The 121896-nt window shown below is 43.4% G+C and overlaps 1 protein-coding gene across 5 annotated transcripts; it reads left to right on the top strand.

The window, feature by feature from the left end:
• Positions 1–56209: 56209 nt before the first annotated feature.
• On the top strand, positions 56210–119486 carry GUCY1A1 (guanylate cyclase 1 soluble subunit alpha 1). Of its 5 annotated transcripts, XM_060011914.1 has the most exons (10): positions 56210–56448; positions 82485–82620; positions 86799–87188; positions 93822–93883; positions 97324–97382; positions 98684–99393; positions 100876–101361; positions 104870–105013; positions 109660–109814; positions 113672–119486. In XM_060011914.1, the coding sequence occupies exons 3-10, from the start codon at positions 86931–86933 to the stop codon at positions 113871–113873; spliced, it is 2076 nt and encodes a 691-aa protein (XP_059867897.1). In that variant the 5' UTR covers positions 56210–56448; positions 82485–82620; positions 86799–86930; the 3' UTR covers positions 113874–119486. The 5 variants fall into 5 exon arrangements, with proteins under 5 accessions (XP_059867897.1, XP_059867899.1, XP_059867898.1 ...); XM_060011916.1 differs by lacking the exon at positions 82485–82620; XM_060011915.2 differs by lacking the exons at positions 56210–56448; positions 82485–82620 and adding an exon at positions 56566–56873.
• Positions 119487–121896: the final 2410 nt, after the last annotated feature.

Genomic DNA, 121896 nt, shown 5'->3' on the forward strand with positions numbered 1-121896 from the left:
GTGAGATCTTCCCGGACCAGGGCTCAAACCTGTGTCCCCTGTATTGGCAGGAGGATTCTTAACCACTGCACCACCAGGGAAGTCCTAAGGTTTTTTTTTTTTTTCATTTTATTATGTGATATAGCTTAGTGGACTATATATTTAATGATCATCGTATGAGTTCTATGAAATTGCATACCCACCGGATACTCACTTCTTAACTGAATTGCCTGGGGTGGGTTTGGGACATCTCATCTAACCAAGTCTCCTGATGCTTCAAAGGAAATATTCATTCTTATTTTGAATTGGTTTCCCTCCTAACAAGGTTAAATTGTCAGAATTTTCTCGGCTTTTTCATGCCAAGGCTGTGTATGCTATTCTGATTGCATTCTCAGAATATGTGTTTGTTAATGTTTGCTGGTCTTTTTCAATTCCTTAGATCTCTGCTATGAATCTCTTCTCCACTGCTGGCTGTACTTCTGTATCTTCCAGGGAAAAGATGTCTAGGATTTCTGTTTCCATGTAACTGTAGTTCCTTTCTGAGGAACTACAGACTGCTCTTACTTGAATAAAGTGAATAAAGATTCTTTTCCATTGTAGTCTTCTAGCAAACTGAGAAAAGGAAAATTGATTGAACATTTGCTGCTGTGATGAAATATCTCTTTCCAGTAAGTCCTAAGCAGAGATTTTTTCTTTCCCCCAGAATTAAGTCAGTTTGCGGGTGGGAGCATCTTTCCACTGGGCATCATCCTCTCTGTTATTCTCCCAGAGGGGAGGGGAGGCCACTTTTAGACACAAGGAGATGGGTCTGCGTCTCTGCAGTGAGGAGTGGATGGCGGGGCGGGGCGGGGCGGGGGGGCTTCTGCTGGAACCTCCTGTGCACCATTAAGGTAGAACCAACGCAAGACAGAATGAGTTTCTCCACTGAAGAACTTTTTAATTTGCAAAAAAAAGCCGATATTTCTTTCTAAAACTTCAAGCTTGGACTGCTATTAAGGATCTGTTGTTTGGCCTTGCAACCCAGGTAACAGGCAGCCGGGCCTTGTGAAAGAGTTAGTCACGTGTATTGAGTGGAAGAATTCCATGGGGGAAGATATGGAACTTTTAAAACTAGCCTTACATTTAGGTTGCTTCCCTGTCTTGACTATTGTAAACAGGGCTGCAGTGAACGCTGGGGTGCACACCTGAAACTAACACAACATTGGAAATCAATGATACTCCAGTAAAAGAAACAAACAAACCAACAAAACAGAAAATAAAACTAGCCTTATATCGAATGGTTGAAATGAAGGGAGCGGTTTCCTGACAGCTGCCCCATAGAGATTCTTGTACCTTATTTATGGATTTTTTCCGCCTCACATTATAGAAGCAAATAATTGTTTGCAAACCAGGGAACTTAATCAGTTTTCCCTCATAACAAAGGTCCATGTAAAAGAAGAGTATCATTTTCCCCTTACAGCAGTATTTCCAATAGTAGTCTCGAGTATAAAAACGAAGTTCAGGTTTAAGGTTCGTACTTTCCTGAGTCCCATTGTCAAGATTTGTTTTATCTAAATGAATTGTTTGTGAATTTATGTAGTTCAGAAAATGCAAACCCAGAATACCTAGTCCAAGTGTCATCTGCAGTAGAAAATATGGCAAACGATTATCAGGAAATGCACACACGCAGAGTCACAGGCAACCACTGAAGGACAGACGTCTGATGCCTTTCCAACGATGCATAAAAGGAATCACAGAGATACTTACGCTTTATGTTCCACTGTGATCTCCTGAGAGTCAAATAGCTAAAAGCTAATTTGTTATTTAACAAAGAAGCATTTAGTTTGTACTGTGTGGCGAGCATTTTGTCAATAGTAAGTGAAAACTGAGGCAGGGAGGAGATTGGAGATGTAGGTGAGCTGCAGAAATACGATACCCAGGCAAAACAATAATAAGTGATTAATGAATTCTTGAAGATACTCTCAAAGGGAAAAATGCAGGACTTCCCACTTATATGTGGAAGGGAGGCTCCAACCCCCTTCCTTTTTTTTTTTGCAGACGCTATCTAAAAGACACCAGGAATTTGGAAGCATCCGGGTTGCAGTATCATTTTTGCTGCTCTTTTATTTATTTGTAACATCTTTATTGGAGTATAATCTCTTTACAATGGTGTGTCAGTTTCTGCTTTATAACAAAGTGAATCAGCTATACATATACATATATCCCCATATCTCCTCCCTCTTGCGTCTCCCTCCCACCCTCCCTACCCCACCCCTCTAGGTGGTCACAAAGCACCGATGTTGCTGCTGTTTAAATCTTAGAAGAAATATTTAGGTTTATGTGGACTCTAATGATGATCTGGCGGCTGGATTTGCCCAAGCAGGGGTGGAATATGTTATCACACATTTAGACCAATGCCTGACAATTCCTATGGTGCCAGAGTCCCAGAGAAAGTAAAGCAGGGAAAGTCTTAATTTTCTGAAATTCAGTTTCTTTTGTCACAGTAGAATGAAAAACTCAAAGGAGAAATTCAATTAACTTATAGAAATATCAGTAAAATTGAATCTCTTGAACACCTGCATCCAGGACTAAGATTTATTTCTTCTTCACAATGTTTTCGGGTCATTAATTTCACCTGATTACAGGTTAGGTAGCTTTTACCAGTGGACACGGGTTATATCACTGACACCAGGAATAGATGCATTATTTGTACATGAGCCTTAAAGAGTCACTGATTTCTGAACCTTAATATTTTACAGTTTTTGAACACCAACCTGCTCCAATATTTTAGTCTGGATGAATGTGCAGGGTTAAAAAAGTATGAAAAAGAACTGTGGACCACAGATATACAGGTTTTCATTTCCTTTTAAAAAAGCATGGTCTATTATTCATGTCTTTTACATAAGATTCCACCTGGTAAATCTGGCAAATCTGTTTTTACAGCTTGAAAAGGAGGTAAGCAACAATCATTAAGTAATACTTTGTGTTTCCATTTCCCCTGGATTTAGGACGGTGTTAAATGATTCGTTATGTCCAGGGTGGTCTTGATTACCATTTTGAGAACCTTCACCTCATCTGAAGGGAGAGAGATAATAATCCCTTCTGCAGAGGTTTGCCGCTGCAAGAACTTGGCGTCTGTAAGATTCATCCCAAAGAGGCTCCTGGTGCAGAATCACGTTTAGACCAACTTTTCTCTTTGTTCTGGATTCACCTCTTTCTTCTTATTATTGGTTCCTGCTCTTTTTGGCATCTTGAAGGAACGATATTTCAAGATCATCCTCTTCTACTTTGTTCCTCATTGTACAACTTTTCTTTCAGTCCTTGACATGGGATTCATTTCAAAACTGTGCCCCTCGTAGCAGGGCTCCTCTGAGACCTGCCTCAGAGAGTTGGCCTGATGGGCCCACCATCTTGGGGTCTGCCTCCCAGCCCCTGACTCTGGGCTGTGCACAAAAGGCCTCAGAGGATGGTGGCGCAGTGGTTGAGAATCTACCTGCCCGCGCAGGGGACACGGGTTTGAGCCCTGGTCTGGGAAGATCTCACATGCCGCAGAGCAACTAAGCCCATGCGCCACAACTACCGAGCCCACGAGTCACAACTACTGAAGCCTGCACGCTCTAGGGCCCGTGCTCCAAAGCAAGAGAAGCCACTGCAATGAGAAGCCCGTGCACCACAAGGAAAAGCAGCCCCTTCTCACCACAACTAGAGAAAACAGGAACCAAGACCCAACTCAGGCAAAAGAAAAGAAACAGATTTTTTAAAAAACATAAATAAGGAGCTGGAAAATACACAATAGTTGACTGAAAATAAAAATTTAACATTGATTTTCAAAAAAAAAAAAAAAAGAAGTGACCTGACAATCCTCACAGGCAGAAGGGTAAGCAAAATACGCCAGATACAATAAAGTACATGGTTATGACTCCACTCGTATGGCATTCAAGTTTAAGCAAAACTAATCTATGATGACAGAAATCAGAACAATGGTTGCCTCTGGGGTGGGGATTGACTGGGGGTGGGACATCAAGATCTGAGTGGTGATTATAGGGGTGTATACATTTGTCAAACTCATGGAGCTATACACTTAAGACTAATAATGCATCTTAGTGTATGTAAGTTAACTCTCAATAAAAAAAGAGAACATTAAAAAAAAAAAAAGGCCCCAGAGGAATGCCTGTCGCTGTTTTAGAAGAGATTTCAACATCATATTTTTCTGAGTTGTCATTATCTCTGTTATCGTAGTCTCACTATGTATATATCCCACATCCCTTATTAAAAAAAAAAAAAAAACATGGGTTTTATTAATTACAATAATGATTACGATAGGCGTTTATTTCATAAAATTTAATTCTATAATTTCTCTAAGGATTCCAAATTGGTTATTTTAAGAGCTATAAACATAACTATGGAAATACCTCTTATCTGCTAAGACCGGAAAACTATGCAGGTAAAGATATGCACGTGTTGGGGCTTCCCTGGTGCCGCAGTGGTTAAGAATCCGCCTGCCAATGTAGAGGACACGGGTTCAAGCCCTGGTCCAGGAAGATCCCACATGCCGCAGAGCAACTAACCCCGTAAGCCACAACAACTGAGCCCGCGCGTCTGGAGCCTGTGCTCTGCAACGGGAGAGGCCGCGATAGTGAGAGGCCCGCGCTTGCCGCAACTAGAGAAAGCCCTCGCAACAGAAACGAAGACCCAACACAGCCAAAAACAAATAATTATTTCTAAAAGATATGTATGTGTTGGTGTGTACGTGTGCATTTTTTAAGACTAATTTTTATAGCCCTTTTAGATTCCCAGCAAAACTGAGTACAGAGATTTCCCATCTAGCCCTCCCCCACCCATGCCCAGCTTCCCCCCACCAACAACATCCCCACCAGATGGTACATTTTTTATAACGGATGCATCTACATGGACACATCAGCATCACCCAAACTCCCTAGTTGACATCAGGGTCACTTTTGCTGTTGTACAATCTATGCATCTGGACAAATGTCAAACGACGTGTATCCCTCATTAATTTTTTTTCAACAACTGTTTTTCAAGCTTGTTTCAGTTACTTTAGGTCCTTGCATATCTGTCTGCAACTCTATCTCTCAGTCTACACACGTATATTGAAAATGATTCTCAAAGTTTACAACTTGTTCGAGCTTACCAAAATTGAAAAAGTAGTCACGCTAATGACCTCTAATAGTCATTAAGAAACTCACATAATAAAGGGACTTAGTCTCTCTGGTTGCCTGGCAGAAACTCTAACGGGAGCAAAGGAAATGCGGACACAGTTAGGAGACAGCATAGTGAATAGGACAATGCGGATTCAGCCTTGTTGGTGTTGGCTTCAAACCTCAGATTTGCTTTATAATAGCTTTATTATTTAAAGCAAGTCATTTTTCAAAATTTATTTTCAGTCCTTCACTTATAAAATGTAAGTATTTCACCTAGCCCTTGTAAGTATGAAGCAGTTTATATATTGATACTTGGCTTTTTGGTTATGTAGATCACAAAATATGTAATGGTAGCTCATATCTTTGTATGGGAATATTGCACAGTAGTATTGCATTCTGTGGCTAAGCTACAATTTGTTCTTCTGTTCACTACTTGATGGATGTTTGAGTGGTTCTATTTGGGAGCTATTCCAAACAAAGGCATAAAAGTCTTTGTGAGAACATGGGCTTCATTTCTAGGAGTTCAGTGATACTTTACTTTTTACGAAATGTCTAAATTATGTGCGAAAGTAATCATACCATTCTGTGTTACCACCAGCAATTTATGACAGTTCTAATTATTCCACACCCTCACCAATACTTGGTATGGTAAGTCTTCCTAATTCTAGACATTGTATTCTACATTCAGTGGTCTAATCAATGTGATTTTAAGTTGCATTTACTAACAACTTTGAGAATCTTATTTTTATCTTGTATATTTTGTGCCTTTTGTGTGTTTTTAAAGAGATTATTGTTAAACCCAAGGTCCATATATTTTTCCTCATGTAGTATTCTAGAAATGTTATAGTTCTAAACTCTTACATTTAGGTCTATTTCTCTTTTTAAAATTTTTATTGAAATATAGTTGATTTACAATGCTGTGTTAGTTTCAGGTGTACAGCAAAGTGATTCAGTTATATATAAATATATATATATATATTCTTGTTAACATTCTATTCCATTATAGGTTATTATAAGATGTTGAGTCTATTTCCCTGTGATATACAGTAAGTCCTTGTTGGTTATCTATTTTATATATAGTAGTGTGTATATTTTAATCCCAAACTCCTAATTTATCCCTCCTCCTCTTCCCCTTTGGTAACCATAAGTTCATAGTTTGAAAATATACATAAACCCCTATGTTCATTGCAACTCTATTTACAATAGCCAAGACATGGAAGCAACCTAAGTGTCCACTGACAGATGAGTGGATGAAGAAGATGTGGTACTTATGCACAGTGGAATATTACTCAGCCATGAAAAAGAATGAAATAATGCCATTTATAGCAACATGGATGGGCCTAGAGATTATCATACTAAGTGAAGTAAGTCAGACAGAGGAAGACAAATACCATGTGATATCGCTTATATGTGGACTCTTAAAAAAATGATACAAACAAACTTATTTAGATCTATTTCTTGACCTCTCTTCTGTTCCACTGACCTGCTTATCTATTCTTGCACCAACATGACACTATTTTGATCCCTGTATGCTTATAAGCCTTGAAATCACACAGTTTATATCCAATAATTTGCTCTTCATTTAAAAGTTGTTTCATACATTCTAGGTACATTACATATTTGTATAAATTTTAGAATCAGATTATAAATTGCTATTAAAAACCCTGCTATAATTTCACTTGGGATTCATGATGAACCTACAGATAAATTGGGGGGAAATGGACATCTTAACAATATTGATTCTTCTGGCTCATGTACACAGTATATATCTCCATTAGTTTAGACCTTTAATTTTCTTCAGCAATATTTTTTTAGTTTTCGTGTTTCATTCTTCTACACTTTTTCTTAAAGTTACCCCTAAATAATTTATATTTTGGAGGCTACTGTAAATAGTATTGCTGTTTTTTAAATTTAATTTTAATGAATGATTATCATTGCTACTATGTAGTAATGCAATTGACTATTACATATTGACTTGTAACCAACAAACTTCTTAACTCATTTTTTTTAAGTAGATACTTTAATGCCTGTATCAGGGGTCAGCAAACTATAGCACATAGGCCTAATTCTCTGTCTTGTGAGTAAAGTTTTGGTGGAGCACAGTCACAACTTACTCAGTATCATCTTTGCTGCAATGGCAGAGATGAGCAGTTGCAGCAGATGCTGGTCAGAAAGCCTGAGAGATTGGCTGTGTAGTCCTTTACAGAAAAAGTCTGTCAAACTCTAGTCTATATTATACATCCTTATCACGGTCCACCATTAAGTAATGACCTAACACTTCATTTAAAGTACAGTCTTGTAACAAAATACTTCCGTTTCTCCTCCCAACTTGGGTTAATATTGTCATACATTTTATTTCTACATGTGTTATAAAGCTCCCAATGATGTGTAACTATTATTTTTGCTTTAAACAGTCAATTATATTTTAAAGAGATTTAGAAATAGAAAAAATATTTTATTTTCATCCACATATTTACCATTTCCTCTGCTCTTTATTCCATTGTGTAGATCAAGATTCCATCTGATATCATTTTCCTTTTGCCTGAAGGACTTTTTTAACATTTTAATTTATTATAGTTCACGTCTACTGGTGACAAATTTGTTCAACTTTTATATATCCGGAAAAGTCAGTTTGGGGGCATTCATTTCCTAAAGATATTTTTGCTGGATATAGAATTCTAGTTTGACAGTTTGGGTTTTGTTTTTGGGTTTCTTTATTTTTCCCCTTTAAGAACTTTAATGACTCTGTGCTACTTTTTCTGACTTACATGGTTTCCAATGGAAAGTTCTGTCATTCTTTGCTCCTCTGTCCCTAATTTTCTTTTTTCACTGAAGGCTTTTCAGTTCTTCTTTTAATCACTGTTTTAAGCCATTTAATTATGATGTTCCTTGAGATAGTTTTTTTCATGTTTCTTGTACTTAGTACTTTGAACTTCTTAGATCTGCATTTTTATAGTTTTCATTAAATTTGGAAAATGATCTGTCCTTATTTCTGCTCCCCACCTATCTCTTCTCCTCTGGGGACTCCAATTAAGTATATTTTAGACAAAGTGTATTTTCATCTCTCATATTGTTTTTTCCTCTCTAGAAGTTTTATATGGGTGTTTTTTGGTGAGTTTTAAATATGTTTTTGGTTTCTCTTCAACATGTTTCCTCTACCTTCCTGAATATATGAAACAGAATTATAAGTTTACATCTACTAATTCCATCATCTGGGCATTTGTCAGTTTTGTTGTCGTTGTTGTTTTTGCGGTACGCGGGCCTCTCACTGCTGTGGCCTATCCCGTTGCGGAGCACAGGCTCCAGATGCGCAGGCGCAGCGGCCATGGCCCACGGGCGCAGCCGCTCCGCGGCATGTGGGATCTTCCCGGATCGGGGCACGAACCCGTGTCCCCTGCATCTGCAGGCGGATTCTCAACCACTGCGCCACCAGGGAAGCCCCAGTTTATTTTTATTGATAGATTTTTGTCTTAGCTATGGATCTATATTTTTCTGTTGCTTTGTATGTCTCTCACTTTTTTGATACTATTTTCTGTGCTAGATATTTTTGTATTTCTATCAATATTCTGGAGATGTGTTCTGCAGTGCAGATAAGGTCCTCCAAAACAATTTTAAACTTTCAGTTTTCTTAGGTGGGCCCAGTGTAGCCTATAGTCTAAGGCTAATTTATCTTAGTATTGAGGCAATCCTCTCCTAAGTAACATACCTTGTGGATGAAAAAGCCTCCCTTCTCTGGCAGCTGAGAACACAAGCTCTTCTCAGCAATTTGGGAGCTCTGAGGGTCAGGAGTGGTTATTTCCCCGTATCCAGTAAAGCTCTCACGTGCATGACCTGATGAGTATTCAGCCAAAAATGAGGAGACGCCTCCAGCCTCTGTAATTCTCATTCCTTCCAAGGCATCCCCAGATGCCCGCCTGTCTGCCCAGCCTGGGGAGACCACAGGACCCTCTCCTTCTTCCAGAAATCACTCCCTGTGCTGTCTGATCTTAGACTCTGATTGCCAGTATTTCATATACTCTCTTCTGTGTATTGGTCATTTCTGGTGGGAGAGTAAATCTGGACCATCTTATTTCAATTTGGCTGGACCATGTATGGTTTTCAGAGTGTGTTTTTAACACTTCGAAGTAATCTCTCCCTATTTCACTTTATCCGACCTCTATAAGGTGTTTAAAGGGAGCATAATTATATTCACATTGAACCTTTGAGGAAATCCATACTATCTATGATCACCCCACTCCTTTGGTGGAAATTCCTGCTCTAGAACCCAGCTCCCTGCATCCAACCACATGTTTTCTCTAGACAACCATGTCAAAAAATAGCACTTGTACTTTGAAAGTAAATAGCTTTGTATTTTTTTAAAAAATCATTTATATATGAGGTGATTATATGCATAACCTTTTCCTTAATGCTTTTGTTAAATTATTTCTTCTAAACACTGTTCCCATTTTCTTTTCACATCAAAGATTGAATCATACTCATCTGGAGCTAAAAATTTCCAAATGAGTTGGAAGATATATGAATATAGAATTGACAGTATGTTATTAATGTCATCTTATCAAACACACTGTTCACTCTGAACTTTCTGCAGCTATTTTTTGGATTTTTGGTGTATAAATCTACTGCTATGGTTGATGTACAAAACTCAGACAAAATTTCCAAGGTCAATTTTAAAGGAGGAATTGAAAAGTAAGTTTGCCAAAATATTATCCTCAGTAATGTTTCAGGAAAAGCAAGTGATTTTTTTCAACAAAATAAAAAAATATTATTATAAATACAATGCATCTTGTTAAAAAGATTAGAAAATACAAAATAAAAAGGAGAAAAGACTAAAATTACCCATAATTTCAGAATCAGAAAACTATCACTAACATTTTGGTATATTTCCTTCCAGTCTATTTTTCTCTATCGTATAGGTCTTTGTATGTGTACTTTTATTATAAAATAATGTAATTAAATTGTACATATTTTGTAAACTTGCTTTTTCTTTTTCTGTTTTAACTCAGTTAACAGGCTTCTAATAGCTTCAATTCTCCCTTTTTATAATTTAATAGCGAAGTTATGCTTGCATAAACATCTTTCCTGTTTAAAAGCTAGATGTTTATCACTGGCTAATATTACTAAGCCTAACAACTGAAAGGAGCGAGTCAAAAGTTTATAAATAGAAAAGTCATTTTTATTTACAAAGAAAGAAACAGACACAGTATCCAAAATTTTCGTCTGCATTCCAAATAAAACATTCAGGATGAATATTTACCTTTGGGTAGTTATTTCTGGAACCTCTTTGTGGTGGACAATTTTTCTAAAGCTTTGTTTCAGGAACTTGCCCTTTTGGGTTTTTCACAAGGGGCTGGTAAATGTGTTAGGCCTGCCAGGGCCCTAGGAGATGTCACTCATAATGACAGCTCTCGCTGTGAGTGCCAAGTGTCACAAGGACTGAGGCAGGATCCAGGTGGCAGCAAAGCCTGTCAGAGCCCATAAGTGTCCCGACTTTACAGGAGTGAAGAAAACTCCTGTTACTCGGTAATGCGTGAAAGAAGACAGTATTCACGACATGCTTTCCAGCACAGATGGAGAATGAGGTATTCTCATAAAGAGAAATACACATTCTTTGCTTCTGTGTTTCCCAATCAGCCTGACCTAAGTAGTCAGCTGGGGCCCTTGTTACAAATCCAGATCCCTCTCTGTTCCAGAACCACTGAATCCAGGTCTCCAGGGAAGATTCTACCTTTAACAGATTCTTCCCCAGGCAACTCTAAAGATGTGGCCAGTTTTGGGGGGGAAAGCAGCACTCTATATGAATTTGCTTTTCTCAAAGTATTAAACTTCAGCAAATAATGTCGTCCTAGAGCTGTACTGAATGCATTCATCTCTGCTGAGCCAGAAAAGGCATTTCACAATCCTGCTGGATTCCTAAGAGCAGCATTAAGAATACACGTTACAAAACTCTTGCAAGAATGTGTTTTATGTTACGTGTCTTTTGGCCACAATAAAAAAAAGTACATACATTATGATGGAATTTTGTAGGTTATAAGAAATAGAGTGTCCTGTTCACCAGATATTTTTAATAGAAATTCCACGTAAAAATGCTGTTCAGGTGACTTCGGGGTGTCCTGTAGCTGTCCCACTTGACTTGATGGTGAGCAAAGCACGGTTGTTATCAAGCTCTAAGTTAGCTTGTGTACATTTATTTGCAGCAGTGATGTGAATCATGCATTTTGTTTTACTATCAATTATTCCTGCCATTTCTTATGAAATAACTCATTACTTTCTTGCTGACTGGAGTCAAAACTCCTTCAGGGAAAAGCCAGTTTCTCTATCAAATAAGGAACCCCTGAAGAGAACACCGTAATCAGATTTACCAAGGGATGGAGACAGTGGGAGGGAAAGTAAAAAGGATTTGCCGGGGCTTCCTTGGTGGCGCAGTGGTTGAGAGTCTGCCTGCCGATGCAGGGTACGCGGGTTCGTGTCCCGGTCCGGGAAGATCCCACATGCCGCGGAGCGGCTGGGCCCGTGAGCCATGGCCGCTGAGCCTGCGCGTCCGGAGGCTGTGCTCCGCAACGGGTGAGGCCACGGCAGTGAGAGGCCCGCGTACCGCAAAAAAAAAAGGATTTGCCCATCAGGGTAAGGGAAAGGTACAGAAATACCTGTTGTGAGATAAACACCTCACAATAGTGAATATGTACAATAAGAATACAGGAAAAATGTTCTCTCCCGGGAGAAATTTGTCTTCTTCTAAGGCTCCCAGATGGTGGCCTTGGAATATCGCGCACCGGCATCCCAGAAATATGGACCAGCTTGTTGCTAGGTTGCCTGGTTACTAACAATTCAGGCAAGCCCAGTAATTCCCGACTGCAATTCACTACTTTTCCTGTTTGAGGATTTTTGGGTTTTTTTTGACCCTTCGATAACCTTACCTATTCCTACATTTTCGTCCTTACATAAGATTGTTTTCCATTCCAGCCCTTTTAATAATTATATGTCGATATACAATATAGTAATTAATAAGTAATTAGTAACAAGTGATTGGTAATGTTTTTGTTAAAATTTGCTCCCGTTTATTTTTTAAAGTGCATTTTACTTCATAATACAAAGAGAGAAGAGCGTAGCCGATTTTTCTTCCAGCAAGGAAGTAGCTGTGTGGATAACAGCATTAGTGCAGAGCAGGGCAGGATCTAATCTGTGTAATGTGAAATGAGTTGCCAAATTTGGGGACACACGCTTTGAGCTTTCCTTCCTTTAATCAGTAAATTGACCAAAAAGCAAGCGCATGTATGGTCCTTGAGATAAGGCTTCGAAACACTGCAAAAGAACAAGGAAGACAAATTCATTAAATGTCATTTCTTTCAGTCTGGCAGACAGACGATAAGATTTCTGTTTTCATGAATTATAGAGCATGTGTCCTGCTCTTGGTTTTGGGAGCCTGAAACAGTCAAAGCTTCCTCTCCATGAAACTTTATCCTCATCCTTAAATATCCATGATTATTTTCATTACCTGTTTACTTTCTTTCATCAATTCTTTCAGTGTAATAGCATCAATGACCTCAGCAGCTGTTTTACATATAATGTACATCAGTACTTGTTACATTGTTATATTGATACTTAGTATATACACTGGTACATGGTCCATTCTCTCCCATTGTTTCGGGGTATATATTTGTGATATGGTGACTTATAAGAGGAAATATATATTTAGTATTTTGTCACAAAACCTTCGGGATTTCCTAAGTGATAAGAGCAACAAAGTTGTCTTTTATTTGTTGATGAGGTGGGTTTTGGACTGGCCTTAGGTAACCTAAGTGTGAGGACTGGTGGCCAAGAAAGCCACCTTGGGCTTCAAGGACTGGAACTTTCAGCCCCACACCCTGGCCTCCAGGGAGGACAGAGGGCCCGGAGTTGGAGGGCACCAACAGCCAATGATCTAATCAATCATATCTATCTGACAAAGCCTCCTAAACACTCAGAAGGACGGAGTTCAGAGAGCTTCCAGGCCAGTGAACACGTGGAGATTCCAGGAGAGCGCGTGCCTGGAGGGGTGTGGAAGCCCCATGCCCTTTCCCCGAGCGTCCTGTGCGTGTCTCGCATTGGTTGCCCTAGGCTGTATCCGTTTATAACAAACCGGTAATCTAGTAAATGAAATGTTTCTCTGAGCTCTGTGAGCTGCTTTAGCAAATTAATTAAGCCCCTGGGGAGCTCTAGGTTACAGGCAGTCGGTCAGAAGTACAGGTAACAACCTGGGCTTGCAGCTGGCAACCTGAGTTGGATGGCGTTGTGGGAACCTCCAGTCCGTAGCCAGTTGGTCAGAAAACAGGTGATGATCTGGGCTTGCAGTTGGTGGCTGAACTGTGTGTGTTTTGGGGGTGGGAGGCCTTGTAGGACTGAACCCTTAACCTGTGGAATTCGATGTTCTCTCTGGGTAGATAGTACCTGAATTGAGCTGAATTGCAGCTGATGTCCAGACCACTGCTTGTTGGAAGTTCCCCCTCGCCCACCTGTTGGAATTGGGGTGCAGAGCCATTTTAGTATCAGATTGTGCTAAAGTTTTCAAGGAATTCTTATTTTGTCAGGTATAAGACAAACCCTCGTATATCATTGTGACGGCACCTTTTCTGTCAGGAAAGGACTACACAGGCATTGAATCCGTTATTTCTACAAAGCTATTTTGCAGTATTATGCATCGTAAATTTTGACAAAAAGTAACTCGCCAAACTCAAATGAAACTAACCACATTATTGACCCATACTGGTCCCCAAAGCCTTCCATAAACGTGACTGGTGGCCAGGGTGGGGGTGAGAGAAGTGACAGCAGGGAGGGCTGGGTTCCTACAGGGTGAACTGTGGAAGGACCACTAGTTACGAATTCACCAGCAGACCCTTCCAAACACCGCCTCACCTGCGAAAGAAAACTCATTCTGAGAGGTGGAGATCATTCCCACTTTACTGATAAAGTTACCAAGGGTAAGCGAAATCAGATGTGGCGGTGCGGGGAACTCTTCTGTGAGAGGGATTGGATCACAAAACTCTCTGCCTTGCACTTACCCATTTTACCAGATCACACTTAGGACGTTAAGAAACACTGTTTTCTTATCAAGCCACGGTTATTAATATCCAATACTGCCCCTCGGTCTACATTATGAAATACGGCCAGTACCATTTAACTCTCAAAATGTAGGCTCATTAATTTTCTTAATTAGGAAAGTGACTCATCCTGTCATATCATGAATTACAAAACCACAAATGGGAGTTGGAGTTGACATCTCCAGCAGCAAAAGTTGATACGGCCTGCCATGTTTTAAATAAAAAATAAATTAATAATAATATGATATTCACTTCTCTATGTAAAACCAGTACGGTTACCTAGCGGACATTCGTATTCAGTGGCATGGTAGAATTACATTATATTACGAATTGAAGTTTGTAATTTATTTCTATTAGGAATTTTTAGGCAATAGCCTTTTACCAAAAGCATCCAGGTTAAAAAAAAAGACTGCCTTGAATATAACTCTGATTTTCTTCACATGAGTCATCCTTAGATAAAAGGCACTAGGGTGAATTTTGGATGTAAGTCTTCTGAAAAGTCAACCTAGCAGCGTATCACAGTATTGGAATTCTAGGACTGTTCTTGAAGATATTCCTGGTGAACTTTCCTCCAGATTTAAAGAATCGATTTCTACCCTGGCTCAACTCACAGCTCCTGGAGGGGCCATCTCAAATACATCTGCCCTAGCCCACCATGACCGCGGACCCTCTCTACCCCCTCTCCTACTGCTGTCTCCACGTTACCAGGCTTCAGCCGGGGTTGCCCTTTTCCCTCTCCCACCTCCTTCTTCCTCAGAGACTTTTCACAGGCTGTTTTCTCTGCCTCTAAGGATCTTGGTAAGGCAGGCTCCGTCTTGCCATTTGCACCTTGACATCACCTACTCAACAAAGCCATCCCTGACCGCAACCCAGAGAATCCCACCATTATTTGTATTACCTTGCCCAGTTTTTTTCCCTCACCACACCTGACTTCTTAACAATTCTTTACAGCAAATTTTCACAATATTTCCCAGGAGTAGCAAAAGGTCATAACAGTGTCACAAAATGTAAGAGCTGGAAGACATTATCTACATCAAAGACCTCAGTGTCAGGTCACGAATCTTAAAGTCCTAGATGCAGAAGTAAGTAGGTAATCGAACCTCACTCTGTTGGTCAGTGTCAGTGTCAGACCAGCAACCAGCCTGCTGCCTCGCCTTCGTATAGAAAGCGCTGAAGAAACTGAAGCTGCTCTAAAGGGAGAAAAGGAGAAACAGCCTCTAAAGGGAGAAAAGGAGAAACAGCCTCTGATGTAAACTCTGCTTCTTCTTCAGTGGTTTGGCACTTAGATCACCCACCCAAAACCCATCAGACCCTACTTATCCTATTAGGAATCCTCTAACCTGTACAACTAGGGGAAAGGGAGGGATTAAAACCCTCAGGACTGTTAAAAACTGCAGATCATGCAAATGATATTAAAGAAAGTATGAAGACTGGAAAACAGCCAGCTGCCCCAGATCTGAGTGCTCACAGACCTCAGGAGTTACACAGATCTGTCAGCGTCAGACTGGAAGAAGGAGAGGGTCGGGACCAAGAGAGAGGCGAGAAGTTTCCTTCCTTGCCAGTAACCAACCAAAAACTATTTTTAATCAGTAGAGTTATCAGGTCATGGAAGAAAGTATATTTTCAAATGTATATTGTGTTTGCAAGGTATATCGAGTATCACAATCACATCTACAGCTTCAACCTTTCATGAAAATAAAAATAAAACTCAAAAGTGGTGCACACGCTGATTCCTGTCATTCAAGACTTTTCTGCCTAATTAGGCTAAGTTGGAATCGCTGGACCAGAGTCCACTCTCATGATTTTCTCAGTGACGGGTGAACAGACAGGTGATTCGAGGGGCAGTGGGTGACGAAAAAGGAGCGGCTCAGGCCGAGGTAAAACGGGAGGTCCAGGTCCCAGGTCCAGGAGGCGCAGAAGGGCCAGACTGGAGGGCGTGAGCACGGAAGCTGTGTTTGAACTCCCTCGTGGGCGGAGGTGCAGAGGGGTGGGAAAGTGCTGAGCTCACCGTTCTCCAGCGCTTGCTACCTGCCGTGGTTATTCTAGGTGCTATACAGTTCTCTCTCACTTATCCTCACAGCAACGCAGAGAAATGGAAAACTCAAGCTCAGAGGGCTTCAGTCACCTGTTTGAAATCCCCCAGGCTGAAAGTGATGGAGCTGGTGTTCCAATCCAGTGGGTGTTCCAATCTGGTCTTGTGCTTCTCTATTCAACACTGTCTCTCAGGAACGGAACCAAGAAAGGAGGTTGGATTTTCATGTCCTCAGTGCCGACGCCAACATGGTCTCAGTCAGCAGCCACTAGAAGAGGAAGGAAGAAAGGAAGGCAGGAGGGATGGACGAGGACTCGCGGCGAGGAGAGTTAGGGAGAGCCTGGCAGAAGCATTCGGGCAGCACAACCCAAGGCAGGGCCACACGCAGGCCCGTCAGGTCAGAGCTGCTTTCCCACGATCAGGACTTCTCCTCTGGGCCTTAGCTTGCAGGTATGTGTTGTTTCTTGCAACATTTATTTCATGACAAGTCCCAAATTCGTGATTTTCTAAGTATCTCGTTCCTTTCACAATTATTAGTTGGAATACTTTAAAAAGAAAAAAAAAAGCAAACCAGCAACTGGTACTATTTGGTAACTGGAACCTTTCGAAGGGGAAAAGCAGAAGAAGCTTAGAATTTCGTGCTTTCCAGGTGCCTGGCCCGGGGCAGTGGGTGCTTCCCGGGTCCTTTGACTAAGCAGACCCGTATGGCCACCACTCCAGGGAAGCCACTGCGGCCCACCCAGCAGCCCCAGGGAGTCACATCTCTGACTCACGCCACAGAAGCTGGGCGTACCCCTAAATACGCCTGAGGTCTTGAGGCATGGCGGGAGGCGCCGTAACTTTGTGTAAAGCAGGCAGAATAGAGGATTATGGAAGAGCTGAGTAAACAGAGAGGGCTTAAACATGCTCACCTCCCCGTAAGCCACCCTCATTCTGTGACGCATTCATCAGAGGAGCCCCGCACTCTGGTGGCCCTTTGGGAGGGCACCTCAGTCTAACCCTGAAGCCCAAATGGGACCCAGTGATGGGTACGATTTCCCCTTCTCCAAAATCTCCACGTCGACGGAGATGAGAAATGCAGGCCTCCCCTCATCTGTGGAAATACACTTCCATCATGCCTTAGCCCCAGCTGTCGGGAAAAGTGAGACTCCTTTTGTCCTAACAGGACCCAGCGTCTCTTTCTGATGCAGTCCCTGTCATTCATAACTGCCGATTCACATGGACCCGGAACACCGTTTACGAGATGACAGCATTCTTTTCTGAGTAGTGCTTCTCACAGGAGAGAACATAAATCCAACGTCTCACCACTGACGTTAGAATCCTTAAGTCATGCCCTGCTCCCCCACCCGACTCTTACCGTCTACTTCTGTGTCCATCACTGGTTATTTTGAAATAATGAACTTAATCCAATGGATCTGTTCTCAGAGGTGACACTTCTGGCCAGAGACGATTTTGAACATAGCTTCTGTGTCCTTGGTATTAATAAAAAAATAAGCAATTCACAATATTTAAATAGCATCCTAAGCTTTTGATTTGAATACAAATTTCAGATGTGGAATCATTAATAATCAAAAGAATGTACAGGGATGTATTTTTGGTGAGCCATCCATCTGAATTTTTAGTAACTCCATGCACAATTTGAGGACCTAATCCAAAATCATGGAGCAATTGTGGTTCGTAGACGTTTATGTTATTTAACATCTTTAGTTCTCAGTTTCCTCACTTTTAAGATAAAGAAAGAGAATCCACATTTCCCATGTAACCATGACTCTGTGATCCGCCTGATCTTATGAAAAGCTTATCAGAAGCTGCATTTTGTATCTGGGCTTAGATGACTATCGTGAAGGAAACGTGAGGTATCCGTTTATGTGGTCTGTTCTCAGAATTAATGGGAAAGACTGAAGGTGCTCACGTTACTCGCTGGAAAGCAAAGGACACTTGGCCTCACTTTTCTGTGCCTGTAGGTCCATGCAGGAAAGAGGGCTGTTGTTCGCAGTACAGCGTATGCAGAGAGGACAAGAAGGCAGATCAGCACCTGTCAGTAAAAGGCTTTGAAGGGAAATGATTTGGGGAAGATTTGTAAGTCCTGGTAAACACCGTATAGTTTAGGAGACACACACAAAATTCATCCTAATATGAGTCGTCCATGAAATCCAGACGGCTATGCTTGCGTGGGTGGTCGCAATGTCTCGCAGAAGTTTGAACACGGGCACAGACTGAATTCAACACTGCCATGCATATGAGCTGTTACCTTTCTCCTTTTTTTAAATGTTATTTAATTTTATTTTTTTATTGACGTATAGTTGATTTGCAATGTTGCGTTAGTTTTAGGTGTACAGCAAAGTGATTCAGTTTTATATATATATATATATATATATATATATATATACATATATATTTTTTTAGTTCAGATTCTTTAAAAATGTACATGTTTACTTTTCCACATATTATTTGCTTAAGATTTATTAATTTAAAAAAGGTCCCACGTAATGACTATAATTTAATGTCATTAAAAAAATTTTTTCCTCGCAAGAACTAATTACTGTGAGAAACTTTTGTTAATGCTTATCAGTAAATCAGACTAGAAGAGAATGTCATTTTTTTGCTCGCCAGTGCCAAAATTCCGGATCGTAGATACATGACAACTGTTATGTTCTTATGCCAGAGTTTGAAAATCTTCTGTTTATTTTGTTTTCTCAGACTGATCAAGGCCAAGTTCTTCATACAAGAATAAAGGCAACTTGCCGATGATGAGTTTTGGATCTAATGTGTTTTCCTGAATTTGGAAAGACCTTTTATGGACACTGCAATGCCTACAGCACAGAAGTATAGATTATGGATATCCGTAAGTGTGTTTTTAGTTCTTTACTGTTAAATCCTTTTAAGATGATTATGAATATTACACAAACCACAGTAAAAATGAGATACCTTTGCCGCTCGTTTGCAATTGCCTTCTCCTCTGCTTTTCTCCGGAAAGGGACACCTGACACGTGAGGGCAGACAGGAGGGCTCAGGTCTCAGCTCGCGCTCTCCTTGGCCGTACGAGAGGTTTCCTTCTCAATCCAGCAAGGTTCCTGGCGACGGAGCACAATCTTTCAGCAGTGCTGCAGCATACCTGTTCAGCTTGAAACATGCCTGTGAGGTAGGCGCCCAGACCTCGGGGCCCAGGACAGAAGGCCCCTGGGGAGGCAGCGCAGGCAGAGACACCCAGAGGGCCTGGGAGCAGCCATGTCATCACAGGAAGGGACCAGCTCCCAGGGGAGAGAGCACAACTTCAGCCCACAGACAGCTAGCCACTGGCGTCTAACCGCGCGCGGCCTCTTTATGCTCCTTTCTTTCCTTTCCTTTTCTCCTTTCCTTTCTTCTTCTATGCATTTTCTTCTTCCGGTTCCCTTCCCTTTCTCCTGAGCACTCGTCCCTTTCCTCTGGCACACCTCCTGAGCGCTTCTTCTCTCTTTCTACTCCTGCTCCAGCTTAGTTTTCTCCCTCACAGCCAATTTTCCCTTTCCTTTCCTTCTCTTCTCACTTCACCCACTGTGGAGAAGCTTATGTCTTTCCAGAGACCTGTGGCTCCTCCCAGCAGGCACAACATGCCCAAAAGACATGCTTAGGGTGTCCTGATGTTTCAGTGTGGTTACTGAAAATTAACGGTAGGAGTCAAAGGACTTAAAGGGTAGGGTTCTAACTGCTATGTTCTGCTAGGAATTTGCTTAGTCCTTTTTTAGTTTTAACATCTTTATTGGAGTATAATTGCTTTACAATGGTGTGTTAGTTTCTGCTTTATAACAAAGTGAATCAGTTATACATATACATATATCCCCATATCCCCTCCCTCTTGCGTCTCCCTCCCACCCTCCCTATCCCACCCCTCTAGGTGGTCACAGAGCACCGAGCTGATCTCCCTGTGCTTTGTCCTTCTTACTCCATTAGGTTACTAAAGTTTTCTCCACCCGATGCTATCGGACCTTCACCTTAGAAGCAAATCTGAAGGACATGGGCCATGACTGTTTCTGAGGGTCTCGAGGTTTTCCACCAATAGGCAAGTCATAGAGACCCATCCGTCAGAAGAAGAATTGACGCGATCTGTTAACTTTAAATTGCACATTGTCATTGATACCTTTGCTTAACAAGTCAAGGTATTTCCAACAACAGTGCACTGAAGAATTAAACTACAGTTCACCCTTGAGCAACATGGGCTTAACTGCAGGAGCCCACTTATATGTGGACTTTTTAAAGTAAAACAGATCTTTAGATTAACAAAGTGGCGGGGGGTAGTCTGCGTCTGATGAGAGATCGCAGTATGTGGAATCAAAAGAACTAGCGTTTGAGTCCTGATTCTAACCAAACTGTTTCAGCTTCTTGCCCTGGGGCGAGTCCTTTATCAATTCCTTTGCTTTTGAGGCAGACACGGAAGTTTGCACATTTGCACCTGTGAGGGGTCAGAGCCCCTAACCCCCGGTGTGTTCAAGGGGCAGCTGTATGGTAGTTCCATCTGGCACTGACATTGGAAGAGGATCGGTGTGTATGGTCAGAAATGAGATTCAGAGACTGCAAGTTCAAAGCTTCTAAGTGAATAGTTTCCTTTACCTGCTTCTGTGTATTCAAGAACAAGATAACAACTTCATGTTTGTCTCAAATTTTCCATTTAAGGAATATCCTGTTTTAGCACTGTCACCTGCCTCAATATAACACCTACTCTGTGTTGTTATAAAGTTTTTTGGTTAAAGTTAATGTTTTGTTTGTTTGTTTGTTTGTTTTTGCGGTACGCGGGCCTCTCACTGTTGTGGCCTCTCCCGTTGCGGAGCACAGGCTCCGGACGCGCAGGCTCAGCGGCCATGGCTCACGGGCCTAGTCGCTCTGTGGCATGTGGGATCTTCCCGGACCGGGGCACGAACCTGTGTCCCCTGCATCGGCAGGCGGACTCTCAACAACTGCGCCACCAGGGAAGCCCAAAGTTAATGTTTTTTAACTCTGTCTTGGCAGAGATTTTAATGAGGAATAGATATTACTCAGGTGGCAAAGAGTTGTTTATACTTCCTTCTAAAGAAATTATATTTTTCACAAGAACGAAGTAAGAATGCAAACCATATAGACTGATTTAATTTTCTTTGACTATCATTCAAAGTACATTTTGCCTTTTGAGGCTTAAATTCCTATACTGACTGAGGATTATTATTTCTTTCTATCTTTACAAAAATGACAAAATTAGAAGTCAATTATCTTTTAAACCCTATGTATGAAGTGTATATAAATGAATTGTACAAAATCAACACACAAAAAGGAAATTGTCAGTCAGATTCTCTTATGAGTTTCACACCTGCTAGAAGAAGCAGCATTCTCCTTTTAGAATGAAAACAGTCCCACCTTCTGTACTTTTCTACTTGATAAGAGAAAAACAGATTCCAGACAGTTAACTATAGAATTCACCACATTACTTTTCTTCTCTCCACCTAACTAAAATTTTGTTTCTTCCATTTCTCTTAACTGAAGTTATTAATTACATCTAAAAACATCTTTATACCAGAGTCAATGAGTCCAACCTGAAATTGTGCTATATGTATTTGAGGCTAATTGTAAAAAGTCAGATCTTTTTGCACCTTTTCCAGAGCAGTGACACGTGAAGCCAAAATTAAACATACTGAAGGAAGATTTTTAGTACGAAAGTGCCTGGCATGTTCCTTCGCATTAAATTGTTGACCTAGGGTCTAGTCGCAGCTCCACACTCACTGGTATTTCTGTTTCCTAACTCATGGAGAACAAATGACAGGCACCCGCGCTTAGCAAAGAAAGAAAACATATCCAATCCTTTCCAGAAACATCCTGAACTTCCTAAAGTAGGCTGAATGGTCCATGGGGAAAATTTATTTGCTGTTGGTCAAAGGAACAATTAATCCAAAACAGATTTAAATCAGGGCAGCTGTAAGGCATTGGGCTGGAAAGAGGAAAAGGAAAAGAAAAAATTGTTGTTTTTATGTTTCAAGAGAGTTTAGGAGATTTCTCTCAAGTCTAAAAATCACAACCCAAAGAATACAAAGCTTAACCAAAAATAACAGCATTACAACTCTTGGCAAAGAATCAAGACTTTTTTCATAAAATAATCAGTACATCTGAGCGATCTACTATACCAACAATCCAATAATATCTATATTGATGTTGCAATATGGAACAGTGTATATACTGGACCAAAGTTGTGCTAAAATAAGGGAACACAGCACATGTCTGACCACAGAGGAGTTATTTTACAGTGTAAGCTTCCATTAATAACAACATACATGCATATCCTCAAACTGACACTCGACGTAAATGGAGCAATCGTTCCCACAGTCTGGTTTCAATAATTTCATATTAAGTGGTTCCATTTTAAGTCAATTTCCTACTACACAAGACTATCAAATTAATGTAATTTCAAGTAGAGAACATATTACATATTTTATTTTATTTTTGAATCGTCTCTAAAGATTCAATGAAACCATGATATTGTGCATGTATAAAAATGCATTAGGGGACTTCCCTGGTGGTCCAGTGGTTAGGACTTCACCTTTCAATGCAGGGGGTGAGGGTTCGACCCCCCGGTCAGGGAGCTAAGATCCTACATGCCTCCACGCCAAACAAACCAAAACATAAAACAGAAGCAATATTGTAACAAATTCAGTAAAGACTTTAAAAATGGCCCACGTCAAAAAAAAGAATCTTAAAAAAAATGCATTAGGGGCTCTTCGTGTAATGGAGATCTTACGTTTTATCTGAAAAATATGATGTCTATAAAAACCATACAAATGTTTGCAAAAATATCTTCTAACATTAACTTTTTTTACTTTGTAAATATCTAAACCATTTGTAAGAAAGAAAAAACTTCTTTGTGTTTTATAATTATCTATATCAGAATTTCCAAATTAATAGAACAAAATAGGAAAAAAAGAACTTGAAGCCATAAGTTATATTTAGTTGTTCGTCAAGAAGCCAGATTCCATTGGTTTTGAATATCTGACCCTTTGGCATCTTCCCACATAATCAACCCTTTAACCCAGACTTGGAGTAAAGGGAATAACAGTATTTTTTTCCCTTCTCTGTTTAACTTGGCTTAACTTTCTGTAGAAACTCCTCTTTCCCACAGCCTAATTCCAAACAAATTGTAATGTTAACAATACCCTTACCGTGGTTATTTCTGTCATTTTGCCAGTTAACCTGATGAAAGGCCAACATTACATCATTTCCTTTTTAGGTGAGAAAGTAATTGGGAATTTCAACCTACGATTGACTTGTATTCTTATTACTGAATTTCCTTTTTTTTCTTTCATTGCTTTTGAGCAAAAATTTCCAGTCATGGAGAGATCTTAACAAAAAAATCATGAGGGAGATAATATCAAATGATCTAGAAAAATATACCTTTCCCTTCCCGAGTAACTAATAAGTAATAGAATGCTAGAAAATGGGCCACAGACAAACCTTTGAAATGGTCATTTTTCCAGGGAAAATTTGAGAGGGTCAGATGTCGTGTTGCCGCTTTTGTAGGCTTTAGAGAGAAAATATACAGATTTGAGAAATAATTGTTTTCTAAATCAGGAAAGAACAAAGTAAAAAATAAAATCTGCGATGCTTTTGATAGAAATTAAATAGCTGGGGGCTGAAGAATAAGCCAGTTTCACCCTATGTGAGGGGGTGGACGTGACCATAGGGACAGGTTATTTCAGCTTTGTTCATCTGACAGAAAAGCAGGAACCAGGACATATGAAGAAAGTCTCCCTTCCCGGGGCCAAGGGCATTCCAGGGGCTGCAGAGCTGCTGCACACGACACTGGGCCAGCAGCTGGCTACTCTGCGTCCACGTTTTCTAGGCCAGGGGTCACTGGGGCACTACAGCCCCGCCAAGCATTTACAGGATGGCCACAGTGGTAGGAACGGAAGGTCGGGGTAGCAGCGTTAGTGATTACATATGATTTAGAAATGCAACTGATGCATTCATGGCTTGAACATTCAGTGTTAAATAAATGCTTTAACGTCATCTAATCCAGTGCTGCCCACCTTGATTTCAGTAAAGAACTTTCCCTTCTGTCCCTCGCAACAGACACACACACACACATGCACACACACGCACACACACATCATCTTTCACAAACCAGAGGACATAGGTGTCCTAAAAAAATGCGTTTTAGTCAACGATGGTCTTCACTGTTACCAGTTGTCTGAACAGAGGGTTGGGCATATTGGTGAAGATGTTTGAAAATACCAAGGACTTTGGAACTCCCGGGACATATATTCAGCCCTCCTTACCCATGGATTCCTTGTCCTCAGATTCAACCAACCGTGGATCAGAAATATTTGGGGAAAAAAAATTCCAGAAAGTTCCAAAAAGCAATAGTTGAATTTACCTTACACCTGGCAACTATTTACGTAGCATTTACATTGTATTTGGTATTACAGGTAATTAGAGATGATTTAAAGTGTACGGAGGTCGGGTGTAGGTCACATGCAAATACTACACTGTTTTATAGGAGGGACGTGAGCATCCATGAATTTGGGTATTTGATGGGGTTCCTGCAGTCAATTCCCTGTGTACACCGAGGGGAGACTGTATTCAGTGGTCTAACACTTGATGAAGGCTAAGCTCAAAGGACTGAAAAATGAATCACGTAGGAGCTTCACATTCAATCATTTAGAGTAGTCTGTGCCGACCAGCAGGAAAATGGAATCTTTTTCTTCGTTCTGTGTATCTAAAACAGGCATCTAACAGTCTTACTCAAGGTTGAGTAGACATGGGGACCAGTCTTTAAAGACTTTTCTTCCTTCCTTTGTTTTTACAGCTAGTTGACTTTAAGATCTCCTCAGGCATTAGATACTTTCTAGAACTGTAGTTCCTCTCCTTTCCCATAGAAAATTAATTTTTCTCATGTAGATAGGATCATAAGAGCAAAACCTAACCCTTATTTCAGTCATGAATGTTCTTGAATGCAATTGACGTAAGTGGCATTTTTTGTTTAATAGAGGACATAAAAATGAAAACCCGGCCCTAGAAAGATTTATTGGATAAACCTTGCCTCTTCCTACACACTGTAGGAGGAATAAATGTCTGAAGAAGGAAGAATTGGAAAGATATTGAAGATATTATGATGTAAGGAAAAGTGTAACCCATGAAATCTTTTGAAGGACTCCTCTGACTTGGAAGTAAAATATTTTATTGCTCAATCCTGTAGCTTCCAACAGTTATGAAATAGCACACCCATAAGCTATTGTTTGGGGTCATTTTATTTTTTATGTGATCCCTATACTCTGAAGATCTGCAATGTGTCTAGGAAATAGACGACCCTTTTACTAGTAACAAAAGTATCCACTCTCTATTGGTGTTGGGGGAAACCAGGGGAAACATACTTAATGTCTTTCTCCACTTAATATGATGACCTGAATACAGCAGTCCCTTAATGATACTGTTACGATTGTATTCCATTGCTGGAAGGTGCTAGGAGGCTACACAGCATAAAAGAAGAAAAGAAGGTGCATATAACGAACATTTATTTAGTAGGACTCTGAGTATTAGCCCCTGATTTGTTTCTCTATTAATTCTGCAACTGATATCAGGTCAATTAATCCTTCTGACATTCTGACATTTTCTTTCTGGACTAGAGATAATATCTCCCATCTTAGGACATGTGGTCTGTGGAAATTTCATCATGATGAAACATATTTTGAAAAGTGCAAGTTTCTGTATCTCTTAAGATAGTATTAAATCATGGCTCTTCCACAAGTTTAGAACCACACAAAACGGCACTTTTTCCTGTCTCTCCATTTTTCTCCACATATCTCTTGACTTAGTTTGGTCAAATGATAGCACAATTTTTAAAATATTCAGTTCTCAGAGAATAAAAGCTTTTAAAGGATGTAAAGAAATGTGTTCAGTCTCAATATCTTCAAAGTCACACATTTCTTTAGGTATAAGGTCCTGGGTCATTAAATGGTAATTGTCACGTACAAAAACAAGTTGCTATTATAAAAATTAGGCTTATTCTAAGATAAGCCTTTCTTGTTTTTTTAAAAAAAAAGGATGGCTAATTTTATTAAGAGCCTACAAGAACCTTAAGCAAGTTTTTTTAGCTTCAAATATATTTACAATTATGTGTATGTGATACTATATATATATATATATATATATATATATATATATATACTAATGCCCAAAGCATCCTGCTAAAAGATTAGCAATGCATGCTAGATGCAGAGATTCTTAATGTTAGTCTGTTTGGTAAACAAATTTCACAGTTTTGTAGAGATAAAGAGATCATACTCATTCTATCCCTGGAATTTTTGTATAATGAGTTGAAATTATAGAAAAGGGGGCTTCCTGGTGGTGCAGTGGTTAAGAATCTGCCTGCCAATGCAGAGGACACGGGTTCAAGCCCTTGTCCAAGAACATCCCACATGCCTCGGAGCAGCTAAGCCTGTGCACAACTACTGAGCCTGCCCTCTAGAGCCCGCGAGCTACAACTACTGAGCCCATGTGCCAAAACTACTGAAGCCTGCGTGCCTAGAGCCTGTGTTCTGAAACAAGAGAAGCCACTGCAATGAGAAGCCCACACACCGCAACTAGGGAAAGCCTGCACGCAGCAACGAAGACCCAACACAGCCCAAAATAAATAAATTTAAAAAAATAAAAAAATACATTAAAAAAAGAAATTATAGAAACTAATTACATATAAGTCATTTAATGAAGCTATTTTCTAAAGCTACCATCTACCCATTCATTTATTCACTTACTCACCAATATTTATTGAGAATTTCACGTGTGCTGAGGACAGAATGGTGAGCCTTTCAGAAAGACTAGGGCTCCACGAAGCCATGGAATCCACTCTGTGTCTATGTCCACATATGTTAACCTTTCTTGTCCAGAAATTAGCTGAAAGAATTAATGTCTCCTTTTAGGATTTGCTTTCTTGTAGACTCTACGTTTGATAACTTAATTTTTTATATTCCTTGGACTTTAGAGTGTCCTTACTTCAAATTAATTCAAACTATATTTGAAACATAAAAGCGAGCAAGGCTCTTCATGGAATTAACAGCAACGTTTCACAGATTTGTTGAAAGCTGAAGTTTGCTCGAGATCCCACACACAATATGGCTGATTTAGCTGTGGTAACAGCAAAGGAAGAAGACGAAAGCTATTCTATATGTAATCATATTGCCTCGAATGCTATATGTGACTAAAATATGATTTCTGATGGAAAAATAAATGAGGTCTGCTAAAATGTCAAGAAACCTAATCATTGCATTAAATAATGATTTTCATACACTAGTTGGGCATATTTCCCTAATCCCACACAGGGGGTTTCCAGATGTCAAAAGTGTTTCACAATTTAGGTATCTGGAAGAACTGGTAAAAATTACCCTCTTAAACAATAATTATCCTGCTTTCATTGATGTTTGGGTTATATCAAAAATAGGTTAATGGGAGCAATTAGTTGACTTTTTTCCTGGTGTAATGTAATTTATCTCAGTTGTGGTATTAGTACAAATGAGGAAGATGATAGTAAAACCCATCACATTAAAATTTAATGTGTGTAACTTATTCTATTTGTTTCAGTGGCTATAATGCTTCTCTCTCCACTTTCGGTCACCCCACTCCCACCAACACACTTTGTTATGTGTTTGGTTGATTTACCCCAACTCCGCCGTGCTTGATTTTCTCACAGTGATGTTTGAACCCCACCACTCATACATGCACACCCTCTCCATAACCAAACTTGAAGGCAATAATAATTTCAGACTTTTCAAACTCGTCTGTATTATGGCCTCCTTTAAATCACCAGCTACTCATTGCCTGACCCCTACAGTGTAACATCTAACCTTCCACAGACCATTGAGTCTGACCCCCTTAAGATCTTCAAAGACCTCTTCATCTTTAAATATATCCCCTCCTCCATCCTTGCCACCCCCAGTGCTACTGGCAGAAACCGTACCTCTCTAGGCTCCCGGAAATAACAGGAAGCCACCCTGCATGTCAGACAAGGTGCTTTGTTGCAACAGAAACTGGTGCTGGCCATCTTCAATAGAACAGAGAGGTTGTGCACCGTGATCAAGTGGGATTCATCCCAGAGATGCTGGGGTGGGTTGACATCTGCAAAGTAGTCCATGTGATGCCCCACATTAACGAAACAGAGTGTAAAGATCATACGATCATCACAAGAGATGCAGAAAAAACATTTAACAAAATTGAGCATACACTGATGATAAAAACTCTTAATAAAGCAGGTGTAGAGGGCAGGTACCTCCACATCATAGACGCCATGGCATGGCCAGGCCACGCACGAGGGCTGCTCTTGTTCTCTGTGCATCCCCTGCCCAACCAGTCCCTGTCTGATCCACACCCACTCACATGCCCGACCCTCTCTCTTAATCTCAGAGCCCAATCAGTAGCTGCCTGTGTGCTCGCTCCACCCTTCCTCCCAGCTAGTTATTGATCCACTGTGATAGTCTATCAAAGGGAAAATATCTGCCTATGTTGGTCCTTACTGTGAGGGCTACGAGGGACATTTCCCTCTGCTGGTTTCCCTGGAAACCCATGAGCCAACCTGATGTCAACTTCCCTTATAACTGGTAACCTCCCTCTCCCCCCAGTAGCAAAGACTGCTGCCATGTCCTGTCCTGCCAGCCCGTCCACAGCACACTGGGGGGTGTCGCTCCAGGACCTTGCTTCATATGTGTAAGATCCCCTGTCCAATAAACCATTGATGTTTCTGTCGCTGACTCTGGACTCTTTCATTGGTCTCAAAGCTGTGCTTCCAGGCCTGCGGGGTGCAACCCAGCTGTCATAAGTGAAAAGTCCACCATTAACATCATTGAAAACGAAGTATCACAGAAAAAGAGATAACAATCCTCTTTACATCTACATCCAAAAAACAAAGCAAAATACCTACAAATAATTTTAACCAAGGAGGTGAAAGACATTTATATTGAAAACTAAAAGACGTTAATAAAAGAAATTGAAGAAGACACAAATAAATGGAAAGATATTTCATGCTCATGGGTTGGAAGAATTAACATTGTTAAAATGTCCATACTACCCAAAGCAATCTACAGATTCAATACAATCCTTATCAAAATTCCAACGTTGCATTTTTAATGGAAAAATAAGAAATAATTATAAAATTTGTATGAAACCAAAAAAAAAAAACCCCAAATATCTAGGAACTAACATAGTATGTTACTGGCATAAAAAAAGACACATAGATCAATGGAACAGAAAGAAATCCCAGAAATAAACCCACTCATATGCAGTCAATTAATTTACGACAAAGGAACCAAGAATATACAATGGAGAAAGGACAGTCTCTTCAATAAATGTTATTGGGAAAAACTGGACAGCCACGTGCAAAAGTATGAAACTCGACCACTATCTTATGCTATATACAAAAATTAACTCAAAATAGATTAAAGACTTGAATATAAGCCCTGAAACCATAAATCTCCTAGAAGAAAACATAGGTGATAAGCTGCTTGACATAGGTCTCGAAATAATTCTTTTAATCTGATAGCAAAAGCAATAAGAGCAAAAATAAACAAGTGGGACTACATCAAACTAAAAAGCTTCTGCACAGCAAAGGAAACCATCAACAAAATGAAAAGGCAGCCTACTGAATAGAGAAGATATATGAAGAACCCATCCAACTCAATAGCAAAAAAAATAAACAATTTGATTTAAAATGGGCAGGAGATATGAACAGACCTTTTTCCAAAGACCAACATGCAGATGGCCAACAGGTGCATGAAAAGATGCTCAACGTCATCCATCATCAGAGAAATGCAAATCCAAACCACAATGAGATATAACCTCATACCCGTTAGAATGGCTCTTGTCAAAAAGACAAAAAAAAACAACTGTTGGTCAGGATGTGGAGAAAAGCGGACCCTCATGCACTGCTGGTGGGAATGTAAATTGGTGCAGCAACTGTGGAAAACAGTACGGAGGCTCCTCAAACAATTACAAACAGAACTGCTGTGTGATTCAGCAAATCCACTTCTGGGTATTTATCTGAAAAAAATGAAAATACTAATTTGAAAAGATCTATGCACCCAATGTTCACTATAACACTATTTATAATAGCCAAGATATGGAAACAACCTAAGTGCCATTCGATGGATAAGTGGATAAAGAAGATGAGGTGTATATAGATATAATCGAACATTATTCAGACATAAAAAAGAATGAAAGCTTGCCATTTGTGACAACGTGGATGAACATGGAGAGCATTATGCTAAGTAAAATAAACCAGACAGAGAGAGACAAACACCAATATCGTTAAGATATCTCTTACATGTGGAATTTAAACCAAACAACAACAACAACAAACCCAGGGTCCTAGATACAGAGGACAGACTGGGGGCTGCCAGAGGCTGGGATGGGGATGGGAGAAATAGGTGAAGGGGTTCAAAAGGTTTAAAAAAAGTAATAATGATAAGATCAGATAAAATAAACAGATAAATCATTCATATACATTACTTGTAATCTGCCTTACAAGTTACGGAGACACACCAGAATATTAAGTCCCACAGAAGTAGAGAACTATTCAATACAAAACTCAGATTATTATCAGTCTTATCCTAAGGAAAAACAGTCAATTTTTAGCAGACAGGGGCCCCATAGGCAATGGGAAGCTGACGAGCACAAGTCCTTGTGGCTAGAGCTGCTCTCATACTGCAGACACTGTGCACAGTTCCACCTCCAATCTTCTGCAGGAAGACAGCAAAGTCTTCCTTCTTCAAATAAGAGCGAACCTCTCCCAGTCTACCTCTTTTATCAACCTGGACATTTCTTCTTCTTCTCATCTCTTTTTTTTTAATCTCCACTGCTTGACAGATATTTCCACTTGGATGAATTACTGTCATCCCAAATTCAATATCTTTAAACCGAAATGCATACTCTTCCCTCTCCTCTTTCCTAAAAATCCTTAATGCCACCTTATCCCAGGCACATCTGTACCGTCAGCCTTTTTCCAGGCTGAAAACCTTGAGTTATTTTTAATTCTCAGTAAACTCCTACTCTGGTTCCTATGTTCCCATCCAACTTGTCCATCTGAGGTATCAGTTTATTTAATTTATTCTCCACTAGCGACCCCGTGTACAGAAAGCCCGGGCTTTGCAACAGGTCCCGTGCTAGGCTTCACTTAAAATGTCAACAGCAGTAAGTCCAATGAGGCTCAGAAACTATTTGAGAAATAGTCACTGTTAATAGAAAGAAAGGAAGGAGGAGGGCAGGAAGGAAGGAAGGAAGGAAAGGAAGAAAAGAAAAGATGAGATGGCGTAAATATAGAGCACTCAATAAAAACTTAGGAGACCTGGGTTCTACTTGTACACTTTCCACTAATTAGCTCCAGTAAACCAGTAAACCATTAAACATGCCTTGGTTTTCAGAGTCTTCACCTATGAGATGAGGTATTTGTCTGTGTGGCATGAGATCTTTCCTACTCCTGACACTTTATGACTTTTCTTCAGAAATGCCTGTTTTCCAGGTTGTCACATTCAAGCTAAACTATCAGAGAGCCCTGGAGTCAAGTAGAGATCCCAGCAGGACTCCAGAGGTGTTCAAGGCTCCTGGAGGGGAGCCATGAGCATGTAATTCTCCAATTTCCCCTCCTAAGAAATCAGGACCTGAAATGTTGAGCCAGGTCCAGGTGCAGTATCTGGGAGCCTGGGTCAACTACAGTACAGGACATCTCTCACTTGTGGACTACAAGGTGTGGTGCAGAAGGGTAACCCAAGACATCATCTTAGGAAGACTGAATCAAAGCTGACTGGACCACCCAACAAATCACCAATCTAAAGGGCTTAGGCACCAAGACATGGAAACAGCCTAAGTGTCTGTGAGCGGACAGAGAAGATGTGGCACATATATACAATGGAATACTACTCAGCCATAAAGAAGAATGACATAATGTCATTTGCAGCAACATGGATGGACCTAGAGATTGTCATACTAAGTGAAGTTAGTCCGACAGAGAAAGCCAAATATTGCATGATATCACTTATATGTGGAATCTAAAAAAATGATACAAATGAACTTATTTACAAAACAGACTCTCAGACATAGAAAACAAACTTATGGTTACCAAAGCGGGTGGGGAAGGGTTGGACTGGAAGTTTGGTGTTAGCAGATGCAAACTATTATATATTGGACAGATAAACAACAAGGCCTTACTGTATGGCACGGGGAACCATATTCAATATCCTGTGATAAACCATGATAGAAAAAATATTAAAAAGAATATATATATATATATATATATATGGCTGAATCACTTTGCTGCACAGCAGAAGTTAACACTACATTGTAAATCAACTATACTTCAATTTAAAAAAATAAAGGGCTTATGCAGACAAGAGAAAAATATCAATGAGGCAGAGAGAGATGCTAGGAAATTTCTCTTAATAGAATTTTGTCATGGGATGATCATGACCTCACGTTAAAACTGTGACCTGGGGCTTCCCTGGTGGCGCAGTGGTTAAGAGTCCGCCTGCCGATGCGGTGGACACGGGTTCGTGCCCCGGTCCGGGAGGATCCCACATGCCGCGGAGCGGCTGGGCCCGCGAGCCACAACTACTGAAGCCCGTGCCCCACAGCTACTGAAGCCCGCGCCCCTAGAGCCCGCGCCCCTGGAGCCCGCGCCCCTAGAGCCCGTGCTCCGCAACAAGAGAAGCCACAGCAATGAGAAGCCTGCGCACCGCAGCGAAGAGTGGCCCCCATTCGCCGCAGCTAGGGAAGGCCCGCACGCAGCAACGAAGACCCAACTCAGCCAAAAATAAATAAATAAATACATTAAAAAAAAAAAAAACTGTGACCTGGCTGTGTGTGTGTATGTGTGTGTGTGTGTGTATCTGTCTCTGTGTGTCTGTGTGTGAATGTCAGTTTGAATGGAGTCTGAAAGGTAAAAGATAAAAAAAGCGATGGGCTAAAATGTGAATGAGATATTAGAGAATGAATGTGAACAATGTAAATTATTCTGCTAATGCTTTCAAGATGTTTGATAGTGAAGGAAAAGTCTAAACAATAGTCAGAGGAGAGTATAGACTGAAAATAAATATGTGTTGCGAACCTACTGCCTGTATGTCACTAAAGAGTCAGCAACATATAACGCAAATATGCACCGCAAGCTATGCAGTGGTTTGAATGTAAAACTAAAATTGTCACAGTTCTAGACTAAAATTATACTGTCTACCATCTTGGATAAAAACACACATGATGAAGAAGGAGGTGTGTCCATCAGCCGAGGTAAGGAAGACCGATTTGTCGATCCTCCTTGCCTGCCTCCGGTAGGTCTGCCTTGGCATTTGTGCTGGAGGATAAACTGCCCACCGAGGCCGTGGGGTCATCACGGGGCGTGACTGCAACAATGACATCGAGCACGTTCAGGGGATTCATGGGACAAAAGCGTAGCTGAGGCTATAGTCTACGAATAAAACTTTCCTCCCAGCTCTGTACTCTGCAAATGTGTGAGAACAGAGAGTGAGGCTAGTGCAGGTGAGAGGTCAGTGATGACAGGTTTTCTTTTAGCGTTCCGTCTGTCACTGCAGCAAAAATCCCCGAGTATCACTGCTGCTCAGGCAGCTCTGAAGCTGAAAACCTTCCACAAGATTTGCATGTGAGAACCAGTTTACTCTTTTTTTGTTGTTTTGGGTTTGTTTTTTTTTTTTGAAGTACAGTCGATTTACAATATTGTGTTAGTTTCAGGTGTACAGCAAAGTGATTCAGTTATACATACATATATATCTATATTTTTCAGATTCTTTTCTTTTACAGGTTATTACAAAATATTCAGCAGAGTTCCCTTGGCTAGGTCCTTGTTGGTTATCTATTTTATATGTAGTAGCATGTATGTGTTAAACCCAAACTCCTAATTTACCCCTCCCCACTTTCCCTTTGGTAACCATAATGATACACATGAACTTATATACAAAACAGAAATAGACCCACACAACTGGTTTACTCTTGACTACTTTTCCTCCATTTATTTATTTCTCATTCATTCATACAACATAGCTATTGTGGAACACTTATGCACTAGGTACTAAGAAGTGGAAATAAAGTGGTTAAGAGCAAGAAAGGAGCTGTTCCCACAAAGAGGCCAGTGGGAAGCAGCCGCATAGCACAGGGAGGTCAGCTCGGTGCTTTGTGACCACCTAGAGGGGTGGGATAGGGAGGGTGGGAGGGAGACGCAAAAGAGAGGAGAGATGGGGTTATAAGTATATGTATAGCTGATTCACTTTGTTATACAGCAGAAACCAACACACCATTGTAAAGCAATTACACTCCAATAAAGATGTGAAAAAGAAAGGAGTCCACCATCTAGGAGGGGATACAAACAATGACCGAATAACTGCGATGCAGTGAGTGTTATTGTTATGCGGAGTACGGAGTGCTATGGAAACACAAAAGCTGTACCCAATCGAGGACTTAGAAGTAGATTTGAAGAGAACGACATTTCACGTGAGACAGTGAATGGGGGGAGTCAGCTGAGCCAAAAGGAGAAGACTCTTGCAGACACGTGCGTCAGTCAAGGAGGCTAAATCATGCCGAAATAACAGAAAAGACCTCCAGGTCTCTGGGCTTTATGTGTCTATCATGGGTTGGCTGTAGCTCTGAGACAGGCTGGGACCTGGTACTTGGGACCCTTTGCTGCACTGCTGGCACCCGGACACACCTCTCCTGGAGCAACAAAACACAAAGAAACCATAAGGGACTAAAAATAACTGCGTGCATGTGCACTTGGGGCAAATTATGGACAACAAGATACAAAAAGATCAAAAACCCAGCCGCCACTTCTGAAGAGCCAGGAGCAAGAACAGGGCACTGCACACGCCTCCTGCACTCAGCACCACCTAAGGTGTGGGCGGACCACCTAAGCCCCGCCTCCTGCCCAACCCCGGGACACGCGCCTGCCCTCACCCCAAGTAAGGAGGCAGCTCGCCCGGCCTCGGGGAGTGAGCAAGGGCCCCTGTTGCTTGTTCTGGCTCCCCGCTTTTGCAGCAGGGACCCCAGTTAGCCTTGCCTGAATTTCTTGTCTGGCCTCTAGTCAATTTCCTTCTTTCTTTCTTTTTTTTGCTTAATTGGAGTATAATTATTTTACAATGTTGTGTTAGTTTCTGCTGTTCGGTGAAGTGAATCAGCTATGCATATACCTATATCCCCTCCCTCTTGTGCCTCCCTCCCTCCCCACATCCCACCCCCATCCCATCCATCTAGGTCACCACAGAGCACAGAGCTGAGCTCCCCGCACTATACAGCTGGTGCCCACTAGCTATCTGTTTTACACAAGGCAGTGCACATCTAGTCCATTTCTATTGATTAAGGAGGCCAAGTACCCTGTTCGGTATCAGCTCTGCTGTGCTCCCTGCCTTCTCTTCTCCAGGACACAAGTTGACAGGTCATTCTTCATCCAGGACATCGCCTGTCTTGTGGCAGAAGGCAAACATCGCGTTGAAGCACAGAGCTGTCATCCCAAAGTGACACGTGCCACTTCTGCTTACATCTCACCAGGCAAAGTAAACCATACGGCCAAGTCCACCAGGCAAGGGTGTGTAATTTCCAAAGGGCAGGGAGGGACACCACATTGTGAGCTGGACTTGGTAGCAGATGAGTGAGACCACCCATCAATGTTGTAAACAAAGCAATAGAACAAGGATAGAAGTTGGAACAGCCTCAGACTTACACTGATTGCAGCGTTGAGTGATCTCAGATGGTGAAACAGAGAGTGACAAGGATGAAACCGGGTCACGTAGGCTCTACAGGCCACCTTAAAGAGGGAGAATTTCATCACAGATACGCCGGATAAGATTTGCTGGGTGATTGCAGTGTGGAAACTGGATTGGGGAGAAGCCAGATTGGAGGACGTGTGGACCTTAATCCAGGTGAAAATTTATGAGACCTGAATAAAGGCAGGAGGAAAAAGACAACAGAATTTAAGAGGTGTCTGGAAAATTGAATCAGCAGTGGTTGGGGAATTCTTGTATATGAGGGATTAACAGGGAAAGATGTAAAGATGCAGCCAAGTTTTGGGTTTTTTTTTTTTAATATTTATTTATTTGGCTGCACTGGGTCTTTGTTGCTGCATGTGGGATTTTTCGATGCGGTACGGACTTCTCTCTAGTTGTGGCATGTGGGTTTTCCCTTCTCTAGTTGTGGCTTGGGCTCCACAGCGTGTAGGCTCTCCAGTTGAGGCGCACGAGCTCAGTAGTTGTGGCGTGCGGGCTTAGTTTCCCCGAGGCATGAGCGATTTTAATTCCCCGACCAAGGATTGAACCCGCGTTCCCTTCATTGGAAGGCAGATTCTTTACCACTGGACCACCAGGGAAGTCTCCCAAGTTTTGTTTAGTTCCGAGAAGTAAGGTGTCAATCCCAACATAGAAATACAGAGCAGGGTCAGGTTGGGGAAGAAGATGGTGAATTCCATCTGGGGAATTTTGAGTCTGGCTCTCCTGGAAGCCATTCCAGCAGAGGCATCCGGTAGATGAGTATATACTTAGGTCTAAAGTTATGAAGGAAGGGAGATCTGAGCTAAAGTTGTACGTCCGGGACTTATCAGGATGTAGGATCAAACTGAGCTGAACGATTGATGTCATCTGGGCGATGTGTGAAAGAAGAGGGGAAAAGCTGAAAAGATAAGGCAGCACAACAGAACCATTTTTCCTGCCGAGATTTTCTTCGGCCTTTATTAAGCGCATACCTCCCCCTATTTTTATTACTCTGTCCTAGAGGAAGGGCGATCGTTCCCGAGGAAGAATCCCAGGTTTTCCCACCGCCCTCAACATAACATGGTCAGAAGAACAATTAAATCATGAGTCAGGCAGCTTGGGTTTCAACTTCCACCTTCACTCCTAGCAACCATGTGTCTGTGGAAAACCCCTCAATCAGCCGTGTCTTAACTTTCTCACCCTGAAACAGGGGTGCTAACACCTCGACTTCCTCCCTTAGGAGATTGTCAGGGCTGGGAAAGCTGCATGCTATGGGTGAAAGCTCTTTGAAAACTGAAAGTATCTTTTAAACACAAGTTGGTATTACAGTGTTCACCCTAGGAGGGGAAATTCCAAAATCTATTTTGAGATCTCATAAAATATGAAGAAAATAGAAAGCCCTTTGCCAAATCTCATAAAAGCAAAATTGACAACATTTTTGACATGACTCATTCTCCCTTTGAAAACCAGCTATCAGATAAGGGTCAGCTCCTTTCAAAAAGAAACTTAAGGAAAATAGAACTTGTTGGAGTGAGACTGTTGTTTTTCACATTGATCATTTTCAAGGTGTCTATCATTATTCACATATGAGTTAGCCTGTGGCCTTAACTCTAACCCTAATATATGTATTTTTCCCTTCAGGCAGATACATTTAAATTGTGGAAAAATAGTTAAATTTTCCAATTGGATTTCAGTGATCTTTTTTATGGAGCTCTCGGTATTAACCAAAAGTTCTGAACCTCCACATACTTACAAGAACATTAATTCTAGAAGATTTGTCTAGAGATGAGAAGCCAGGAATCAGAGCGTTGACACTGCCAACGGTCCAGTGACTCTGTTTTCTATACCTTACAATTTCAGACAGTAATTATGATCCCCTTTCAAACAGTTTTTACTTATTTAAGATTAGAGCCAACCTTCATCGTCATTGCTTATGTGTCTTGCTCTTGTAAACTCCAATTTAAAATCACTCTAGTGCCCTCTATCCCAGCAGCTTATGGGAAATTTTGGATTATTGGTTGTATGTCAAGTGTTATTGTAAATACTTTGTCAAGAGTGGGGCTTGTGCTTTCAGCTTTACTACGTTTGTTTCATTTTATCTTCCCAACCAAAAGGCACCCCAAACACGAAAATGTTATAAAATTTATCATATACCACAGAAAGTACCAACTATGATTTAGAGATTAAAAGAACTTAAACCTTCACTGCACATTTAATTAAATTTCTTTAAGTTTAAATGTTGAATATATGTTCAGGGATATATAAGTAATAGAATTAATTTTGTCTTTGAATTAACTTCTAAGCTATACAACCTCTAGGGGTAATAAGTATTAGGTATATGGGCCATCAATCACCACACTCACCCCAAACATCACTATCATTATATACTTTCTCAGTCAGTCCTCAGAATCTTTCTCAACACAACGCCCCAGGAAGCCCCTTCAAATCACTTACCTGTTTGCCACCCTGAGACCAGCAGTCTACATAGGTGATAAATACCAATAATCAAATGTATTTCATCCTACTTTATCTAAAGTAGATGTATCTTGGCCATAAATTTTATCTTTGAACGTAAAAAATCTTCCTCAGAACTTAATTTATGCTATAAGCACTAAAGCTATAGGCAACAACCTATTTTTTTACAGGTATTAACACTGCTTACGGAACGATAAATTATTATTGTCCCAGCAGTACTCTCTCTGTCACCCTTCACTACCATCCAAGAATAATGAAGTGTTTGCTAATTGTGAATCACTAAATGCTTATTTAGCAATTATTCCTACACTCATTTCAAATAAACTGTTAATTTAGGAAGGAAGGAGTAAGGTGATTTTAAATCTTATGCAAACGTTGTTTTATCACTTCCATGACTACAGCCTATTTTCTCATATCTCAGCTAATCTTTTCATCACTGTTTGTAAAGCAGTAATAAAATGGACGTTTATTGTGCACTAATGTGGAAAGTTATCATTATTCTTCTAGAACACATCCTTTTGCCTCTTACTGAAAGGGATTTTCCTCTTTTTCACATTCCTTTGGACTCTTCCAGATGAAACTTCACTAATTGTATCGTAAAATCGCACCATGTAGCTTTTGAGACCATGCAGATGTGTGTTGACAAAATAGCTATTTCAAACTTTGTACATGGCCTTGAGAAAAGTGTTTTAATGACTAGGAAAGGAGATTTGTTCAAGTCAACAAGTTGACAGTAAGCAGCTGTTTCTGTTTTATACATTCCGTCTGTTGGACCACATTTTATATCTGCCCCCTTTTCAAGTCAAATTTTCAACAGATTCATCTCAGTTATCATGTAATAGTCAGTGTCTGGTCGGCTCCAGTTCTGATACTTGTCATAAGCTGCTTGGTGAGTATTACACTGTATCCCCTGGCTGGGAGCCTTTGGCAGCTTTACTGTGGTGCACAGTTCTTAGCAAATAGCATGGAATCGATTTCCAACTGCCATGGAAAAATTCAGTAATGTCTCATTGTCTATAGCACTACAATGTGAGATCTTAAAACTACAGCTCCGGTAAAAACACATCTGAAGGACTTCCCTGGTGGTGCAGTGGTTAAGAAACCGCCTGCCAATGCAGGGGACGCGGGTTCGAGCCCCGGTCTGGGAAGATCCCACATGCCGCAGAGCAACTGAGCCTGTGCGCCACGACTACTGAGCCTGCGCTCTAGAGCCCGCGAGCCACAACTGCTGAGCCCACGTGCCACAACTACTGAAGCCTGCGCGTCTAGAGCCCGTGCTCCACCACAAGAGAAGCCACCGCGATGAGAAGCCCGTGCACCGGAACGAAGAGTAGCCCCCGCTCGCCGCAACTAGAGAAAGCCTGCGTGCAGCAACGAAGACCTAAAGCAGCCAAGTAAAATAAATAAATAAGCAAACAAATAAATTTATTTATTTAAAATAAAACACATCTGAAAATATTGGCTTCAGAAGCGTGTTTGGTACCGGCACATAATATGTCTCTTTGCAGAGTCCACACTTAAAACTCACTTTGAATCAAGTTAATAAGTCTTTGATGGCTAATTATAAAAGCCTCTTTATGTTAAAAAAAATTGCTATTTGTTGATTTTGTATTGTACATGTGGTATAATTGTGACTGTATAGTCATTAAAATATATTTAGACTACACAAATCACTGATTACACACCTCGAATAAACTTGTAGTTTCTACCATAGAAAATATTCTGCTGGCCCAGAAAGGCTCCCAGTTCACGGGCTAGATCATAGCACTGTCAATCTCTCCTGAATAACCACATATTTCAAATGAGAATTAAAATGACTTATGCTATAATTGTGTGGCCTCGCTGACCACCAGAGAGCTTAAGAGGCGTAACCTCTGTGACTGAAGCGTACTGGTCGGGGAGAATGAGAGTTCTGCCCCTGGAACCAGAAATCAATGATTTGAGGTTTTCTAAATTAATTATATGACATGCTGTTAAGATTTTACTAGATAACAATAGAACTATTAAAATGTCACTCCACAGCAATCATTTAAACAAAGAGCTATTTAAAATTTAGAAGTTTTAATACATTCACAGATATATATGGGTAGACCACAGCTGACAATTTGATTTCCTCTCAAATAATATTGTCATCAAAAGACCACAGAAAACTAATCTAATGAACGGACTTAGAAACATCTGGAATGCACTGTTGGTAAAGCAGTGATCAGTAACCTGGTATTGACACATCACATCCTCCCCTAGGAAGAAGCCACAGAGACTCTGCAACCCTGAGTTAAACCGTACAATTGAAGGCTACGTGTGACTGGGGTTCTGGAGCTGTGCAGGGTGCAACTCTCACGACGCTTGGAGCCCTGAGAGCCTGTAAAGGGCTTAATATCAATCTTTGGATCAGTAGTTTTGAAGATTGAAAATGGGATAGTATGACTATGATATGACTCTGAATTTTATGTCAAGATTGTCCCTCGGTTTGTTAAGAGAAGATTTACTCAGTCTCATTCAGAGAACTTCTAAGTCACGGTTTGTCAAGATCAGCTTTTTATTTTTTTAAAAAATTTAAAGACATTTATTTTATTGAAGTATAGTTGATTGACAATGTTGTGTTCATTTCTTCTGTACAGCAAAGTGATTCATTTATACATATATATACACCTTCCTTGTCATGTTCTTTTCCATGGTGGTTTATCACAGGATATTGAATAGTTCCCTTGTGCTCTACAGTAGGACCTTGCTGTTTATCCATCCTATAGGTAATAGTATGCATGTGAAGATCAGTCTTGAAGTGTGTTCAAAATTTTACTTTTTAGTAAAGCACTCAAGTATGTGCAAGATTTTCTTGAAAAATAAGTGACAGTGGACCCAAGAGTCAAGATTCTCCCTACAGCGGTGTCCCTTAATTCGTGTGGCAGTGTTTCCTTGAGCGGGAGATGAGGAATGACAGCACCATGAGTGGCGTAAGGCTCTGTGAACCATGTCCTCGCTGGTCTCAACCTCATCCCTCCTAGACCACGAGTGTGTGGCTCGGGGCGCGTCATTCTCCGTGTGGGGCAGACAAGGAAAAGCATCTCTACTCCGAAGAATAAATTCCACGCTCAAATTCAGACCAGTCAAGGGAGCTCAGACCTCAAAGAACTTGTAGTCAAGCAGTGCAGACAGGGGTGTACAAATGCTGCAATAAAGCAACTAAGTCCTAAAAGCTCATATGAGCAAAACAGACAAGACGCAGGCTCAACTTGTGTTCAGGCTTTGGGCTTCAAAAGGGAAGACCTCACACATGAAAGGAAGTGAGAGCGGGCGAGGGAGCTGGGATCCAGGACGGTGTCAGCACCACTCTTGGCCTGTCTGATCTCTGGAGGGTGGGAAGAAGCCTCCATGGAAGGGTCCGCAAGGCGCTGCAACTGGGGCTGCTTGCAACACATCTAGGAGGTGGAGATGCCTTCTGGGGAGCAGTACAGATGTACAAGAGAACGGAGTACAAGCAGGGTCCAAAACGGGTGTGGGGACAACAGAGTGTGGTCTCTGACTTCTCCCTGGACCACAGATCAAAGTCAGAGGATGCTGTTCTCGTGCATTGCCTAGGCCACCATTTCTCCATTCGGTCTTTTGTCTCTATTCTTTACTCCGTTCTAGTCTCGGTTCTTTATTCCTTTCAGCCTCCACACCAGCTACATTCATCTGCTTTCAGTTCTCTGACATGCTGCACTTCCTGTCCTCAGGGCGCTCGCGTATACCGTTCCCTCTGTCAGAAACACTCTTCCTTCCCCGACACTCTGTTCTGTTCCCACACACCCTCCATATCTCAGCTCCAGCTTCACCCCCTCTGACCACTACTCCACCTTCCACCTGCACCTGCAAAGATCAGGTTCTCCTTTTCTCATACTTCTCTGCACTTTTTTTCATAGCACTTGAGCTGTTTTTAATTGTATGGCTGTTGCTTCCCATCTCACTAACTATGGAGCAATCGGCAAAGTATTGAACTGTTTTGCTCACCACTGTATTTTGTTAATGTGTACCTGGTCTCGACTTTATTTAATAAATAAAAATTATCACTGACTCAATCTGAAAAAGTTATCTTTGACACGGTCCTCCCCTGTGTCTCCTGTGATATTCCCCGTTTCTGAATCTCAGCATGGAACGCTCAAAGCAGATGTTTTAGGCCTTTTCCACTGCACCCTCTGTTCTATAATCTCAAATACCCAAAGGGAAGCGATCTTGGCTTTTTCAAGAGCAAGACTTAAGAGAAAAATCCTTAGTGTCCACTTTTTCATCTTTGCCGTTCTTTTGATGTATCTAACTTGACAGTGATAAAAATTTTCTTCTGACAAAGACAAGCGCTCTGAAGCCCAGGCCTTTCTAATGTGGGGCGTAGGAAATCTCTGTCATAAACAGAGGAAGTCAGATGTTTCCTTTTCCATAACTTCTAAGAAAATTATTATTGTTAACATCTATTCTCACCTAGGAATAAAAGTGATTTAATACAAATCCAAGAAAATTCCTCATCACAGAAATTGGTTAGCTCCATCTAGAGAAGCGGATGTTAAACCACAGTCTCAACAGTTTGATGGGGATATTTGCACTTTGCACACAAGATAGACAAGCATAATTTACTTATTGACAAGACTATGTTATTTTCTGACAACCCAAGGACATGATTTTATATTTATCAAATATTTGGATCTTGTAATGATAATAGATAGTGAGTCTCTGCAGATGAAATGAAGGCATTAAAGTCAAACACTTTTCCGGGGCTTTGTAACTGCAGGTGCTTGAGTCTTCTCATATAACTTATAGTCCAAACCAAGCACTTTTGAGAGTGCAAGAGGATACTAAAAATAACTGAAATTATATAACTTTTGAAATGTTCATTTTTTTCTAATAAGACAACTTTTGTGTATTATGGAGATATGTATTTTTTCAAACGATGTCTATTTTCAAAACATTTTCTTCTTAAATTAAAAGTAACATATCTGGACAAACCAAAGAAGAACGGTATTTTTTTCTTTTGTATATTGACTATCTTGACTGTAACATAAGCAGAACTTTCAGTCTCAGCTCTGACAGCTCTAAAGAACTTAAAAGTTATCACTCCCGTCTTTTCAAGAAGAAAATGCTGAACTGGACCAGGGTGAGTCCACGGTCTTCAAAGGGTCCCCACGCTCTTGTGGATTTCACATCTAGGAATCCTGTGAAGTTCCAAGGAAAATGCCCTCCCAGCTGTGGCTGTGAAACACGTCCGGTGTCTCGAGGGAAAAGGGTTCACCTGATCCTTATCGCCTCTGGAGGAAGGGCATTCCTCTGACTTCCACCTTCCGGCATAACCCAAGGGAGCAAACAAAAGCTGTGCTGCTGGAGACACACTTGTGCAAGTCCCATCCCGCTACGGGGCTGAGATTTCACCCTGAGATTATAGAACACTTCTCCTCTCCCCCCACTTCACCACCACACCAACAGGGCTCTTGTACAGCAAGAGTGGATGACAGTTGAGATTTGCTGCAACATGCAGCCCAGAATCAAGAGGAGATAAAAACAAGAACGCTCAAGGAATCTGAAGCCTCTGGCACCTACAGCTAAAGCAAACATCAAGAAAACCCCAGTGTTTCTCATAACATAAATCCTCACACTAAATGCCTGTTTTCTTCTGTTTCTATTACTCAGTACAACATGTCCTGCTTTCTCCAAACAATTACAAGGCATGCCAAAGTCAAGAAAAAAGTCGGGAGAAACAAATGAAGTATCGGAAGCAGACTCAGATATGACACAGATGTTGGAGTCATCAGAGCAGGAATTTAAAATAACTAAAATTAGTACGTTTAGGTGTCTAATGAAGAGGGGACAACATGTAAGAACAGGCGGGTAATGTAATCAGAGAAGTGGGAACTCTAAGACAGAATCAAACAGGGTACAAATGAACTTATCTATAAAACAGAAAGAGAGTCACAGATGAAGCAAACAAACTTATGGTTACCAAGGGGGAAAGATGGTGGGGAGGGATAAACTGGGAGATTGGGATGGACATATGCACACGACTACATATAAAATAGATAATAATAAGGGCCTACTGTAGAGCTCAATACTCTGCGATAACCTATATGGGTAAAGAATCTAAAAAAGAGTGGATATATATGTAAGTATAACTGATTCATTTTGCTGTACACCTGAATCTAACACAACATTGTAAATCAACTATGCTCCAATAAAAATTTTAATAAAAGGAAATTATAGAAATCCAAAAGAGTGTACCAGAAATGAAGAATGCTTTTGACTGATTTATTAGTAGAATATGACTTAGCCCAGGAAAGAATCAGGGAATGTGAAGATTAGGTCAATGGGATCTTTACAATGTGAAGGCAAAGAAAGAATGAACAAAAAGAATAGAACTTTTAAGAACTGTGGGGAGGTTCCAAAATGTGTAATGTGTGTATAATTGAATGCCAGAAGGAGAAGAAAGAGAGAACAGAGCAGAAGAAATATATGAAGTCATAATGGTGAAGAACATTCCAGAATTAATGACAGACACCAAATCACTGATACAGGAAGTTAGGAGAGCACCAAGCAGAATAAATTTCAAAAAACTGACACCCCGGGGCTTCCCTGGTGGCGCAGTGGTTAAGAGTCCGCCTGCCAATGCAGGGGACACGGGGTCGTGCCCCCTTCCGGGAGGATCCCGCATGCCACGGAGCAGCTGGGCCCGTGAGCCATGGCCGCTGCACACTAGATAAAACAGAAGGAAGGGCCAGTGAGCTGGAAGGTGGGACAGTGGAACTCATCCAGTTAGAGCGGCAAAAAGAAAAAAGCACGAAAGAGTGAGGATAGCTTAAAGGACCTGTGGGACAAGGTCAAGTGGTACAGCTCGAAGCCCTTGAAAATATTAGAAAAAATAGGAATGCTCTTTGCCTGTTTTAGAAAATACAATTAAAATAAAATAGCTTTTTGACATAAAATACAGAATAAATATAAATTAAACTTGTTATATGCACACAGATATAGAAATATTTTCTAGCCTGAACAAAAGGCAATGTTTATCCAGTGCTTTCTTTACCTGTTCTCAAAGAACTAACATCAATAACTGTGTTATTCTTCTGTTAAAGGTGTCGTTTTTGAAGTTTTACCCTCTTTTCTTAACCTAACTTTAATCAAGGTTAAGTTACAGGTATTTGAGCTTAGAATTTTAATTTCTACTTAATAGATGACTCCTTCTTTTGGTTTATGCAAGCATATTTCTAGTACATATGGTAGAAAGGAAAGAGAAGATTGTTTTCTGAATTTTATCCCACACCCTAACCTTCCCACGATGCTTATATGGTTACAGATTGTAACAGGAAGAGCTGCAGAGATGACGCAGGCCCACCCTCGCCCCATGTGAAGGGGAAGCTAAGACACGGGGTGTTAGAAAGCGTATAATATGCTAACGGTGGGTCTCTGACAAATTGGTGTGACTGCTGTATGTCGAGCCGCTAACCATAAAATAGGTGCAGAGAAGGGCTCACAAGGAAAATGTAAAAGTTTTGGAAAAGTAACTGAGCAGCTCAAAGTAAAGCACAAACGATTTATTGGAAATTAATGAGTATCTGAGGAGGGTACTAGTCTGCAGCGTTCCATATTACAGCGTTCCAAATTACAGGGAGCATGGAAACTACGGTTCCCAGAATCCTTCACCAACAGGGCTGAGACCGTTCTGTGATTTCACTGAGGCTTAGACGGCAGAGAGAAGAAGCAGGCATCTGGCATCACTGATATCTTCCTCCGGTCCCTACACTCCTCGCCAAGGCCTTCCAACAGCTCTGTTTAAAATGCATCAAGGGTCAAGTGATGTCTGTTTTCCTGCAGAAACACAATCTGATGTAGGGGTCATAATAAGACTGAGATATTAAAACAACATCCACGACTTATTGGTTAGAGCCGGTTAACTCCCTCCCCTCCCACCTTCCCACCCCCGGCCCATCATGCTTCTCTGCTGTATTTTTCTCACACCCCATACCACCATCCGATGTCCTATATTTTTGTTTGTTCATATTTTTAGTTGTCCGCCATAGTAGAAGCACCATGACAACAAAAATCTTTGTTTTACACACTGTTAAGTCCCCAGTTTCTAGAACAGTGCCTGCTGTGGGGTTGGTGTTCAATAAAGATATTTGAATGAATGAGTGACTCTGAGGGAATGTTATTTTTTTCTGGTGAGAATTTGTGTTTGCTTCTGCCAGGCTCCTGCAGTGCTCCCAACACAGGACCACTTTAAACTCAGGGTTCTTCCTGCGAGTTTCAAGCCACTGAATGTCTATGCGTTTCTGAGCCAAAACCGTGCATGTGCAGGAATACTTGGGAGAGACTGGGTCCTCCCCATTCTGAGTCAACACTGAAGAGAGAAAACACGCCAGCAGGATTTCTATTGTGGTATCATTTCCTGTCCCTACTGCTTCTGTCTTGTCCCCTTGTACCTGCTTCCACTGGCCCAGTCCTCTGTCCACCAGCTGCAGGTGATGACAGCCGAGGAATTCCAGCTACTCTGCTTCCTACCAGTGAAGCCTTTTTTTCTCTCTATTCCTGGCTGCAGCTTGTTCCCTTTCCTGGACATCCGGCCTGCTTCAGCCCTAACATCGTGCTTAAATGTTATCCAGCCCTGCCAGGTGTTCTGTACTGGGGAGGGTTTCTCTGTACATCTCCTGAGGTGTTGGAAAGGGAAGCCCCTTTTATCACTTGCATCACTTTTATAATCGCCAAAGTAGATCCTCTGGAAAGGAAGGAGAGTTTGGTAAGACACTACTTCCCCTAGGTCATATTGTCGACCGTTCAAACACAGTATTTTATAAATATAAGAGAAGCACCTATACCTGTCATTTTCAGAAAGTGAGATTTCAACAAGTCTGCCTCTGCATAATTTGTGTTTCCTTTGTCAAAACAGTGTTCTCTCTACGTGGAAACTTGAGTCAGTTTCTTGTTTTGAACCAGGGCTCAGGATATGCCTTTGGGCCCCGTCTGGCAAGGTGATCCCTTAAGACCATCTTAGTCTCCTTGGCAGTTTTGAGGTCTATGTGCTTCGTGTTTGCCAGAAGGAGAAGCAAACCTGGAACACTTATGAGCAGGATCAAAGGAAACATCTTGTCTTTGGAAGTAAAGAGAAAAACAAAAGCGACAGCGGCACCCGTGGGTTAGATGTTTCTGGCACAGACGCACTGGCTCGCTAGCAGAGCGCATCATCAGGGCGAGTGAACAATGGAGATTAGCAGGCCTCCCTCCCGGGGACTGCTCAGTGAGACGCATCTTACTTTTCTCATACCATTTTGCAACTTTAAATTATGCAGTATTATACTGGAAGCAGAAACATGTTTATCTGTTACAATATTTGAAAGGAGAGAGGGCACTTTATTGACTAGACTATACTTTTCGTTCCTTTCACCGGTATCTGAAAAGTTGCAAACGTGTCTTTCTACACAGCTGGCCCTTTCCCGTAGGTCAGTAGGTCGTGTGGCTTTGGAATGTTTCTCTTAAAACTTAAGGGCTCGTAGATTTTCCCATATTTGGATTCGCATATAAAAACTCTCCTCATTTGGATTAAATGCATTCTTCTAAAAGTGATATGCTTTCAAGGCTGTGATGTTTTTAACTCTGTTTCAATTCAGCTAATGCAGGACCACCTGAAATAGGAGACTCGCATCCTGGCGAGGAAGATGCTTGGGAGATTCACCTGCAGGAGCTCTGGGGTTACTTCCAAGTCCACTGACCAGACATGGCAGGTGCTAAGGGATTTTCAGCTCTTCGTAAAAGGCATACACGTAATTGATGCTTATTTTCTAATATGCTTTGCCATGAAGGGAAGCAGGGACCTGTCAAGCTTTATGACGTTTGAAGAATTGGGATAAGGTTACCTGAGTGTGATTTCCTTAATATTTTCCTTTATAAGCAGCTTTACGAATATACTTCCAATGCCTTGCCTACCTGCTTCAGGAATCTTCCTTCCCCCCTTCCTTCCTCCCTTCCTTCCTTCCCTGTCTCTCTGCCTCAGTCTCTCCCTCTCTTTCATTCTATAAATGCATAAATAAATGGAAATCCGTTACTACAATTTAGTTAACCTTGCCATTAGGAAATAAAGCTGTTGAAACTCATGTTCTCCACTGCTCACATGTAGCTTAAAGTCAGACAAGGAAACTAAAGGAGTATATAAACAGTTTGGAGTGCCAATGTTGAGAATCCCACTGCATAACGGTGTCGGGAATGTGTCCCCGCCCAGGCAATTTTTCACTAAGACAGCTTTACTACCAAGATATATTTGGGGTTTCTCAACGTGATCCTCAAATATCAGAATGATCTACACATGCTTGTTAAAATGTAAGTTCCTGGGACCTGCCAGTACCCAAAGAATCTGATCTAATCAGCCTGAGCTGGGGTTTTTTGCTCTGCGTAATTAGCAAGCTCTTTGCAGAATGACCAGAGGCATTCCCACCCAGGGTTCCCAACCAGGCCACCTGAGTTTGAGCCCTGCTTTTGCTACTTGCTAGCTGCGTGATTTGGGGGAGATTGCTTAATTTCCCTATACCTCAATTTCCTTGAATGTAAAGCTCACCTCAAAGGATTATTAGAGGAAAGGAGTGACCAAACACATACAGTGCTTGGAATAGTGTCTGATACATAATTACATCTTGCGGTGCCAACTACTATGGTTCTTCCCTGACAACATTTTAGAACCCCAGAAAAAAATTCATTCATCCTTCTCTTAATAACTTTGCTTGTTGTTGATGTTTTCAGCTCTCATTTTAAAGCCAACTTTATTGAGATACACGTACATACGATAAAACACACCCATTTTAAGTGTAATAGTCGATGAGTTTCGATAAACGCATACACCCTCATCGCCCCTACCACAATCATGATGTGGAACATTCCCAGCACCAAGAAAGTCCCTTCCGTCCCTTTACCAGCAATTCCCCACCCTGGGTCCAGGCAACCAGGGGTCTGCCCTCTGTCACTACCAGATTGGTCTTACCCTTTCTAGAATGTCATGTAAATGGAAACATGCCATATGTACTCCTTTGTGCCTGGTTTTTTTTCCCTCAGCACAATGTTTCTGAGATTCATCTGTGTTGCCATGTGGGTTAGTAGTTTCTTCTTTTCCTCTGCTGAGTTCTACTTCATCGTATGCATGTACCATAATTTGCTCAGCCACTCATTTGTGGCTGGGCATTTGAGCTGCTTCCAGTTTGGAGTTATTATAAGTAACTCAGATGACTTCTTTGTTGGCAACTAGTGTAGTTTTTCTATTTAAGAAAGAGTACAGCCAAGGACTCAGAAAACAGAATTTGTCTTCATATGATCAATTCTGGAAAGCCTAGAAGTCTTGCAAGAGCAAGATGCAGGGGAAGAAAAAGCAACATTGAAAACTACGTGTATTTTTTAACTAAGTTAGAATGAGTGCTTAACTTTAGCTGTGGACTTCTTTCTTTTCTTCTCTCTTTACAGAAAACATACCTGTTTTTTTTAAACTTGTCAGTTTTGCTCGTGTGAAATATCTTTTACTGGATAGGGTAAACATAGTTACACTCAATAAATACCTTTGAACTAGTTTGTCAGATCTTTATTTTGCGGTTTCCATTAACCCATTCATCTTCGGAACTTTTCATGTCACTGTTTCTACCTTATGCTTTCCTTTCAATTTCCTCTAGTCAATGCAGTTGTAAGTTATTCCTATGGGGGGAGCACTTTAAAAGCAGCATTAAATATATTGAGATCTACAGGATACCATTTTGGCCTCCTTTTTTTAAATTTTTGTTTATTTCTTTTTGGCTGCATTAGGTCTTCGTTGTGGTGTGCGGGCTTCTCATTGCGGTGGCTTCTTTTGTTGTGGAGCAAGGGCTTTAGGCGCACGGGCTCAGTAGTTGTGGCTCACGGGCTTCAGTAGTTGTGGCACGTGGGCTTCAGTAGTTGTGGCTCACGGGCTCAGTAGTTGTGGACACGGGCTCAGTAGTTGTGGCTTGCGGGCTCGAGAGCACAGGCTCAGTAGTTGTGGCGCACAGGCTTAGTTGCTCCGTGGCATGTGGGATCTTCCCGGACCAGGGCTCGAACCCGTGTCCCCTGCATTGGCAGGCGGATTCTTAACCACTGCATCACCAGGGAAGCCCCTTGGCCTCCTTTTGAAGCACAAACAATTTATGAATACCAGGGTTATGTAGTGATATCAGGGCCAAAAAAGTCACTATAATTATTACTCTAGGACATCAAATTAAAATATGGGGATCTGCTGAGTCAATATATTTAACAGATTTTTCAAATATGAGAATTAAAACCTCTCAGGATCGCCAAAGCACAAGTACGTTACGTTTACCCAGAAAAGGGTGGCATGCCATGCATGCTTTAGCATCCAGATAAGCTGACGATTTCCCAACTCACCAAGTCCTGGTTCCTTTTTGCTTCCTTCTCTTCCTTCAAGCTATCTCTCTCCTCTCACCTTTTACCAGAAGCAGCAAGAGGAAACCAGCCTGTGTCTTCAACACATTGCTCAGAACTGGCCTCTGGTAAATACCTAAATATTCCCTGTTCCCGCATACCTGCGGACTACAATTCTGCTGAGTTTCTGCCACTGTATAAGGATCTCCTTTCCCCCGTTTTCCAATAGCTGTGCCTTCACTGGCAGTGCTTTCACCACCCCTGCTTCTTCCAGCTGACCATCTGTGACCTGTTAGGGATGCTCTGAGATGATGGAGGTTTTCTCTGCCGTGCTTCTGACTCGTTGAGAGAAGAGTGAACAGCCGTATGTTTACTAACAGTACACTCAAAGCAACCTAGGCTTTCTAAAACATTATTCTCCACGAGATTCTTCCGGCCTGCCCCCTCCAAAGCTACTTTCACATTTTAAGGTAGTTTTTTAGAGCAACACCCCACTTCCCAGGCCCAAAATCGGTATTAATTTCCTATCGCTGCTGTAACAAATTGCCCAAATCTAGTTACTTAACACAACGCACGTGTATTGCTTCACAATTCTGGGAGTCAGAGGTCTGAAATGGGTCTCGCTGGACCAGAAGCAAAGCGCTCACGTGGCTGCCTCTCCTCTGGAGGCTCAGGAAGAAGGGCTTTCTAGCCTCACCCTTGTCCAGAGGCTGCGCACATCCCTGGCTACTCGCCCTCTCCACCTTCAAGCCAGCAATCGCTGGGCAAGTCTTCCTTACACTGCATCCCTGTGACTCTCTCTGCCTCGGACCCGGACTTTCTTGCCTCCATCTTTCATTTATAAGGACCCTGTGATTGGGCCCACACGGGTAATCTGGGGTCATCTTCCCACCTCAAGGTCCACCGGTTACAAATCTAATTCTGTGTGCAAGCTTAACTGCCCCTCGCCATGTGCCACGAAACGTAAGCTATTCACAGGTTTCAGGGATCGGGACACAGCATCTTGGGGCCGGGGTGCAGGGCGTGAGGGCATTATTCTGCCAACCACCCTACTGAACGCTGACAAACACCACCTGTTTTGAGAAAATATAATGAACTCTATTTCCATCCCCACTGGAATCTCTTAAAGCCCACGTTGCTTCGTCAACATGTATGTCAGGACCAGAAACTTAGGGACTCCGACCTCCTGCGTTCTGCTTTTCTTAATTAAAACCTCACATTCCAAAAGAGACGTGGGATGCTAATGTGGTCCCAATGATTGATCACAGGTTACCAGGGCAAAAGACATCTAACTAGGTGCGTTGCAAACAAATTGAAAGTAAATGACCTTAAGGAGGAAAAGAGAATAATAAAGAGAAAAACAAAGATCATGAAGTTTGACAAGTTACCTTGATGGGATAAACAGTACGGGTAATGGTCTGTTTGCTAAAAAGTAAAGAGAAGTTCCACCTCTGACATATTTTTAAAAAGTACCTGTACGCTAGCGTACAATTTCCTCACATTCCTTCCCTCCCACCCTCTCCCTTTTCTAAATTCCCTTGGTTTGTGGCTTTTGTTTATGAACTAGACCAAGAAGCCAAAAGGATGAATCCATTAGTCCCATTAGTTGATTTGAACTGATACGGTAATAACATCCCAGAAAGAAAGAGCGAGGCTTGCCCTAAAAGTCCCCAGGTTTAAACAGATTCATAAAACCCACTTCCAGGTGGAGCACACTTAATGAGCCGACTGCAGACCAGTGGTTCCCAAACTGTAACACGCATACGAGTTAACCAGGACTTTGTTAAATAAGGTTCTGATTCGGTAGGTGTGGGGTGAGGCCTGAGGCCTGTACTTCTGACAAGATCACAGGTCACGCTGCTGCTGCAGACACACAGGCCACACTCTGAGTAGCAAGGAGTCAGACCGCACCTCTGATTGCCATTGTCATCTGCAAATGCGAACAGAATACACAGTTGAATGCCTGTGTGCTGTTGCCAATTGTGCATACAGGAAAAACGAAGCCTCTTGAGAAGAAAAACTTGAGCTTTTCTGCCTGAGAGACAAAGTTATGGAAAGTCAAGTCGCTATAAACTGAATACTTGTCCTTGTTAACATTTTGATGAAGTTGCCATGACAACTTTCCTATTCTCAGTAAAGTGGAGGCAGGTAGGTTTTAACCTACACGTCATCTGTAAGACAGAACAGATCTCAAAGGTGATGAAATATTCAGGTGTTCATTTATCCAGTCAATGATCTTACCGAATCCCTCCTGTGATCCATGCTCATCGCTAAGCACTTAGGCTGGAAAGGTTACTTCCCAACATCAAGGAACTCTTAGTAATTTTTCAGGGCGTATCGGTCATCCAGATTAGAGAATGTCTCTCACAATCACGCTTTGGTGGTTCCTGTACCCCAGGCTGGTTGCTTTCCCCACACACCCTATAGAGAACGGGGGAGGGCCACAGGCAGACCTTTTTAGTACTTCCCTTTATTGCATTTTTGTTAGAAATTGGAGGTTTGTGACAACCCTGCATCGGGCAAGTCTATCTGTGCCGTTTTCCCACAGCCTTTGCTCACTTCATGCCTCTGTGTCACATTTTGGTAATTCTCACAATATTTCAAACGTTTTCATTATTGTATTTTGTTATGGTGACCTGTTATCAGTGATCTTTGACTTACTACTAAGACTCGCTGAAGGCTCATTGATGGTTAGGATTTTTTAGCAACAAAGTTTTTTGGTTTTTTTTTTGCGGTACGGGGGCCTCTCACTGCTGTGGCCTCTCCCGTTGCGGAGCACAGGCTCCGGACGCACAGGCTCAGCGGCCGTGGCTCACGGGCCCAGCCGCTCTGCGGCATGTGGGATCCTCCCGGACCGGGGCACGAACCCGTGTCCCCTGCATCGGCAGGCGGACTCTCAACCACTGCGCCACCAGGGAAGCCCAACGAAGTATTTTTTTAGTCAAGGCAGATACATTGTTTTTTAGACATAATGCTACTGCATACTTCATAGACTACAGTGTAAATGTAACTTTTATATGCACTAGGAACAAAAAATTTGTGTGACTCGCTTTATTGTGATATGTGCTTTATTTTGGTGGCCTGGAACTGAACTCACTATGTCTCTGAGGAAGTGTCTGCATAGGACTCTCTACCTGAGAGCTCCCCTTGGTGAACCTGGGTAGGTCCTGGTAGAAAGCACTGAGGTTCAATGTAGTCCTTACCAAGGAGTCTGTGTGCCTTAGAATTTGAGGCCAGTAAAGGCAAGAATGAATGGGTCAAGCAAGTCATGATCCAGGACGAAGGGTATGTTGAGAAGAGAAATGACAGTAGAGGAAAACAAAAAAGGAAACAGCAGGTTTTATATGAGGCTGCAATGCAGGACAACTAGAAGGCGGGCAGATGAGGCCGTCTGGACTCAACTTACCTTTCTACCTCATCTGCTTACACTTTTTTTGGTGTACTTTGCAAATGACTCCCTTTTAAATTTATTTTATTGAAGTATAGTTGGTTTACAATGTTGTGTTAATTTCTGCTATATAGAAAAGTGATTCAGTTATATATATACATATACATTCTTTTTTATATTCTTTTCCATGATGGTTTATCACAGGATATTGAATATAATTCCCTGTGCTGTACAGTAGGACCTTGTTGCTTATCCATCCTATATATAATAGTTTGCATCTGCTAATCCCAAACTCCCAATTCATCCCTCCCCCACTCTCTTCCCCCTTGGCAGCCACAAGTCTATGTCTGTGAGTCTGTTTCTCTTTCATAGATAAGTTCATTTGTGTCATATTTTAGATTCCACATATAAGTGATATCACATGGTATCTGTCTTTTTCTTTCTGACTTACTTAGTATGATAATCTCTAGGTCCATCCACTGTTGCTGCAAATGCCATTATTTAATTCCTTTTGATGGCTGAGTAGTATTCCATTGTGTACATGCACCACATCTTCATTATCCATTCATCCGCTGATGGACATTTAAGTTGCTTCCATGTCTTGGCTATTATAAATAGTGCTGCTACGAACATAGGGGAGCATGTATCTTTTCGAATTACAGCTCACTCCGGATACATGCTCAGGAGTGGAATTGCTGGATCGTATGGTAGTTCTATCAATATTTTTAGTTTAAGGAACCTCCATACTGTTCTCCACAGTGGCTGCACCAGTTTATATTCCCACCAACAGTGGAGGAGTGTCCCCTTCTCTCCACACCCTCTCCAGCGTCTGTTATTTGCAGAAACAGTGGCCTTTCCGACCCTTGTGATCACCACTCCCTTTTTGAACAGCAGGGTCCTACCCTCCCACCTCCAAGCCTTTGCTCACAAGTTCGCCGCTGCCTGAAAAACACAAAAGACAAAAACTTCCTCTATTTTATGTTTTCCCAGATATGATCCGTGCTTTAAGGCCTGACTCTACTGCCATCCTGATATGAAATAGTCTCCAGTCAGACGGTATCTGTGCTTCCTCTGAGCTTCAAATCATTAGCTTTATCTTTCTTAAAATACTATGAAATCCTCTTTCAACTATGCGATACTGGGTACTTCTTACTTATTTGTTTCCTCCTAGCACTTAAATTCTCTGAAGACAAAAGCCCTTTTGACCTAAGAGATTATCATGCATCAGATGTAGAGAAACAGATGGTTTCAGAGATGGCAGAGCCAAAAAATGCACTTATAGCTCTGGACCAGTTGCCCGATACTAAGGCAAATTTTAGTTAAACGCCCTTTTTTCTTATTTAAATGTATTTTTTCTTATTTAAATGTATGTTTATTCTGACTGATGTTTGTCTGGAGGACAGCATAGTTGTCAAGGCTGCGAGATGAGTCTAAAATGGAGAGATTTATGTGGGTAAGTTTGGGGAGAAATATACGAATTGGAGATAACCACGAACAATGTATCTCAGAGTTCCTGGGTTTGAAGAAAGATCGCATAATAATCATGACTAATTATGAATTCAAAATGAAACAGCATAATGAGCTTTTTTGAGGTCGGAAAGGTGACTCAAAACGCTTATATAAGAACTTATTTTTCTGTTCTGGAATACACACACACACACACACACACACACACACACACACACACACACCGCACATCCAACAAACAGAACTAAATGTACCGAACCAAGCAGAATCAGGACCTTACTGGAAAGATGTAAATGCTCGGCAGCCATAGAACTGCATTTGCAAAGGAGCAGATTGGCTTTAACCTGAGAACCAGGGCACGAAAACCATCCATGCAGAGACATCAATTTCCCAGCAGAAATGCTGGAGTTTCTAACTACGGAGAACTGAGGTTTTTCCGGCCCAGTGCATAGTGGAAAACATTGTTTTTTAAGTCGGCCAAATTTTCCTTGCGTTCCCTCCCTCTTTCTCCTTTCTCTTCCTTTGTCCCTGTTCCCTGGTCTCCGTCTCCACACAGGAACTGCTGGGAAGGCGACTGGGCGGCTGGAGGACTCAGTCCCCCTGCCCTAGTATGGTCGCAGTGGGTGACACTCAGCCCCGAGCTGGCTTTCCAGGAGCAGATTTCGGTGTAGTTTCCCTACACTTTGGCTGCTAGAGTCCACGCAGAAGGCAGGGAGCCGCCGCGGGAGCACACCCGCCCCCCAGGCGACCGACACTTGCGGGGAGGGCGCGCCGCGAGCGGACAGGAGCCCGGCGTAACCTCACCATGGTGCGTTTCAACCGCTGCTTTCTTTCTCAGTCTTTTGGTGCAGGGAAGGGGAGGGGTTCCGAAAAGACCGCAGGGAGAGGCGCTGCGAGGGATCCTTAGGGCTGAGAGCGGGGGGAGGAGACAGGGAGGGAGAGAGGGAGAGAGAGAGCGGGAGCCCGGGGCCGGGGCTGCCTGAGCGTGGGCGCCGCGCGGGAACCGGGTTTGCTGCGCGCCGCGCCCGCCCTGCCTGTTGAGCGGCAGCCGGGAAGAGGCGCGGCGGCCGCCGGCTGTGGGGACACCGGTGCAGGGACCGGCAGGTGCCGCCGCCGGGCCCCCCTCTGCCGCCCGCCGCCCACTCTCCTCCTGGGCGGGCGGCGCGGATCTGCGAGGCGCGCCCGGAGCTGCCGGCGAGCCGGAAACGCAGCCCGAGGTCGAGACGCCCCCGAGTAAGTGGTCGCCGCGCGCCCTCGCCGGCTCGGGCTCCCGGGGGGCGGCCCTCTCCTTGGCCGCCAGTCCGGGCCCTCGCGTGCCCCCCAGGAAGCCCTCCTGCGCTCCCGGGACCGGGCCCGGTTCCCACGCCGGGGGCAGCACCGCGCCCCGGGGCCCCGCGGCGGCCGAGGGCGGAGGGCCCTCGGGGAGTGAGGCCGCGCCGGCGTCACCGCAGCCTCGTCCGGCCACGCTGCGCGTGAGCGTTTCGCGCTCCTGGGGGCCGGGCGGCTGCGACCCCGGGATCGCTCAGCGGGGCCGCCGCTAACTTCCAGGGGGGCTGCCGGGCTCCGCCGGGGAGTGTGCGTGTGTCTGCGTGCGTGTGCGTGTGTGTGTGCCTGTGCGCGCGTGTGCGTGTGTGTGTGCGCGCGCGTGTGTTCGTGTGCGCGCGCGCGTGTCTGTGTGTGTGTGTGTGTGTGTGTGTGTGTGTGTGCGCGCGTGTTAATTACTGCTTGGGGATCCGATGCCCACTGTGACCGCGGCGCCCTGGGGAGCGGTTGGCGTCGGGCCGGTGCCCTCAGCCTGTCCTGGGTGGGCCGAGCAGCCTTGTGTGGGCGCTCCGCTGCGAGTGGTCATGTGATTTCAGGTTATGCATTCCGTGCGTCTTTCCTTTACTCCCTCGTTTCCCGGGGTTGCGCCTTCATTTTGCACTTGGTGAACAGTGTGTATCTTCTGAAGTAAGCCAGAAGGTTGAACGTGTCGCTTAATTGTGACCGGGGCGTCTTGGTTTCCAACACACTGAAACCCCCTGGAATTTTAAGTAGAACGGGTCATATATACAGTTTTAAATTAGAGCTTGACTTATAACATATCAGGGTCAGCCCTGTGATAGTGATTTCATCAAATGCTTACCTCCTAACTAGAACTGCTCTTGGGAGGAACATCGCTGACCCTCTGATGACACGTGGATAAGCGTTAGAGCCTTCAGTGATGGATGTAGATTTTTATACCTTGGTTCCTAGTGTGGAGCTAATCTGTTGCTTTTCCTAAGACGGCTATGTTTTTTTGTTTTCTTTGGGAGTTGTCATTTCAGGTACTATATTATGAAGAGTGACAAAAATCAATAATAACAGCAACTAACAGAAATATGATGTCTAAAATTTAGAAGCAAATCTTAATTTGTCAAAAAGCCATGTTAACAGTGTTATGCTTTTGGTGGAGTTTGCCCGTGCAGTCTGTGCTCTCTGTTCAGTTATTACACAGCTCGGTCTGTGGATTGCTCCCGGGGATCCTGAAATTGTATTTAAACGTTTGAGTCTCTGCATTTTTAGGGTGATAATCCAGAGTCCTCAGATATCTAAAGGGATCTATGACCCAACAGAAAAATAAGAAGCACGGAGTTAAAATAAATAAGCTGTACTTTTCACGTCAAAACAGTAGGCTCTTTACATAGAGCCTGTAGACATAAAGTGGTAGGGAACATTCTAGAATAATTATTGGTACAGTAATTAAACATCTCATATAAAACAGACCCACTTGTATGTTTTTAAATGTATCAGCGAGGAAACTTAAGTAGCTGGAGTTTATTTAATAGAAATTTGTAATGAATAGATGGGTATTCTGTTTTTCCTTGTGCTGTAGGATCTTTTTTCTAATGTATGACAGAGAAAATAAGAATTTTATTTTTCTCTCTTTGAGACCCAACACAAATAGAAAATACTTATGCTTGGTGTGGTGTTTCATAGTGTATGAATATAAAAAGCCCCTTTAAGTCCCCGCTACTAGGTACCCGGGTATACAATAACATGTCCAAGATACTTTTTTTTGTCGTTCTTGAGAATGTAGAAGGAGACGTAGCTTCACAAGGTGTGGTCCTCAAATCTCATATAACTATGCTTTATAAAATGATCTTGTGTTAAAGCATTATTTTAAAAAACTTTTTAAATTAATATTGGACTAAAGACTAAAGAAGTAAGTGATAACTCAAATTGTTATTTCCATTAGGAATGTTAGATTTTCCAGGAAGTTGCTTAACTTTCCTTTTATTTGCTAGGATATATAACTTCTGTATCATTGATTTTTATACCACTTAATTATAAATATTTACCCAAGCAACTCTTCTTAAACATTACAGTTTATTACTTTTCTGCATATTTGTAGAAACAGTTGCTTTTCTTTCTAAAATATCAATAATTTCACTCGTTTTTAGTCCCTAGGCCATCTAGATGTTTTCAGTAAACATTCGTTAGGTGCCTGTGCAGCAGTTTTGGTTGGGGCTCTCCATCTTGATACAAGAAAATCTTCTGGCAAGTTTTAGGTCTTTAGATGAACCAATTCAGCCGCGCATAGATTAGTTGACTTGTTTGGCATTGGAGTGATTTTTTGGCTATCCTGACTCACATTGGCTTCTTTTGTTTCTCTCAAACAGTTTGGAAGCGTCTGACCTAGTTCATCTATTTCTCTCTCCCCTGAGTGCTAGGCCCACAGGCTTGTTCTTCTGCAGCCTTCAGGCTTACAGGGTATGAACAGAATTATTTGCCAGGACTGAGCTTTAGGCCAGTCCCCGCCCAGCAGCAGTAGGAGAGTGACGCCCTTATGAACCCTGAGGGGCTTTGGGCCATGATCCCCCCCTCCCCCAGGCCCAGCCACAGAAATGTGATTATCAACTGCGTGTAGATGCTTGCCTGGAATCCTTTCTGGCTGTTAATAATCTTTTTATTAAAATAAACTCTCCCTTTCAGAAAATCAAAGGCAACTTAAGTTAATTCACTCGGGTACCACTTCTTCCTTCTCACCACAGTAGGAATTAGCAAGAAGCCAACAGAAGACAGTGGCTTTGGGAGTGAACACCCCAGGAAAGGGGTCTGGGCACCCCCAGGAAAGCTTCTTAATCCTGAATTTTTTCCAGGTCTGACATAGCTATGTGTCCCCTTTCACTCTGCTACCTTACATTAAAAATACCTTTTTAGGGACTTCCCTGGTGGTCCAGTGGTTAAGACTCCACGCTCCCAACGCAAGGGGCATGGGTTTGATCCCTGGTGAGGGAACCAAGATACTAATGCCGCGCAGTGCGGCCAAAAAAATTAATTAATTAAAAATAAAAATACCTGTTCAGACAGGGAAGCCAGAGAAAGATAAATGTCATACAGTATCACTTGCATGTGGAATTGGGGAAAAAAAGATACAAATGAACTTATTTACAAACCAGAAACAGACTCACAGACATAGAAAACAAACTTCTGGTTACCAAAGGGGAAAGGGGCGGGGAGGGATAAATGAGGAGTTTGGGATTAACAGATACACACTGCTGTATATAAAGCAAATCATCATCAAGGACCTACTAGATAGCACAGGGAATATCTTGTAATAACCTATAAGGGAAAAGAATCTGAAAAGATTTGTGTGTGTGTGTGTGTGTGTGTGTGCATCTGAATCACTTTGCTGTACACCTGAAGCTAACACAACATTGTAAATCAACATACTGCAGTGGAAAAACAGACACCTGTTCAGATGTCTGCATTGCTACCAAACCCAGATCTCCCTCAGGGTATTCATCCTTGGATTCGCAGTACCTGGCACATAGTGGGTGTCTTCCTAGTTATTGATTTTAGTTTTTTGATGCCTTGGTGCTGTAGGTATTCTGTTTGACGATACCATGTCAGGATTAGTATCTGTTTTGCAAGGAGCCTACGTGGACTGTTGTGGTCTTGGTCCTACACACATGCCTGTGCTTTTCTCCCATGGGGCCTGCAGGCTGTTCAGAGCTGCTCCTAACTGTTAATCCTTTCAGCATCGCCCAGCTACCCCGGGTCTTTCTAAGTTTACACGCTTCACGGGTGTTACCCTCTCCCTGTGACCAGTGCTTGTTGACTTCCTGAATGTTCCACTTCCCTTGGGAACCTACGCTAACAGAGGATTTGCTTCCCACACTTTGGTCAGCTGTCATTGCTGAGAACTTCATTCAGCATCTGCGCGCTGGGTCCCCAGGACCTCCGCCTGCGCTGCTTCACTTTGGGAATCCACTGGTGTTCGCCCCCCGCCCTCCGGGCCTTCCCATCACTCAGGGCTGCCCAGCTGAAAAAGCTGAGCCTTCCGTATTCTCTTTCTGACCCCACCTCCTGTCCTTCCAGTAAGCCCCTCACTCAGCACCGCACACACCCTCCTGTCCTGTGACTTTGCACCTTGGCCAGTCCCGATTTTCTCCGGTTTTCCTCTTTGCTCAGCGCACTGATGTTGGACAGCCATGTCAGCTCTGCTCCATCCCTTAATCTCTTGCCACTAGGCCTACCAGCACCTGATTCACTCCACCTTCAGCTTCAGGGATGGTTAACATTGCTCGGAAGTTATTCTATTCTTTCCTGGATAATTTCTATCAAATTCCCCATAAGACATGTTCCGGAGTTCTCCAGGTTTTCCAGTCCAAATTATCTTTATTTTTTCACTTTTAGCAGATGATCTTATTTCCAAATTCAAGGAGAATGTTAAGATCAATTTAGGCGAGCTGTTGATCAAGATTCATCTTGAACGCGGGAGGCATTCCTTTATTTGACCTGCTCTGAGGCTAAGAACTCTTTCCTTATAGTGAACTGTACTATTTGCCTCTATAATATTCCTATCCCAATTTTTACCTCTTAGAATACTTATACAGAAAGCTTTTCTACATAACAGAGATATAATATGTCTGTGATCTCTATGGTAATATTCATGTCCTTCAACTTGTCCTTAATTGGCATAGGTCGAGAATCCCATTATCATCAAGCAATTTCTCCTTTGGATGAATTCCTGTTTTTCTGAAAGTGTGGTCCTGAGAGCTGAGCAAACAGGAACGGACTAACATCATTGGACTTGTCTGGCTGTCTCCTCTGGGTACCACATAGTAAATCATTCTAACGTCAAATCTGTCCTCTCCCCTTCTATATTTTTGGCATCCATACTGCACTGTTTAATGAGGCATCTTTTTGCATACTTCTCTGCAAGTATACTTCTTTTCCTCGATTTGTACATTTGACTACTAGATTTGGGACTTTAAAAAATACTTATTGCAATTAAATGTCACCTTCACCTTTCATTAGCCTGTTGTTCCAGGAGGTCAGGATATTTTTGGATGTTGGTTCCATGATACAGATTAGCTATTCCTCCCCATTTAGAGGCATGAGCAGATGTGATCAGGATGCAGTTAATATCTTTATCCAATAACTATGCCGAGTGGAGAACGGGCAGGACGTTTGGTCCTAGACGCCTTCCCTTGCTTTGCAGGAGCCCACGAATGAGTGGTCTTTATAAGGCCATTCCGGCAGCGTTATAGTCAAGCGACTCTCCTTCCTCAGCGTTTACATTCCTTCCTGTGGGCGGGGCGCATGCATTCTGTGACAGACTCAGCCAGGTTCCTTGCTGCACTGCATTTCCACTTTCTGCAGAAGAGCTATGAAGTAACCCTGTGAAAACAAAAAGAAATAGCCCTGGGTTGCTTTGTAATGATGGGTTCCTTTGGCCTCTCCCTAGCTGGTAGGTAACAACACTTCACATTTTGGGCGCTTACAGTTGATAATGTTAAGAATCTCGTGGGAGGCGTGCCTGGAATCAGTGTCTAGCTCTCAAGGCTAAAGTTGGAATCCACCTTCTTTGTTTTGAAAATTGAGACCATGGCTGGCTTCTTTGCTCCCTGTCAGCCCTCCCTTCACGGAACATTTTAAAAGATGATTGTAACTGTTCCCTTATCACATCCACACGTGCTTTCAGTACTTTGTGATGAAATTTTTCCCACTTAATGGATTTAAACTCATTTAGGATATTGAACATCATACTATGGCTTGGGCCTTAAATTTGTTACTTGACTTTTATCTTGCTTTTGCCGTTATAATGATACGTTCTCGAGGAACTGAGATGAAGCCAAACCAGCTGGTCCAGTCAGTCACCTTCATCTGAATTTCTTCGCCCCCCGCAGTCAGTGTGCTCTCCTCTATAGCTAATAAACGCCGTCAGCACCGCTGTGCCTGGCAGTAGTAACAAGAATTAAAAGAATTTGTTTTCAATTTGTAGTCTTTGAAAGCTTCAGCTTACGTTATGTTCTGTGACACACTTTTCAGAGGTTAGTCACTTTTCTGTACCTCTCAGGATGAAGTGTATTATGGATTTTGCGTGTTACTGAGGAAGATGCAAAGTTTATGACATTCCTGCCTGAAGGGGCTTAAAGTCTGTGCGTGGAGATAACCACCCAGAAACAGCCTTGGAATTACACATGTCAGCACGTTACCAGGAGCTTAATATCTGTGCCGCAGTTTTAGAAACTTCTCAAGGACTTGAAAAGCCAGCGTCCCACAGGAGGGAAATGCTGAAGAAGGCTTTCTAGGGAAGGTCTGGCGCTGAGCAGAGATTTGACAACAGGATGAGGATGCCGGACCTTGCAGGACCTGTGGGATTTAAAGAGTGGGAAGAGCGGGGTGTGAGTGTGTGTGACAGTGTGTGTGTGTGAGTGTGAGGGGGTGTGAGGTTGTCAGTGCCTGTGTCTGAGTGTGAGGGGGTGTGTGAGAGTGACTGTGTGTGAGGGTGTGAGTGTGTGTCCGTGTGAGGGTGTTTGTATGAGGGGGGGTGTGAAGGTGAGTGTGTGAGAGTTGTGTGAGTGTATGAGTGTGAGGGGGTGTGAGGGGTGTGAGGTTGTCAGTGCGTGTGTGTGAGTGTGAGGGGTGTGTGAGTGTGTCTGTGTGAGTGTGTATGAGGGTGTGTGTGAAGGTGAGTGTGAGAGTTGTGTGAGTGTATGAGTGTGAGGGGGTGTGAAGTTGTCAGTGCGTGTGTGAGGGGCTGTGTGAGAGTGTGAGTGTGTGTGTGGGGAGGGGACGAACCTATGGATGGAGAACCGGGAGTGCCACTTCTCACCGCACACTCTGCAGCATCCCTTTGTGGGAAACACGGCCACCTCCCCTCCTCTTCCCCATTCCCTGGCCCCTTGCTGGGCCTTCGAGGGGCCGGTACCTACTCAGACGTTATATCTCAAGCTAGGCTCTACTTCCTAGAAACTTTCCCCGCTCTTCCGGGTCTGAATCGAGGGCATTGTTATGTTTCCCTGCACCTCCCTGTTCATCCCCTATGCTGTTATTTATCCTCGGCTATAATTGTTTTATTGAAGTATAGTTGATTTACAGTGTCGTGTTAGTTTCAGGTGTCCAGCAGAGTGATTCAGTCGTATATATATATGCATGTATATATATGTGTACTCTTTTTGAGATTATTTTCCATTACAGGTTATTAAAAGATATTGAGTAGAGTTCCCCTTGCTATACAGTGGTCCTTGTTGATTGTCTGTTTTCTGTACAGTAGTGTGTATCTGTGAATCCCAAACTCTTAGTTTATCCCTCACCCCTTTCCCCTTTGGCAACCATAAGTTTGCTCTCTGTGTCTGTGCGTCTGTTTCTGTTTTGTAGACAAGCTCATTTCCATCACTTTTCTAGATTCCACTGTAAGCGATGTCATATGGGACTTGTCTTTCACCGTCTTATCCTCCGCTGTAATCACTTGCTGAATTGACTGTTCTCCCCAATGGGAGGAGATGCCATTTCAGTTTAGCTCCCATTCTGTTCACAGACACGTAATAAAAGTGCTCCAGGGATCACGAGCGTTCGGTCGGAATGTGTGATGTGAAGTGGGCATCTCAGAGCAGTGAGTGCTGGGAAATACCGATAAACAGAGTTAAGGTTAAAAGGGGTTAGGTGACACCTAGACCAGGATGTCCACTGAACCTTTCTTTGTTAGGTGACTCGGAACCATTTAGTTGTTTAGAGTTTTGGGGAAAGGATGTGTGGAATCTGCGTTACTTTTCATTAGACCTTCATAGTCAGTTCCAACCCTTCAGGGGTTTAGATGCATCTCTAGACTTAGGGAAATTGTTTGAGTCCTCACACTGCATCAGGAGTTTCCATCCATGAGGCTGACAAACCCTAGGACTTTAATGATGCATATTTTTATTAGAGGAGTTTGGTTATGTTACTAGTCTAATTTTATATGAACGCACTGAAATTGCTAGCTGCTTCTTCTCATTCGTTCTGCAGCTTCAGATATCCTCTATTACAAGTAGTTAAATGATACCTGGCTCATATGATTAACTTAATTCAACATAGGACAAAGAATTTCAACGTTTCACTAGTATAATATGAACTTTTAAGTTGTGTATTGGTGAATATAAAACTGAATCAATATGGGTTAACTCAGAATTTCGAGGATTGCAAATGTAACGTGGAAGATACTTGGATAAACACAGTCACATAGTCGAGACCTGATAGGTCAAGATTTGAGGCAAGAGATTCTTACGCTGGATCAACGCTGTACGTTTCCAAATGTGCTTAGCGACAGGCAATCCTCCCAGTGCAAACTCTGGGTAAAATTTCACTTTTCAGTGTCTTAAAATATTTGCAGTCACTAATGACTAACACTCTTCTTTGTTCGTCTCTAGTCCAAGTAACAATGTGCCACAGCCTCTGTTGTGGATCTTTTCTGTGGGGACGGTTTAGAGTAATATTCTTAAGCTCTTGTTGTGCTATCTTGTGCTGAAAAAGGTTCCCGGTGGTGTGTGAGACGGCCGCCATGTTGGCAGAACCTGTTGCACAGCAGGCCGTCCTAAGTGAAGCTGCTCTCTTCCGATGCTTCTCTTTCCCCGTGCCCTCTGACGCTCGAAGGCTTGATCCTGACTTAGACTGCATTGTCACCTGCAGCTCACCTGCCGGCTTGGCCAGGAGCAAGAAGGTTGCGTACCGCAGGTATCGTGAGGCCACACCGCACAAAGGTTTCTCTCCCATCGGTCCTGCCCCGTGGCCAGTTCAGTTGGATTGATGCGGTCCCGTGGAGTGTATCTCTGGAGGCCACGGGGAACTGTTTTACCCAGAAAAGCAGCACAAGCTTGTTTGTCCAAGAGCAGACGTCACTTTGGTTATGTTGCCTTCTGCCTTCAATCAAGACCATGGTTTCCTGAATATAGACTTTCAAAGTCAAGAGAAAAAGGAAAGTGGTAGACGTCGCATGTGGGGCTTAAGAAAGGCAGGTGAGTCGGGTGCCTTGGGCAGCAGGGCGCTTAAATAGCAAGGAGGCCCGGGGAAGCCCTGGGAAGGGCTGTTTTTTCACACGTTTTCTTCCCTGTTAGTCTCCTTCGTCGCTGGTGAAGAAACGTCTTAGCTGGGGATGGTTAGAACATTTTTTGCTCACCAGCCTTGATCATCTGTCTAAATCCAACTGGAGTAAAATCTGTTAGTTATTCCTGTCTTAATCCTGGCTCTGTTTCAGTGCACAGTGGGTGTTGGGAGCTGTGTGCCGTCAGTCTGTTTTACACACAGTAAAATGGCATTCGGCTGTGGTTGTCTGCCTTAGCTGTCTTTGACAAATGAGCGTTGGTCACTGCTTGGGTACCGAGAAGCGGTGCTGCGCGCTGCGTGTCACACGCGTGTAAAGCGGTGTAGAAACGGCGCAGCGCTCACAGCTCCCACTGGGTGATCTGACGGCCGCACTTCACCCCTAACTCTGCTCCCATGTCTCAGTCACCCTCCTACTAGAATACTGTGTCACAGCCATGTTGTCACAGCTGCAGTTTGTCACCAAACTCTTTCTTGTTTTGTCTTTCTCTTTGGCGCCTACTTTTCTGCTCCTTGGAATAGCTTTTCTTGTTTGTTATGCCTTGTTATTTCTTACTCATTCAACAAGGCTCATCATTTGAGGAAGCACTTACCAATGTACCGTGTCAGCATTTGATGCAGATTTTCTGTGTCCCCATCACAACAGGTCATGGTAGTTCACCTTCACTGAATTTGTGTGTTTTTATCCTGTTCACCCACCAACCCCTACATGAGACCCTCCTTTAGGGTTTAATGTTGGCTTCTTTGTATTTGTTTGTTTTTGTTTTTAATTCCTGAAACCTCATCCCTTAGAATGTAGTAATAGGTGCTTAATAAATAATTTGCAGGATGTATGAACAAATGAATAAACGAATGGTTGGATGGATGGGTAAATTCAGGAATTCAGGTAGACAGAAAGATTAAAGATTTTACATAGGTAGAATAATTAGAAAGAAAGGGCTTAAAGGAAGCATCTGTGATGGAGTCCAGAGCAGAATATCAGCTTTAAAGGAGAAAGCTATGGTCTTGTCCGGCATTGGAGAGAAGTGTGCGCTGCCGGATGGAGAGCAGTGTGATGTGAAGGTAAAGCGGTCGTGTGTCCACACGGTTAGTGAGATTGAAACTTAAAGTTTAATATCTGTGAGCAGTAACTATGCATTTGGTAGAAGAACCCACAGTCAATATACAATCGTTTGAAGTGAAAAGGAGTATGTTTTCTATATTTAACACATTCAGGTTGCTCTAGTGGAAGTATGAAAAAAACCAGCCTTACAGTGATGCATAGTTGAAAAGAGAGGAGGGGTTTAATATGTTTTAAGGCAACTGTAGATATTCTTTTGGCATAAAAAATTCAAAATTTGAGAAGTGATCATTTCATAAAGGTTACTTGCCACGTGGGATCTGAAACCATTAAAATCCATTGTTCTGTGAATGGAACCTTTATTTCTGCATGAATTTGGACCATCGTGGTCACTGGAAAATACTGGTTCCCCTTGTTTTGCAGGTCTTCCAAATGTTGACAAACTTTACATTTTATATTATACAGTATCAAAATAATCACATTAATTAACATCACCACTGATCTCATCAGTACTGGGAAGCTGTCAGGCTACCATGGCAGATGTACATGGTGCAGCTGTGGGTTGAGGAAATTTTCCAGTTCCCTCTTTTTAAGCAAAAAAATCTGTCTTTAAGTAAAGGAAAAGTATAAATAATTTTTTCTTTACATTAGAATATTATTGAATTCTAAAATAATAACTGTTAAAATAAAATTTTTAACTTTAGAAAAGCTAATATAATATAATATCAGTGCAAAACAAAATCCCAAGGGGTAGTTACTTCTTGTGTTTACATGTAGATACAAGAAGAACTTGGGAATTTCAAAATAATGATTTTGGGGCAATAATGAGGTTACAGAGATCAGAGCAAGTATAACGAATGAAAGGGAGAAAGACCACAGTAGAAGTTCGGAGAACAAACGGGGTTAATTCCTGAATATACACATTCATACCCTAAACCTACTACGTAGAAGTAGGGGCATGCATTTCATTAGCTGCATAATGATGACCTTGTAGATGTCGTGTTAACTTCCAGAAAGCTGCTGTGTACTTGAGAGAGAATGAGGATGGAAAGGACACATGGTATCCCAGTGCTGTTATGAAAGCAGTTCTGACCTTGCACCTTCCAGGAGGGGCTCTCGGGGCACCCCAGGGTGCGCAGAACTTGGAGCCCTTTGACAACTACTGCTTTGTTAACTAAGCCTTGAACAAAGTAGCATCAAGGGGCTAAGGTAAACCTAATTTCAGGTCATAATAGTCAACATTCATTAAGTACATACTATATTCCAAGCATTGTTAAAACGCAATTACCTTTCTTGAAACCCTTGAGAATGTTCTACCCTTATCATTTAATTTAAGGTCAGGAAACAAAGTCAAGAGTAGAAAAATAATTTGCCTAAATGTCATACATTGAATTAGTGGTGGAACCAGTCTTTTTAGCCAGGCAGGGTCCATCCTCTAAAAACTATGCTTTAGGACTTCCCTAGTGGCTCAGTGGTTAAGAATCCGCCTGCCAATGCAGGGGACACGGGTTCAAGCCCTGGTCCAGGAAGTTCCCACATGCCGCGGAGCAACTAAGCCCGTGCGCCACAGATGCTGAGCCTGAACTCTAGAGCCCGCAAGCCACAACTACTGAGCCTGCGCTCTAGAGCCCACAAGCCACAACTACTGAGCCCACGTGCCACAACTACTGAAGCCCATGAGCCTAGAGCCCGTGCTCCACAACAAAAGAAGCCACCACAATGAGAAGCCCACGCACGACAATGAAGAGTAGCCCTCGCTTGCCGCAACTAGAGAAAGCCGGCATGCAGAAATAAAGACCCAATGCAGCAAAAATAAATAAATAAAAATAAATTAATTAATTTAATTTAAATTTAATTTTAAATTTAATTTTAAAAAAACTATGCTTTACCACCTTAATGGCTGACATATCAGTTTTTCTGTTGGTTTGTATATGATTTTACATATAATCAGTAGCATTTGTTTTTAAAATAGATTAGACTCTATAGCATTATGAGCTTTAGAGTTAGGTTTTGCTGATCTATGAACTTCCAAATAAAACACATAAAACCAGAAAAAAATTAATACATTTAATACAAATGATAGAAATTCAGTTAAATTAAAGTACCTAAATTCTCCACCAAAGTTATGACTGTAGTGTTTAGGAAACTTCTTTTTTTTCATGTTAACTCGAAGAATATTTTGTTGGATTTATAATTTAAGGTAAAGAGGGTAGTTTTCTTCTTTCAGCCCATACGTTTTTTTGCATTACCTGCTCTTCTCTATTCTGGAGAAAAGTAAGTAAAAATCATTTACTCCCTCTTTATTATATTTCTTTTTTTCACCTCTGGATGCTTTTTGAAAGTTTTCTTTTTATCTTTGAATTTCAGAGGTTTGATAACATTATGCCTAGGTGTAGTTTTCTTTGTATTTATCATGTGTGGGGTTTAATGAACTTCTTGGATCTGTGTTTGATGCTATCATCAAATATGGAATATTCCCAGACATTATTTGTTCAAATATTTTTCTGCTTCCATCTCCTCTCTTTTTTTCCCTGGACTCTAGATACATGTATGTTAGACCTTTAGATATTGTTCTACAGATTTCAGATGCTTTTCCATTTTATCACTCTTTATTCTCTTTGTGTTTTTGTTGGGGTCATTTCTGTTAACCTGACTTCATGTTCACTGATCCTTTCCTCTGATGGTAAATGGAATTCTTTATTTCCCTTGCTGTGATGTTTCATTTTTAGCATTTCGGATTGCTTCTTTTTCTCTATGTTCGGTTTCTTAATGGAAGCTCCCTATTTATGCTTGCTATTCAACTAGGCCACTGGATTCTTTAGTATGTTTATCACGGGTGTTGTAAAGTTCCTGTCTGGTGACAACATCTTGGCCACTTCTTGGTCTCTTTCTGTTGACTGTTTTCTCTTGACCGTGGGTCACATTTTCTTCCTCTTCTCATGTCATCTATCAGGTGTGTGTGTCATGTACCACATACACATATTAGGCTGCGAGGTGGAGGACCAGCCCATCTTAGCTTCGGGGTCCTTGGTGATCTAATCTCTCCTCCAGCAGCTAAAAGTCTGATAGACATTTAACCAGCCACTCTTGACCCCGGCCTGTGGGAGATTCTGCCAGCTTCCACCACTTGATCTGGGATGAAAATAGCCCAGGTCTCATCTCTTCCATGGCTTCTTATTTATTTATTTTGGAATTTAGTTCATTTAGGTTCTTTTAGTCCTCCGCTGAGTTGGTTTTTTTTTTTTTTTTAATGACCTGGCTAAGGTATGACACTTAAAATAAACCTCAAATACAAAAAATATACAGTTGGATAAGATTTGACAGGTGTATACACCCGTTAACCCGTCACCACAATCAAGATAGAAGTCGTTTCCGTCACCCCTAAACAATTTCTTGTGTCCTTTTCCAATCAGCACCCCTCCTCTATCTCCAGGCGATCGTTGATCTGCTGTCTGTAAGTCCGGGTTTGCTTGCAGTGTCTTGATTTTATACAGAGTACTGTTACGGTGTGGACTCTCGTGTGTGCAGTCCCATCACTCAGATAATGATGTTGAGATTTATCTTCTTTGTTGCATGTTTCTGCTGGATAACAGTCCTTTGCACATATGGCTATACACCATCTTATTCATTCACGTGATCGAAGACATTTCAGTTGTTTCCAGTTTTTGATTGTTACAAGTAAACCTGCTTCATGAATGTCTGTGTTCAAGTCTTTGTTTGTATATGTATTTACCTTTCTCATGAGTAAATACCTAGAAATGGAATAGCTGGGTGGTATGATAGGGTGTGTTCAGCCTTTTAAGAAACCACCAAACTGCTTTCCAAAGTGGTTTGCTCCTTTTTACTTTCCCGCCAGCAGTTTACGAAAAATTCCCGTTATTCCGCATCAGCATCAAGTCTTGGCATTGTCAGACTTCTAAATTTTAGACATTCTAATGGGTTTTTGTCTCATGACTTTTGTCTCATATTATTGAACATAAAGAGATGTTTACTGGCTAGTATTAGGTTTAGGTGGGGGTGGGAGTGTTGCCGAGTCCAAGCTCGCTCCGTTCGCCACACAACGGGACAATACATCGAAAGACGCGGTGTGGACGCAGGCGATAGGGACTTTATTCGGAAAGCCTGCAGACTGAGAGGATGGTGGACTAGGGTCCTGAAGAAGCATCTTAACCAGGTTTGGATGCTAGTTTCTTTTATAGAACAAGGAGAGGGAGGTGAGGAGGTAAAGTACAATGAAAAAGGTAATAGGTTGTTGCAGATATTTCCGCTTCAGACTCCGGAGGGGATGTACGAATTTCTTCCTTGCTGCAGACATTCACAGGTGGGCCTGTGAGCTGAACAAAGTTATTTTAGCTTAATGCTCATGACCTGGGAGGCCGGGTTCCCAGAGATGGGCCATTATGGATAATTTAAGCTTATAGGCAACTTGATTATAGCGATTACCTTGTAGCAAAAAGCAACAGAACACAAAGGTTAAAGAAAAAGAAGCAGCTCCAACGCGGAGTCAGACTTGTTCTTCCCTGTTACAGGACTTCATGATGGGGTTAAGTGCCCTTTTAAGAAGAGATACCTGAGAACTATCGCGTCTCTCTCCCTCTCCCTCTCCCTCTGTCGCTCTCTCTCTCCCTCCCTCTCCCTCTGTCTCTCTCTCTCTCTCTGTCTCTGTCTCTCTCTTTCTTCTCTCTTGCCCCCCTCCATGTGACAAGGTAGACATCTGCAAGCCACAAAGCCAGCTTTCACCAAAACTCGTCCATGCTAACACCCTGCCATTGACTTCCAGCCTGAAGAACCTGAGAAGACGTGTTAAGGTTGTCGCGGGCACCCAGTTACCCAGTTTGTGGTGCTGAGTTACAGCAGGCCTGGCTGACCACCACACCCCCCGACCCTCTTCGGTCTCCCAACAAACCCCTCTGTTTGAACGTGTGTCCTCTTCTTTTTCATTCGCAGCATACTTTTCTGATCTCTGCTTCTCCATCTGAGTCCTAACATCCTTCTTCAATTCTTAAGTACAAATATTCCCCAGTCATCCACGTGGCCGTTTTATCTCTCTTTTGCGGCCCTTTGACATTGAACGGTTTGAGTTAAAGTCCCGATTTAAACGGCTTCCTCTATCTAGAGGACACAGATTCATATCTCTAATCTGCTTTACACTCCTTAAAGACTTCAGTTTTCAGGTGCGTCTCTACCCAGATGTCCCGCTAAGAATTCAAGGTCCACGTCTACAAAGCACAGCTGACCATCACTTTGTCAAACCGGCTTCTGGGGCCTCTATCAATGGCCCAACATCCTTCCAGACAGAACCTGAGTCATCCTGCTTCTCAGACCTAGTCATTTGCCACTGATGCCAACTTTAATTTTGTAGTATCTCTAGCACCACCCTTTCCTGCCTTTCCCACAACTTCCTGCATTCCCCCCGCCCCGTTCACCTCGCTGTACTTCCTCCATGGCGTGCCCTTCCGCTCATGGCTTCATGTCCAATCTCTTGTCATTTTCAAATGAGCTCAGTGAATTTCATGCATTTCTATGAGTAGTGAGATTCTTCCTTTCCAAAAAAGGTAAACATTAAATAATAAAATAATGGAAGTGATAAAAAAGAAAAGGAAAATAATTGGACAAAAATAGTAAAAACGAATAGGACAGCTCATACAAACTAAGATAGAAAAGGAAAATACGTAGGAAAACTTTCTGAAAATGATTTCTTCTCCAGTTGTGTGTTGCTTACATATGTGTATTTGTGCTGCACGTACAGAAGGATCCAGGGAAAATAAAGGGAAAAGACTGAGTGAACCATATAATAAGGACTTGATATATCTGTATCCCATCCACGTTTATACCAGATGACTCCAAGCCGGTAGTCCTGTCTTTTAATTTCAGCATAAAATTAACTTACTGGGAGCCTAAAGTTAGATAAATCGTGATCTACGTTGGCTAGTTAGATTAAGGCTGGAAACATACCTAACTTTCAATTAAGTGGCAAAGACAGGGTAATGAGTAAGTCAGGCTATTTAGAAAATATGTTTAGGGAATTAAAAAAGGGCTAAAGATAGCTTCTTGAGAAAGTGCAAAGGTGATGAGAAAATCGTGGAAAAGGGCCTGGGGAAATGTTTCAGAAACTGTAGACAGCCAAGCCCGTTTAGCAGCGAGTGTTGATGCTGGTGCGAGGTGAAGAGCACGGGTGACCCTCCGACTGGACTAACGTGGAGCACGTGTGGTAACTCTCAGATCAACAGGTGTGGGACTCGAACTCAGAGGACGGAGCGTGGACGTGTTCTCGAAGCATCGCAGCCATTGCGGGGCCTCCACGATGGCGGGGGCATCTCTGCCTTTCAGCTGAGGAGGTGACCAGAGTGTGTGGAGTGATCACGTGGCCTCAGCTGCTGAGCGACCTCTGTCCCTCAGGAGCTTTGGGGTTTGGGCCAAGTCACGAGAATCTGGATTTCTGTTCCGCCATCTGTGAGTGGGAAGGACTGCAGTTAACAGCCTCTAAGGTCTCAAGTTCTGAACTTGTATCATGTAAGTGCCTGTGTCCTTATGTTGACTTTTGTGTAAAAGATACTGAAATGCAGGAGACACATTGTTTGTGTTCGCTGTGAACAGGAAAGTTTCTTCGGACCCTCCCTGTTTTCAGTTGGTCCGAGATGAGAAGGCCTTAAAACAATGTACTCGTGGTTTGGGGTTTAATGGGAAAGAACCTGCTCTCTCAACATGCCCCTTGGGGTGTCCAGACACACACCTGCAAATCCGTGTTCAGAAGCCAGGTGTCATTTCTGGTAATGATTTCTTCTGAACTGATCCTAATGCAGAAACTCAGAAAGAAGTGAATTTCTGTTGGAATTTGCTGCATTTCTTCGGCTGGCCTGGTTCCAGCATAAGCTTCAAGGACCGTGTCTCAGTGTCAGTGACAGAAGACCATTTTCTGTCTCAAGAATCAGAAAGAGCTGAACGGAAAACTCTAGAAGGCCCGTGACTGCCCGGCAGCGTCTAACCAGTCAGTGGCCTGTGTACCCCACTCCCCCGGAGCTGCCAGAGAAACCTCTCTCCCCCCGCCCGAGGTCTCCAGGACGGGAGCTTTGGGTGAATCACAGAAGAGGGAAGATCTAACTCAAAAAATCTAACTCTCTTCTGTGTCAACATTACTCTAATCCAGCTCTGGTTTTTTTTCACCGTTATTAGCCTTTTCCCTAGGATTTTAAAAGAAAATTTCTCAGAAAAATATACTTTCCCATAATTTATTCCTCTCCTTTACAATAAAGATGCTTTAAGTGTGTCAGAGACAACCACAGTTTTTCTAGTTGTCTTTTTTTTTTATAAATTTATTTTTGGCTGCGTTGGGTCTTCATTGCAGTGCGCGGGCTTCTCATTGTGGTGGCTTCTCGTTGTGGAGCATGGGCTGTAGGTGCACGGGCTTCAGTAGTTGTGGCTCGCGGGCTCAGTAGTTGTGGCTCGCGGGCTTCAGTAGTTGTGGCATGCAGGCTCAGTAGTATGTGGCTCACGGGCTCTAGAGCGCAGGCTCAGAAGTTGTGGCGCACAGGCTTAGTTGCTCCGCGGCACGTGGGATCTTCCCAGACCAGGGCTCGAACCCGTGTCCCCTGCATTGGCAGGTGGATTCTTAACCACTGCGCCACCAGGGAAGCCCCTCTAGTTGTCTTCTGATTCTACTTTGATTCCTAAAACCAAAGAGGCTCAAAGTGAAATTTTGCACAACGGGGTCTCCTTAGAGTTCACGGGGGTCCCAAGAGGGCCCCTCCCACCTGCGTTTCTGGGATGTCTTCATTCCCTCGGTCCCAGGCCCAAAAGTCTGACCTTCCATTTTAGCAGATAAATTTAACCTTTGTTTTCCCCGACTGTATGTACTGCCAGAACAATTTGAGTAATAATCACTATGGTATATAAAAGTCCCCCATTTTTCAACGTCACCCCAGAGCATTGGCTTTATAACCAGATGGGCCTGGGTTCACCGCCTGTTTCTGCCATTCACTAGCAATGACCAAGCACAAGTTCCTTAATCTACATTTTAGGTTCTTCTTGTGTAACATATACACACTCGCTCCCCGTCAGATGGTTGTGAAGATTCGATGAGATAATGTATATGATGTCTTATAAGGTCAGCAAACGGAATCTATAAAGGACCAGACGGTAAATATTTTAGGCTTTGCTGGCCTTGGGTCTCTGTCGCAATTACTCAGCTCCGCCACTGTTGTTCCAAAGCAGCAGCCTTAGGCCACAGGTAAATGGATGAACTTGTAAACATTGAAAAGCCCCGTCTTCCTTCTTTCATCAGTACTTCACTTCCGACAGCAACTGTGTGTGTTTCCTCCCCAGGAAATTCCCGACGCCATCTGGGTGTCCTACAGTTTCATTCAGTTCTGAGACCGTATCCCATAGATTAATTAAGGGCTCAGCCCCACAAGGCCGCCCCAACTTCAGAGCCTAATCTCAAATTCATGCCACAACCAACTCTAAGTGGAAGCTTCCCACGGCCCACCCTTGAGGTCCACATTATGCTAGAGGAGCTCACAGAATTCAGGAAGCAGCTTCCTTACTATATTACCCGTTGATTATAAACGGATGCAATTCAAGAGCGGCCAGATGGAAGAGGCGCACAGGGCAGGCGTGGGGAAGGACCCGGAGCTTCCGTGAGCTCTGGGCGCATCATCCTTCTACACCTCCACGTGCTCCCCAGCCCGGAGCTCGCCCCTGCGCTTGGGGTTTTCTGCGGAGGCTTCGTTATGTAGGCATGATTGATTAACTCATTGCCCATTAGTGATTAACTCAACCTCCAACCCCCCTGCCCGCCCCCGAGAGATCTGGGAGGGATGCAAAGTTCCAACCTTCTAATCTCAGGTTGGCTTCCGTGGCAAGGAGGCCCCGTCCTAGGCTGCCCAGTGGCCTCCAGCCACCAGCTACCTGGTTTGCGTAAAAAACACCATCCCTCTGGAGATTCCAAGTGTTTGCGGAGCTGCGAGCCAGGAAACAGAAAAGGGCGAGAGTGGGCAGAGACCAACCATGTTTCTTCTTCTGGCAGAGCAGGGCTGTGTTCCAGTGAAGCTGTATTTGTGGACACCGCAATTTGAATTTCATTTCGTGCTCGGTCATCACGAGACGTTCTTTTGGCTTGCCTCCATTACATAATGTGAAGACCATTCTTAGCGCAAAGCCTGGACGAAACCGGGCAGTAGGCTGGACCTGACCCACAGGCCGACCCCACGAGTGCCCAGCGGCCTGCTCAGGGCTGGCTTAGCTTCGTCTGACCCTCCCGTTGGCTCGCCACCCGCGCCTCCATGGCCATGCATTTCTTCGGGTCTCCTTGGTTTTCTCTTTGTTGGTGCCTGTGTGGCCAGGCGTACGCGTCTTGATTGATTTGTTCGTGGTGAGGCTGGGAAGGTTCTGTCTCCAGCAATGCTCACAGATCTTACGTTTTTAGGACTCTGTTAGTTTGTGGTCTTTCTTCTCAAGGATCTTGGGAAAAGTTCCAAGGGCTGGATTAGAAGAATCCAGAGTCATTGTTGTGTCTTCTTCCATCATCTTCCTTCCAAATATGACAGGTTAGAGCCCAGATGATTTGACTTTCTTCCACCATAGAGGGAATTCTGTGCTCGTAGGGTCACCCTTCCTTCCCATCAAGGAGAAGCCACCTTAATGCCTCCTCGTTGTTCAAAATGTTAAATCAGATGCTCCGCAGATATGACAGTCAATCCCAGAATGTACTTCTAGGAAAAGAAAATCAGATACCATGGAATTTCCATTTTACCTTGGTTGTTATGAGTTTATTTTGTTTAAAAAATTTCCGCATTGGGAATAATGTGTATTTATTGAAAATAGTATGCACTCCAATGACATAATATTTGCTCGATTGATATAACGAGTTTGGTTTAATGAGTGGAAAAAGAGATTTAAAATCTAGCATAGTTCTTCGATGTTTATTCTAATATTTTATTAAAGAACTTTGGCATGCAACTTATTCGCTGATAGAATTACATAAAGTGAAACCAAAATGGCATCTTAGTGCCCTGGGCTGTGCTGTAAACTCTACTATTTGGTAATTCAATGAAAGGAGCCCTAACTATTGACATAGATAACAACTTTCTTGGTGTGCAGTCGTGTTCTTCAAGTGGAGAATGTTTTTTATATTTGTGGGACACCAAGCACCTGATATAAATCAGAGTTCCCTTGGCTTTGAAAAGTGAAGAGAAAAAATGTCGTAGCTTGAAAACATTACCTGTCTTTCTGAGAAGATAGAATACATTTGTCAATCATGTATTTAGTGACCTTCTGTGAGTGTGATTGTTCTGTGGAAGGCCTTTACATATATTTTCTCTGATCCCTCGTATGTCCCTGTTTCATACCATTTTACCGGTGAGGTAACAGAAGCTCAGTGAAGTTAAGAAAACGGTTCAGTATCACACGACTGCTGAGAAGGAAATGTGCTGGTTGACATTTATTCAGCACGTACTGTGCTAGGTGCTTTCCTAAGTACTTTACATGTTTACCTTCACAGCACGTGGATGAAATCGTTGTTATTAGGATGCCTATTTCCACATGGAGAAAGTGGAGGTGAAGTTAGACTAAGAACTTGACTCACGTCACAGAGCTGGTAAAGGGTAGAGGAAGAGGCAAAGGTGGAGCCTCTGGTCCCGGAGCCTCACTCAGCTCCTCACGTGGGGTCCATTTGGAAAGTTTCATCAGGGTTTACGACCTAAGTCATAACGAGATCTGTAGAGTCTTAGAGAATGTGACTTTATTGGGTTTTCTCCCGTGTAGTTAAGTAGGCTTTTCAACTTACCTGTTATTTTACTTTATTTTTTTGGCTGCACAGCTTGGGGGATCTTAGTTGCCCAACCAGGGATTGAACCTGGGCCCTGGGCAGTAAAAGTGCCAAGTTCTACCCACTGGACCACCAGGGAATTCCCGCCTTACTTGTAAATTTAAATCAAACATTGCTGAGAGGGGCTTCCCTGGCGGCTCAGTGGTTGAGAGTCCGCCTGCCGATGCAGGGGACGCGGGTTCGTGCCCCGGTCCGGGAAGATCCCACGTGCTGCGGAGCAGCTGGGCCCGTGAACCATGGCCGCTGAGCCTGCGCGTCCGGAACCTGTGCTCCGCAACAGGAGAGGCCACAACAGTGAGAGGCCTGCGAACCGCAAAAAAACAAAAAAAAACAAACAACATTGCTGAGAATATAGGCACTTCTTATACAACATAACTTCCTAAAAAGCTGTATGTTGCAAAACTACACACTAAAAATGAAAGGATTTATGGGAAGAAAATATGTTGGGGTGAAACCAGTCAGCACTTATGGACACTAACAAAAGCTATAACAGTCCTAACAAATATACAAGATTAGTTTAAAAGACAAGCTGAATTCTGATGAATACCGTGCTACAGTAATTATAGGACTGATCTAAGGGAAGAAAGGTAGCTTGATTGGAAGGGCCTATATTATAGGAAAGCACAGAGCCTGCTGAGACAAGGAACCAATAAAGGAAACTCTGTAACAGGTTTTTCCAAGACAGGGCGTGTGTTCAGACTGAGATGAGGGGACCTGCAGGGGTGGGTGGGCGTCTTCAAATGTGACCGCTACTTTACGCTGACATTATTCCCCTATTTATTAGTATGAGCCAAACCACAATACAGAAATACACAGTGTTTATCTGCAAATAGATGAAAACAAGATGGCTTTTCATAGAGTAAAAAGGCCTTACTCGTCTCCCTTAACCCTTCTCATAATAATCACTATATTTTCTGTAAATGTTTTTTTTTTTTAATTTTATTTTATTTATTTATTTATTTTTGACTGCATTGGGTCTTAGTTGCTGTGCACGGGCTTTCTCTAGTTGCGGAGAGAGGGGACTACTCTTCGTTGCCGTGCGTGGGCTTTTCATTGCGGTGGCTTCTCTTGTTGCTCTAGAGCGCAGGCTCAGTAGTTGTGGCGCATGGACTGAGTTGTTCCGCGGCATGTGGGATCTTCCCGGACCAGGGCTTGAACCCGTGTCCCCTGCGTTGGCAGGCGGATTCTTAACCACTGCGCCACCAGGGAAGCCCCTGTAAATGTATTTTAAATGACTATGTCTTTGTAAGGAGCTGTTTGAGCAGTATAACTATGATAGGGGTTAGAGGAGTAGCTGGAGATTATTTCATGTGTTAGAGGAACAAAATACCGAAATGTTTATCTGATTTCCTCGTGACCTGCCATAAGTGGGAATGATATTTAATTTGAAGAGATAGTAACTGTACGCATTCAGATTTCAGTGGTGATCGTTAAAAGCACAGATACTCAGGATTTATAGTCCCAAAGGTTTTACTCCTTAATTAGTTACAAAGCATCCTGTAGACATTTTGCTGTAACAATTGAGAATCAAAAAATGATCATTCTTAGAGTTAAAAACCTCCCTACTCTAGAGTGCACTAAACTTCGCTCTTACTTCAAACTTGTCACTGAATTGCCTGCTGAATGCAATAAGAAAGGTATGGATCACAGCCACCTTTTTTCAAGAAAGGATTAATGTAGTGTGTTAAACATAAGTTATGTCCCGTAGTGTAGCTTTAGTGAGGCAGTTGTTTCCAGTGGGGGATGCTGGAATTTTGGGTCCCCAGAGCTGAGGTCGCCGTGGACTTCAGAGTTGACCTCTTAGTTTGGGGGAGGGTGACCAGTACTGGCTCTTAGGAACAAAAATATTTAAGAAAAGCAACCTCTACTCTTGCAGAGAGCTAGAGACGCCTTGCCCCGGGAGGGTGAGTCCCTGGCCTGGAATCTGAACGGCAGTCAGCTTGCCCACGTCTGGGCTTTTGAAGAAGGAAGAATTGCTTCCCTAAAGGGGGTTTCAGTAGGAGAGTTGAAGCATCCAGCCCCCACGAGGGGTTACGCAATATTGAAAACTGCACATCTGGGCTTAGTGATGGCCTAATGACCAAATCCTGCGAAGTGAACTGCAGACCGTTTTGGTGGCCGTCCCTGGACCCTGGTCTCCCCTCCGCGGGGCTGGGGTATTGAGAAGGTGAGTCCGGGGACTCTGGGCTCCCTTCCCTTCATTACCACGTCCCCCCGGGAGACACAGCCTGTGGGTTCTGTCTCTGAAACACTGCAGGGGTTGATCCACTTTTTATCCTCAGGGTGTCTCCGTAATCCCACCCAACTCTGATGCAGCCCTCATCCTGCATTTCAGATAATCTTTTAAAAATACGATCCCGATCTCACCTCTTAGTCACTCGGCTGATTGCCCTCAGAAGAGAGCGGTGGCTTACGCGGCGTGGATTACACGCTCGCGTCTGCACCGTCCTGGCCTCCCCGGGAGCTCCCCGACCGCTTGCTCCAGCCGGGCCGGGATTGGTTCAGTTCCTGGAACGTGACTGGGTCCGTCCTGGCCTCCAAGCGCGCTGTTCTCTCTGGGGCTCTCTTCACCTGGCTCGTGGCCCCCGTTCAGCTCGCGGTCTCTTCCTGCTGGGACTGGGTTTGGATCCCTCGTGTCCCTCCTAGATCGCAGTGTGCCTGTCCTTTAATAGCACACATCACACTGGGAACTGTCGTGTCAGGAGGAGTTTTCCGAAAGGAAGCCCTCCTACATTGCTGGTGGGAGTGTAAGTCGGTGCAGCTGCTGTGGAGAACGGTAAGGAGGTGCCTTTAAAACTAAAAATAGAGTTGCTGTTATGACCCAGCAATCCCACTGCTGGGCATCTATCCGGAGAAAACCATAAATCAAAAAGACACACGCACCCCAGTGTTTGCGGCAGCACTATTTACGGTAACCGGGTCATGGAAGCAACCTAATTATCCATCGACAGAGGAATGGATAAAGAAGATGTGGTACGAATATGTGATGGGATATCACTCAGCCATAAAAAAGAACGGAATGATGCCGTTTGCAGCAACATGGACGGACCTAGAGATTATCATACCGAGCGAAGTAAGTCAGACAGACAAAGACAAACGCCACGTGATATTGCTAATATGTGGAATCGAAAATACGGTACAAATGAACTTATTTACAAAGCAGATACAGACTCACAGACATAGAGAACAGACTTGGGTTACCAAAGGAGAAAAGGGGTGGGGGAGGGATAAATTAGGAGTTACAAAAAAAAAAAAGAAATAGTTTTTCTCCTGGATTGTAAGCTCCATGTGGCTGTGATGTCCTTTGTGTGTGGCTCTGACCTTGCGTCTGGAAGAAGGTCCCACACAGTTAGGCCGTCCATAAACGCTTGTTGAACAGAATGAAAGTGAACAAGTGGAGGAATGACGTAATGAAGCAGGAAGCAATCCAGAGCATCAGAGAATCCGTGGGAGCGGAGGTTATGAAAAGCAAAATGCCAGCAGCACGGGGAGTCAGGTGTGTGCAGAGCTTTAAGTTTCAGGAGCGCACGGTTGAATTTAGCCAACGGAGGTTTGAGTGACACGGTAGAAGCAAAGCCAGGCCCTCGTAGGCGCAGGAATAAATCTCGTCTGAGGGGGTGAGCGCAGCCCAGGGGCCGTGACCAGAAGGGGAAGCAGAGGGGACTGGGGAGCTGGGAGTGGGGCCTTCGCTGGCCCTCCCTCTGCCCAGCACTGCACAGACTTGGAAGTTCTCACCAGCTTTTCTACTACTTTGTCCTGCTGTCCTGATCTATCGCAGGGGAAAGTTCTATACACATTGCTTACTGCCAGGTGAAAAGAGACACATTTTAAAGGCCTGATTTTTGGATTTTTATTTAATAATTTTTCAGCTTTTAAGGAATGAAAACGTTCGATTTTCTGAACATGAAGCTGTCTCCTTGACGTTTATTTATGAAAATGGTTGCTCCAGCTTGGGCTGGGGTTGGTACACTTTATCCTTACGGAGGCAGTTTGTTTTGAAGTTCTCTCTTCTTTCAGCTACTCTTCAAAAGCTGGACTTTGGAATTTAATCTTAAAACACTTTCATTTCTTGAATCACAGGTTTCGGCATGGCTGGGCGCTAAGTCTGGCATATGACCTGCTGTTGGAAAACAGGCTTTCTGTGTGATGGAGTATGCATAGGGTGCTTTCTTCAGGTTTTCTTTTTACATGTGGAAACAAGGGTTTGGGGCTTCATTCTCTGCTAGAGGTTCATGATGGAGAATCCCGTTACCTGCACAGCAAGGCATCCTCATCACTTTTCTAAATTGTTATTGGAGTCTAGTTGCTTTACCATGCTGTGTTAGTTTTAGGTGCACAGCACAGTGGATCAGTTATACACACACATAGATCCACTTTCTGCCTCCCGGTTATTAATTTGAGGCCAGTACTTGGGTCTTTATTCTCACCCTAGTGGAGTTAATCACTTACCAGTAAAGGGAGAGAGCAGTCAATGGACTTGGAGGCCGTTTAATCATCAACCCTGGGGATGGCAAATACCCCTCCGAGTTTCTGAGAATCTCTCTCCCACTGCTTGCCAAGGCCTTGTCACCAAATTTATCACTTTGATTCACTTGTTTTTTCCTTCCCCTGTCACTACCATCTCTACACCCAGCTCTGTACTGGATTCAGGAACTGACCCAACCGTTTCTGAAGTTGCTGCTAATGTTACACGTGAAAATCATCGTTCGTTCTGTTGAAGAACGTAGTCTGTCTTCCCGGCAAACGCAAGACAAACACGGGTTTCCAAGGTATCAGCATCTGTTCATAGTGTAATCTCATCAGCTGAGCAGACAAAGGATGCTAATTAGTTTGTTGATACATATGTGATTTAATGAGACTAAACACTTAAGTGATCTTGCAGTATGCACAACTTGTTTCCTGTCGCTGTTTTTAGTTTAATAAAAAAAAAAACCACATTAGGCACATTGGCTGGAAATTAGAGCATTGCGCCATCTCGGAGAAGAAAGAATTTCCAGGAACGTTGACTGGTCAGTTGTATCCTGCTCTAGTGAGATTGAAGAGAAGATGAGGGTAAAATATTGGGTTTGGAGACAGGGGTTGAAATCCAATTTAAATGAGAAGATTAAGCGTAATGGAAGAATTTTCATAAACTACATTATGTCAAACTCCTAGGTCCAATACTAAAATTCTAATAGGTACCAGGATAACTTGTTTGAGGAAGAAATTCCAGACCTGCATCGACTCCAACATATAATCTTGTGTTTTTTGTGGCCTTCTTTTTTTTTTGAGTGCCCTCTTTTCTAGTTATCGTATTATACGTTTACATAACTGAAACCATGGCATTCAATTAATACGGTCCTTCTTCCTAAAAATTCATATGAAATAATGGTATTATAATTTTTATGAATGAATATTTACTTAATATTATCTACTATACTCTCCTTTATTATCTCCAAGTTGCACAGAACTGGCTCCATAGAGGTTCTCTATTTTAGGAGTGGGATGGGGAGAAGAGGTGAGGAAGTAACTCTGACCCTATAGTCAAAATTATATTTGGATTTAAATGCTTCAGTTAATTTGCTCAGCTTTTCGCAAACAGCAGTCAGCACACTGTGGCCTGTGGGCCCAGTGCAGCCTGTTTTTATGGGAACACGTCCATGCCCGGCCCTCTGTGTATCTGCTGTGGCCGCTTTCCTGCCAGCAATGGGGAGTGGAGCCACTGACTGCAAAGCTGAAGTGACCTGTGGCCCTTTACGGGAAGGTTTGACCCTGATCTACAGTGTGTGTGAGGACAGGAATTAGTAAACAGTAACAGTTATGTTGAGATACATTAAAGACTGAGAAGCAGACACTTGTAGAATTGAATCTTAAACGAAGCCTGGTTGAGAGCCCTAGATCTGTAGGTTTTTCAGAATCCACGTAGCCGTTCCTGCATCACCAGATTACCTTTGGGCCACTCAGCAGCCCACTGACGGAGAAGTGCCCTCTTCTCTGCCCACAGAATAAGAGTGACGTGTGATCGGGCTTCCCTGGTGGCGCAGTGGTTGGGAGTCCGCCTGCCGATGCAGGGGACACGGGTTCGTGCCCCGGTCCTGGAAGATCCCACATGCCGCGGAGCGGCTGGGCCCGTGAACCATGGCCGCTGAGCCTGCGTGTCCGGAGCCTGTGCTCCACAACGGGAGAGGCCGCAACAGTGAGAGGCCCGCGTACTGCCAAAAAAAAACACAAAAAAAGAATGACGTGTGATCACAGATTTGGGGTTTGACTTTAAGAAACAGAGAGTCACTTATATGTGGAATCTTAAAAAATGATACAAATGAACTTATTTACAAAACAGAAACAGACTCACATACATAGAAAACAAACTTATGGTTACCAAAGGGGAAAGGCGGGGGACAGGGATAAGTTAGGAGTTTGGGATTAACATACACACACTACTATATAGATGACCAACAAGGATCCACTGTAGAGCACAGAGAACTCTACTCAATATTTTGTAACAACTTATAAGGGGAAATAATCTGAAAAAATAGGTATATATGTGTCTAACTGAGTCACTTTGCTGAAACTAACACAACATTGTAAATCAACTGTAGTCCAATATAACATAAAAATTTTAAAAAAGAAAAAGAAACAGAGAGTCCTGGCAGCTTCTTCTGGCCAGTCAGCATCCATCATCCTCCTCAAACCCGATAACCCAGCAACACCCCAGGGGCTGTCGGATGTGAATTTAGCTTCCTTATTTGTCCCCGTTTAGGAAGTGAATTGTCCATTGTTATAAGCTTGTTAGTAACTTATCTGTGACAAGTTACAAGCTGATGCTTATACATATTAGGAACATACTGAGAGCACGGAGGGGCATAGAAAAGACGAGAAAATAATCGAACTCCAGTTCCAAAGACGGAAACATAAGATTTATTTTTTAACATCTTTATTGGCGTATGATCGCTTCACGATGGTGCGCTAGCTTCTGCTCTACACAGAGTGAAGCAGCTATACATACCCATGACGTAAGATTTTACCCCGGATGATTCAAGTACCACGAGCCAGTGAGCAGGAGAATTATGCTCTTGTTTGCTTTCTAATGTAAACAAAACCCGTATCTTTAAGATAAACTAATCCTACTGTATAAACTAAGCCTGATTACTTAGAAGCCAGTCTCACTTGGTAAAGTGAGTTTGGGTTCATCGAAAGGGACTGGCCGTGGAGGGAGAAGGACGCACATTTGAACCCTAGTTCTGGCACTTCCTAGCATCTCAAATGGAATGACCTAAACTTTGAGCCTCTGGCCCATTGGAGATAATAGTACCTATTCCCAATGGTTGCTGTGCGGCTTAAACGTAAATACAGAGTTCCCAGCCCTGTACCAGGCACTTAGTGGGGTTAAGTAACCATGGGTTCTTTTTCACTTTTTTTGTGCTTTTTGATTTTCCAAGTATGGAAATAGTTGGTGGACCCAAGCTAATCAAGATCATTGTATTGTTTTGTTTGGTTTGGTTTGGTTTGGTTTGGTTTGGTTTTTGCGGTACGCAGGCCTCTCACTGCTGTGGCCTCTCCCGTTGCAGAGCACAGGCTCCGGACGCGCAGGCTCAGCGGCCATGGCTCACGGGCCCAGCCGCTCCACGGCATGTGGGATCTTCCCGGACCGGGGCACGAACCCGTGTCCCCTGCAGCGGTAGGAGGACTCTCAACCACTGCACCACCAGGGAAGCCCTGTTTTTGTTTTTAATAAATTTATTTTCTTTATTTTTATTTTTGGCTGCATTGGGTCTTCGTTGCTGCTCACAGGCTTTCTCTAGTTGCGGCGAGTGGGGGCTGCTCTTCGTTGCGGTGCATGGGCTTCTCATTGCGGTGGCTTCTCTTATTGCAGAGCATGGGCTCTAGGCGTGTGGGCTCAGTAGTTGTGGCACGCGAGCTCCTTAGTTGAGGCTCGCGGGCTCAGTAAATGTGCCTTGCGGGCTGTAGAGTGCAGGCTCAGTAGTTGTGGCGCACGGGCTTAGTGGCTCCACGGCTTGTGGGATCTTCCTGGACCAGGGCTTGAACCCGTGTCCCCTGCATCGGCAGGCGGATTCTTAACCACTGTGCCACCAGGGAAGCCCAAGATCATTGTACTGTGGATAAGCTGAATTTACAACCACACGGTTCCACTGAAAAGTAACTAACGAGACGTGGGTTGCGAATTGTGTGGAGACTCAGTCAGGACATCAACAAAAACAAAAGTAAGAGGGAAAGTCGGCCAGAAGGGCCGTGCGGGTGACCTCAGGGACCCCTAGGAAGAGAGGCTTTCTTGGTTTACCCCGGTGTTGTCTGGATTCGGATCCAGAGACCCTGGCAAATCCAATGGCATGGTCTTAGGAATCAGGAGTTCTTTGAAAAACTATTACGTGTTTTTCATTTTGGTGATATTTTTAAGTTATTTTACTATTTATAGAGACAAGTATCTTCTTTGCCAGTAATCATTTCAATTAATTTTTTTCATGTAATTCTTTTCATGTAAAAGTCAGTGTTTCAGATCTAATCACATATACTTGGGCCTCATTATATATATTTTTTTCTTTAGGTATGTTTAGGAGACATTAGACATGAGATTCTGATTTTTCAGAAGAGACAGCACAGTGAGAACGTAGCAGTACCAGCAGTGACATGACATAGATGGAGACTCAGCGTCTGCCATAAAACCCTAGTGTTTCACTCTTGTGGAATCACACAGGACCAAATGGGCTATAAAAATGAGAATCAGTAGTTTGTGCTAAAGACACTTTGGAGAAAATTGCGTTCCGTTTGAACAATATTAAAATACTAAAAGGAAGTACTAGTATACTATGATGCATCCGTATTAAATCAAGAACTTTACCAGATGTTCCGTCCATTCATTGACATTTGCACCAGAATTTTTCTTACTTGAAAGTGACATAGCACTGGATGGTCTTTGCTTTCTCACACCTGCCTTTCTCTGTTTCCGTAGGAATCCAGAGTCGCCCCTCTTTCTGTTCTGACCTTCTGCTGCCCCTGGACGCTCCCGTCACCAGTGTCCCTGGTCCCGTAGTGGCTTCTGTGGGTCGGTCCCCGTAAGAACAGCCGCCAGGAGGTGATCACCATGTTTTGCGCGAAGCTGAAAGACCTGCAGATCACGGGGGACTGCCCCTTCTCGCTGCTGGCCCCGGGCCCGGTCCCCAAAGAGCCCGCGGGCGAGGCGGCAGGGGGCGGGCCCGCAGCTCCGGCCGGAGGGCAGGGCCTCTGTCCCGGCGACCCCGCGAAGAAGCCGCCCGGAGGGCTTCCTCAGAGGAAGAGTAGCCGCAGCCGCGTCTACCTGCACACGCTGGCCGAGAGTATCTGCAAACTGATTTTCCCGGAGGTGAGTCCCTGGCCTTTCGAGATTTTACTGATATTCTGAAAATGGCAAAAGGACGTTTTCCTAAGGAAAATGTGAACGCTTGCTCTCTCACTTTCAAGGCTACAGTCGATGTAGACTGTTTTCTGGAAACATTTTAAAACATTTTTTTAAAGCAGTCATTTTCTTAAATTGTGTTTTATCTGAAAATGTTTAAAATCTTGCGTGCTTTTCCAAAGCATCCTGCACTCTGACAGGCTTTATGGCTTCGAGCCGCTGCTTCACCCTTTGGCCTCAGCATCCGCACCTGAAAATGGAAATGCTCACACCTGGAGTCTGCACGGGCATTCAGTGAAACGATCCACAGCTCTCACCGCCCACAAGGACCCGTTTTCTACTCATGGATGCCAAGCTAGTTTTTATGGATCCGTTAGCTGTATTTTTAGAACCAAATTCCTTGAAGAATAACTTATTCCCTGCTGGGTTTTCCTAAGAGCATCATCTGTTCCCTGGCAACTTGCTGAGCTGGGAAGACCGCCACATCCTGCTGGTTCAGAGTCTGAAGTCTCCACTCACGCCAGGCCTGGCCTGCTTCCTTGAGTCAGGGTCACGGGCCTGCCCGTGACACCCACCTGCCCTCAGCTCAGACACATCTTTTTTTTTTTATGGTACGCAGGCCTCTCACTGTTGTGGCCTCTCCCGTTGCGGAGCACAGGCTCCGGATGCGCAGGCTCAGCGGCCATGGCTCACAGGCCCAGCTGCTCCGCGGCATGTGGGATCTTCCCAGACCGGGGCACGAACCCGTGTCCCCTGCATCGGCAGGTGGACTCTCAACCACTGTGCCACCAGGGAAGCCCCCAGACACATCTTGATGTAGCTCTGTGGGCTGGGCTGCACAGCCTGATGCCGTTTTGAGATGTGGAGCGCAGCCCTTAAGGGAATTCTGGAAAGACCGATGCTGTAAGGTCTCACTTATATGTGGAATCTTAAGAACAACAGCAACAACTCGTAGAAAGTACAGACTGGCAGTTATAAGATAAATGACTACCTGACCCTGCTGTGTGATGTGTAGGAAAGTCATTAGGCAAATCCTGTGAGTTCTCATCACAAGGAGACTTTGTTTTTCTTTCTGTTCTTTTTACTGTATCTATAGGAGAAGGTGGATGTTAGCTGAACCTATCGTGGTAATTATTCACACTCTATGTAAATCAAGCCGTCGTGCTGTGCCCTGTAAGCTTAGACAGTGATGTATGTCAGTTAGTTCCCAATGAAACGGGGGGAAAAAGAACCTGGGGACAGAGCATAGAACAGGTAAAATATCTTTGCAATGGATGGGGCATGTGGAGGGTTCATTGCCCCTTGGGGTCAAAGAGAAGAGCTGCTGAAAGGCTTCATGGTGCGTCTTCCTCCCTCTGTCAGTGTTCACGGTTTTATATAAATTCGCATCAACTGGGAGGCTGGGGATTGATGTGATCAGGCTGCAGCTCTCATCGTCCACGGATGAGTTTCAGTTGACTCCACACCACCCCTGTGCCTGTGTGGAGCACTGAAGAACCACAGACCGGTGACTTTTAGGAGTGGAAGGGACGTCAGAGAGAAACTTGTTTCACTCCCAAGAAGGACTAGAGAGGCTAAGTGACTTGACCAAAGTCACACAGCTTTGGAAGGATAGAGCCATTACTGCTGTCAACAATATGGACTCGAGTGACAAAGAAGAGACTTGAATGGAAGCTTGAAGGATGGATAAATTAGAGTTAGCAGGACGTTGAGGGAACTTATGTCAAATATAAAAAAACACAGTAGTACTTTGGTTCGTGGCCTTTGAGATGGAAATATTTAATTATTCTCTCTCTGCTCCAGTCACTAGCCAGCCAGCGTTGGCTGGGGTGAGGGATGTAGCCCTTCTCAGGCAGGTGGCTGGCATCACAGTCTGGGAAGCGGTTGGTACTCTCATTTCCAAGGACGGAGCGTGATGCACAGGGATGAACAGATGGTGAGGATGGACGGCTGGAGACCTTCCATGCTTTCCCTGGGTCTTGTCATTACCATGTTGGCGTCATTATTCTGTTTGATAAGTTTTGAGTTCCTACAATAGAAGTCATACACATGTTGGAACCTCTTTTCAAAACATTCTGAACACCAAACATATATGTTCCTGTTTTCCTTTTCTTTACTTAGAAGGATCTGCGTTGTTTGTTCGTGAGCTCACAGGAATAATCATCAGGGTTTGACTGCGCTGTCACGTAGCAGGGAAGGCGAGGACGTAGGCCTTCCAAGAGGCAGGAGGTGACTCTTGGCATCAAGGACCAGGACTCTTTTCCCACAACTGAGGCCATTTTCATTAAAACAGGGAACGTCCCAGGGCCGTGTAGATTACTTCATCCCCTGTCCGAACATCTGCGTGTCTTTGATTAAGTAGGACTTTTTTTTGAAGCCGATTCTTTTCAAGGGGACAGATTTAATGCTTAGCCTACTGTTCAGTTGCAGTTCTATCAGTAACCCAAAGGAAGAGACTCCAAATAGTATTTGATGGTACCCTAGTTCCTGCTTTCGATAATCAGATTTAACTCCCCAATTATGTTTTATGGGGGGACAAGTATATCCTTAGCAGATTTAGGGTGGGAGATGGCTTTCCAGAGTTGTGGAATCGTAGGTTACAGAAGTCCTTTTGCTCATCTAATGCAAACTTTTCCATAGTTTGAAGAAATTGACACATAAAAGGCCACTTGCTTTAAGTAAAAGATAACTGAGGAGGAGACTGGAATGTCCTCTGCACCTCATTCGTAATCTGTTGCTCTTTCTGTTACATTGTTAGCTGATTTTTCTTGAATATTCTCCCCAGTAATCCTGTAAGCTCCTCAGGCAGAATGTCTTTAAAGAAATTATGATATGGTATTAGCCACAGTTGTAGCAAATCAGAACCCACTTCCTGAATTGAATCGATTGAGTCAGATATGCTTATATAAAGGATATCATCCCAAATCCAAGACCTTGTGAGACTAAGAGGGTCTGAGGGCACTCCTGAAGTCTCTAAATATGCTGCAAAATATTGGGTTGCAAGAAGAAAAGAAGAGAAGTAGTTTTACAACATCCTTATGAGGGAAATATCCTTGGTCTAGAAAATCATTAAAAACTGTAGAAACACCCCATCCCAGCTCCTGCCATACTTAAAACCTTTCAATGACTTTTCATTGCTCTAACATAAAAATAAACTTTCTTAATATAGCCTCCAGGCCAAAAAAAAAAAAAAAACTGTAGAAAAGTTAAAAATCAACTGAAATAGCAACATATCCATAAACCAGACCGATGAAATTCCATTCAGAGTGTTCCCGACAATATGGCATCAAACAGCAGTTGTACCTGAGGTATTAATACATGAGTATCCTCGGGGGCTGTGTTGCAGTGATTGATTCTGTGTCAGGAGGCCTGAGGTCTCAGGAACGTTGAGTCCTGTTCGTGGATTTCTTGTGAACTGCATCATCTCAGGGTCTAGGCTCAGGTTGTATCGTAGAAGCCCTCGCACCAAGGTAGGAAACTATGCACCAGCAGCCTTTACCAATGCGTGTTTTGTCTGCAAAACTTGTTGCTTTTGTTTTGTCTTGTTTTGTTATAACAGTTTTCCGGAGGTGCAGTGGTGGGTGATGGAAGTAGACAGGAAAGCCTGGTAAGCCACAGTATCAGCAGCTTACGCTACTGCAGCTTTGCTAGGACTTTGGGACTTTCTTCTTTAGAAAAGCAAATTCTTTTTTTTTTTTAATTTTATTGGAGTAGAGTTGATTTACAACGTTGTGTTAGTTTCAGGTGTACAGCATAGTGATTCAGTCACCCATATGCATAGATCCGTTCTTTTTCAGGTTCTTTTCCCATATAGGTCATTACAGAGTATTGAGTAGAATTCCCTGTGCTGTACAGCAGGTCCTAAGTTCTGATTCAACATGGAAAGTCTGGAAGACACCTGTTCCACAAACCCCAGCAATGAGAGAGGGACCATTTCTCCTTGCTTACAATGGCAGCATATATGCTAGGAGGAAAGGACTAGAAAAAGAAGTTCCTGGTGGCAGTGGGAAGGAAATGATAGACCAGGAAGAATACAGACTGGCAAGGATAAAACCATGTACTTGGTGTTTTAACCGAAAGGTCAAGAGGAGGAGAGAGAAGGGTGGTGTCTCAACTAGCGCTCGGGGTGAGGAAGGAAAAAGTCTTTGGTGGCAGAATTGGATGGATTCTCTTTTCTCATTGCTCATGCGAAGTTCCTGGTCAGAGCAGCAATTCATATATAAACAAATGTAATCAAACGATTTTAAATTGGAAACAATCTAAATCCATTTTTGAACAAGCTGAAAGAGCAACACCTCGGTGCTGGCTTATATCTCCTCACTGATAGAAATGTTATAGACCAAGCCTTCAAGACTGAATAGCTGATGGGGGCACGGGGGTGATGGTCATTCATTCATTCATTCATTCATTCATCCCATCACTGTAGTGAGCATCTCCCGTGGTCAGGTACTATCTAGGTGCTGGGCATGCAGTAGTGAGCAAAACAGGTATTCCCTGCCATTTTGGAGTCTCTATTCTAGTGGAGAAGACAGAAAATAAGAAACAAATGTCAGGCAGCAAACGCCTGAAAGACAGGCTCGTGCAGAGGCAGTGACCCTCATTACGCGGCTGACCCCTCTTCCCGTATGAATAGGTTTTACGGAAAGATGGATGGGGCGGAGCTGAAACTGGCAGTCGCATATATAACTGATAAGAGTGCCAATTGCTACAAACTTCTATGAAATTAATTTGGAAAGAGCTACTGAAAATTAAAAATCCACAGACTTTAAGGGTTTCACTGAAAAAAATATAGCTTATGGACATAAAACGCAATATATGAGAGAAGAAAAAAGGCCCTTGAGAAACTGAAGATCCTTGAGCACCCCCGGCTGAGCTGCCTTGTTTACGGTCTCGGGTTTAATGTTCCCTTCCTCCTTCCCCGATTCAAGGGCTCTGAGGAACAGGCCCCCATTTCTCTTCCCAAAGCCATTCCCCACGTGCCAGGCATCCGGCCCTTGGTCGGAATCTGCCCACTGTTCCAGCCCTTCTTTCCTCCTGAGGCAGATGTGTCCTCGCTCTCCTTACCGGAACCGTCAGATAAATGGTTCTACGTGGTAAATCTAAGTTCTCGTTTCTTTGCAGCCCTTGCATTTTCTTTCAAGAAATTTCACATTTCTTTTCTAAGCTCTATATGCTCTTTAAAAACCAAAAGCTTTGGGGCTTCCCTGGTTGCGCAGTGGTTAAGAATCCATCTGCTAATGCAGGGGACATGGGTTCGAGCCCTGGTCCGGGAAGATCCCACATGCCGCGGAGCAACTAAGCCCGTGCGCCACAACTACTGAGCCTGAGCTCTAGAGCCTGCAAGCCACAACTACTGAGCTCGCGTGTCACAACTACTGAGCCTGCGCGCCTAGAGCCCGTGCTCCGCAACAAGAGGAGCCACCGCAATGAAAAGCCCGCGCACCGCAACGAAGAGTAGACCCCGCTCGCCGCAACTAGAGAAAGCCCGCGCGCAGCAACGAAGACCCAACGCAGCCAAAAATAAATAAATAAATTTTTAAAAAACACCAAAATTTATTTTCATGACTCATTTTATTAAAACAGAAGCTTGGTCTATTTTGCTTAACTTTACTGTCTCACTTGACCAGTGGAAATTCCAAGAGAAATATAAATAGTTCTCAAGGAAAAAGGAATTTCACAACTTGGGATATAGCCAGAGAATTCGCCACTGTCCTCTGCGTAAACTACACAAAGCACTGGTGGCTATATACACACATAGATACATATGATTTTTTACGGAATGCAAAGAAATTACCAGTGCTTTACTTCCCACTTATCAACAAGCTGTTAAGAGAGATTAATAGTATTGAAGCCAGTGTTTAAAACTATGCAGGCTTATGTACAACTATTTTGCAATCTAGGAAGATTCATGAGATACTCAGAAATCAATAGAAGAGAAAAACACTGCAAGTATTTGGTGAAGATTATTCATTCAAAGAAAGGAAATGAGTGCAAGTTCGGGGAAATCTGAGATTTGTTTCAATCAGTGATCAACCGACCTTGGTGACAGATTGGATTTAAGGGATAAAAGAAAGGGGAGAGACAAACTCGGGAGTTTTCTAGAGCAGGACACGTAAACCATACATGAGACAGAAATGTGGGTTTGTGGGAAGGGTGGCGGTCACTGGGGTAGCTGGCGTGGGTCTGTGGAAGGAGTGTGAGTCTCTTGGCTTGAGCGCCCCTGAGACTGAAGTCCTGGCCACACACCCAAGGGGTTTCCGGCCCCCGAGGAAGGGGTGCCCGCGATTCCTCCACGAAGGCTTGACTTCACCAAACCAGGTCTCCTGTTTGATTCCAGCTCTGTGGCTGTCAGTGAGCGCCCACCGAGGGCAAAGCCCACATCCAGACTCAAGTGAGTCTGAGAGCTTTGCTTCTGCCCAAGTGTGAAAAGCCCATAGAAAATCTATCCCCTTTTTCACAGTGTCAATTCACTGCACTTATTAAAGTAACTGCTTCTGCTTCTTCATAAGGAGCTTTCAGCACCAATTTTCTGTAAAGTATGTATCTTCAAGAATATGATTATTTAAGGGAATGTTTAAAACTTTTCCTTTCAATTTTCAGTTTGAGCGGCTGAACCTTGCCCTTCAGAGAACACTGGCAAAACACAAAATAAAGGAAAGCAGGTAAGTTGAATCAGTTTAGTTGCATGAATCTCTGGTTGCAATCGCTGACACAGCTGCTAATAGCCACCACTGAGTGATGTATGCGTGTGTTTTGAATCGTTTTGGTATGCCGGGAACTGGGCTAACACTCATATGAAAGCAAGTGTATTCATTTTTCACATTTTATGTATCACTGAGCTCAGGTTCCTGTAAAATATCTGGGCTCTTAGAGCTGTTCAGGCAAAGGCAGAACTGAGTTTCAAGCCTGGGTTTTTCAGAGCCCATGATTTTAACCATGTTGCCCTGTGCTGTTGCTTTTAAAAAGCTCCCAGAAGGCCTGTTCTTTCCTAGCAAGGGATATTCTGAAATGTTACAAAGGTAAGGCGTGGGTCAGAGCAGAGTCCTTGCTTGAAGAACACTACCGAGAGGCTGGGACCTGCCTGTCCCTCCCCCGTAGCCTCGACCACAGGTTAAACTTTCAGCTCCTGCATCAGGAGGACGGGAAAGGATACAGGGGCAAGAGGAGGACCACTCAGGGGTTTGGGGCAGTACTCAGGGATGTGTTTCGGTATTTTTCTAACTGGTTCGGTTATACTGGTGTGCGAATACCAGTTCCGTTTGTATTTGTTCTTCTACTCTGTCTTTGAAATTTTCTTTAAGAAACCTTTCTGTAGCCGTTTCATATATAAGGTAATTTTTTTTAAAAAAAACAACCTGACTTTTAGAGTTCATTTTAAAAATACATCTCGGCTCATTTCCTGCCGGTGGACAACTTGATTTGGCCTTGTTTTGGTTTTCCTGAAATCGAAGAATTATTTCATGGGCAAGTAATACAATAAACACTTGAGTTCAAATTTTCAGACTCGAACTTGAAAGTTTTGCAAGCCAGTATCATTGTCGGGAATACTTTACGAGTTCATTCATCTGTCTGCTGCTCAGGAGTGGGTAATCGGCTCTGCGGATCATCAGGGCTGAATTTCCCTTGCTGACTAACTGGTCCCACACTGTAGGCAGCAGGCAAAGGCAAGAAGGGGTCAGAGACAGGTCCAAAAAGAGAGAGTGTGAACCTATGTGTCTGACAGAAGCTGTGTTTACAGAGTGATACGGAAAGCATTCCAGAACGCCTCTGACCTTAATTCTCAGGCAGGCTGATAAGATAGCCAGCAAGTCCTGTAGCTGTGCTACTATGTCTGTCTGCCTAGGGCTTTGCCAGACAGTTTACTCAGAATTTATTCTCAGGGCCTTGTGTCCTGAAACGTGCCTCAGCTAGATGCAGATATTCCGTTAGGATGTGTTCCCAGAGACCTATGTCTTTAAAAAGAAATTCTCAAAACTTAAAAAAATTATTTTATTTGGAAATTTAAAAAAATCTATGACCACTTCCCTGACTTCTTAGAGCTGCTCATGCTTTTAAATTGTCCTCATCACTATTCCACTGTTGAAATAAGATGAAGGACCTTTTTTCTTATGAGACTGCCTGCTGATATGCTAAATGGCTTCTCTCTGCTGTCTTTCTTTAGTTCTTCGGGACATTGGGCCTTTCTCCCCATCTTTCTGGCAGGTCAGCTGCTGTTTCTACTGCAGTCAGTTTGCTGCCCGCTGAGGGTACCTTAAATGCCCCGTCCGCCACCTCTGTTAAGTGAATGAGTTTTAGTACAACCCGTTATGATACCTCTTTAGGTTGGTTGCACAGAGAGCTTTGGGTGTGTTTCTTTTTCTAGGACCTTTTGATCACATCACAGCATCACGTGTGAACTTGTGGCTGGTGTGTGTGTCTCTGTGTACAATATATGCACATTTGCTGGTGTCCATGCAGGCTTACAGCTTCTCGTTTTTTCTTTTTTTTTGAGGGTAAAGAGAGGGAGCTTATTTTGTTTTTTGGGTTTTTTTAAATAAATTTATTTATTTTGGCTGCACTTGGTCTTCATTGCTGCGCTTGGACTTTCTCTAGTTGCAGCGAGCGGGGGCTACTCTTCATTGCAGTGCGCGGGCTTCTCATTGTGGTGGCTTCTCTTGTTGCAGAGCACGGGCTCTAGGCGCACAGGCTTCAGTAGTTGTGGCGCACAGGCTCAGTAGTTGTGGCTCGTGGGCTTCAGTCGTTGTGGCGCGCGGGCTTCAGTAGTTGTGGTTGGCGGGCTCTAGAGCACAGGCTCAGTAGTTGTGGCGTACAGGCTTAGTTGCTCCGCGGCATGTGGGATCTTCCCGGACCAGGGCTCGAACCCGTGTCCCCTGCATTGGCAGGCGGATTCTTAACCACTGCGCCACCAGGGAAGTCCCAGGGAGCTTATTTTGAATCGCACTGTGTGTTGTTTGGATTAGCTAAGCTTTGCTGGGAGTTAGCAGAAGAGGTCTCTGAGCAGCTTTGCTCTCCTTCTTTAGAAAAAAACCCAGAAGTTGCTTAAGGGAGAAGAAGGAGCAAATGTAAAGACTGAAAACATAACATAATATATAACAAAGGGTTGGGGGGTCTCTAGATTCAAACTAGATGTAATTCAAACTATTTAGATAAGAACATACAGAAATATATATTTCTAGTAACCTAGTATTTTAAATAATTATAAGCAGTATACCTTTATGCAATCAAGTAGCCAACAGAGCAATTTCCTTCTCAAAAATATTTCCTTTTGAAACTTCTCTACATGTATCGAGCTTTACTGAAATCTTTTTAACATTTTAAATTCATGCCTGTTTCCTCTTGCCTTGTCTAATGGCAAGCTGAACCACAAGTAGAACTTGGGTGTCTTTTAATCACTTCAGTAGTTTGGCAAATTTGGTCATAATCAGTCTTCACTGTCAGAAATCATCAAAAAACAATTAGGCAAACAGTTGAAATTACAAAAACCTTCTATCAGTCAAAATGTATGCTGTCATATTATCAACTTTTGCGCTACATATAGCAGCGCAGAAATTGAATAAGGAATAGGTTTCTTTAGTTACTAATTTTTATGTAAGATCAAGGATAAAAGTTTAATGCAATGATGTCTGAGAGTTAAATATATAGAACCAAAAACTCAAAAGCAGGATGCACTATGTATTTGCTTTAGAAAATAATTAAGAACTTACTTAAAAGTGAAATCCCTCAGTACAGAGATTTTTCTTCTTGGCTGGGTTATCAGAAAACCCCATGCTGACTTATTATCATCTTTTCCTGGCCATTTCATACCACTGGTTTTCTGCCAGTACAGCCTCTATACTATTAGCCAATATGAAGTTAGCTTCAAAGGTAAATGTACTTTATAAGAAATGATGAAACACTCTAAATCAGGTATATTCGGGGTTTTTCCAACATTGTTTTGGGTTTGTACATGTCACTGCTCCTTTCCTGTAAACTTGACAGTCAGGATTTGCCTCTACAGAAAAGGTAGTTTAAATTATTTTCTGTCATCATTCCTGTATGTTATAATCTGAAATTTTAGCATTCACATGTCAGTTTATAATTTAAGATATTGAAATAATTTCAGGAAATCTTTGGAAAGAGAAGACTTTGAAAAAATAATGGCAGACCAAGCGATTGCAGCAGGTAATAGAATTAAGTATATGCAATTAGGAAATAATTATACTTGTAGAACTAATGTTTTACCTGTAAACAAAGATTTTCTATTCCTAGAAAATATTTAGCTGGAGAACAAATATTTTCTTTAAAATATTCCTATTTATTTGTTGGTAGCTTCCAGTGTGAAATGTTCAATATCACGTTTTGTGTTAACACAAAGAATAACTTTTTCGTACTATATGTCTTTGACCTCAAACATTTCCTCTTCTCACAATGTTTATTTGCTGAGAAGTAGATAAAGCTGCGTGGGAGGCTGACTCATAGGCGTTCACAGGCTTTGGTCTTGAACTTTAAGTGTTCCTCATTTATGCATGAAAAATTCTACTCAGCAAAGTAAAAGAAGTAATTTTTTTAAAGGTTGGAAGCAATCACGGGAAAAAAGGTGAGCAGCGCTCTCATATTAATCCTAGTTTGGAGGAAACAAGCAGATGAGTGACTCTGTCATACTGTCCTTTCCAAAGTCTGAGTACATGAACCAACAGGTTAGATGTTTCTCAAAGTACAAGATATGAAGAACTTGATGATGATGATGATGACAGTGGCGATGGCTGACTTGTACTGAGCCCTTCCTCCGGGTCAGGCGCGATCCTAACCTGCCCGCCAACCCTGCCATGGCAGCGCTGTGGACAGGGCACTCGGGTTTCCCTAAGTCACAGATGAGAAGAATGTGGTACACAGAGTGTAAAGAACAAAGGACATTAGAGGGAGAAGCTGTGGAGAGTAGATAATATATTCCAAACACCTATTCAGTCAGGTAACATCAAACAAGAATGCTGTTTTACTGGAAAACAATTACTTCATATCGTCTCTAAGGAAAAATGACAAAATTGAGTTTCACCACCAGTGATTTAGATTAAGTCCTGTATCTGATGCTTATACTCCAAGGGGGCCAAGACCCCTTCAGCAACATGTACCACTGTTTCCGTTGTTAACAAGGTGGGAGAGCTTTTTCTGAAATGGACTTTGTCCTGTGATTCCAATTGCTCTTTTATAGTTAAGCTTCAGGGAGATAAAAAGTCATATATTATACTCAGTTGATCATTCTTTCATAATTAACTGACTTGGGATTCATATTAGGAGTTGTCCAAATTTTAGAAACTAATTTATGTAGATAATTTAAACACGGGTAGTTAATTTTGGTTGGAAATCTTATTAGCCGATATAAAGCAAACTAACTCGTCAGAGAGAACAATATTAAAACCAGTAACAGCACGTCTCTGCTAAGATGGCGCATTTGATACGGCAGAAAATGTATTATGTGCTTTCAGGAGTCCCAGTGGAGATCATCAGAGAATCTCTCGGTGAGGAGCTTTTTAAAATATGCTACGAAGAAGATGAATACATCCTAGGGGTGGTCGGAGGAACCCTGAAAGACTTCTTAAACAGCTTCAGCACCCTTCTGAGACAAAGCAGTCACTGCCAGGAAGCAGAGAAGAAGGGCAGGTTTGAGGAAGCGTCCATCCTGTGCCTGGATAAAGATCCCGATTTCTTAAATGTTTACTATTTCTTCCCCAAGAGGATCACTTCCCTGATTCTCCCCGGCATCGTTAAGGCAGCTGCTCGCATCTTGTACGAGACCGAAGTGGAGGTGTCCTCGACGCCCCCCTGCTTCCACCAGCACTGCAGCGAGTTCATGGACCAGCCCTGCCTGCTCTACTCCGTCCACGTCAAGACCCCCCGGCCGTCCCCACCCCCGGGGAAGCCCCCGTCCTCGCTGGTGATCCCCACCTCGCTCTTCTGCAAGACCTTCCCCTTCCATTTCATGCTGGACAGAGACATGACCATCCTGCAGTTGGGCAACGGCATCAGAAGGCTGATGAGCAGGAGAGACGTGCAAGGGAAGCCTCATTTTGACGAGTACTTCGAGATTCTCACTCCAAAGATCAGCCAGAACTTCAGCGGAATCATGACCATGTTGAACATGCAGTTTGTGGTCCGCGTGAGGAGGTGGGACAACGCCGTGAAGAAATCTTCCAGGGTAAGAAGAACGTTACACTGTTGTGAATATGGAATCCGTTGTTTCATATTTAAAGACTAGAAATAAAAAAGGTGAAAATATACGCATTACTTGAGATGTTTTAATACAGCATTTCTATTTAAGACAATTCTAAAACACTTCGAAGGGTGGAATAAATTTAAGACAAGATTCTTTCTGCATTCATTTGCTTACTCACTTAAGCCATCACTGCACAGATATTTGTTGAATGCAGTCTACCTTTTACAATCTTTATGGAGTATTTTGTAACTGAATTAGAAAAATATTGATGTAAAAGTATGGTTTCAGTCATCATGAAATAGCTGACTTAATTTGGAATGATAAGAGGGATTCTACAACAAAGAAACAACTTGTTTCTTACAGGCGGCAACTAAATGGATTTTTTCAATATTTAATAGACATGGAAAAAAATCAATAACTTGTTTGATTAACTGTTAGAGAATGTGGGGAAAAATGTTCTGCTCTCGTCATAGATAACCATGGTAATGATTTAGAAAAATGTTTGGGAAATCACAGCCGATAGTACAAGCGAGCTCAAAGAAAGGCTTATGACGCATCTAACTTCTGGACACATGTAAACCAGCAGACATGCTGTCTGTCCCCCCCAAATGAAAACAGCTTTATTACTTTTTATCATAAAAGTAGTATAGCTAAGTGTTTAAAAAATAGGTAATACTTAAAGATGTTCATTGCAAACTCAAAAACATTAATTTTACACATTTTTGTTTAAAACAAAATATACTATTTACAACTTTTTTTTTTTAATCACTAAACGATACCTATGGGCCTCCTGCCATGTCATTAGATACCTGTCTGTTCCACGTTTTCAAAGGCTGTGTCGTATCCCATCGTGTGGTTTCCCGTTTAACCGTTCACTATTGAAGGACACCTGGGCTGCCTTCCACTTTGCTGCCGTGAACACACATGTACACGTTTGTCTCATTCACACAAGTAACCCTGTCATCCAGGACAAACACACGAAGCCCCCTCGCTCAGGGCTCCTTGTGCCATCCTTTCTGCTGCTGTCCACAGAATGCAGTAGCAGAAGCATCAGCATGCCACATAGTGAGAAAGCCCTGAAGCAAGAATTTGGGGCTCTGTTGATTGAAAATCATGATTTCTGTGTAGCCTGTACTGCAGTGTATTCCCCAAATGTCTGCATGCATTTTAGAATTCATAGTAAATTGCAACGATAAAAAAGCATATTGTTTTTGTTGACCAGTAGAAAAAAATCAAGTCTAAAAATGAAAGGAGGGACTTCCCTGGCGGTCCAGGGGTTAGGACTCCACGCTTCCACCGCAGGGGGCACAGGTTCGATCCCTGGTCGGGGCACTGAGGTCCGCAAGCCTCACGGTACAGCTACAAAAACCAAGGGGATTATCCCTGTACCCGCCTCACCTTTTGTCTCAAAAAGGTGTTGGGAACTTGAATAGGCCACAACGGTTGGTGCCTCTTCCTACGCAGGTGATGGACCTCAAAGGCCAGATGATCTACATGGTGGAGTCCAGCGCCATCCTGTTCCTGGGCTCGCCCTGCGTGGACAGACTGGAGGACTTCACGGGCCGGGGGCTCTACCTCTCGGACATCCCCATCCACAACGCACTGCGGGACGTGGTCCTGATCGGAGAGCAGGCCAGGGCGCAGGACGGCCTGAAGAAGAGGCTGGGCAAGCTCAAGGCCACGCTGGAGCAGGCCCACCAGGCCCTGGAGGAGGAGAAGCGGAAGACGGTGGACCTCCTGTGCTCCATCTTCCCCTGCGAGGTGGCGCAGCAGCTGTGGCAGGGCCGAGCCGTGCAGGCCAAGCGGTTTGGCGACGTCACCATGCTCTTCTCGGACATCGTGGGCTTCACGGCCATCTGCTCTCAGTGCTCCCCGCTGCAGGTCATCACCATGCTCAACGCGCTCTACACCCGCTTCGACCGGCAGTGCGGGGAGCTGGACGTCTACAAGGTAGGGGCCTGCGGGGGGCAGGGCGAGGCCGGGGGCCCCAGCCCGGGAGCAGGCGGCGTGCCTCGGCCGTGCGCGTGGCCTCCGGCCCGAAAGGGCTGCGAAGCCGCGCATTCCAGAAAGGACGAGCTTGTGCCAAAGAACAAGCACAGAGTGCAGGGGCGACAGAGTGAGGGGCGGGCCTCGGACCCTCAGAGAGGGGAAGTTTAAAGGACGGTGAGCCTGGGCTTCCCTGGTGGCGCAGTGGTTGGGAGTCCGCCTGCCGATGCAGGGGACACGGGTTCGTGCCCCGGTCCGGGAGGATCCCACATGCCGCAGAGCGGCTGGGCCCGTGAGCCATGGATGCTGGGCGTGCGTGTCCGGAGCCTGTGCTCCGCAACGGGAGAGGCCACAACAGCGAGAGGCCCGCGGACCGCAAAAAAAAAAAAAAGACAGTGAGCCTGAGCCTCGACTGTGAGACCCGAGATGAACTGTTAATGTGAGATGTTTCAAGGTCAGCCTTGCACAGGGAGGACGTATCCTTCCTGTCTGCAGAAGGAAAGAAGCACGAGGACTGCACAAATTGTCTTCGAACGGATTCATTCAGTACAGGGTAACGGGATCCTTTTCACAGCCAGGGAAGAGAAACCCAAGTCAGTGGCTTAGGGGGTTACTGTACCCAGGCCAAGGGCAGAAGGAGGGCTGTCTTCCAATCTCCTTTACTGCCTTATTGGCTTTGTAAGCAGAGAAAGTTAAATAACCTTCCTCATTTCTGAAACAGAGGATATAATACCCACCCACAGAGTTTATATGCATGAATAACATGCATTATGTCCGGTAATCTTCGTGAACACGACTGTTACAAAGATTACGGTAAAAAAAAAAAATCTGTCATTCATCAGCCAGCAGGCACTGAGTGCCTACAGGGTAGCAGCCATCATTCTAGGCTCCGAGGCTGCACGGAGATTGTCCCTGAAACATAATAAACTATTTTTTAAATGTAACTTTTGTTACTAAGAGAACCAATGAAGACACTTTGTGTTCAGCTTATTTCTTTAGAAGTAAAACATATTTTCTTGCTGATTTAAAGTATTTTACGTTGTCCTAAATACTGGCATAAGGAATAAAGCATGCTTCTCATTTATGTGGCTTGAATCATCTTTTAATTTGCCACGTAAAATTCTGGCATTTCAGAGCTTAATGCAACATGAAAATAAATAAATGATTAAAGAGGAAACAAAAATGATTTATGGGACTCTATAAGCCCCTCCTTTGTTCCAATCTAGATGCTCGAAGTCAAACTTGCCTTTTAAAAAATTTGTAACAGGAAATTCCAGGCAGAGCTATGATTCCCTTAGGAAAAAAGAGGTCCATGCATAATTACAGATAAAATAATTGGCTTCACTTAGGTTAAGCCTCATGGCCTCTTGTGGAATTCACTGTATTTATTTGTAGACAGTTTATGCCTTGAGAATATCTCCTCTCAGAACTGGGAGGTCTCCCTGTCTTCTGCAAACTGCTGTGGCTGCTTGCAGAAGCTGCCCGCTGCTGCACGGTTCGCCCTGTTGAAACTTTAAAATATGGGTCATTCTCCCCAGTGGTCAGAATCTTGTACCTCACGATGAGGGTGCGGGCGCAGAGACCCCTGCGGGCCCAGCCGCAGCCCCAGCCAGAGAGCCTGCATCCTCGTTTCACCGGCTCTTCATGCCGACTCCGCGTGGAAACACCTGGAGATGCTGTGAACAAACGGGGGAGGGTCCTCACCTCGGAATAACCTTAAGATATAGAAAGTGTTCATCAGGGGCTGACCTGTGCCCGTGGTGGCTTCCAAGGAACAGTCAGGCTTGTTTATTCCAGGACCCGGCTGGACCAGGACTTCATTCAGTTACATTTCCTTTCTGTCTTTCAATCTCTCAGTCATTTTCTGCTTATTTGAGTGTGTATCTGTCTGTTGTTTCAGCACATCCTTACTGGTCCTCCAGCGTTGGCCAGCGTGGGAGGGGGTACAGTCCCTGTGAAAAGAGTCCACGGCAGGGGGCGGGCAGAGGAGGGACACACAGAGACGCACAGGGCAGATTCCCTGTGACACTGGGGACGTGATACCACTCTCACCTCTGCAGGGGCTGCAGCAGCACAGGGGACAGCACCCAACACCCAGTAGGGGCGAGGGTGCCCTTCTCCTGCTTAGTAACACTTCCTGAGCCCTGTGACAGGTGAGCCGTTAGCCTGAGCGCTTCTCTGCCTGTAGTGCTGAGGAGATGCTCTCGGGATGCCCGGCCGCCGGGCTGTGTCCTTGGTGAACAGCCTGGGCCCCAGTGATGGGGGAGCTGATGAGACAGACTCTGAGAGCTTGTGTCCTACTGGGAGAAAAGCCAACAAACGGGCATAACTCCAACAGCATCCCTGTTGGTGTGCTCTCCTGGTAGGAAATGGAGCAGGTACGGGCCGTGGGCAGGATTGGGCTTCCTCGCCAGGTGGGTGTCAGCAGGGCCCGAGGAGACCAGGGACACGCCAGGTGGCCACCTGCAGGAAGACTGTTCCAGACCGAGGAGTAGCAAGTGTTTGGTATGTTTGAGGGGAAACAGGTGGCCGCTGGCTTGGAACACAGTGCGCAAGAGGGAGAGTTAGGACATGGATTGGGGGCAGCAGAAAGGCAGGGCAAGAACTTGGGGGGCATGTTAAGGGCCCCGGCATTTATTCTGCATGAAAAAGGGAGTCACTGAAATTTGTCCCCGTTCTCTTCTCCTCTCTCGTCTCCGTCCCCCTAGATTGGAAGCTCTGGATCAGAACAGTGATATGATCTGATAAGTTACAATTCATATTTAGAGGAGAAAAATGTACCTATTACAAATTGGTGGCTTATTTGTGGATTTAAAGTAACCGTTAGCTTTCTGTACTCAGGGTCACCGACAGATAAAAATCACTCGTAGCAACAGCAGTCATGACAATGATAGTAATGTACATGAAATTTACAGAAGAGCCTGATTTCCAATAGCTTCCAGTCACCACTGTCTGCCTCTGGGCTTGACATCTTGGTTTCTACACTTTGTGATTAGCGTTGCTATGACAACCCCAAATGTCCTTTTGAAAAGCTAAAATGACAGTTTTAACCAGGCACATCCTTAATAAATTCATAGGGCCTTGATTCAGTAGTGACTTTGTTCAGAACACTGTATTTTATGCTGAGAGCGTATAAAATCACCCAGTATCTTAAACAGTTTAGTATAAACCCAAAGTACGTCATTTGCTTCTACAAAGCCCTTTCACGTGGTGGGGAAAGAAGGAGGTGAGTCAGTGGCGATCCTGGGAGTAGAAGCCCTCCCGAAACTGTGTTCACAGCGCGGCACCGCCGCTCACCTTTTGCGTTTCCTGGGAAGGAGAGCCTTTTCCAAGAGTCTGCGATTTGCTCTGATGTTCCATGGGCCCTGAGCGCTGAGGTGTCTGCTGCATGACTCTTAATCTCTGCTCTATGATATGCCCTGTGGTGCTTCCTCAGCTTCTGCTTGTAACGTGGAGAATCTGTTGTGCGTAGGTGGAGACCATCGGCGATGCATACTGTGTGGCTGGGGGCTTGCACAAAGAGAGCGACACCCACGCTGTTCGGATCGCACTGATGGCCCTGAAGATGATGGAGCTGTCTGATGAAGTGGTGTCTCCCCACGGAGAGCCCATCAAGGTGAGGCGTATCACGTCCTGGCCAGGAGATGTCAGGACAGTAAATGCTGATTAGTTAGATCCCAACAGAATGGTGCGTCCCTCAGGGTTTAGTGGCAGAGGGCAAATCTCCTCTTGCTTTACCACGCGGTGTTAAATGGCTTACAGATCACTTAGAGACCAGAGACGCCACCCATGGCTTGAGCTTTGAAAACATGGTTCCCAAACCCGCACTTCAGAACCACAGCTTCCTCCGTGACCTGGAAGCTGGTTCCAGAACCACACAGCCACAGCCAGGCAGGGAACCACTGTGCTCGGAAAGCAGCTGCGTCCACTGCTGGCTGCAGAGGAAAGTTGCAGCTACTGTAATTGCATCAGCAACGTGGAAATACCGCATCACGACTCTTCCAAAATGAATGACTGGCCACTGGGCTCCCTGCGAAGCAGGGGAGAGAGAACACAAAGGCTTCCCCAGCCGTGCTCACACCGGGAGTGCAGGCAGAAATGCAGGTTTCCAGAGCTCAGGCAAGGGCTTCCGATTCACCACACCTAAGTACATCTAGAACCTTCAAGGGACTTTGGAAAATGGAATGTTTAGTTTTTTGAGCCCTGCAGGGGAGGAATTACACGAGAATGAAGTGGGCTGCTAACCCACCAGTATTTTCCAGGACACATAAAATTCCAAAATTTCTAGACGAGCCATATCCCAGAACAATAATGTCTTATAGCAGATGAGAAAATAAAATTAACATGCTAACCATTGATTTAATAAATAAAACGTGAGTGGAATATCCTTATTTGTCCCACTTGAAGTGAGTCTGCCATAGAACAGTCTCAGTTGATGACCTTCAGAAATGGGTCTTTGAAGTAATATGGAATCCTACGTGGCATGATATAAAATAGAGAGAGAAGGAGGAAAAAACTTGGAAGTTTAGCCAGGGCTCTCTCCACCGTTACTAGAAGCCATATGCGTAAGCCTTCACAACTATCTTCTAAGTCAACCCTCATCCCAGTTATATACCGATGTGTGACACACTTCCCTAAATTAGTGGCGTGAAACCACAGAGCTTTGATTTTGCACTGGTTCTGTGCGTTGGAATTTGGATGAGGCAAAGCAGGAATACCTCGTCCTTTCTCACAGCATCCGGCACCTCAGCGGTCGAGGGCGCGTCAGGTAGCTGGGATTACACCACTTGAACCAGAGCTTCCCTCGCAGGCCTGGTTCCCTGGGTGGGGCTGGCGGAGGGCGGGGCCCAGCTGGGACTGTCAGCCCAGGTGCTCACCTGTCAAGCTCTGCTGGGGCAGCCTCAGGGCCGTCCCACTTCTTACACAGGGGCCGCGTCCCGGTGAACAGGTCTGCCTCCACTGCATGGCCTTTATGCCCTGGCCTGAGGAGATACACTGTGACAAGTCCATTTTGTCCTAATGGTCACAGCAACCCTAAGCCTGCCCACAGGGGAGAAGACTGAGACCCCAGGTTTCAATAGGAAGAGCGCGACATAATTTTCCACTGTGCTTTAAAGGTTTCACGGTATCTGACTTTTCCAGATGCTTAACTTCTATACTTTTTTAGAAGAGAATTATGTGTTTTTTTGTGTTTTGTTGTTTTGTCTTTTTTTGGTGAGGAAACTCATAGCATCAAAGTAAATGCTTAAAATATCCCGATTAATAATAAAACCAGTGATCTCCACATAAATGGATTTTGTAATAAGATGTGTATGTTTGGGGCAGGGGGGTTAGTGGCATGGGGGGTTTTTGATATTTGTAGAAATACACTTTTAGAGTTTCGCAATTGCAAGAATTATTTATAGCTAGTTTCAAAGATAATCACCTGGGTGATAATAGTTTAGCTTTACTGAGCTGTAAAGTCAGATGTGAAACCACCTTTTACTTTGTATTGACCTGCAGTCCTAGGAAATACCTGACAGCCTTAGGGGCTACTCATGAAATATCACAGATGCAGAAGTGCAGAGTAGTTTCAGTAGAGAGAGAAGCACTAACGTGTATCACAGGGAGCAGATTGTGACTTAAGCGTCATCTTATTTAAAATCTGTATAACAACATTATGAGAAGGCATCCACAATTCACTGCTAGACAAGAGTAGTCGAGCCTCTCACGGATCCAGATTTGGAGTCATGTGTTTCTTACCCTCCTGCCCCACGGCATGGAATCACAGTGAAAGAATAGGAAATATTTCCTTTTTTTCTTTACAAACTCTATGTTTTCTCCAGCGTGTCGTAGGTACAAACCATCTATGCACTTATTCCTACCGACTTCCTCACTAACGTCCACCCACTGAGGCTTGGAAGACGGTGGGTGGGTGGACGCTATCTCATGATGGAGACCAGGGCCAGGCTGAGTCAGAAGGTGCAGAGTGAACTCCGACACAGGCTCTGGGAGCCTCCCTCCCAGCCCCAGAACCTGAGTGCAGAGGGGCTACATCAAAAGTGGCCCCAAAGGGGAGACTCCCCAGCAGGTTTCCACTGGGGGCGTGACGGGCCTGTTAAACTTTGGACCATTATTGTGCTTGTAAATTTGAAAAGTTCCCGTATAAGGAAGCTTTGGGGTTGAGAGTGAGATTCAGGGCTGGGGGAGGGGAGTTGGGGGGCAGGGGAGGAAGCAGAGACACTGGCTTTGTCTGCGTTGTTTGGATGTTTACGAAGAGAAAATGTTTACGCATTTCCATATTAATTATGCAAAAGAAACAGTAAAACGCCATGGTAAACTTGTCGTATTAAAAGCTGTGACAGAGCGACAGAGAGGCATGGACATATATACACTACCAAACGTAAGGTAGATAGCTAGTGGGAAGCAGCCGCATAGCACAGAGAGATCAGCTCGGTGCTTTGTGACTGCCTGGAAGGGTGGGATGGGGAGGGTGGGAGGGAGGGAGACGCAAGAGGAAGGAGATGTGGGAACATGTGTGTATGTATGGCTGATTCACTTTGTTGTAAAGCAGAAACTAACACACCACTGAAAAGCAATTATACCCCAATAAAGATGTTAAAAAAAAAAAAAGCTAGAGTGACTAGGTACAAAGAGAAACTGATTTAACCAGAAGAGTGCCCAAACTCAGTAAAAACTTCTAAAATTCTGCCTGATATTTATAAACAGAAGAGAGCCTTTTGTCACCTTATTTTCTGTGTCTACATTGTTCACTGTCATAGTGTTTACATATAGAACCATATTCTCCTAAGGAAGAAAAAGCCAGAATGTAATAGACATTTATGTTTTTCTGCTTAAAGTAAAACTTGGATGAAGAAGGAACTTTAAAAAGAATCCAACCCTGCATTTTTTAGGTGAGGAAGGAGTACAAGGGAGATTTGGAGATTTAGAGAGTCAGACTACCAGATGCAGAGAAGAAACCAGTGGTCCCAGAGGGAAGCGGGTGGAGGGAGGGGAACGTGGGAGTGAGGGTTAGATGTACAGACAACTGGGTGTGAAATAAGTAAGTTACGAGGATGTCATGGACCGCACAGCGAGTACAGTTATTTTATGACAACTCTGCGGGGAGTATAATCTATAAAATATGGAATAACTGTGTTGTGCGCCTGAAACTAATATAATATTGTAGGTCAGAGCACCAGCTATCAGCACAATTTTGGTTTCTAATACAAATATCCTGATTCATGATGTAGGGCTTCTGTTTGAAAATTTTGCAGAATTCATGATTTGACATGTTATAAGCCAATGATTCTCAGAAGTTTCTAGAAGAGATCTGAAATTAGCTGTAAAACTAGGGAGATCTGGAGTCTTCTGGATTCTAAAGGACATCTAAGTCACTGAGTACTTGGCCTCTGTGTACAATACGCACATCTAATAAAACTTGTTTCAAATGGTCAGCTAAACATAGAACTGAAAGTAACGTGCAGGGTATCTGACTGTCATTTGAAACATCCCCCCTTTAACTTGCTTCATTGCAGCAGTAATTTAAAATCTGTACCTCCTCTGAGATCAGCCAGTATTGGAGCTTCCGGAAGATCCCACTTTAAAACATTGTCTTAACTGCTCTCCAGATCATTGACAGCTTTCAGGGTGCCTCAGCGTTTACCTCAGCCTATCCTGATGCGGCAGGACCCTCTGGTTTTCCTCGAGTCCAGATGTTTTTGACTGACGTGTGTGTAGTCACTGTGACGCAGGCGTCAGCAATGCCAGCTTTCCGCTTCCTCCGTCATTTTCTGCCTAAATATTACAATTCTCTTTCTGCACCCGATCATTTGAGTAGTGAGGTAGTGTTTGGTACAAAGGCCCTTTTAAAGCAAAACACCTAAAAACCCGCCCTCTGCATCCTGAGCACTGGCTTCTTGGCCCCCTCTGACCGTGTTGGGAAACAACTTCTGGGCGCCGGAAGTCAGATCTCTCTCACCGACGGACAGAGCAGGTTCACGTCAACAGTCCACGGGCACTTTGGTCACCATGGTGACTGTGGTCCGTTCGTGGGGGGCTTCGATTCAGATGCGGAGGACAGCTGAGATAAAGGATGCTCTGTGAGCAGCGTGAAGAGGCGGGGCTGAGGAGGTGGCGAGGAGAGGGGATGGGCTGCAGGCTTGGAGGAGGGAGGGCTTGTGGGCAGAGCCAGGAGCCCGGTGGTTTCGACAGGCACGCAGCCGGCGCTGACTAGCAGCAGTGTTCACCCCTGACCGGACGTTGCGTTGCTCTTGCTTTCAGATGCGCATTGGACTGCATTCTGGGTCGGTTTTTGCCGGAGTTGTTGGAGTTAAGATGCCCCGTTACTGCCTTTTTGGAAATAATGTCACCTTGGCTAACAAGTTCGAGTCCTGCAGTGTCCCCCGGAAAATCAACGTCAGCCCTACCACCTACAGGTACGGATCCCGTTCGGTGCCTGAAGTCTATTTTCATTCATACGCAGTCGTCATTTTTGTCTATTGGTTTGTTTCATTCTTCATAACTTGTTCTTGCTTAAACCATCTTAAAGGAAGACAAAAGCCGTAACTTCTATCATCCTCACTTTAACTTTTTTTTTTTAAACTGCGCGTTAGCCTCACGGGAACTTTGATCTCCAGCCCGACCCATGATTCTCCACTGAGAATCTCCACTCGTAAGCTCTGCCCTGTACTTCTGCTCGGGTGACTAATTGGCCCATTACAGGCAATGTGATCCTATTAGAACAGCTGATTCCCCCCCCCCCCCCGAAGACACCCACTTCCCACCGGCCAAGCTCCATCAGTCTCCTGACTGGGTGGTAGAGGGCCTCCGTGCACCTGCTTCCTGGGACCAGCACCCTGGCATGCCCTCACCTTCCCCGTGCGTGCCCCGCCCCCGCTGCAGATGAGTGTGCTGCACGCAGCGCTACTCACACCCAGGCTCCCCTCCACGTGGTACCCATGTTCTCTTCGTGAAGCACAGGCCAGATCCGTCCCCCGGCCTTACAAGCCAGAACAAAATTAAACGTGCAACCACGGACTCACGTGTTCCCTCTGACCAGAGTCCTGCCAGACCCTACCACCAAGGTTTCTTCCACTCCCTCCTTATTTCATGGATCTCCTGCAACCCGGCCTCGTTTTTATGCATCACGCTCGCCAAACCGATTCCTGAATGGAGGATGCGTGCTTTGCGTTTCTCTCCCGGGTCATCCCCCGCTTTCCTCCTTCGCACATCAGACCTTAAGTCAGAGGCCGCGTCTTCACAGACACATTCCTCACCCGCCCTGGACACACCCTCAGGTGCTCATCTCAGCTCATCCTGTGTTTCTTAAGATCAGGACAAGTGGAGATTCTATGAGAAGTTATACAAATATGAAAGGTAATTATTTCTTTGCAGAGCTTTATTGATAGTACACTGAATTCAGGGATGGCGTTTCCCAATACAATAATATTAGGAAGTGTTAACTTCCTTGATATATTTATGAAGCACATGTAACTTTAGGACACAGACTGCATACGCACAACCAAAACTATCCATTTCCTTCAAACTTCCACTTCCAGATTCTGATCAGTAATTTAGAATGTAATGGCAATTAGACATTCCTTTCTTTTAAATGTCATGAGGAGTTTTCTTCTAGGGGACAGTTCCCGCATTTTTGTTTGTTTTTACTGAAGTGCAGAGAACGCAGACACTAGGTTCAATATCGTTTGAGTTTGGGGTCAGTGGATTAAAGGGAGGGTTGCGTGCAGTGATGCAGGATCATTAAAGACAAAACTGGCAGGTGCCCCGTGCGGGCGGGAAAGTTGACCAGTGGCACAGAAGCAGGACTTGAAGTCCACCAGGGGACAAGGAGAACAAGGGATTATGGGACGATGACCGAATTAGGAGAGTTGGTGCAGCTGCTTGCAGGAAACCGCATCCGGTCAGGAGGGTAAAGAAAACCTCCCTCCACATGTGAGCATCTGCCCTGGGACTGTGGCTACTATTCTTGGATCTTACGCAAGCTTTCTTCTAAATGGTTTTATTTTTCCAACCTGTTTTTCTTACAGATTTGGATCTTTTTAAAAAGATGATTTAATGAACAAAACATCTGTAAGTCTCTTTAAAAAGCATGGGATTTGTAGGCAGAAGACATGTCCTACAGCACAGGGCTTACCAGATGTGCGATCTGGAGCGAGGCTCTTCATACATTCAAGTGATTTGCTTTAAAGCCACTTCTGAATGCTCCAGATAGAAGAATAAAACCAGAGGAAAATAGATTCCACCCGTTCCCTTTTACAACTTGCCTTCAATCCACTCAATACTATGTTTTTGAGATTTTTTTCTTGATGAAATATAAATCCAGTTCATAAAAATCTGGTTCATTTATTTACAGTATTCCTAACGCAGTGGTGTGCTGGTAAACCAGCCTGCGGAGTGAAGTGGATACGCCCTGACTTCTAGCTTTTACCAGTTTTTAAGGTGTAAATACTATCACCGTGGCAGGTTTCAGGCTACCGATGGTTTCACTGGCTTGCAGAATTCCAGAGTGTTTAACAGCTGTTTCTCACAAGCTGGTACGAGATAAATCTAGCATGTCCCCATATGTGCATGTGACATACTATGTATTCTAGAGTATAAATAAGCCAGTCTGTCTTCTATCCATGGGTAATTAGAGGATTGCCAGTTTTTCATTATTACACAACGTGATTTGATAAATATTCTTAAACATATGTGTCTAGATAATATACCTACGAATGGTATTCCCAGATCGTGGGCTATACCCAGTTTCGGCTTTACTAAGCATCCGTTAGCTGTCCAGATTGGTTTCACCAATCTATTGGTATATATTGGTAATATGTACCAATAGAATCCACGGTGTCTGAAGGTTTCTGTTTCCCAGTGACTGATATTGTCAGACTGATTGTTGCCAATATGACGGGTGTTATGTGATATCTAATTGATGCTTAATTAATCTTGTTCAATTTATTTAATCTTCACAGCTGTCTTAAGAGACATGTATTATTTTAATCCCCATTTGAAAGGCTAGAAATCTGACATCTTTGCTGTTATTCAAACCTACATCTACCAGACTTTGAAGCTTATACTTTCAATTGTGTGGAATTCTGTAATTTTTCATTATATATTACCAAATACTATGCCTTAAAAATAATAGGTACTCAAAATATTTACAAATCCATGACTAAAACATCATTTCATTAGTCTTATAATTTTGCAGGTTACATATTTATTGGTGCACTGATAAAAATTAGTTGATTGAACACTCCCATGTATTCTGCTTGAGGTCTGTGATCCTCGAGACCTGCACCTCTGTGCAGCGGTTTCCTCAGCACACAGAGGGGCGTCAGCGTCCCCAAGTCTCGTGCAGCATCGTCACTCTTTTCACTGCAGACTGGGGAGTGGAAGGGGAGATACGAGGAGAGATTTTCTGCAGAAGCTGGTTTACAGCCAGTTTCCATCCACGGCCTGAATAATAGATCAGAGAGATGCTTATTAAGTTTGCATTTGACAGAAAGCTAGGGAAGCAAGTGGGAAGAGGAGACAGTAACTTAATCAAAATGATTAGAGTTTCAAATGAGTTTATCATCATGGACAAATGCAGCAAATAATAAAAGCCTGTAGAACATCTGAATTTAAGGTGAAATTTAATTCTTAAGAATTTAAGAAGAAAATATATTGCAAATATCAGATAGTAAGTAGAGTGTCGATATATACAACTAAATCTCACTTAAGTCCTACTAACCTAGAATTCATAAAAATTCTATTGCGAGATCCCAAAGTTACTCTCACATTTTATATGTAGATATATATCTTATATAGAATTTTCTTTCACAAGGTCTTGCCCAAGTTTACTTCTCAGTAATATTTAGAAAATGAATGAATTGACAATGTCTTATCTCTTTCAACTCCTCCAGTTCTGTAACATTATTTTCATGTATTCTTTGCTATTATTAGACTTTTTGCATTGTTTGGGTTTTTTCCCTCACTGCTGTGAATTGCACTGTTCTATAGATTATAGATGATACCTTTACAAGACTATTTGATAGTTATCTTTTCTAATATGAGTGAACTACATTATTTGGTAGGGCTTTCTGTTATTGTACATTGACTCCTTGCCGTTCTTCTGTGAAGATGCTTATAAACATCACTAGGATTTTTCCTGTCAGTGACACTGAAGATGGCTGGTTTATTAATATTCTCAGGAATGTTCCTTTAGTTATGTCACCTTTTCTTGACTAGACAGTTACGTCAGTCTTAAGTTTTATGATTAATATTTGTGTTTCAATATTCCCAGATTACTCAAAGACTGTCCTGGTTTTGTGTTTACACCTCGATCAAGGGAGGAACTCCCACCAAACTTTCCTAGTGACATTCCTGGAATCTGTCATTTTCTGGAAGCTTATCAACAAGGAACAACTTCAAAGCCATGGTTCCAGAAGAAAGATGTTGAGGAAGCCAATGCCAATTTTTTAGGCAAAGCATCGGGAATAGATTAGCCAAATACACACCCAATTGTTAGTCTCTGGGTTTGAGTCCTTGGAGCGTGTGTGGACCTTCTGAGAGCACACTGAGATGGCAGCGAGCTCAGGAGCGGTGGTAACATTTTGGGAGCTATGTCACCACCTGCTTTTCCTTCCACTTAACATGACAAAAATGTATTCACCTCAATGTTCAACTCTTCAGTGAAAAAGAAAGAGAGAGGAGAGAGAAAGAAAGAAGGAAAGAAGGAAGCCTCAAAAAGTGACTTTGGGGGAGTATTTCTGATATATAAGAATAGCTTATAACCTATACTCAGAACTGAGCGCCTTGTTCATATATCGGGCGATTGTAGTGACCTGTACAGCCTGGTGGAGTCGCCTGCCTTCTGCCCTGGCCAAACACCCTGGTTATCAAAGCGCTTCTCATAGTGTTGGTTGCCTTAAAAACGCTTTTTGAATAGAAACCATAGTCTGATACCCTAAGCTCCTTGAACCTTTCAAGTCTGCATTTTGTTACATTTCCTCATTTAACTGTTAGCACACATAACAAAACAGATTGAGGCTTCTTCTGTTGCACTTTTTTCTTTTTCTTTTTTTTAGAGAAAATAAGCCATTATGGGTTAGATGCAATATGAATCTAAAGTAGTTCTTCTGTAAATATCAAAGATGATTTTATAAAAATATTCTCCACAACGTAATGTGTCGTAACAATAAATATCTCCTTTTTTGACATTTTAAAAAGTCTATATATGGGAAAGGCTATTTTAATTCATAAGAGCAATTTCATTTCTATTCATTCATTTTTGTGTCATAACCTTCAGGATAAAAGAGGGTTACAGCCTACATTAAAATGCAATAATATTATTCTAACTTACTTTACCGAGAAGCAACATGGGGTAAAGGCAGCATTCAGGGAATGAATCATAACGTACAGCAGTAATTTGGACCTATGTCAGCAGACACCCTCCATTGCCAGGCTGAGCCGTATTAAAGTTCCATCAGGAAAATCTGAAGTTCAGAAGTGGGAAATAAGACTTGTTCTTTTTGCTGATAGCTTACTTTTTAAGTGTTTGTGTTCAACACTCTGGTGTGTATATATGTCCTTGGAACCATCAGGACTCTTTGTCTTAAGTACACATCTGTGAATTTTTTATTCTAGTGAAATTAATTCAATGATATTTTTAAAGAGGATGTTAATATGGATGAAGAAAATTATGCTGTGATTTCATTGTAGAGATTTCAAAACACTTTTCTGGAAAGTGAACTTTTAATAATGTTAGTCTAAGATCTCTGGTGAACTAAGTAACGTGCAGAGTTTGGTTGGAGATAAGGATCTGATTTTAAAAAGAACGCAACTTGGAAGCAAGAGAAAGCTGAACATTACAGTGTTTAAATCAGTATTAGCAGAGCTGTAGATACACTGAACTCTTATTTGGGGATCTGAGGGGTAAGTCAGCTGGAATTTTTAACAGTTCTCTCCACTAGTCCCCAGGCCAGTCCATGGTGACCTCGGGAATAAAGGCCATTACTGGCTGGCCTCTAGCATCCCTGGCGTATTACTATACATATCACAATAATTATTATTTACTCAGTGATGCTCCAGTGTCTCGAGGTACTGAACAGGGCTCATTAAATACCAATCCTATTATTGGAGAGTATCACAGGCCTCGGGAAAACATAGTCTCACAATTATATGAAGTTAATAAAAGTATTTAAAAGGAAAGTAAAGACTTAAATACATTTTTCTTTCTGGAAATGAGCCCTTATTACAGGGAAAATATTAGGAATTAAGGGAAATTAAAAAGCATAAAATAATGTGTCTTATTTATCACCTATTTAAGCAGACCCAAATTTGCTAATAATTTATGTTCCAAAAGTTGTAAATTAATTAGAATTCAAAAAATATTTTCTCTGTGTGTGTGTGTAAACACACACACACACACACAACCAATGGAGGAAAATGTGAACAATCTGGGCAAAAGCTCCATGGGAATTCCTTGCACTATTCCTGCAACCTTTCCATAAGTTTGATATTTTATCCAAATAAAAAGTTACCAAAAATGTATTTTCTCGAAAACATTAAGTCATCTGTGATAGATTCCCCAGACCAGCCTGCAAAGGCTCGTTAACTATGGGATACCTCAGAGCCCTTCAGCAAGAGGGACATACAACATCTCCATGCTGGAATGCACTCAAAATCTGCAACTTGGATGCTGAAAACGTTAAGGAATCCCTTTTCCATCTCTGTCTGATCCACTTTGGAGGGTGGAGGTGAGGGAGACGTATTCATGGCCAGACCACTGAGGGTAGGCAGGGACGGAGCCCGAGGGTATGTTCGCAAGGAAAGTGAGGGACCCGGACGGGGGCCTGAGGCTGGCGTGGGGTTGAGGATGCAGAAAAGGATGGACACAGAGGGTCTCTGACAGGGTTGGGAGCCAAGGGTTCCGAATCTTACTGCCAAGTGAACTGTCCTAAAATGTATATAATGTGGGTCCCAAGCCACCGGTTCCTCCTAAGAACGCCAGGAGCTGCTCTTCAGGTTCTGTTGTTTCCGTGACTTCTTGGGTGGGAAGGGCTGTTGCAGCGTTCTACTGGCCTGTCCTCCAAATCCCTCCTCCCTGACGTTGCCAGTCCCTCCGGGGCAGCTATGGTGAGGCACAGAGCAGGCTGCTTGGCCGGGGCCGGTGGGCTAGCAAGGAGGAGTGACCGTGGGGAGTGGCTGGGGGCAGACTCGCCCTCGCCCCGCGAGCGCCACCTGCGAAGCCCCAGCGATGCCTAAGGCTGCGTGAGGCTGGAAAGCCACGCTCAATGAGCCGCTGGATGCTTGTGGCTGTAAATGGTGGGCTTTACCTGGATAGTCGTCATTCCTCAGTGGAAGGGACTCTACAGGACACGGCCCTTCCCCGAACCACAGAACATAAAGAACTATCGTGCCTGCTGGTGGGCTTGGGTGCGTTTCCCCGTGGAGCCGGCTGCGTGGGAACAAGTGAAGTGAAGGCCGGTTTGCAGGGTGAAGGATGCGGTGTGACACACGTGACACACGGGCGCGGGGAGGGCGGTCCGGAGGGGCTTGGGCCAGAGGGTTTGCAAATCCTGTAATGGAGGACGTAACACGTCCTGCAAAACTAATCCTCAGGTTGCTGCAGAGACGATAGGAAAGTGCGATCCCCTTGTCCAAACAGAGGCTAAAAGCAGGGACAGCTTGCTTTACTCAGCAGAGAACACCCAGAGGTAAATGTAAACCAGAGTTTACAGTGTTGCGACCTACATTCTCTGCTGGAATTCTTCCTCAAATCCTGGGAAATCTGTGTTCTCTTGTGAGGAGGGGAAGAATAATCGTCCCACTGTGAGAGGCGAGAACTTCTGGAAGGGATTAGCCCTCTGCAGTCCTGGCTGCCTTTAGTTTCCTTTTGCTCTTTGCCTGTTCGCTTCCAGACTGCAGAAGTGCGGCTCCCTTTAATGCTTCTTTTATGGTGTTGGTGACGTGTACTCACTTGGTGTTCGTACTTTAAGCCACCTGCAACATTTTACACTTTATTGCCACCTATATTTCTCCTGAAGCAGCCTTGCCCTTGACCTGTCACACCTGCATCTGTTTTGACCAACTCACACACACACAATCCACACACTTTTACCTCTAAAACTGTTCTTCCTGTATTCGGTGCCTGCAAAACCAAGATAGCATAGGTTTCATAAACGCATAGCTTTCAAATTTTAAAACTAAGCCAAACGGGGAAAAATGTGATATTCTAAATGCTAGGCTTCTTTTACTATCAGTGCAAATTCATTTTCATCGTAATAAACTTAGTTCCAGGAAAATGTTAATATCTAAGATTTAAACACAGGGATCGAAATCAGGACAAAATTTAATTTGCAGATCTAGGACTTAAGCTCAGATATTTTGGAGATTAGAAGATTTTCGATAAGGTTGTGCTGCCTTTCAATTTTTTTAAGTATTTAATGTTGAGACATTCTGCCATTTGCAACAATGTGGATGGATCTGGAGGGTATCAGGCTTAGTGAAGTAAGTCAGACAGAGAAAGACCAGTTCTGTGTGCTATCACGTATATGCAGAATCTAAAAACTAAAACAAACATGTATATAACAAAAAATCTATTAAATTGCAACTAAACCTTACAGATCGTGAAGAAGATCACTTGGCAGAAAACGAGTTTGCATAATGCCCAAATCTTATAAAGTATCAGCTAAGATGTTTGTTTAGTCTGAAAGGTTGCCAAACCCATCTGTATTGAGGGAAGAGCTATGAGGTCATCTCAGGGAAAATTACAGCAAAACAAAATGCTGTTACAGAAGTCGGACAATCCATCGTATTACACGCCTGAATAAAAAGGTAAAGCTGAACCTTTTGGAAAGTTCCAGTGACAATGCTCCCAGAATTCGGTGCCTTTGGAAACAATGATGCCCCACGAGGCGGCATCCAGGGCTGTTCGATCACAGTGAGCTGCTTTCTTCCCCAGATAAGTTGTGTGTCGGAAAATTGAAGTGGATAAAAACGTTTTAGTCTTTGAGAATGTACTGTTCCTTTACCTCCTCCCACACGTAAATTAAAGATGCCCTGCAAGAGCTTAAGGACACAGCTTGATAGTTAGTAACCTAGAGCAGCGTTCTCCAGACGCTTGTATTCTGCACACCATTAGTAAGATCTTTAGAACGTTGACAATCTATTATAAGTATATAAAAATAAATTTTGTCCTATAAGTATTATTAATATTTATGATTAATAAATATATAATATGTTGTTCTCAGTCTGAAATAATATAGTAATAAGCTTATTTTTAAGCAAGCATGAATAGGAATAGAAATTCTAGTATTTTCTTCACTTACCCCAGTGAATCTTCTTTATATTTGACTCTAGAAACTGTTACAACAGGCCAGTGGGTCTCCACCTTCACTGAGTCACAAATCACTTTGAGAACTGGATAAAAGATATAGGCCATCACCCTTCTAAAAATGTGCATATGCCCTTACACCCCAAGACTGATGTGTATTTCCAGAGGTTAGGGGATTCCCTGGAATGTACTCCTAGGCCACCGCAGGGAGGTAGCAGAGACCCTCAGGCTAATAACATTATCTAGAAGGGAAAAAACAGCAAGTCCTACTTGAAATGAGAAGAGAATGAAGAACTAGAAGAAGTCTGTGAGTTTGGGCATAGATGTGACCCTTTGATTTTTGAGGAGAAAAGGGAAGAAGTTCTTTTGCTCCTGATTCTATGGAATGACTGATTCATGGGGCTTCACATATGAGCAACTAAAGTTTTCTTTTTAGCAAATATTTAACATATCTCTCAATACATATTCTCAAGTTTTTGGTGAATGTGCACTGCTCTTGGTATCCCACTTTTTCTTCTAGTTCAAGTACTTCTTTTCATTTTTCCTCTACGTGAAATAGGATAGCTGGTGAACCTCGTGTTGAAAACCTTGATACTAACAACACTTCTTTTCTGATTACTTTCACAGTTGCTTTAAATAACACTTTATTTTGAGATCTGCTTCTGGCAGAGTCGCAAAGTCTATCAAAAATGTATCCTGTGTCTCAGAAGCTTGTTAGATATTGTTGCCATATAAATATTGTAATAAAAGTGTTAAATAAAAATCTTCTTAAAATTTAAAATGAGTTCTGTTTAAAAAAAATGAGTTCTGTTTAAAAAGAAAATGAACCATCGAATCAAGTAAAAACTATTTAATACATTTGTTCTGTTGCGGGTCTTGCCGTTTCAGACAGAGGAAACCTCCAACACAACAGTGGGGAGAAAAAGGACCCCAAACTCTTAATTCAGGCCTTTGCTGTGTATAGGTCAGTGTATCCAAAATCCCTTTTGAAAAAGTTAACGTTGAATACAGTCCCGGTATAACCAAAATACATTTCTTTAGTCTGTAAAACTCCTATTTCCAACAAAACTCATATTCAGGTTTTTCAAATCACAAATAAAACCAAAGCCATACATTTTTTGAAAACCTACATTTGAGAAGAAAACTGTGCTCGGCTTATCCAAGTGTAACGGTGAGTAGCGCGAGCTCTGGGGTCCATTTGCTTTGGCCGCAGGTGGCTAGGAGACGTTTTTCCATCACTGCCTTGCATTTTGTAGAGAAGCAGGAGGACTGGCTGCCTTTGCTTTACACGATCTTTTCAAGAACGTCTGTACAGCAGGCAGCCTTAGCAAGTGAGATAATGCCCTCCCGCAGAGCAAAAGCGCAGCCATATTTCCTGCCCGTTACGCAAGATTTGCATCCCTAAGCTCAGGGCTTCTGTCCTATAATGCAGCCCACTGTGTGTGCAGAGATCACATTGTCCTCCGGAAGTGAGGGCCCAGGAAGCCAGTGCAAGATGAGGCTGGCTCTCCGTGTGTCTCTTGACGTCGTTTTGAGTGGTGAAGTCTTCTGCCTCTGACCCAGGGATCTCGCGTCTTCCGCCAGAATTCACGACACTACAGCAGTTCAACCTGTTACCTCACAAGTAGAGTAAAATCTCACTCTTCTAATTCTTGACGGTTTGGCAGCAAGGATGGGATGCTGATGGAGACACGGCTCCATAGAAGAGGATGGACGAGGCTCTTGTGGGCCAATCGACAGGATTTGAAGGAAGAGTCCATGGGATTCGGTAGCAAAGATGGTGACCAAGTTTCACGTTCCACAGGGTAGTAAGTGGTCGTCTGTTTTATTGTCTGCGAGTGAGGAAGGACTGGGGGTGGAGTTTCATGTCACGCACCGGGCGGGAGGTGCAAATTCAGCTGTCTCAACAGTGGCTGTGTTCTTGCTGACACCCTCTGGATGAGAGCCTTTCTCCCCAGTCAGGTTGCCAGCCTTAGATGTATGTGATCGTCATAACCAGTACAAAGAACAGTCCTGGACTAGAGCAAGGTTCCAGCCGTCTTCAGACAACAGTAATGGAGAGGGACATTTACACTCAGTGAAAAGGAAGACAATCGACACGCCCTGTGGGCAGAAACCAGGTGAAACACGGAAACGTTGGCTAGTTCACCTGTGGATGCATCATGCTGGTGGGGAAAGGATGGCAACAAGGGAGTCTGAGGCTGAGCTCCTTCTGCAGACTTTCATGCCAACCTTAGACCTTTGCAGAGATGACAGTCAGAGGTCTTGGACTTTTTCCGTAGTCCTGGCTGCCATAAGGGAGCTTGGTTCTTTGGGGGGGATTGCCCGGAGACACACAAACTCCTGTGGAAACCACAGATAAGGCATTGCTGTGGGTTGAACCGTGTCCCCCCAGAATCCGTATGTGGAGGTAGACGGTGTCATTCCCTATTTGGGAATAGGGTCATAGCAGGCGTAATTAGTTGCGATGAGGTCACCCAGAGCATATAGACTGGACCCCTAATCCAATATGACTGGTGTCCTTAGAAAAAGGGGACATTTGGACACAGGGCCACCCAGGGAGAACCCACGTGACGCTGAAGGCATACATCTAGCTGAGGTTTCCACGGGTCACAGAATATCAATTATTGCCGGAACCAACCAGAAGTTATGGGAGAGGCCCAGGACAGGTATTTCTCATAGCCCTCGGAAGGAGCCAACCCTGCCGACACCTTGATCCTGGACTTCTAGTCTCCTGGGTTGGGAGACAGCAAATTCCTGCAGTTGCAGCACCTGGATACTCTGTTCCGGCAACCCTAGCAAAGTCAGGTAGGCAGTGTCTGGACCTTTCACGCCCTGAATTGGATTTACGCTGCTGATTCAAGTGACTAGACAGACTGACAAAGACAAATGACTGAGGTCAGACCCACAGCCCTGGAAGACCTTGCACATCAGCTGGGCAAGAAGTTAAGGATATTTTCTTAGTAATAGGGCAACTCGTGCCCCAGATTAAAAGGATCCCCTTAAAAAGAAGTCACTGCTATGCAAGTCAGCCCCTCATCAGCTGGAATGAGCGAGCCCCACGGCCCAGGCTGGATTCAGCGTTGCTGGGCTGCTGAGAGCAGGGTCCCCAGGCCCAGGTAGACGGTGTCAGTCACGAGCACCCGGCCTCGTGCTCCAGGGTGCCGGACTCAAGGCTTCAGAGGCTCTCT

Source organism: Delphinus delphis, chromosome 5, assembly GCF_949987515.2.
Source record: "Delphinus delphis chromosome 5, mDelDel1.2, whole genome shotgun sequence".
NCBI lineage: Eukaryota > Metazoa > Chordata > Mammalia > Artiodactyla > Delphinidae > Delphinus > Delphinus delphis.

Coding starts and splice junctions, on each gene's coding strand:
- GUCY1A1 (XM_060011914.1), top strand. CDS start 86,931: ATGTTTTGCGCGAAGCTGAAAGACCTGCAGATCACGGGGGACTGCCCC. Junction 87,189..93,821: donor GCAAACTGATTTTCCCGGAG/GTGAGTCCCTGG, acceptor TTCAATTTTCAG/TTTGAGCGGCTGAACCTTGC. Junction 105,014..109,659: donor CCCACGGAGAGCCCATCAAG/GTGAGGCGTATC, acceptor TCTTGCTTTCAG/ATGCGCATTGGACTGCATTC.